General features: G+C 36.6%; 2 protein-coding genes across 5 annotated transcripts; one reads left to right on the plus strand and one right to left on the minus strand.

The window, feature by feature from the left end:
- Positions 1-365: 365 nt before the first annotated feature.
- LOC133525034 (protein kibra) lies at positions 366-94,634 on the minus strand. 4 transcript variants are annotated; one of them, XM_061861235.1, is made up of 19 exons: positions 94,494-94,634; positions 69,879-69,988; positions 53,548-53,642; positions 16,244-16,352; positions 13,209-13,383; positions 12,138-12,983; positions 11,585-11,817; positions 11,335-11,436; positions 11,020-11,118; positions 10,307-10,424; positions 9,648-9,831; positions 9,054-9,207; positions 8,519-8,610; positions 7,785-7,930; positions 5,103-5,213; positions 4,143-4,253; positions 3,652-3,801; positions 3,082-3,273; positions 366-2,442 (listed from the first exon to the last, which is right to left on the minus strand). In XM_061861235.1, exons 1-19 carry the CDS (start codon positions 94,517-94,519, stop codon positions 2,100-2,102), a joined length of 3,396 nt encoding a protein of 1,131 aa, XP_061717219.1. In that variant the 5' UTR covers positions 94,520-94,634; the 3' UTR covers positions 366-2,099. The 4 variants fall into 4 exon arrangements, with proteins under 4 accessions (XP_061717219.1, XP_061717217.1, XP_061717216.1 ...); XM_061861233.1 differs by lacking the exon at positions 94,494-94,634 and adding an exon at positions 88,598-89,111; XM_061861232.1 differs by lacking the exons at positions 53,548-53,642; positions 69,879-69,988; positions 94,494-94,634 and adding an exon at positions 18,507-19,298.
- Positions 94,635-95,001: 367 nt separating this feature from the next.
- LOC133525037 (protein FAM114A2) lies at positions 95,002-108,664 on the plus strand. The gene is made up of 11 exons (XM_061861241.1): positions 95,002-95,343; positions 96,449-96,634; positions 97,210-97,389; positions 98,533-98,740; positions 99,772-100,023; positions 101,439-101,564; positions 103,087-103,225; positions 104,039-104,150; positions 105,347-105,423; positions 107,092-107,215; positions 108,517-108,664. The coding sequence occupies exons 1-11, from the start codon at positions 95,164-95,166 to the stop codon at positions 108,589-108,591; spliced, it is 1,659 nt and encodes a 552-aa protein (XP_061717225.1). The 5' UTR covers positions 95,002-95,163; the 3' UTR covers positions 108,592-108,664.
- The last annotated feature ends 18,906 nt before the right edge of the window (positions 108,665-127,570 follow it).

Raw genomic sequence — 127,570 nt, forward strand, 5'->3', positions numbered from 1 at the left:
TTGTCAAAGCGACTTTCCTACTGTCAGTTAAGCTTCATATTCGCTCTTCACCAGTTAACTTTTTGGCGTCCATGGCATTTCTTGACACGTGTGGAAAAGCGTTGAAAAGGTTAACGCTTCTAATTTTTTTACAATGATTATTGAATCTAAAAGAGTCAAACTTAGGGGCATACGGTTAATATACATGATATTATATCAAAATATTTTCCATAATGTCAATATTCAGAGAGTAAAATGGGGACTGTGTTTGTAAGGAGAAACGGCCATCCTCTTTCCGCTTAAGATTCTCAATTATTAATGTTTGATGATTAGGTACCTACTAATTGGGGTGTATTGTGGTTATAAATAGAGTCAAACACAAAATAATTAATTTATCATTTATATTTTCACTTCCGATATCGACCTGAGTCAGCTTCTACAAAATATGATCAACCCTTTCTGTAATGGAAGAATTAAAACAAGACTTAATTATGTTAATTTGGCAAATCCAAATTCACCTGCGTAACAAATACAAAAGTATGTATAAAACTCCGCGTAAATGTTTATATAAAATATACATTTTTTACAAAAATGTAATAATTACATTACTACTAGATCTAGTAGACTAATGTTATAAAAAATACTTAACATCGAATAATATTGCTAACAATTAAAATTATATTTCATAAACCACTAAATACAGATATGCAAATTCTTGAAGTATTTACTCTCAGACTATTTACAAAATAATAACTACTATAATACAAAATTTACAAATAAAAGTAAGTTACCTAATTGATAAATTACAATAATCTACGTTTCAATTTCACGTTTAAAATTTAATTTAAATAAAAACGCCGTGTGAGTCAGATCTCAGTATAAAACAAAGAAGTGGAATTAAATAAAATATAAAATTTACGTTCAATATTGCACGTAGAAACGCGTCCACTCGGCAAGTTCCAAACACAAATCGCTTCTCTTGACACAAAAAAAAAACATTGTGTAAACATAGATTGGAAAATACGATTAAAATGTTCCTCGTTTATGAAATGTATTCTTGAAAATGATACGTTTTTGTCCAAACTTCTCACTGCTGTAAGAGAAGCGAAATGTTAACAAATATGCAGCCTGTATTTACAAAAGCATTTTTGGCCTTTCAAATCATATTACATAGTGAACATAGAAGTAGGTTATCAACGCACGCATGCTATAAAACTCCTATAATTTCGGGAATATTCGTTTGTTATACGCAATTTGAGTGCAATAAATGTAAGGATCTGTCACGCAAGCGCTAATAACCTACTTCCATTTATTCACTCCGTATATTTCGGTGGAAAACTACCTATATCATTCAATAGCAAACTATTTCGGTGGGCCATCGCTTCAAGACATTACGTATTTACAAAATGAAATAGTCGCATAACCGCCGTATACCGTCTAATTACATTACATTAAAATGTTTGGCATATATTTTGTGACTCTCCATACAACTATTTGTACCCCCACAATGCCTTTCTATGGCACAAGTCTCCCAAGGCACCAATAATAAGGCACGTTTTTGTACAATACATAAGGTCCATTTTAATATACATACGATTATACTCCATTGGTGTAAAAGACATTAACTTATTTCCTTTTATACCAATTGAATCTAAATGTATAGAAATTATACATACATATTTTCTTCAAGATTCATCTGTATGGCACTCTACTTTGCACGATACTATTTAGTGTCCGTCCGTCCTTGTGGCGAAAGGCATTATAATGCATTCTAGAGCAAACTTAACGCCATTTTTCATATGGACGAACGCATCTATAACCAGATTTCCAATAATAATACATAATAGCTTATCTTTCGTCAGTCTTCATTCCAGAAATCTCAATAGGCAATATTAATCACAGAACAAATTTGCAATATTATTATTTTTATATGGTGCCCTAACTTTCTTACGAAGATCTTTCCTACAACTCAAGGGTCAACTAATTATTTCATGCAACTATACAATCCATTATAAAATAATTTCATATTGCCACGTTGCATAAAATAACCATTTGAATACTCTTAAAAACACATCCATTCTGGACCTTCTAAATCAATTTACACTTACCGATCCATACATTCAGACTTGAACACCTAAAACTCGATCTACAACAAATTCATACCTATCTTCTTCAGTCTTTTCCTGGTCCTGGACAGCTTCTAGCCGATTCAGGCAGGGGTTCTTGCATTCGACTACTTCTTGAGTGTCTTTCGCCGCTTCTTCCGTTGTTTCCGTTTTTTCTTCCCTGACGTCATTGCACCGTTGGTCTCGACGAAGTTCGTAAGAGGTCTTGGAGGAGCGTCCGTCGGGAGTGCGGCGTTCTTCGAGCTCTTCTTCCCACTCGTCTTCCGAGATCTCTTCGGCCTCCCCGTCTAGAACCGGCACGGTCGATTTTGGGCGGGTGAAGAAAGCCATTTTTTCTCTGTAAAGAAAATGCTGCGTTAGCTTCTTGGTCATAGTTTTGAGATATGTTGATGTGAGTTTTACAGTTGCCACTTCTACAAATAAGAGACTGAAAAGTAAAGCTCACATTTAGATAGGATATTTCAAGTTTAACAATCTCTTTTAGAAAAAAAAAATAGATTTTATCATTAACTTTATTCCAGAATTGTTTGCCATAAGACGTAATACTATGAAACTAACCGAAGTCAAATAGGCTGTTTTAATTATTAGATTATAGTATCTTAAATGAAAGTAAGTGTGAATGGTGTGATTTACTTTTGATTAAAACGATTACAGTATAAGTCATCGTTTTTACCCCAGGTCAGTACGCCATAAAGCAAAACACTACGAAGATAACAGGAGTAATTGATCAGTGTGCACTCAATGTAAAGTAACGACGTCGGTTCGGGCATGAACAAAAGTTTGGCTCATATTTTACCCTAGATAAGTATGCCACAAGGCAAAATACGTTGAACATGCCCAAAGTATCACTCACTTAAAAAATTATGAGATTCGGCCGGCGAGATTTCCTTCAACGGTACTTCAAGTCACGATTTACCCCTAATCAGTACACCTTAAGACAAAATACATAGAAGTCGGTCGGAAGTGAGTCACTCACTTGAAGGTGACGAGGTCGGGGCGGCGGCCGCCCTGGCGCGACTTGCGCAGGCGGTAGATCTCGCGGCACGTGCGGTGCAGCAGCTTGGCGGCGCGGCCCGGCTCGGCCGGCGCCACCAGGCGGCGCAGCGCCTCGTCCTCCGCCACCCACATGGCGATGGCGGGGTCGCCGCGGGCGCACGCCTCCTCTAGTCTGGAAATTCATGTTTGTTATTTTACTATAATATTGATAAGGGTGTTACGAACGAAAAAGAAAAATCCTTGCAGTTTGTAGTAAGTAACTATAAATATTTGTTTCTTACAATTTAACATAACTGTAATTTTATGAGTATTTTCAATATATTACAATTAAAAAAACATCAATTTTGTGATGCGTTTCTTTAGACTGAGGTCTTCCGTGACCACAGCTCCTGCAACTTAGCTGGCAAAAACGTTGGATTTAAAGTAAAATTATGAAACTTAATCGCGGTAAACCTGTTAAAGTAATTAAAAGATGTGTTCAAAACGCGAGAGATTGAAGCGAACTGTTTGCAAGAAAATTAATACTGAAAAATTGCGTCATCAACCGTACCTTTTCTTAAGCTGGTTCAAGTGGGCGATCTCGGTTCTCAGGTCGGCGAGCTTGGTATGCTGCGCGCTGAGATCCAGTGCGAGATCTAGCGAGGTCCGCGCGCTGCGGGTGCGCGTGCGCCGCGCCGCGCCGCCCGCTACGCGGCCCCATCTAGCGGAAGGAAAACACAATTAGTTACAATTTTAACATATCCATCGATCTTCAGCAGCGTAGCTATGGGAATATTATGCCTATATCTTAGTTTTCTCTCAGGGTTGAAAAGTCATAGCATTCGTTTTCATAAAAACCAGTTCCTGCGGCAATTCATGGGATAAGGTTGGCAAAAATGGACTCCACGTTTCTTTTGAATGCAAAGGAAAACCGCTAAGATGAGGAAGAGAGAAAAACACAATTCAGGCATGTGTAGATATTTATATAGACAAACACTGTAAACTTAATGTAAACTTGTGTTAAAATGTCAGTGTGGTGTGTGTGAACAGTAGAAGTGTTACCTGAGCGAGCGGCGCTCGCGCACGCTGCGGTCGAAGGGGATGCCGGCGGGCGGCGGCGCGGGCCGGCGCGCGCGCGACGCCATGGACGAGTCCGACTCGGAGCGGTTCAGTCTGGAAATATACATTTTTGTCAACCGTTAATCGTTTGTCCCTATCCGTCATTTTGGCATTAATGTTTGTTAGAAAGAGACAAAATTATTTTATTTGTAAGAGCAAAGAGAATTTGTAATAAAGGTGGATTGTCAAAGAGAATTTTGTGGCCACAGTAAATTTACTGCCATTTATAAACACATGATTAAAACTTTTAGAATGTTCTTTGATCCTTATTCTTTCAATGATATGGAGTTAAATTTGTGAAATATAAAAAAATGGCACCATCGCGGCATCGCTTGAAACGATGCCGCCATACCTTTGGCCGTTTATCTATTATATACCGCCACTTTTTGATAAACACATTAAACACATATCAGAGAAAGGATAAGGATCAAAGTCAAATGGCGTTCTAAGTGTTAATCTTGTGTCGAATGATGGCAGTAAATTAACTGTGGCTACAAAGTTGTCTTTGACTCTATTTCAAATTGTTTAGTAAGAAATTGCTAGGTTTTATGAGGGGATTAAAATAATAGGCAATTTATAAACTAAAAACATAGAGTGAATAATATAGACGAACGCATTCAGGTGATAATTCCTAAATTTATATAAAAATACATATGTTGTAATGTCGACTGTAATCTTAATAATGTATTATGCTAAGGGTCTCCATGTGAGAACTTGCACTTGGGGTTCGTTATATTGCTGTCTAATGAGGTTCAACCAATTAAATGGATCAATGAAATACCGCAATGTAGGTGTAAAATATATAGCTTCACAATTTAAAAAAAAAACTTAGCAAATATAGGCAACAGACACAACCTTTCCAGACTACCTCAGGGTGTGTAATGTTGGTAAACATTTTATTACCTGCAAATATACTGTCTATTTCCGATGCTTTGAGGCTGCGGAGAGAAGGTCTGAGACCTCTTGATCGTGGCCAGTGGCTCCTCCAGAGTGGCGCTTACTTGTGGACTTTTTCTATAAAAAGAAAAAAATATATAAAAGTCATCAAATGGATTTACAATCAATCATTGATATGTTTAGATTTTTAAACCTACTTTTAAATACATAAAAAACACGTGGGAAGTGGTTCAAATTTTGCTTGCAAGATCTGACCCACACTCAAACATACTAACAGGACAAGTTAAATAAACTCCCGTAAAAATTACACACTCAATTTTGAAAATTCAACCGTAACGTAAGGTAATATTGAGATTGACACTATTTTCATTAAACCTTTGAACGCTTTATGTCATAAATGCAAACATCGCTAAAACGCCAAGATCCCGAGCGCAAGGGAGCTAATGTAAACCTTACTGGTAAGTGTGAGGGTTACTTTGACAGCGTTCGCCATGACGCTTATAGGTGTCCTTGGCGCTGTGGGCACGACGTAACGACGACTTTAGGTGTTCTTGGCGTTCAAAAGGTTAAATAATCTATCAATAATATTGATTGTTATCAGATGTTAGTAAGTGAAATCCAGTTAAATCTAGATACATTCACATTGTGCCACCTCTCATGCTGTCCATGCGATTATACGTATAAATAAATACTTCGAAACATGCAATACTTTGGCCTCGCTCCAAATGTTTTGACACCAGATTATATCAGAACGGAATTTATGGGATCAGCTGTGCGTTATGTCACTTTGACATTTGTCAAATAAATTATAGGTTTTCAGTGCAATGTTTTGAAAAATACTGTCTAGATTTGAATCTCAGTTATTTATTATTTAACACAGCGATAATTTTATGTAATTTAATAGCTACATTTAATTTTAAAATTTTTATATAGTAAAAACTTACTAATGTTATCAGTTTTTTTAATAGTTCCTTTTAACTATTAGATCAACTTTATTTTAGGAGAAACGTAAAGTAAAAAATACTGAAAATTAATCATGGGTCAGAGTCAAAAACTATACTTGTTTGCATTAGGCATTACCTAGGTCCTAGGAGAACCTAGGTCTTCACTTAAGTAGGCTACAGTGCAATCGCAATCGTAAAAGTAACACACGATACATTTCTACTGGTACGATCGAGTTCAAAAACATGTTTACATACCATTGGGTCCAATAATATATGTACACGACCTTATTGTCAGTATCTTAGAGGCGTGTAAATATATTTTTTAAAACATTGGATTGTGGGTCAAAGTACTTTTTAATGCCTAATAGAAACTGTGTGCAAATTTTGTTTCAAGAGACAAATTAGTTAATAAAAGATAACATTTGAATACTTTTTTTATATTCATTCAGAATATTTATAATGTTTTCTATAATAGTATCTCATCGCCGCAGCGAAGTTTTCACAATAACTATATTACTTATGCCGATATTTGAAAATAAGTGTAATTTTCTCATACGTTACCTGAAACTGTTGCGATAGAAATTAATTTCAATTTGAAAAGGGACAAGACATACAGACATTAACAAGTATTTTGGCCCTTGCAAACATGATGTTGACCTAACCTGTACAAAAAAAAAGACAAAAAAAAAACACAATATGCGAAAACCGGCCAAAGTAAAAAGCAATCACACCGTGCCACAATGTAAACATACCTATATACAAACTATGTACAACGGCGGTCGTTATCTATTTCTCTAAGGCCGAGTGTTGGGGCATCCCGTCCGCCTCCACCCTCCGATAGCATTTCAGATATCTGCAGAGTAAATTGTTACTGTACCCGCCACCTTTTTGTTAGTTTTTAATCTATATTAATTTGGGATTACATTCCGAAATTATATTACTTACCAACTATTACATATTTTATACCTACTTACTTAATACAAATTCGATTTGAATTTGATGTGACAACCGGTCTTGCCTAGTGGGGAGGGACCTTGCCTATGAAGCCGATGGGCCCGGGTGCGAACCCGGTAAGGGCATTTGTGTGATGAACACAGATATTTGTTCCTGAGTGATGCGTGTTTTCTATGTCTATAAGTATGTATTTATCTATATACGTCTGTATATCGTCGCCTAGTACCCATAGTACAAGCTTTGCTTAGTTTGGGTCTAGATCGATCTGTGTCAGATTGTCCCCAAATATTAATTTATTTTATTTACCTAAATTATATATTATCCAAAATATTATCATATAAATCATGATATGATTCTATGAATGTATAATAAAATCAAAATGAATATATATTATGGATAGTTTTTTTGATATAACATTTACACACACACAGAGTAACATTTGGATTTTAATCCGCCATTTAGAATCAGAATCAGAATCAGACATTTATTGGTAAAAGCAATGTTATTTTACATTTCAAGTATTTATAAATATATTAGAGTGACAATCATTTACTTATTTCTGATTTATCATTAAAAGAAACATTTTTTCTTTTCACTACGTCTGTAAACATGTGGTAGAAACCAGATTTGTTTAACCCACAACAATGTTCGTAACTACATTATTGTAAATAAAAATACGAAATAGAACCACCATCCTTGAAACCCAAAAGAATGTTGACATTTAAAACCCCACCAAATTAGTCACAGAAGCCTTAAAACCCATCCCTTTCTATCATATCTCGACACGTACCTCCTATGCAGCTGTCTCGCTCCCTCCGGGCAGAAGTTGCACTCAGTATTCGTCTCTTTCTCGGCCGTGGACGGGTGTAGGTACTCTTCTTCTAACGCTAGTTCGTTTTCGGGAATGTAGTCTTCTAGGGAATCCTCTTCCACTATCTGTTGGAGAACATTGAGGTTTAAAATAACAGTGTTCTGAATCATCATTCCTATTTGTCATTTCCATGAATTTCACCGTTATGGATATATCTTCGCTAAGTTCGCATCGACTTGGCTGTGACAATTTATGGGAGCGAAATACTTATTGGATTTTATTTTGTGTGCACAATGTCTGATCCATGGGTATCCCTGCTGTGGAAGTTATTGGAATTCCAACTACTGATAGAAGGTTTTTCGTACGATCAGAAAGCGCGATTAATTCCACGGTAATGACTTCCACGGAAGTGACAAGTGACGACCCACGTAATGTCTACTGCTAGACATAGGCCTATTTTTAAATTATTATGAACTAAATATTCCTGATATTATTATTACAATGCCTTGTAATAGTAATATCTGGAATATTTAGTTAATAGCTGCCGCTTTTAATGAAAAATGAAGCGATAAAGCATTTTGAGATCTTTTATGAACGGTACGTAACGGAAGGTTATAAGAATATGATGTTTATAAGCGCAATTTCAAAAATTACGCATTAGCTTGCCGGCCTCTAGTAAAATTCTCTGTACTGATATGATGATGAAGAATTACCTGATTAAGTGGTTCCCTAGACTCCTCATCTTCAGAGGCAGAGTTCTCTCCGCAATCCACGTTGCACTCCGCACCGGTCATACTCTCTGGACCTGAAAGCAAATGATATTCCAATTAAGCCATGTTTTCTTCTAAACAACAGGAACCCTCTAATTTACTTGGCTTTATTGGTAGTTGAAAGGCGAATTCTTTAAGTCATTGAGCTTTTGAAAATGAACTTTATAATTGCATTTAACCCAATTTATAGAGTTATTCTAAAACAAGTCTTTCGAAAGCATATTAAACATTGTTTAAAACGTGAAAAATAAAAGACAAACTTCTATATTAGCTACTGTTGATGTCAGACTAATGCCCTGAAAATTACTCCTCTTTATAAAATGATTATTTAAAATTTATAGTACTATAGTTTTCGTTAACATTTCCGATAGCCACCTTGCCAAGGTAGAAATCATTCAAATCCAACACAAATAAGGAGGTTATAAAGGTAAAGCTTATTCTTCTGGTGGCATTTTTAGGCTGATTATTGTGAACTCACCTCTATTCCTAGTGAGAGTAGACGTCTGCGAAGATATCACCGTAGATTCATCCGAGCTCTCATCCCTCCTCATACATCTGAAGCTCAACACGTTGTACCATTTCTGGGACACCGCGTCGGGGTCGAAATCCGCTAGACTCACTTGGGCGCAACCCTGTAAAGGAAAATCAGTCTCATTGCGGGTTATGTACGGTTGAGAGTTGGGGAGATGGAGACTGAGTCAGGTTGAATCGCTCTCGCCTTAGAAATTCACATGGCACTCGAGGCTGCGAAGCCGAATACTCAAATTTGGCTAGTTGTCATCATGGTATACAAAAATAGATTAAAATGTTAGAATGCCTTTTCCATTACAAACTGACTGGCGATATAATCTATGCTCCTGCAATAAAAAAAAGGAAAAGCCGTTTAAGCATTTCGATCGGAATGAAAGTGTAGTGCCTTATCAGTCTCATCATGATCATCTATAATGGCCCGCCAAGTAAAAGACAAACCACAAAAATAATAAGCTACGGAAATGACGCGCCATGGGTGTGACGCTTGAACATCATGTCTACTTCCGAATGTGTTACAGTGTTATCTAATGTTAACACTTACCAAGCATTCAGCCCGGCACACGAGATTGACTTGCAGCGTGGCCGCCCGCAGAGCGCGGGCGCCGGCCACGCGGGCGCGCGCCGCGTGCCGCCACGCCAGCGTGGTGCCGCGCCACGGCAGCGCCGCGCTGCTGAACGTGATGCCGCACGTTCCACCGCCGATTACTAAGGCACCTAGCACCGCACTGTAATAAATACACATACATTTTAGAATCATGCTGTTCAGTTCTCTAATTCTTTTTGTCTCATTAGACAGCTGAGCAATTTTGACAGCGACGAAAGACAAACTGATACTATCGTCGTGATTACGCATGCCTATAAGATTGACTGCCAATGTAAGAATGTTCCCTTCATTTGATATAAAAGATCCAAGGAAGGGCCAGTTAGCATGAAATGTAAAAGGCCTATTATCAGCGGATGGATAGCTATAAATTTAAAATTGTTATAGAATCTTACATTATTGGTACACCCGGCCGCAAAATTGCATGGCCACTTTATGAATTAATTCCTTAATAGGATGTCGATTACAATATATCGATTATGACAATATTGGCGATTTTGCAGCTCGCTTCACAATGCGTCTCTACTTAGTTTAGTAATCACTTGTACGGTAAATCTAAAGAGCTAATAGACACTATTTCTATAATAACATAAACTTACACTTCAGTGCCAACATCAATGAAAAGTGCGTTGAGGTTCCGTGCCCGCAATATGCTGATCTCCAGCGCGCTGTCCTCAATACAGTAGCGCAATTTGATCTCAATTTGCGTACTGTTCACTGTAACAGAATATAAAATGTTATTATAACCCCGAATCTCTACATGGTAAGAGTATATATGTCGGCGGCCGATCGTAAGACCAGGCAGACCGTGAAATTCCTAGGCACATCGTGAAATGTAAAAATCTTTGTCTCGTTCCCTATGTCAACACGGGGCTCCTATTTCTGGACAGTTTGCACTTTGGGCATCCGAAGCAGCCTAACGAACCTATTCTACCTATTAGTTTAATGTGACTTACGTCAAAACATTATACAGGAACATTACGATCGACCGCTAACATACACAATTATTACGTGGGTACTTAAACACGTTGGTTTAGAATTTCTATAGTAGCGCAAGTTTTTCGGTTTATGGCGTTCTGACACTAGTAAAAAAGATACTCACATCAATATTACCAATACAGATATGTCTTATAAAAAAAAAATGTTTTTTAAATGATACCAAGAAGCGAAAATATAATAGTGAATCATGACAATCTGATCAAATACATTTTTAGTTCTTCAATCCGAGCATTTTTAGGTATTCTGTTATAAGTGTAAAATAAAAGGGAATCGGTACAGAAATTTCAAAGTAAATAGTCAAATAAGATCATACCTGCGCTGGCATCGCCTGCTTGCGCCGCCTCAAACACACCAGAATCTCCAGCCACCGACTCGTCGCTTACTGCTGCCGACACTGATCTAGTGTTTGTACCTGTCGGTAAAATAAAAAAGATCTTATTATAAATAATTTATTGAAAAATAGAAAGAAACCTTTTACTGACAATTTGCACTTGGTGTATACCAGAATATACACGAGTTCCTTTTACGATAAGTGGGGAGAATGTGTATGTTTGTATTGATTCCTTGGAGCTCGCACGAGGACTGTTAGGTACAGCTAACTAACCATTGTCATGTGTATGATACTGACCACTAGATGAGGGAGTCCTGGGCGAGAGCGGCGGTGGCGGGGTCTCTGATATTGGCGACAGCGGCTCACAAGGCCGACCCGGGCCTTGCAGTTGTACTGGTACTGGAAAATAAACAATTCTTCACTTTACTCTCTGTGTAACTGCTACAAACTTGGCCAACTGTAAACAATGTCACAACGCTGGCAAGGTTCGGTACATCATGCTCAGAGGACAAATTGCTGAGTGAAGAAATAGACGATAATAACTTACTTGTCGCAAGGCCTGTGATCTCATTAAGTCCCGCGACGCCTATCCTCATCTCCGCTAGCTTCTCCTCCAGCTCCCTCTGTTGGCGCCTCTGCATCTCCACCTGGCTGTATGACGGGGGAGGGGGCGGAGGGCTGGCGGAGGACAGGCTGCTGCGTGGTGACAGCGAGGGCTGGGAGCCGCTGCCGGCTCCGGGCGTCGCGCTTTCGGCCGTGTAGCTTGTTCCGCGGAGTAACCTAAGGGTAAACGGAATTATATGACTTCATAATATTGATCATTTGGAAGCTACAATTTTTCAGTCGTTAGTGGCTACATCACTGTAAAAAAGATCGGCTCCGATTTAATGGTAGCACTACATGTCTAGGTCAATTAATAAAAGTCTCGCTAGCTCCGTGCCCATAAGGAAAAATAAGTCTGTTTAACAACTTTGGTTAACTTTTGAGATGTGTTTCAATCTCTAAATTACAACAGAATCATTTCAGGTTACAAGCAAAGGTTAATTTTAAGGTTATGATTATGATTAATGACTGTTCTGAGGTAAAATATGTGAACTTACCTCTCAACTCTTCTATGCAGGTCAACCATATCAATAGGCTTATCTGCTTGGAATGAGCTAGCAATCTGTGAGCCCCCGTATATATCAGTAAAACTGATTCCAGAGCTCAAAGATCCTTTGCTACTCGCCGTAGAAAGAGACCCGAGGCTCGAACTACTTGAAACCGACAGTGTGCTCGCTGATAAAGTCTTCAACTGCCCTTCCAAAGTCGTCATAGACGTTAAAGCATCTTTTAGTTGTTGAAGCAACAGTTGTTTTTCTTCATGTAGCCTCAATCGATCCGCTATACACTTATTTGACATCTCAAAGGCGTTTTTCAAGTCCTGTTCTAATCTTTTACACTCAATTTGTATGTCAGTCATTTCCTGTTTGGATCGTGTTCTAGGGGTTATACTTCTAAGTTCTCTAAGCAGCTGTTCTTTCTCTTGGAATAATAGCAAGCGGTCTTTGTCAGACTCCGCTTGACCGGGTTGGACTTTGTCCTCTAAATCTGCTAATTGTTGTTGGATCTGTTGTATTCTTTTTCTAGCTTCGTCATATTGTAAGCGTACTCTTGCCATTTCTGCTAACCGTGTACCTATTGGTACTAGGTCTGCACATAAGTCTGTTTGTGAGGCAGTGCTAAGTTTCTCTTGAGGAAGGCTTAAAGTTGAAAGGTCTGGAGAGGCATCTCCGAGTTGTAATCTCGTCAAGTCATCCTTGAGTTTGGCTAAGGATTGCATGAGGTCTGCTCTCTCTTTCTCTCCTGAGGTGAGGGATTTTTGGATGTTTTTGAGCTCTGTCATGATCGCCTGAGCTTCGGTGATGTTGTAGCATCCTTGTTGGGCGCTAAGCTTTTGTTCCACTCTGAAAAAGAGATAAAAACAATTGTATTAAGTACATCTTACATACACATCATAAATAATGATTATAACTTGTATTTTGTGCACACAGTGCAATCACCATGAATGTTGGCGTGGAGATTTACTCTTAAAACAACGATAACTTTTCGTACAATGAGAAAGAATGATTGATTCCACGATAGTGACACCCATGGACGTGACACAGGATAAAAAATATTCTAAAACTTACTCAGCAAGCGTATCCACGCCTCGCCTCGCGCATGCTACCTCAGCTCTCGCCTGCCTCAACTCTTTCCTCAGCTGCGCAACGCGGCCTCTTGCCTGCGTCACTTCTGATCGGAGCAGGTCCGGATCGTGACGTGACGTGGTGGACGTCGTCGTCACGGAAGTTGTGGATGAACATACTGGAATCAAAATGGTTTAGTTAGGCACAAAGCTTATAACCGAGTGTAATATTAACAACAACCAAGAGCGATTCTGGCGGTATTTCGCCGTATCTTTTTATACGGTGGCAAACAAGCGTACGAGCCGTCAGAAGGTAAGCGGATACCTTAGTACTATGGCACACTGCACTGACGTGCGAATCGGATGCAGTGTGCTAAGCGCCTTATACTATGACTAAAATTGGAAATTAGAAACTTCACCGGTTTAAGTGGTGTAGACCACGAACATCAAATATAATTGAAGCATGCAGATTGTTATAGTTAACGTCAACAAAGAATAACATTTTTTTTTTGAAGATTTGCTAAATAAACCACTGACTATTGGTAGCCCTAAATGTTTTCAAAAGTCCAGGAAGGTTTACGAATTGTCAGTTAATAATGTCGACTATTGTACAAATCAGTTTAATAAAATTATAAATAGTAATTAACCTAAACCCTGATCATCATAACATATTAATTTTTTTTTTTTTTTTGCTACGCTTCATATAAAGTTTACCATTTTAGCCTCTATTAAGTGTCTTGTGAAAACTATTGCGAACATATTCATTACTGTTGGAATTGTCCCTATATAATATAAGTCCACTTTTACATACAGCTATTATAGCGACTTGGGTACTTAAGCTGAGGAACTTACTGTACTTACAGTTGGTACCTAAACGTATTTTATCCCTTTTATACGACAGTCACTTAATAGTGGAATTAAAAGGTAAAACGATAAACATATATTTTACTTTAAACACACGCGCCTAATACGTCACACCACACGATAACCATGTATATTTTTTACATAATCTTTACGATTCCAGAATGTTTATTGCCTTATCCACTATTTACTCGTATTTTTTAAATGCTAATACACGCTTAGACGCCTAGCGGTGTTAACCTTTTATTTTGTATTAAATATAATATTCAAGTTTTAATAAACTGTAGATGAAATAGTACAGATTAAGAACAGCACCCATCGGACCAGTAATGTAAACAAGCCTACACATACCATCTGTGCGATTTGCAAACGTAATGCCATTACTGCAGTTGATTACAATTTACAATTCCCCATCTTGGTATTTAAAGCACTGGGAGACTGTACTAAATACACTTGAACTTCGATGAACCTTATGTCTTTGCAATAAGGCTTATGATAGATCATTTAACGTGTGACCTATGGCAAGCTTTGCGTGCTAAGCAAAAAGGCACATATTGTCACATTGCATTAATACGGTGGGAGTAAATTATGTATATATATGCGTAAAATCGTTGCCATGAAAACTATCGTAGGTAAACACGGTTTTACACTCGCATAAAAGGATATTTGAGAAGTACATATGTATTTTATTACTATTTTGAATAGGCAGATCCTTTTAAAAAGTATATGCTGTTTCAATAATAATGTAGATTTTGTTTTGTATTGGTTGTCAAATATGCAATAATATAAAACTTTTTTAAAGTAAAAGAAAATAGTTATTAAAATTGTCCTTACTGTCACTTCCGTGGATGTCACCACCGTGTAATCAATCACAATTTCCTTAAAAAAACTTTATGTTAACATAAGTTTATGAGTATAGTCACATACATGGCTGTAAGATCCATGGAAGTGACTAAATACACAAAAAAAAATTGAGTCGTTGTTTCAATGCTTTGACGCATTATTGAGACTTAATCGATTTAAGTTATACATAAATAAATTGTGTGATGTAATGTATATAAGTAACGGCCATGGTAGTGAGATCAATGGAAGTGACCACAAACAAGTTTTTTTGTCAATAAATCATTTTTGTCACAAGCTTCTATCGTAGACTGTACTTTTATTTCCAATTCTGAAAAACCTAAACACAATGAGGTTGTTTTATCACAGAATTCCTATGGCCACCTCCGGATGCCATCATCAACTAGATGGTACCATAGTATTGCATTGTCCCTAGCTCAATCCAATAACGGGTAGAGGATCTTATTTAGCTTTTGAGATTTGATTATACATATACTTACATAGCATGCAAGATTTGTTAGAGATAACAGGACAGGTGAAACTAAATACGCTTGTAAATAAAATAAGTTTTTGGCAAAAATTACATTTTGTACTTTTCTTTCCACACGCAACTAATACTCATCGAGATCATTCTAACAACCCGAAACACAATTCGTTTGCGATATTTTATCACAAGAGTTCCCATAGCCACCTCCTGTCACCATCGTCAGATCAGCTCCATGTCATAATAATATTGCATTATCATCCGATTTACATATGTAATCAAAATTTCAGCGCAATCGGAAATCGGGCTGTGGGTCAAATGTAGCTTCCAATATTTGATCCACACTATCAGGACAAGTTAAATAAAAGTAAAAAAAAAAAACAACGGTTTGCACTCCGGGAGTGCCGGCAGAAGTGAAAACTTGAATATTAACTTGAATAATAATTTTTGATATTTTGAAATGGTTAGGGAATAATTTTGCACGAATTGCTTTAGTTATCAGTATAAAAGTACTATCATTTATGTGGTAAAATACAATATTAATTTATTGCACTATCGTACACAAACATGACAATCTATATTACATAAAAAATGTAACACTTCAGAACTATTACAATTATTTAACATTATTTCAACGACTCTACTCTACTGGCTTCAATGACATTGTAACAGTTTTTCGATCAGGTCACGTGTCCGTCTTACGAATTTTCAATCTGTCGAATCTGTCGGTCACACGTGACCTGTCGCGAGTTTGAAATTTTTTCCCCATCACAAAAATTGCACAGCGCCGCTAAAGAAGTTTTCACTTCAAAAATACCCAAAAGGGATTTCAGCGGTATAAATAAAATACTTACAGCTTGTTCGAGAGGCACCCAGCGTAGACAGGGCATTGTTCAAATGTTTGTACTCGTCTTGAGCCAAGCACAGCCTCTGCTTTTTCACATCGTACATCTCCTTCTTCGCCTGTTGACAAACAAAGACAGAAAGTTAATATCGCAAATCTTTCGATAATAGTTTACTCTCCTGATTCTTTTCGCATTCGCGGTGGGCGGTGCATCTCATTAATATTTATAATCAATTGATGTCAAATCAAGATCTGATTCTTAAGAGGAAAGAGGACGGCCGCTTCTCCATACAAACGTAGTCCCCATTTTCCTCTCCGGATATTGACATTATGGAAAATATTTTTTACTTAACTTGATGTATATTAACTATGCCCCTACTTTTTTCGATTATTGATTATTGTAAAAATTAGGAGCGAAAACAGAGTTCATACATTTTAAATACTCCTAACTCTTATAAGTAATGATTAAAAGTTCGAAAAAATCAAACATAGCATAGTTGTTGTTGATATACAACAAATTGTGTCAAAATATTTTCAATAATGTTAATATCCAGACAGGAAAATGAGGACTACGTTTGTAAGGAAAGGCGATTTCGCGCGGGTCCTCCACTTTCTTCCCAGAGGTCTATGCAGCTTTTGATGTCGAATAAAATAAGTAATTTGAATAAGCAAATAAAGACGAGGCTTTTAAATATGCAGTTTCCTCAACACGCACATTGCACATGGCCCATAGAAAGGTGTTATAAACTTTTATAGGGCTAGAAAAGCCCTTAAGTTTATAAGCTTCCATACATAAAATACAGTAATGACGACTTTATTGTCAGGCTATCCGCTTTTCGCCATATTACCTAGTAATTAATTAAAATTTTATAGGATGCTCAAATTTTGACCGATTGACACCAAATTCTCGCAACTTGCTCTATTTTTGTAAAAATATCGCACACTTATAAGGATCCCTACCATCGCAAACTTATTAGAGGGCCTTCCGCAAACACCGAAGTTCGCAAATTGCGGTCATCTTCCTCTTTTACTCCAATTAAGGTGTAATTAGAGTGACAAAGAAAGATGCCCACAATTTGCGAACTTCGGTCTCCGCGATAGGCCTTCAGAGGTTTAAAATAATCTAAATGTACCCTTAAATTACGCTCATTAAAACAATAGGTACTAAATTATCCTAAGATGCATACATAATTTGACTGACCATCCTTTGTACTAGTATTTTTTATATTAAGAAAATTAGCTTGAGTATTTGATCCCCGATAGGGTCATATTGCATTTTAAATACTCAGACCATAAAATGTCGTTTTAAGAACCGTAAAGTAAAGTTTAAAAACATCCCTGTAGAATATACAAAGTATCAAATACAATTTATTGATTAAATTCGTCGTAATGGTCCTTTTAACCGGATACCCGGGTAAATCTAAATTTAGCCTAAAACTTGAATTTAAATCTAAAAGTCAAGTTCAAAATTTTAAAAGTCCAAAAGCAAAATCAGCAGACGCTAACATCCATCCGTCAAGACCCCTCATTTGCATCCAAAAGAGCAAATCGAGGATTAATGTGTGTCAAGTCGAATCTTTACAATTATTAATTTTACGGTCAAAACTGACATTAACAAATTCACAGTTCTAAAGAAAACACAGAGTCATACGCTTCGCATCTCCTCACTAAATTCATCAGAACCCCACCAATTTTAACAAGTCATTAGAGTAAAATTCCTTTGCCATTTTTTTGTGACCGCTTTATTTACCAACGTTTTTTTGCACCCGCTGAAAGTCGTCGGTGATCGATATTAGAATTACCACCATCGTGTTTAGGGGGACGCAATGGTTTAAAGTGATGACGGCGACTGCATAAAAAACTTGGTCCGACTAACTACAGCGTTGGGTATAGTTATACCTACTGAGCAACGAGTTTTTGATTGGAATGCGTGTAAAAAAAGCAACTACATCATTTCATACGGGTACATCCTGCGGCCGATCGGGTATCGAAATGCTATCGAAAACATCTGATACCAATCGATGGCCGTATTTGTTTTATGAAAAATCGAGTGCTATAACCTTTTAAAGGCACTTAGTCATAAATAAATTTGACAATTTAAAATGTCAAAGAATAATATTTATATTCAAAATTTTAAATCCAATATAGGTAGGCATTTTGTGAAATAAATATTGTAATTGGATTATGGGTAATACTCATGAAAGATCGAAACCGTAGACAAACCTTCCGTTTAAGAAGATCTACTTTGGATTCCTATAACATTGGATATTTACAGTAAAGACCCTCAAGGATCCAGTGTGCCGGACAGCATGGTGCAGCCGGCTCCAAGTGTGGGGTGGACACTGCGGAAAAGTCCCATTCCTGCTCAGGACCTGCGTAGCCACATATCCTTGTCCTTCATAAAACGGCACTTCAGACATCGGCACTAATCTCACTTCCGCGGATCGGATCTGACGCACCGACAAAATGTTTTCATAGATCGCCTCATCCTCTAAATTCTGTCCTTCAGGGCAGAGGCGATAGCCAAACTCGCGACTGATCTCGTCTAGATTAGCGTACTCGGGACGCTTGCGGAGTTCCTCCAAGTTTTGGTACTGGGGTTCGTCGCGCACGCGTAAGCCGGCCGGCCGGGTGGACGTAGGATCGACGCGGACGCCGTATTCCGGCTCGCGGACCATCTTCGCCACTTGGTTGCCGAAGCAGCCTTTGCACCAGGCGCTGACCGTGGCCGCGCGCTCTCGGAAGGGTTCGAGCTCGGGAACAGGCGGCTGGGACCACATTTTGAGCGACCGCGACGGACACATCTTAACCCCCAAAAGGGCGCGCGTCGACTGACGCAGCGCGCAGCTCGGCGCGCAGTGGAATGCGCCCGCGCCGCCGAAAGAATGCGATCTCGGGCGCATTTCGGAGGTCGATCTCTCCGGGCCGAGCTCCCGCCTTCCCGAGCCGGCCATCTGTCGTAATAAGTTCGGAGAAGAGGTGTCGGGCTGGACGGACTGTAACGGACTCCCGGTGACCTCGCCCGTGTCCTCGCACGCGAACAACCACATTTGTATAAGCATCTATAAATTATTTTTGAGTACCTATATCAGGAAAGGTTTAACTATTCTACCTGAATTAGCGAGATGCCTACCGCTTGAACTTGTTTATTTTGATCAGCTATTACTATAAGGCCAAGCCATCGAGCGTTCTAGGTAATTCCATAAGAAGAATCAAACAATCGATCAAGGTAATCTTTAGACATAGGTAAAGAGTGAATACATATATGTAATATGGTATTGTATTTATATATATATATACAGGGCTAGTTAGCAAGAAATGCAGTACTCCAGGCAAAACCGCCGCGCAGAGGAATGCAAGAAGCGCAGCAGTCGCACATGCATGACGTTGTTACTCGTACGAGGATTTTCTCACATTTTCCTGCACAATCACCTAACAAGGGGCGTTCTGCAAAAGGCCTTAGTAATTGTCGTTTAATTTGAGGCAATAAATACCCTTGTACTACATAAATTAATAAAACAAAAACTACATCGACGACAAAAAATTAAAAGGGGAAGAATAAAAATACATAAAAGGTGCTTGTCAAACAGCTTATTAATTCTATTAAATTACACTTCAAATATAGAAACATCCGTCAAATCATATCCATTATTATCTTAGTTAGTCTTAAATTAGGCCAAAACCAAGATGTATGTGATTTGTAATAGAACCAGTTTTTTCATTGAATTAAAAGATTTATAATACAAAGTCTGCAAAGAAAACCGGCAAGTAGATAAGTCGCAAGACGGGATTGCAAATGCACGTAAAGGTATTCAGGAACAAAAATGCGCACAAATGCGCATCTACCTGCGCGAGAGCACCCTGCTGGGATAACCCCTACAAGAAAAAGGCCACAAGTCCTTACGAAACTCTTACAATGTTGTGTTTTCTGAGGCTGGAATACTCACTCAGCTTTGAAGTAGTCGAATGGCCTAAAAATATAGACAATAGGTACTAAGATTTGATCAAACTAGATAATGTACTTAACGGATAATAAAATGTTAAATTAAAAGACCTAAATCTTGAAATAAAGTCTATTCCTCTTTAGACAATCAACAACTTTTGAGCATTAAACCACTAGGAGATTTGAACTAAACGAGTAGACAGGAATATAAATTGAAATATTATCGGATATATCTTATGGAAACGATATTTATACCTATCCTATAACTGTACCCATTTTCCTTCCTCTCCGATGTACCTACCTATATCAATTATGTTAGGAATGTTAACCACAGAAACATATTAAATACTAATTGAATGTATTCTTAGCCGTGATGTGAAACGTCACATGTCAATAGAAACACACGTGAGGCCTATTTATATGCAACCAATCAAATGTATTGTGGTCTTTAGAAATAACAATAGAAAAGTCGGCAAAAGCGATGTCCAGATCACCAATTTTTTAAACTATTTTTAGTGTCATTTGGTGAAGTGGAACTGCTGATGAAGACCAGATCGGAACTCCTTATTTTGCGTTCCTAGACATGAAACATGTCATTGTAACATCGATTATTTTATAACAGTTCGACGTTGACATGATTTTTCAAAAAACAATTACTTATTACGTTTATACGGTTCTGAATTCTTTAGACCCTCAACAGAAATACTCTCAGAAGACAAACACATCAAAAAACCTTTTCTAGGCATATCTCAAGATCAAAGGCAAGCCTGGGCCACGTTCTTCTCACGAGTTACTAGAACGGTTGTCATTTTTTCTCCGGCCAACCAACCGCGTAATACTGCACATGCTCTTGGTTAGATTTTTTTCAGACAGGAATGAGACCGCACCGAAGATGCAACGAGAAGGTTATGGAGAATCGTAATGCTTTTATGCTAGTAAATAAGTAATGTCAAATGTATTTTATATCACTGAAAGCGACCTTCTGGAGAATGAACTTCTGGCGGAGCCTTTAACATTTGTAATGTTTTCTTATATGTAGAGCAGGCCAAATAAATATATTTGTTTAAGGAATTAAAATCGAATTCAATTAAATTTGAATAATACGGAAGTGTGTGCAAAATTTCGTCATTTCGTAAACCAAACGGATGCGTATTTTTTCAGCGTTTTTTGATCTATTCAAATTGCTGGGGCCCATTTATCGAACACTAATAATATTAGTCTAATACCGTTTGAGAAATGGGGTTCTGGGCTGCAATGAAAATCAGCATTGCGGAGTCCGGGCATGTATCCATTAATTTAACATGTAAATTGGAAGGCGTAGTTCTTTTAAACTTCAAATCAAAATTATCCGACCATCCACAATAACCAGAATACGCTTAAAATGCTCAGCACCCATGATCGAATTTTAATCCTCAAAATCCTTTAAATTGAGCATAAAAAGCAAATTTTTGACACCGCCGCTGCAAATCGCTAAGCATCGACACGTCCAAATCTCTTTATAATAAACCTGAACCTTTCCATAGGCAATTTGTGAACCTAGTTCTCATAATTTTAGATTGTTACCTGGAAGCAAGATGGCAAAAACTTGCATACCACGCGTCGGAATGTAGGCAAGGGGCCAAATTGCTTGCCTTCCGTACGTCAACTGTAGTTGGTAAAATTGCCTATTAAGATGGATATTTTGGTATGTGAAAGTAATGGTCTCGAGCGCTGAGGAACGGTAGAATTAACTGGGAGATATATTACAGTCGAAGTCTACTGGGAGTAGGTAAATATCAGGAGAAAACATGATTAAGCTATGATCAAACATGGCGGAATGTCTAAAAGTTTTAATAAGTTTAGTTCTTCCCGATGACGCAATGAAACCACATGAAGGAACCGCATTCAGTTTTGACTTTTTTCTTCGAGGAACGACAGCTGCAGGAAACTAAAGCTTCAGTTTAAAACATTTATAACTCAAAAAGGACTACCAAAAGCAATAAATGTGAGAGGCGATCCTCCCACTCCCGTAAAAAGCAAAATCAGAAATTCACTGGAAATGTTTTTTAATAATTATTTTCTCATTGTTGGTAACTTTGCCTGGGGGTTTCTACGGAGCATCTGCCTCCCTTGGACCGGTTTTGGTCCAACACTGCCTCACAACCATCCCGCTTACTCCCGTGGTCGTATCTCGATATAATCATCTCGCTTGCTCCTGCGGCTTTTCGAAACTAATTTTACGTCTCTCATCGATGCCTAATGCTTGGTAAAATCTGGTTTATACGACATTTAAATACCGATTCCACCATTTGTAGCACAGAATATAGAACAACCTCAAACAGCACGGCACGCTTAACCTATATTAACTGAACACAAAGTTGACTTCAGTTTTAGTTTGTAAACGAATGACGTCAATGGACCGAAAGCGGTTTTGAATCGAGTACGGTTCGGCTGCTAGAATTTCATGGACCAAAAATCGATTCCAAATTCAAAACAATCGCGCGTATTAAAAACAAAAGAAGGTCGCTGGTCGGTGCTAGATAATGTTCGTCCATAACCAAAATTCAACCTGCCCCGCGACTTTTTTTATTGCTCTCGACCGAGGCGGAGGCTTGGATGCGATTAAAATTCCTGACATGCCTCACGCCTCGACCCTTGGGCGTTGCGATCCATAGAGCGTACAATCGGACGTATCTTATTGTTGCATACCTTTTATTTATAATATTAAGTGCTTCGTGTTGAGTAACGGTTGTGAAGATCGGAACGGAAAGTACGGGGGTACGGTGGTGATAAATTGTTTAGTAAAAACTTGAGGCATATCGGTTTCTCTGCAGCATGCATTCAGGACTTCCAAGTATTTAATTCGTTGTATAACTGTGTACCGAGCATGACAGGACACCTATTTCCTGATATTATCATGGTTATAATAATAACACTAAAAATAAAAACTAGAATTTTAAACCAATAGCGAATAAAACCGGAGTTAGTACTACGTTTTTGATATTTATTTATCGCTAGGCTTACAGTTTCGACATACATTTGTAAATTATTTGATTTGAGGTACCTATCAAACTGCATTCACCAGGAGAGTGTGGTATAGAAAAACATCTTGAAATTACTGACTAATTCCAACAAGGCATATTTTCCTCAATGCATAGAAAGCGGTCGCTTTTGGAAAAACTGGTACCTCCATCATAAGATTTTTGATAGCCAAGCAAATTCTGTATTATAATTTATAATATACCTAAATGGGGTTGGTAACATGTGAAATGTTTTTACAGATGGCGCCAGCATAGGTTTTTACCTACGTTTTACCTGTCACTATAGTTTTGTTCTATGAGATTTGGATTAAAGGGAAGGCATCCAAGCCATAAAACTCAAAAAAAAACAAGATTACGACAATACTCGTAGGATTAACAGGTAATAACTATGCTAGCGCCATCTGTCAACAATTTCGACCGACCAGTCGGCCAACCCGCATTGAATTGTATGTCTTTGACTTTTCAATATTTTCAGCTGATAATCTGATAGTCTGTATCGTTTTCAAGCTATATTCTTTCAAAACAAAATTTTAAATTTGGAACAGCCGCCTCTAACCGGTCAAAAGGCGCTCGCGCACGCCACCGGCCCTTCCAATCTCCAGCAAGAAGCCCGGGCCACGAGCTGGCATTACCATATTACAGAAATGATTACCATTACAACATAATACGGCGACCCGGATAGCGCGAAAATTGCGTGGTAAATTAAAAACTTACCGGCATTTTTCCATTTTCAGTTTGGGGAATAAATACATATTTATATTTCAAAAATTACAAAAAGAATATGGTATGGGAAATTAAAAACAATTTGGACACAAAAAAATATTTTTAGAAAATTGTGATGTTTGTGAAAAAGGACCGTCAAAACGTAAGTAATACCGAAATAAAATGTAAGTAGCAAGCACAAGGAAAAATTCCGAATGAATAAGAATTATGTACGTAAAGTTTCGTACTCCTTAATTAAAATGTTCATCAAGTTTAAATAGGTACAAAAAACCTTTGAATTACCTAAATATTAAGTTATCATAGCTCGTTTCCGACAGCAATAAAGCAAAACATAAACTAGTCATGCGATATGAAAAGTAGTCTACTTAATATGAAATAAAAATTATCATAAAATGTTACAGGCATTCCTCTAAGACTATTTCTATGTAAGAAACAACCTACAAAGGAAACACAAGTATCAATATCGCATGTTCTTAGAAGATGTGTGACTACATAGCGCACCATCTGTGGAACCATGCGGATTCGAACCCCGGACCTCTTGCTCGCGGAGCAACGTGTGTTACCGCTGGGCCAACTGACGTTATCAGCGAGGAGCGAAAACTATGGCTATACTCGAAATACGTGATGGCTGTCAGCTTATAAAAGCTTTTACAACAATTTAGCTCTTATAGTTAGCGAAGTAAGATCGCTATTCGAACGATATTTTTGTTATTACCTCAAATAGTTTGAAGTATATAACGCGGACGGGTTATATTCCTAATTGAAGCCGAGCCGAATAAAGTCATATATGCACATACGCCCTTATAATTTTATGTAATATCACGTTCACTTATAGGTACAGTCAAGTGTAAAAATATGGGTGTACACATCTTACTCAAAAATATGTCCCATAGCATCTTATTCTAGTGAAATAAGAGCGTAGTACCATATTTATGAGACGATTCTTTCGATACATATTTTTGCACTTGACTGTACATATTATATATTATTATTATTATTTACCTGTACATGTAATATAACTTTATGATGACGTTTTTAATAGCTAACTCATAAGTGTAATGTGGATTAACAAAATAATACTGAAGCCATTTGAGTCGCTGACATTTTTAAGTGAAATAAAAGGCAAGATAATAGGAAATCTGATCCCACGTTTTTTTTTTCACCGCGTAACTCTAAAATACAACCAGGAAATCAGAACTATACGGTTTAAAAGGCGTAAATAAAAGGACCTCTACAATAAAAGGTGTAAATCAATTTACTCCCATACAGACTTGAAGGACATATAACCCATCCATCAAGCTAGGCCTTCACTTCTCTGACAAAGAATGCACCGAATATTATTCATAACATGTAAATAAAAACTCGTTTTGTATGTCTTTTATCGTACATCGTATAAAAACACGAAGACGTAAGTCGTTTTATTTCATACTAGATTGTATCGAAACCGAATTCTTTAAAATAAATTTGATTTCCATCTCAAAACGGTTACATAATAAATAAAGTATTCATCTAATATCCAAACTCCGAAGTCAGTCTAGCATTACACACGATTATCCTTCGAGTGAGAGGAGAAAACGTCGTAAAAAAGTTGTAAAAAAAATATGACAGAGCCTCGGCTGCACGAAACGAAGTTTGATGTATTCGTTTTTTACGCTCATATTCTTATTATTGGGCCCGAGCGCTCCCGGTGTTACGGCCGAGGAATGCGGTGTAGACGTACGAAAAGGCAGAACCGACCTTTTTTTAAATTGACATTATAATTCGGTTGAGACTTTGTAATTTATTTATCCTGCAAGTTTGTATATTTCAAGTAATAGTATTTATATACAGATATATCCAGAAGGTCAAATTAATGATTATGAAGCAAAATAATACATGCGTAAAGTTACAAAAAAGTAAAGACAGGGTATTAATTAAAACTAAACAAAGTTGTAACACATGTAACACACTTTTTTGCATTCAACAAAAAACTTTTAATATGAATCATATGTATCTGGATAAGATTAGAGCTACTTCATGTAGTGAAGTCATTAAGCTTCCGCGAGTTTTTACTGCTTCTTTTAATCAATAGATTACGACATCAGACGCCGCGAAAAACAATCGACATGGCTTCTTATTCCCTTTGCAACCAGTTTGCTATAGCTACCAGTTTGCTATATATTTTTGTTAAACAAAAACAAAACAAAAATATTGAATTATTCAAATCTTCGGTACTACATACCATTCATTATTTATAATTTAGTTTTTTGGAAATAAGATCGTATCTGACAAGATATCGTCAAATATGCTACCTACATTTAAATCAAGTTCACGGTTTCGTTACTGATATCAAAACGGCCCAATAAATATTTTCCTAGTAATCAACCTATCACTGTGGCACGCTGATTGCCTGTAAAGTGCCAATTACAACATAATTGCGTTTGAAAATACGAAATGACATCAATCATACATTCCTGAACTATACTCTTCAATCTCGATCAATTGGTCGTAAGTGCCATACATTCGACTAGTAACTTACAACAAATTGTTATTAAGATACATTTTAAACAATTTAAGACAAGAATTCAATAAATTGAATATGGAAACACGTGTTTTAAGGTATGCGGAAGTCATTACTGAGGCAATAAAATCATGTAAATATAACATTATGAATTGAGTTACTGATGTACCAGTCACGAATGTACTGAAGTTTTTCGAGTACATAATCATTTAGATGATTTGGAAAAAAAAGCTTTTAAATTTTATAAAATACCTGTATAACGTACAGAAAACGCAGTTTCTGAAACTGAACTCGGCAAGGATGCAAAGCGTCTACCTGCGACCTTCAATTATAAACATGTCTGGAATGCGGTGAAAAAAAGCACACACCCTTGTGAGCAAAATAAAAAAAAGTGAACCCACTGCTGGGAAATGTGGGTTCTTGGAATTCGCGTGCCATGCTGTTGATAGTAAAGAAAAAACCATACGTTTGTGTCTAGAGTGGGATTTGATCCGTCCATTGTCTGGCATATCCAATGATAATATATTACACTGTGCTAGCCGATTAAAAAAGGCGTATCTGAATTGAAGTTCGGTAACACATACGTCTTTCTTTACTGTCATTGCGTCAGGACTTGAAAGGAATTTAACACATCAATCGACAATAATGAGTTGCATTCCTGACGTCGTATCTCTATTACGGATTTTTTTGGAAGTATGTCATTCAAATATTCTTTTATAAACTGTATTATTGCAATAAATCTGTATTTAAAAAATATATAAAGTTCCTTTTTGGCTGTGACATACGCATTTTCTAATTTCTCAATGTAAAATACTGGTAGTAAACATAGTAATTTTATGGATATGCGTGTAATTATATTATCATAATAAAATTACAGTTGTATGCCCGTCTGTTAGAATTAATTATATAAAACTAACTTAGGTTAGGTTAGTTGTAGGTTAGCCTACACGCATAATATATTTATCTATGATCTTAAAGTTTGTCAGCTAGTGTGCTTCGTTTCAAATGTAAGTACTCCACTAATTTAAGGTAACAGTTCATCTAACATGCAGAATTAGTTTATTAATTTCATTAAAATTTTAAACATTTTTTATTGCGATGGGTAACTATTTTCGTAGTTTTCTTTCCTTTAAGCTATTTTTAAATAAACTTTCAATCGCCGTCTATCCATTAACTCGCCAATTTTTCAACCTAAAGATTTCTACGCATCTTAAGTAAAAATCATTTTAAGTAACGGAGGCATTTCTCTGCCACAGGGCTCTACTCAATACGCAATACAATTTACTTAGGGCCAGCAATTTGTACATCAGCTGAACAGCTCGTAAATCTTCGTTGTGTTCGGTTCTGCTAATCGGAACAAACTTAACTGCATACGACTTAAGTACACATACGACCTTATGCAGAGTAATATTTAAGAGAAATATATGTTGTTCTATTACGCGATAATAGACATTATTTCAATGTGGTTGGTGTATTGACATGTGAGTGATAAGTTGGGTATAGTGGACTTGGAAGACAGTCGACGAGCCCTCGAGGCGATGTGTTTATGAGATCACTTAAATAGATTATGCTGAACATAGATTGGAAAGGGCAACGGTTATTTTACCTCGAACTTATAAAACACGAGCGATTAACGATTATAAGTACCTACCTATAATGGCATAAATAGAGCCTTACATAAATATCATCGTTATATTTTTATTTCTTAAGCAAATAATTTGTTTGACGTTTGGTTTCTCCACCTTATTAAACTAAGTCCCCCTCTGCGTCTGTCTGTAGGTTTCCCATAAACTCAATAACTACTGGACGGTTTTTCATGTATTTTCAGCTTACAATAGAATGATTATTAATGAAGGTTTAATTTAAGTGTATAATTTGTTAAGGTTTACCCGTGCGAAGCCGGGACGGGTCGCTAGTTTTTGGATATATTTAGCAATTATTGCTAATATCCTCTAGACATCTCCACAATGTCGCCACTCAAGAACCTATCAAGATTTTACGATTAATGTATCAAGCCAGCAATTAATGTATGTAGACCAGCAACCGAAAAACCTTGGCCAAGGTCAAGGTATTCTTTAAGCATGTCGATGACCTTGAATTATTCTATTCATCCACCATTAACATCATCCACAGTACGTCAGTCACTCGTGATCAATGTGACAGGCAAGATAGAATCCAATAATCAAATGTCTCGATTTTCTGCCATTTCACGTTACCAAGATTCCCTGACACGCAATTTCAAGTTACACGCCCTTAGGGTAAATGTCTAGTTACTAACTGGATTGGCGTATAGAAAATAAGCACTATTGGAGTAGCAATTGCGTAAATAAGCGTCCGAGAGACCAAGAAATTAAAGATAGTGGGGTTTAAAAAAGAAGAGAATGAAAACTATTTTAATAAGTACTTTACTATAATACCTGTTATTAAAATTATTTATTTTATCTTTATTGCACAAAAGAAAACAAAATTGTAAAAAAGCGGACTCAATCCTATTCTCTACCAGTCAACCTACTATTCTATTCGTGTTGGTTTTTTTTTTATATTTATAGCTGAAATGAACTAAGTAGAAGTTTACGTTTTTAATAAGAGTAACGTACAGGTAAGGTCCTATAATTGAATAGGACAGTTGAAAGTGTCTTACACAAGTTACACAATATAATCATAATACAATTGATATATATTATTTACCAATGTAACTCTGTCCATCCTGATCTGAATTGATTTTGATGAAACTTAAACCCTGGAATGTACATAGAGTATTATATTTTAGAGAATCCACCATCTGGGGGAAGGCAGGGCAAAATGAACATATCGAATGCATGCAAGAGCCAGGCAGGCGAAAGCTGCGCTCAAGTTCTGTGGGAAAACGGAAAATATCACACCGCCCAAATCCCACTTCGAAGAAGTTGGGAGTGGTGTCTTTCTTCAGGAAAAAGGAAAAAGAAAACGACACCGACCGAATCCCACTCAAGCGGAGCCGCGGGCACAGCTAACACCATATTCGTCCTTCGCCGTTGGCAACAGTGAAGGCTGCGCCGCGGCCTCGACGCGTGCGCACGGGAACAATGCGGCTTGTGTTACGCCGCGTCGTAAACTCGAGTGCGATGACCATAACTTTGGAAATGTTGGGACGGACCTGATCTACGCACAGTTTTCTTTGTACGATATTACTTGGACATAACTTTTTTTGCATAAAATGTCCAAGAAAAGGAACGAAAATAAAGTAAAAAAACAATAGATTAGTTTATTTTCTTCTAATTACGAACATTCTATGTAGTTCACAACTGTATTTTAAACACCGAATGGGCGTACAAGAATTTCTACAGCAAATCTGCCTTGCAGGATCACTACCGGGACTGGAACCACTTTACAGAGTACATTTCCTACAGTACCAGCAAAATGTAAAGCAGTGACAAAAACTGTGGATTCACTAGACTTAAATCGACCGGGATATGAACCGTGATTACCTTTTTAGGGTTCCGTAGCCAAATGGCAAAAAACGGAACCCTTATAGATTCGTCATGTCCGTCTGTCTGTCCGATTCTGTCACAGCCACTTTTTTCCGAAACTATAAAAGCTATACTGTTCAAACTTGGTAAGTAGATGTATTCTATGAACCGCATTATGATGTTCACACAAAAATAGAAAAAAAACAATAAATTTTGGGGGTTCCCCATACTTAGAACTGAAACTCAAAAAATCTTTTTTCATCAAACTCATACGTGTGGGGTATCTATGGATAGGTCTTTAAAAATGATATGGAGGTTTCTAATATCATTTTTTTCTAAACTGAAAAGTTTGCGCGAGAGACACTTCCAAAGTGGTAAAAAGTGTGTCCCCCCCCCCCCCCGTAACTTCTAAAATAACAGAATGAAAAATCTAAAAAAAATATATGATATACATTGCCATGCAAACTTCCACCGAAAATTGGTTCGAACAAGATCTAGTAAGTAGTTTTTTTTTAATACGTCATAAAAATTAAAAAAAAAAAATTTTTTTCATCAAACCCATACGTGTGGGGTATCTATGGATAGGTCTTCAAAAATGATATTTAGGTTTCTAATATCATTTTTTTCTAAACTGAATAGTTTGCGCGAGAGACACTTCCAAAGTGAAAAAATGTGTGTCCCCCCCCCCTGTAACTTCTAAAATAACAGAATGAAAAATCTAAAAAAAAATATATGATATACATTGCCATGCAAACTTCCACCGAAAATTGGTTCGAACGAGATCTAGTAAGTAGTTTTTTTTTAATACGTCATAAAAATTTAAAAAAAAAATTTTTTTCATCAAACCCATACGTGTGGGGTATCTATGGATAGGTCTTCAAAAATGATATTTAGGTTTCTAATATCATTTTTTTCTAAACTGAAGTGTTTGCGCGAGAGACACTTCCAAAGTGAAAAAATGTGTGTCCCCCCCCCCTGTAACTTCTAAAATAACAGAATGAAAAATCTAAAAAAAATATATGATATACATTACCATGCAAACTTCCACCGAAAATTGGTTTGAACGAGATCTAGTGAATAGTTTTTTTTTAATACGTCAATAAATTAAAAAAAAATTTTTTTCATCAAACCCATACGTGTGGGGTATCTATGGATAGGTCTTCAAAAATGATATTTAGGTTCCTAACATCATTTTTTTCTAAACTGAATAGTTTGCGCGAGAGACAGTTCCAAAGTGGTAAAATGTGTGTCCAAAGTGGTAAAATGTTGAACAAGATCTAGCAAGTAGATTTTTTTTTAATACGTCTTAAATGGTACGGAACCCTTCATGCGCGAGTCCGACTCGCACTTGGCCGCTTTTTATTGTTTATGAGCTCCCGATATCCCGGTCGATTTAAGTCTAGTAAAATTAACCGTGTATCTTTCAAAACTGTATCCGTGGATTCGTTATAGTGGTAGACATAACACTATAGTCGCCCTAACAATAACTTCTCACTTCAAATTATGCTCAATGGCAGGGCTCGTAGTTTTCTAAATAAATGAATGTGCTAAACCTCCAAAAATTGTCTAAGTACAAACATTTTAAGTGACAGCTACTCCATATAAATTGTCATAGGAAACATCATTGGACGCGAGATGTATAGGTTATAACTTTTAACCTCACAACAATATCCAAAGAAAGTCCTAAACCATGGCGACCCAGCTGTAACCAGAGACCGTACCCTGGACGCGTGCGCGTCCGCGAACGACCTCCGCGCCGGACCTTGCTCGCAATTATGCATTTTCATACCTTTGAGACGCAGGCTTTAATGGTGGAGTCCAGTTCTTGCATGAACTTTCAATATTTCATTCTGAATTAACCGCATCACGTTTAAGGTTTGACATTTCGACGTAATGACACAAAGCTCTCTTTGAGATTACATGGAATTTAATATTTCTTATGTTTTAATGTGGGCATAATATTCAGAATGCTGTTTCGAAATTATTGTTAGTTAACAATAAAATGGGAACAGCAGGCAGGAGTCATCAGGCTTAAAAAAATCATAAGACACGAAATGTCTCTTGGAATCGGCATCTCTCGGAATAAATTAAGTGAAACCTAAAAATCCGAGTTATTTCGGATCGTATCCGTAATTTTATTATGAAGCACGAACGCGGGTCACAGAGTAGTAATCTGCGTTAGCATTCTATAAACGCTTAAGAGTATCGCCGTCTTATATGCGGATCCGACCTTCTGACACCAACATGGCTGTAATGGCGGCTTAAAAATAAAACGCAAGGAATGTTTATCATACGGAATTCTTTGTGAACAATGACGTACAAGGGAAAAACTGCTTGTAGACTGAAGTTTTACGTGCTTCGGGATTATTTGAATATTCCAAATTCGAAGCATTTTCAGATATATTTATTAACATTTTAAGAGCACATTAGGTAATGAAATTATTGTATTGGAACTTACAAAGTTTCTAAAGAATGAACATACATAACCACAACACCAGTGTGTCCCTTACATCAAAGGTACATTCATGTTTAGTACACCTCGTCTTTAAATTATCATTAAAAACGCAATATCATCAGCATTCCAGCTACAGTCATAAGAGATGGTAATTGGTGTTAAACGTCCCTTACACCAAATGGTACGTTATTGACGTCGTGAAAGCCTAGGTATGTAAAAGAGAAGTTATACGAATGTCGTAAATACCAAATTCCATACACAAGACGTGTCTGTGTCAAAGCACGTGACTAAAGAAAAGCATTTACCATAAAATTTCAAATTGGAATTCTTTAGATTAAGGCATGTTTATTCTCAAGAAGTCATTCAACGCATCATTCAAAGTAATGGTGAAAGGTTAAACGTTAACGTTACTTTATCTTAAGAATTTTGATGTAACGTTACTTACAAGCACTTAAGATATTTATGTAAATTTCTTCGAATTATATTAGTTTTTGCAGGTGCGACGCAAAGAATTATTAAAAGAAAATTTACCGTAGAATTAAAAATAGATGATCAATGACAATTATTGAATCAAAATTGCGCGCTTACACTAAAAGTTACATATCAAACAACTATGTACCTTTAATGCAAATAATTAAGTTAACAATATAGTATGGTGTATAATTATGAACAACAGTTACAGTAGCCCGTCCCCAGTCAGCGGTGTAAGTGGTAATTATTTTAATTTGCTAAAGCGTCGCGCAAGACGAATAACTGGTAAGTGCCACTGAGTGCTTTACAAATGTATGTAAGTGAGAGATTACTTGGGGCTACGTTAAAAATGAGCACGTTGAAAAAAATAACGAGTTTCATTTAATGATTTCTCGTGTTTTTAAGATTGTCGCGCATTGTAATTACTTCAAGCATGTCCAATTAGATCTTACATTGTAACGTTGTAACTCAACAAAAAGAAGATTGTATATATTTATTACTTAACTTTTACAATAAATGTAAAAGCTTAAATATTACACACCCATAATTTACCTAACTTTGTAAACTCGGTTACTAAATTCAGTTACAACAAAAGCATTCAAAGGCTATTCATAGTCAACAAAATAAATACAGCTTAATTTCAAAGAAATTGAATTAAATATAAGAAGGTTTCACAATAAGTATATAATGTAACGAGTATAAAATGTAGGGCTAAATCCCGCATCCGCAAGTCGCAGAATGCGGCATATAAGGCTAGACTCGACTATAGAAATGGTACATACCGTTTCCTAAAGAGCCATACTTAAAAGCCTTAGCATAACTCATTTTTAGAGTTCCATGCACATTTTATTATCTTAAATATTCCTTATACACATTATTTCACCTTACATGTTTGGTTTGTTCCGTGTTCATATTAAGGGCAAGTGCGTTTTCGTTATTTTCTTGAAAACAAAATATTCTGCCATAATGTAAATAGCCCACTAGTATGAAAAGTCGTACAAAAATCTACGCTTTCTATATTATGTAATTATAATATATTTATTAAATTTTAATTTTCAGCAAAATTTTGATCATGTTTGGAGTGTACCCTATTCATATACATTGATAAAAGTAAGATACAGAACCAACATACAAAATATCTCTAGGCAGAAGTCATTCCTCTCAGCGGAATCCCTACTCAAATCGCCTGACCTCCATGACCCCGCTCATCCACATATTTAATACAAGTTTTACACCTTTGAGAGCAAACAGACGTAAAGTACATTTCCGTCACAACATTCTTACGCCCTTATTATTCTAATACATTAAGTATAAAATGACGCAGGTATAGCTTGATGGGCGGATGCACTTACGACCTTTTTGTCGATATATGAAATATAAAATAGCGTAAGAGTAGCCGCTATCACGATGTATATACGACCTTATGATTTAAAGCTGCATACGTTTAATACCGTTGCAGATAAAATAGCGTAAGCGTACTTGCGTCATTTTAGTTTAGTGTTGGTGTTAAACATGGCGCCACATACTTTTTTACCGTCATAGCTTAATGTCAAAATACGACATTTGAAATATTTGGACATATATTGTGGAATTAGTGTATTAAACGATTGTATGTTTTCTTTTAGATGATTTCAATGGGGACATGCTTTAAGGCCTTTTAAACACTACTCATTTGTTTCCACGAGATTGTTAAGCCGTTTGAGTAACGGACTAATAGTTTCGCTGAAATGACGCTTCTGCAATATTTTGCCAAATAAAAATGATCGTCTGCAGTGGGACTTATCACTCATTCGTGCAAAACCCACTCTGAATACCAAACACAATCTTTCCAATATTTGTCATTAAGATTTCTCTTGCACGTGGGCACTTTCAATCTAGTGATAGTCTCATCTTGATCAATTGTTCATTTCAAAATCGACCTTATCTTATAAAGGATATAATTTGTACTTGTATACAACGCGCAAGCGTGATATGAGGTTTTCAGAGTAAAATGACATCGATACTTCAAAAAAAATCGTAAAAGTCACGTCAACATGTGGCATTTACGATACTTTTTCGTCGTGATATCGATTTGTAGGACTTTAAGCATGTGTCCTGGTTTTTATATTTAGTCTTGTTATTTATGAACACATAACATAAATAACCAAACTTGGCGTTGCAGGCATCCATAGGCTACGGTGACTGCTTACCATCGGGCGGGTCATATGCTTGTTTGCCACCGAGAGGGTATAAAAATAATAATTAAGAAGTAACTTAGGGACTTTTTTAAATATAGCTAAAAAAGACATATAAAATCATAATTTATAAAATACTTGAGATCGTTTTGTTGCTCATCTCCCGAGAAAGTAGTGCTATGATGTACCGCTAGATGGCGTTAATGTTAGATTCCGCAGATGCATCTGTCGAGTGACTGTAATTTTGTTAGTTTAAGAAAAATTAAAAAGTGATAAAAGACAAGTCGATAAATTCATCCATCATCGTCTAGTTTCCTGTAAATCCGTTATTTTTTCCGGGCACATCAACTAACACCACTAATGGTTCACGAATAATAGTCAGTATTCCAGCCTATTTTGAGAATGTGTGTTGTATAAGTGTATATCGGAAAATGCAGGATTCATTAGTTCAGTGTGGCGTCCCTACGCATGTAATAAATAACGCGCCCGCGCAGCTACCGTATAATGCGGGCCCTATCTCCGCCGCATCGATCACATTTCTCTAACCCATTAGCATAACTCGGTGCCAGCTCCTGTGGTGTGATAACCATGGAAAATCAATGATGCGAGGGAGAAAGTAAGGTATAATTTGTATCTTTATATCTAATGTTTTGGTATGGCGGCAAGTGATTGGCTGTCTCTAAACATAGAGCCTAAACGGGACAGTCGTATTAAAAAAAAATAGAACGAGGCGTAAAAGTTATAATTAAAATTAAAATTACATTAAATATATCATAAAGACGGATCTGCATAAAAGGAAATGTCACTAATGTCAGTTACGTCTTTTTTACAGGGGGGGGGGGGGGCGTAAGTAAATTTGTCGAAATTTATTTTTGATACAAATGCATTAATATTATCATAAAGTTATTGAAGAACATGAATTGATACAGACACTCAGGAATATTAAACATTTTGGATTTAGACAAATTAGCTTCTTAATAAACTAATGCTCCTACATATACATATAATCGTGGGACTATACACAAAATTAGTTTTAATTTACAATTCTAAATACAATAGAGACATGCTCTCTTTTTGAATATACTAATGTAATGTTTTAATTATACAGAACTTGTATTATGACGGGATAAATTTAAAACTCAAGTCAACATTTTCTCACATATAGATTATATATTGTCATTTATATGAGTACATGTGAAAAAATTATATTGCATATCAAATTATCAATGTTTTAAACAACTTTAAAATCAAACAAGATTAAAACGTAAATAAAGCCGAACTATAGTTCGTTTTTTTTGCATTAGAAAAAAGGTAAATAATCTTGACATGTATTTTTTAATGAAAAACGCTTTTAAAAAATCAGTTACTATTAAGTATTTATAAATTATCGTGTATATTTTATAATTGTTACATATTTGCCGTGACTTGTTTTTCAAACGTGTTTTTCAATAAAAAGCCTTCAAAATCGGTTATCTTCTTTCTCATGCTAAAAATCGGACTATATAAATTTGATTGTGTGTGTGTAAAGGGCCATACCTAAAGCATTTAGAAGCTGACCCCGTACTAGTACATCAGTTTTCACACTGAATAAATATGTTGTATGAGAAGTTACCTTACTTCTCATACAACATATTATCATACAACGTATTATTAATAAGTTTAAAACTCGCTTAGAAGTTAATACTTATTAAGCTTAACCTCTTATTACAAATAAGCATTCACGAAGCTCGGTTACAACTTGTCAAAAATAGGTTTTTAACCATGTGTGGAGTGGGCACTTTTATGCTTATAATTTCTAATTTCTCTGTGCCTAAATTGTGCAAACGGTGCCGATGCTGGTCTCTGGTGAAGCCTCGGCCGCCCATCCATCCGTCTGTCTATCTATCAATGGGCTGTATTTCATAAACCGCATCTAGTAGCAACACAGTAAAAACTTATATGGTGAGTTTTTTTTTCTGCTTTTAATAATGAAAGAGTATCCATTTTACTTGCCCTTGAGAATATAGTCAAGGAATTTGATTTATTTCGAACCTTTCACATTATCCGTCAATACGAGAACGCTATAGATACTACTGTCACTGTGACAATATAAAACACAACTACGGGTATAATGTAAAATGCATTTCAATTCTATATAAACCGCAATGCATATCCAATTTTACACCTCTACTTTTATAGCTGCTATAAAATTGCCACATTTATTAATTTAATAGTGAATGTTTATTAGGCGTAAGGTATCAAGATATCATATTATATTGTTATATCATTTTCCATATCTGCGTTGGATGAGGTCCGAGATTGCGAAACAATCTCTTAAGACACAATAGTTATTTGTGTCCCAAGGGAGAAAAAGTAGGACATATTGTATAAAATCGTGTAATTGGCAAAGACGCGGCATGGAATGTCCTACGATTCCTCCCGTGGTGTACTACATACTATTTTTCTGCTCGACGGAGGCGGAAAGCGGCCACTTCATTTAGCGCAGCGGGAGCAAAGTTGACGCCCGGAGGGCAGAAAAACTATTGGTTTCTTTAGAACCGAATTCAATAAAAGTTTAATTTTGTTAATTTAATTTTTGATAAATACCTATTAGACATATCAAAAATGTAGTGTATGGGGCCTATAATTTTTGAATAAGGCTATACCTACATGACATATAATGTATGTGTAATGTGTGTGTAGTTAATTAATTAAGAATTGTTTGAACTTTATATTGTACCTATGCATAAGGAAACCTAACAATGTTGCTAACGCACATGACAACGATGGAGGTGTTAAAATATAAATAAGAAAAAACACGAGAAGAATATACATTAAATAAGCTTATGTATGTGTAATCATTTAAAAGGTTTCATATCCAAATAAAACGAAAACCTAACCTCCAGACAAAAAGATAACAAATCACAAATATGCATAAATCCTATCTGTACCCACCAATTACATTCAGAAAATTTGGACCTTATGTTGAAGTGATAACGTTTCATATACATTACTGAATGTACACAGGAGCTCTTGCAAACTACAGATCCATAAAGTCGTATCTGATTGCGCTTCATATGACCAAAAATCGAACTTACGCTTTAGACAATAAAGTTGAAATCTCCACCTCATTTATGAAAAATACTAACTTGGAGGATGAGTTTTTGCCTGAAGCGTAACCCTAGTGGCTGGATCATAACTAATATTTATAGTCGGTTTGTTTCGTATTAAATTTAGTGTAATGACGATGTTAGCTCCCGTCGCGTTCGGGTTAAGTCGGCGAGGCTCGTGAAGGTTCGTAAAAGCCTGAACAGTTTCTTAGATAAAAAGGACGCAAGCGCACGTATACAACATTGTGTGGCCGAGTCACATTTATCAGAGATTTCTTAGGGTTGTATGGTCAGAGGAATGCTGACATCATCAATTTTTATAGCGTCCATTGGACCATAAAATCGTCGACATTTCATGTTAGTTACACGTTACGATTCTTATACTTCGAATTAAAAAATGTATTTAGTTACTTTTGGTGTAACAAACAGTATTATCATACATTTTCAGATAGACATAATATATTCAAAATAAAACCATATAACAACAGTTGATTAATCCATTTCCACATGGAAAATTGAGAAAAAAACGTAGATTTTTTATTATGAACAACATTTCCAATAATTTCCTGGTACTACTTTAACTTTTTAGTCTTTCCGAAACATGTATGTAGGTTCAAGTGTAAAAGGTATTAAGAATCAAAATACCTTTTACATTCAAAATAATAAAATATATATATATGTCTGTTAGTTTTGATAGTTCCATTTTCTAAGCTTTTAAATCGGATTTTGAAAACGTAAAATTATAAAAGATTCTGACCCAAGTATTATCGTGCAGGTAATTTATCTACCTAAATACTTGTTGATAACTAAATGAGCTGAAGCATTAGTTAACGCCTTTAACTGTGTTATCTTCTAACAGACAATAAAAAACAGACCTTCCCTTTGGCAAAACAAAAGACATATCTCGCTAGAGTATCCTTGGAAGATAAGCCTTTATTATCCAAACCTCAAAATCTATTAAACCCTTTGAAATTAATTATAAAATGTATAATACTTAACCTCCTTACCGTTGAGACCGCATTGACATCGATATAACAATATTGAAGTATTTATGTCAACCTCTTTAAATTAAATTTTAACGACTTTTATCATAAAAAAATATTACACTTGTTAATCTCAGTCTGGAATTTGAAATGAGAAGATCCGTCAGATCCGTCATTCGTTCTTAAAAGATTTATAAAGATATGGCTATTAGGAAAAACATTTTTATTGTGACATAGGTATCTTGAACGGAGATATAGAAGAAGTTAACTTACAAAACGTAATTATCACTAATATATTAAACGATGATAATTTAAACAAAGGAAAGACAATAAAAAAGGGTGCAACTGCAAAACGTGTCATACAAAAGTATGTGAATACACATACGACTTTATTCTACAAAATCCGAGGCCTTGGCACCAAGACGTTATGTACTTCTGTCATAATGACACCGATTACTGTTCCGAGAATCCGAAGGTGTCTTAAATTTACTGTTAATGGCGTCATTTGTAGCACAATAAATACATAGTTAAAGAGATTTCTAGATGGAAAAATCAGACCCAAAAATAGTTTTTTTTTAAGTCTAGACTACATAACGACATGCTTTAATAATCATTGCTTAGAATTTAGAATCCCTGTATTTTTATATAAAATCAAGGCCAAAATCTTAATGAGTAGTCTTTCTGAGAAGCCTAGGGCACTACGCTACCTAAAACCCCCCAGGCGCGCAATACCTATAATTAGGGGGGTAAAAAGCTTGGAAGCCGACCCTCCCACTCATCTGTCCGCCCGAGGGACGACTTCGATCTTCCTGGAACGTTTTGGGCACAGTTGAGAATGGAACAGTAGGGATCTATGCTATACTCTAACATGCCCGCTTTGTCAGTACTTATAAAAATCAAAAAAGTACGAAATTCCAATTTTGTATGGGAGATCGATATTTGGCGCGGACATTTTACAAATTTGGCGCTTTTTTCTACTGATAAACTGGCATGCCAGAACATGTATGCACCTTACAATTATCTACCCTACACTAGTTATCTGACAGCTGTCATATGGCAATATAAAAAAAATTTGACCCTAGAATTTGTTTTTTGTTATCACGCTCAACTTTTACGTTTTTTCTTTCGGCGGAAATTCCGATCCTGATAACAAATAATAATACGCAAGGTTATATATCTAAAGGCGGAAATTATCGTGTTAGATTCGAAAAGTATTCTGTATTCTGTAAAGTACCCTATAACAATAACATATGTACAGTCAGCGTCAAATACTTCGTAGCAGTCAAAGTGGCCAAATAGTTCGGTACACCATACTAAATATATGGTGTACCGAACTATTTGGCTACTTTGACTCCTACGAAGTATTTGACGCTGACTGTACATAGTAAAAATTCTACAATGATCAATTCTTACTTTCGACTATATGTATTCATAAATGTTCGTTTCAACACAGAAAATAGTTTTGACAAGTCTATAAATTACGGAACGTAGCGTAGATGAATGTGCAAAAGTTTCATTACGGAAAAACCCCGACAAAGTACAGACGAATTAAGTGTGAACAACAAACAAAGTACCTAAAACCTTACCTGGCTTTACCTGACTCTTATTGTTGTGCCCTATCTTAACTAATAATTATCACTTAACAATAAGGCAAGGTAAAAAATACTACTTCCCGCCCCGGAAGAAGACCCTAAATATTTGACGATTTAAAAACTGAGCTAATGAAGGTTTCAATACTGGTTCCTTTGAATGGATGGTGGCTCCATCTAGTAAGAAATGGCGGAGGTTTCAGAAAGTTTTGCATGCCGCGTGTGCCGTTAATAAATAACCGACTGTGTTTTTATTTAGTTAAATAAATTGACAATTGTGTATGAACACAAAAATGTTAGTTACACATTATCTCGTAGAAATATACTTGAAAAATAATGTAAAACCATAAAGAAATAAGTACTATCTATGTTTAGGAATACGTAAGGTCACCCGGGGCAATTGAAACCATGCAACTGTTTACTCTAAAAATACAAGAAGTAATGAGCTAGACTCTTATATTTATGACATACTTTCATCAGTCATTTTCATTCTCATTATTACTCACTTCTTAAGAGTTGCATTTGTCCCATAGTTGCAATTGTCCCATAGTTGCAATTGTCCTACAGTTGCAATAGCCCTCGCTGACCTTACAAGAAACCTGAATTTACACAGTTTTCAGGTACACCTATATGATTTTTTTTTCTACAACGCTATTGATATTTTTTCTAGCATTACTAGTATAACTAGGTTTTTCATGTATGCAAGTCGGACTCATTTCTCTTTAAAAAAAAATTACTCCTAAATTTTATACTTATGTTAAAAAGTTATATAAAACAGGTGTTTGTTTTCAAGTTGCCCTACTGGTCTAAATCACGCATCGTCGACAGTAATTGCCGTGGCACCCATGAATTATACCCCATCACAATCAAAATACTACAAATTACGTGTACCCTTTTTTGAGCATTTCGATTCAAAATTGTATGGTACAACCTGACGTTATTATCTTTAAAGTTTGGCATAATTAGCCAGACGAATATGGGTCTTATTGCGTTGAGTTATGGGGTGTCATTAATAGTTCTATGGTTTGTATTGTACGCTACGTCGTATGAAGTGTTCACGCACATTCTCTCTGATACAGTCGGTTGATTGGATTATTGAATTGAATCTAACATTTACATATTCTCTCATAACAAATGTGCTTATGTAGTTAGTTGCTAGAGAGATTGGCCATACCCCTATTCATTAGGCCATACCCCTATACGGCCATTCCAAAAGTTTTTGGTACTTGACGCTATTTTTTGTAACTTTTCTGATAAAGCTAAGAAGCAGATAACTTAGCTTTTAATTCAAGGGTTTATAATACAGATTTCTGCAGGTAATTAAGGTAGCTGCCATACACGTCAAAATACCCCGACAAAATAGACCATTTTGTGGAATGTCACCATAGTATCATTCCTAGATGTTTATGCTACAAAATATATGACAAAAAGGCAAAGCAAAGACACGTCATTAATGCACTATTTCCCTTTTCGATTACCTTAGATTTGTGTGGTTACTAATTGTTTAGAAGAGGGTTGAGAAAAATAAATATTGAGTCAACTCGACGGTCATTTCGTATTATTCGTAGGTACGACATAAAGTAAACATTGTTTGTTAGCGTTATCTATACATACTTATATCATCATCTTGAGATGATGTTCATTTGACGTCATACCTATAGTCACAAAGCCACAATCTATACCTTTATTAAAAATTCTAAAATAAAAACAGCCTTTTTTAACTTTCAAGGGGTAAAGACGTAAAAAATGTGACCGCGGCCGGCAAAACGTCCCACTTTGTTGCTCGCCATGAGGACGAGATTTACTTGTATCTTTGTACGAATAACCTGTCAAGGCTTCCTTATGGCAAGCAACAAAGTGAGACGTTTTGCCGGTCGCGGTCACATATATAACAGTCAGATTATATGTAACAACTCATTATTTATTTTTCACTTCATTTTTGATATTCGACCATGCACGTAAGCAACATATTTTTACCTAACATAGTGTCCTATAATCTGAAAATTTCTGGCCTAATCACTACTTCCCGCGTGTGTTTGAAAGGTTATCCATATAAACACTTACCCCCTTATTCATAAACGTATACTAAAGTTACGATACCGCTGATCATCGTTTGTCCCTTTCCATCATACCAATACGTCGGAAAGGGACAAACGATGTTCAGCGGCATCGTTACTTTAGTACACGTTTATAGTACACGAATAAGGGGGGTTGTCTATACAAACGTACCTACCTAGACATAATCAACTGGAAAGAGCTTAGTTACGTTTGAAGCAATTAAATCTAATGTCATAATACGAGATGTAACCCGATAGATGGACGCACGCGCAAGTTACATATTTCATTCAATAAGGTCGTATGTGTTTTAAGGTCTAGTGAAGATACGACCTTAATCCTTGCAGCGCTTGTTTCTCGGAACGGCCGACAGATGGAGCTGGGGACCCTTTCGCGGAACGCCTATGATGTTTTGTAACTGTTTTTTAAATAAAAACAGGCCATGTAGGTACGATCCGAGAAACTGGGGTCTCTACACATTGGCGTTTCGACTGACGATTCTTTATTCCAGAGAAACTGTGATAAATTTTTGATAAGATATAATGATAAGAATACATTTTAGAATCACAAAAATACAATAATATGCTTCGAGTAAAAGTATGTTTTCGCAGATTCTTACATCCCTCAGTATTCCTATAGCATTATTCAAACTTGATGGTACCTACCTAATGAATTTCATACAAAGCCTCTAAGAACTGTACCCAGAGTACCTAACATGAAGTACTGTACCATGTAGAACCCAAAATCGCCATAAGATAGCTTTGGGAGAGTGAGCCGTGTGCGTTTCAGGGTGATAATATCCTGATGAAAATTTGTACGCGTGATCAGAAATAATTAAAGCACGCATTAAAACAAAACATGGCGACCTAATTACTACAGTTTTCTCTATTCTAAACACTTTCATGGGCAAACTCGTATTTTAGAATTCACGCCAACCATACTACCTATTAGCATTTGAACTACCTTAACAACTACCGTAACGATATATATATATATATATATTTATAGTACTAATAGGAATAATCTATAGTATTTCCTTCCTTCACAAGAAGATGTTAATAAAATCCTTTTTTTAAGTATAATTTGGACTTCCTGCGTTGTTTTTGACTCACAAAGAATGTGGCGTGTTCTACGAACCGATCTAGAATTTTTGATGTTCCCAGAACCACCAAACCAATTTCTATGAGTTAATCACTAATGGCGGAAATAGCAGAGCTTTAATAGACTATTGACGTGAAGCTATGAGATTGCCAGAACTTTATAAGTCTACCGGTTAACTGAGGCGATTGGTAAGGGGGCGTCTATTAATTACGCGAGGGGTTTTTGAGGATTTGATATATATTAGGCCCGAAAAAAATTACGTGATATTTGACAATATCCCTCCCCCCCCCCCCCGGCAGATCCACATGAGATTTAGTGAGATTTGGCTTGATTCCCTTTCCCTACTCAAGCCCTCGCTTAATTAATGGACACCCCTAAGAAGTTATCATAGTCAGCTGTGATCTGGTTGAGGGCTTGGCTGCGTAAAGCTGATTTGTATTATGTTATGTAATATACATTTAATTTATATAAACTAGGTTTATTTTTAGGACAGCAAGACTGCTCGACTTCGCTGGCTCGGCAATGTGGAGAGGATGGGAGAGGATCGTGGGGCCAAGAGAGCTTATCTGGGGCGACCAGCTGGAAGACGTCCGGTCGGAAGGCACCTAGCTATGGATCGATGAGGTCCAGAAAGACTTGTATGACACTCCAGCGGCTGAATGGCGTTGGATCGGACACGATAGGAACGAATGGTGAACTTTAGTGTCGGAGGCCAAGGTCCACTTCGGGTCGCTGAGCCAATGAAGTGAGTGTGAGTGTGTGAGTTTTGGTCCCAAAATTCATCTATCTTCAGTATCTTCTAATAGAAAATGACCGCGTAACTTTTTTACCAATCGCCTGAGGTAAGTGGTGAACTTATAGTCAGATAAGTTTTGAACTTTGTAATGCTTTAGTGTTTAATGCCAAGTCGTCGTCACGAAAAAAATTGCGTTTTTCGAGTGTGTTTTGTTTGTTAATTTAGCATTATGAATAATGCAAAATAATATATCATATCCATATCATCATATTCAACAAACAAATACATACCCAGGTACCTAAATAATTAAAACTTTTTTTTCATAGGTAATTGTTGACCCTCTACAGTTCAAGCTAATTAAGTTGTTAATACTAACGCTATGACATCTCCAATGTAAAGTAAACCCTTTACTCATTTGAAATACTAAGAAAAAATTTATACATAATACTGTTATTATTTGAGGAAAATGAGATTCAAATTAATTATATGCATTATATAAGTGGTTATGGTTATTCATATAAGGCAAATGTCTGCGGTTATTTCAGTTATATTTCGAAGCATTTCACGTCAAAATATACTCGAATTCCACAATAATAAGGATAAATAAAATAAAGATTTGCCTCAGTAAGTTACATTTCAAAGTCAATAATTAGGCATTTATAAAATAAAATATTATTTAGGCAAGTCAAATTAAGGTAAATATTCACACTATTGGAAAAACAAATTAGACCCGACCACTGTTTAATTATTCTGTTCTTTAGCATTTAATTGGCACGAACTATTTGCTGTTGCCAAATACTTCACAGGACTCCGGCATCCTTGCGCAAACACACCACGTCCATACTAAGAGTGCTTTAAACGAGTATGTGTACGCAACTATACAGCATCACATAGAAAATCCTAGTATAGATCTTAGTACTACGATATAGAGTTGCAAATTGCATCAAAACTCGTTAAAGAACAGCGAAGTCATGTGTAAATGCTTTCACGTACTCATAGTGTCGCGATGCTACCGTGCAACCATAATGCCGCTAGATAACATACAACTACTAAAACAACTTGAGACGTATCTACAATATACGGGCTAGGCAAGCAAAGCTCAAGTCAAATCGGCGATGTTTTTTATTCATGCGTGGAATAGAATTAAATTACATTGTTATGCAATATTCAATGCAATATTCTAAAGACGCTTATGAAATTCGCTGTGCCGTATATCAAAAGAAAATTCTTGAAGAAAATAGTTTCATAAATGTCACGTATTGGAATAGTTGGAATCCTTTTGTGGCAGAATTACGTCGTGATATATAAGTTCAATATAAAATAAATCAATAGATTTGTAACCTGTTTTCCTATTTATTTATTAAATTTTACACAGATACGCGTTGGGTGTTGCTTATTAAGAAGGCAAACTAAGAATATCGCAAATCAAAATTTCGTTATCTGCCTCCCTATCGCTCTTGCATAGAAGAGACAGATAAATGAACGAACGAACGGAGTGGTTCGCGGTTATCGTTCAGTTCTTAGTGATCGAAAGAAATATGCTGAATTGCTGACTGTTTGAATCGTGTACTTCAAAACAGCACACATACACAAAATTCACTAGCAGACCTTTCCTTCGAATAATAAGGTCGTATCTACATTTAAGCCCTAACATTGACGATATTTACAGTTGTTTACTACTGAAGCCCCAGAAGAATAACGTCGTATCCGATTTGATATCTTAATGCATTTGCGTCGTTTTCGTGTAGTTTACTAGTCGGACCCGATCCGTGAGTCAATCAGGCGATAACCGGCCCAATTCCTCGTACAGAGTGTTCCGCGAATAGACGGTCGGTCTGCGTGTGCGCAGGCCTCTTCTGAAAGAGTTTAGATGTTAGTTGGCCGTTCGCTGATTCTTGGGTTCCGTAAAAATACCTTACCGCGCATTTGTAAAGCCGATCCCCATTAGTCTTGAAGTCAAGTTATTTCCAAATTAACCTACAGTTTATTAACATTAATATTCCTATTAATCTAAAAACCAACGCATAATATAAAAGTACTAGTAATGTAACGTATTAGTTCACAACACTCAAAGATGCAAAGATATTGACGTAAGAAAACTTTAAACACAATTTAACTGATCGTTCAAATTCTTGTAACATGTAGGTACAATTTATCTTCAACGATAGATATTTAAATTTAATCGATAATATTACTATCCATTATGTACATTTAATTACTACAGGCAAAGGCAATATGCTTTTGAATTCTTCAATGTGGTCGTTAATTAATTCTTCTTAATAGGTATGTCTAATTTAATTTTTACACGATGACTCATATTTTTACACTCTAGTGATCTTTAACCCAACTAATATATGGCTGATTTTCGCGTGAAAAATTATTAAGTGTGCGATTAACGACCGCTATATTATGATTATACGGTGTATCTTCATAGAGTTTCAATTACAGATACGACTTTATGTTAGGTACTAAAGAGCTAAAGCTGTTTACAGAGTATTATAGAGATAAAGAGGAATATAATAAAGTTGGTACTTCAAGCTTTTCCGGGCTAAAAACAAACAACTTTACGGCATGAATTAATATTTAACCAAGTTTTAATATGTTTTCTGTTTGAGTAATATTTCCAATGAAATGTGTCATTATGACCGGATGTGAGGTTTGATTACAAGCTTTCACAAAAAGATACCCATAAAATATTATCTAGGGAATTCTTCACTGTCGGCAGTATCGGAACATTTCTTCCCTAGGCCTCAGGAAGTGGGATTTTTTAGCCACAGAATTTTACTCACGCCGAGGGGTGACGAAAGACCTAACACGCCATTGACACGATTAGTTATAGAATGGCTATTGTTGTTGTATTGGTTATAAACCGCATTGACGTCCAATAAAAACCGTCGCAACGCAAAATAAAACCATTGAGGCTGAATAATACTTGTCAGAAATATGTGTGTCTTAGTCAGTTAAGACGTTCTGTATAAATACAGAAAAAGATATTAAGTACATTACTTATTACCTTGACATAAATAGAAAACCTCTAAATTCTCGCGGTTTAGTATATATTATCTTTTGTTCCTATAAATCGCCATGACGCTGGCTTCACTAACGTATAAACCATAAAAAAAGGATTCTGATCTAATAAATATCATAAACTGTTCGTTGTCTACTAATTATTAAATCACATTGCTAGCACAACTTCTGGTTTCAAATAAACATGCGAAAATAATTCAAAAATCGTGAGAATGTTAATTCTATTTGGCGACTGACCAAACCAGTTCCATTTCGTAATCAGACCAATTAGAGTCTTAACGCTAGATGTTCGACTTATTGACATTGTTTTTAACATTGATATTAAAAGGAAAGTAATAAGCAACCCGATCGAATTAAGTCGACATCGTGATGAAGATGCGTTTATTGATATAAATTTGCTACTTTCCGTCCCGTCATCCTCTTCTAAATTCTACAACAATTCTTTCACTTTACAAGCTATTCGACTATGGAATTCTCTGCCTGTAGACCTAAGGTGCGCTCAATCTCCTAATTATTTAAAGAGACTCGTTAAACTTTACTTTTTATCTGCTCCGTAATTATCTGCTTCCTTTTCCCTATATCTGTCATTTTTTTTAAATATATGTAGGTATTTGCATGTAATGTACATTTTTTTACATGTATTTTTTTTGGTTTTGTGTATATTCTGTGGTAGAATTCTTTTATTGCATCTGAAACACCTACTGACATGACGTACATTTATTAATTTCCGCTATCTAAAAGTTCGTTTTTTAGCATTAGAAAAAAGGTAAACAATCTTGACAAGTCTTTTTATAGAAAAACGCTTTTTAATCTTCTTCTTCAGGCCTTATTCCTATCTCTATTTGGGGTCAGCTCTCCTAATCCTTAGTCTCCATAGTGGTCTTTTCTAAAACGCTTTTTAATAATCAGTAACTATTACTTATGAAAGAAAATTAACTTAAATGATCGTATTTGATTTATAATTGTTACATATTTGCCGTACCTTATTTTTCAAAAGCGATTTTCAATAAAAACGTCAATATCGCTTAACTTCTTTCTAATGCTAAAAAAACGATATACCGCGTGTTGTTTACCTCTTCTTGATTTTTTGTATGTTTGTATTGTTTTCTGTATTGAGATGGGAATAAATAGTATTTGTATTGAATAAATGTGGCTTGATCAGTTTTCTTTTATTATTCCTATCGCGCGGGACAAAAGTTCAGATACGACCTTATGCTATAAATTATGCCATGATATACAAGTCAGCCTTATGTAGGAGGGCGATGCAATCCTGATAGATGTCGGATTTAATATTATACATTGACTAAACGTCGATTATTAAATGTATTGATACTTAATTTGATTTCTAATAGTGACACGAATTATGACTTAATGAGTCAATTTAATATTAATCAAATACCATAATAATAATGAAAAAGTAACAGGCCAACACATTCAGATACAATGAAATTATATAACTATAGATAGATTATACTCAAGCATAAGGAGCATAAAAAAGACTTCCATATATATTTATATACCTACGAAAAATCTGTTATTTTTGATTAATTTTCGCATTTCATTCATCTTTGTCATACTCGTTGTTAAGCATTAGCTTTTCATTTCTCTATCGGTGAGTTTGATCTCGTTAGGACGTGCAACGTGCACAATTGCACATTTCTCGCTTACCCAGGTGCAACAAGGCAACATTGTATGTCACAAAGTAAGCGCTTCAATTGTGGAACGCGTATAACATATGTTGAGTTCTAATAAATCATTGTTTAGATATCGGTCACGTGTAGTTGTTCAAAAAATAAGCTGAGACAATTTTTTAAACAATAAAACCTTAAGTTAAAAATGAAAAAAACATCCTCAAGAACGAATACCTATAAAGATAGCCTTCGATTCGATTAAGCAACTATTAATCACATGAAAAAGCCTGCACTTAAGTAAAAATAAAGAAGCAACTCAATTTAATTAAATCAGACATCAAAGATGCCGACAAATCCCCGTCACCGGTCAGGGCGAATCGCATTCTCGATCTGAGGGTTCCGTGCCATCTGACTGACAGAAAATATCTTTCTCGATACCCGGGCCAGATTTCATTTTGTTTTACTTAATTATTCGCAAGTTTCTCACCGCTTTGAAAATTTCAGATAACTACAGTGTAGCTTTTAAGAGTGACACCAAAATGGCGCTCCCATACAATTTAAGTTACGCTTTCATTTTAAAACGACATTGTTAAATTACATGAAACTTGACATGAACGTTTAGGTAACATATATGAAGGTAAATGACGTAAGGCGTGGTCCATTTTTTTTATACCACGACGGTGGCAAACAAGCATACGGCCCGCCTGATGGTAAGCAGTCACCGTAGCCTATGAACGCCTGCAACTCCAGACGTGTTACATGCGCTTTGATCTGTACACGCATTTTTTGAAGAACCTCATACTGTAGGTGTAGGCCCTCGGGAAAACCTTGGCAGGTAGCTCATTCCACAGCCGGACCGTCCGCGGGAGGACGTTCTTCTTAAACCGCACATTGCGCGACCATTTAGGTTCTAGGGTGTGAGGATGAACACCCTGCCGACGGCGACAACAACAACAATTCTTCAGAGCACAACCTATTGTACAAGCGGTAGAACACACATAAGGAGGCAAAATCTGTCCTTAGACTTAAAGGTTCAATACCGCTTGTGAGTTTAGGATCGTCTTTGGACTGAGTCAAAGGGCCCAGCTGGTATCCAGGTGCTCCTGCCCAAAAGTGACAGCAATACTCCATATTGGGTCTGACTTGCGATTTATAAAGCAGCAGTCTTTGCCCTGTAATAAAGTATCGCTTTGCTTTATTGAGCACACCGAGTTTTTAAGATGCATTCTACTATTCTTAGAATTACAAAAAAAAACTTTTAAATGTTAATTACGATTTATGAAATACAGCAGCTGAGCTGACAGAGACAGCGGAGGCTAATGAATACGGTTCATCACCCAACGGAACCCCAAAAACAAAATAGCCTCCATTTCATCCGATAGACGTAAAACACAGTAGCCCGATAGTATCGACCACTTAAAAGGTAATTGAAGGAACGAAGCTCGGCCATTGATAGTTGGACAATAGTTCGGATTCTAATCCGATGGTCTGATAAGATCGAAATGGGTACAATTCGGGTGTCTGTAATCAAGGTTGGTTGGGAAATTAACAGTTAGAATCCGTCTTAGCTAACTTTGGGTACATTTTAACAGAACAAAGCAAGAGTCATTACTTAAGTCATTTTTTTATGGAAATTTGACAATAATTATGAAATTGCCACACGTTGCCATTGCAAATGTCACACAAAGTTAGTTTGGTCCCACTTTATCGGTTTGGAATATATCAGTAAAATCGCACAAGAATGATTTCGTTGGATCAAATAATTGTTTTTTCAAATATCATACATATGGGTCCAAAGGGTAGGGGGTCAATTTCGACTACAGCAGCTACAAGGGTTAAAATTCAGAGATCTAAAACAAAAAATCGAACGAAAAATTAACTGTGCAAACTAAACCTTACACAATACAAACCTTATACAAACTTAACAATCAACAAATGAAATAAGAAATACATAAACAACAATAGTAATATAATGGTTCTAAATTTACAAGAAAAAAAAAATCGCTGTACCAACAAAACAGTAAGCAAGATGCCTTGCCTTAGAATTATAGAGTTGCAGTAGCGTATTGTGTAAAGTATCAAGTGCTTCTGGTTTTATGGATACATATTTGGCATTTTCAAAATTATCCCGCGTTCAAAGTTACCAAAATGCACCTTACAGAAAGAAATATGGTACTTTGTGGATAGAAGAGCTCCTAACCCACAAACGCAGTAGCGAAGATGACGAAATCTAATTAAACATCTGTCTATGAGGCTCGAATGTATAAGTGGGTCCTGATACTCCTGAGTCCTGATAACGATGGAATGCGATGATACCGATAAGGAGATAACAGAAGTGGCTTTTGTCGTAATTGCTTGAATTGAGATAGTGTATGATGGGAGGCTTTGTAGTTTAATTGGCCTTTGTCATTAATTATACCTCCCCGCCTATTCTTTAATGACTTCAAAATTTCGAAGGACGAGGTACTCATATCGTTAGGATCTTTTATAATGCATGTTCCTAAGTGATTAGACAAGAAGGCCTTTGTAAGGGCCCAAAGCGCCTTGATTGATTCCACAGGAGACCCCAGGGCTGACTTCTCGCAGAGTCAATGCCGCAGCTCACAGGCGGACCTGCTGATGCTGAATGGGCTGTTGTTTTTATAATTGGGCGTTTTAAGTTTTTATATATCCCTATGAGGCGTCTCTATCAGCTAACCTATTTTTGCTTTCAAGATACCTAGATTGTAATTACCAGTCTTGCTGGCAATGGCATGTGTTTTGATTAGAATTCTAGCTTTTCACGATGCAACCATTGCAACCGGAGAATCGTTAAGAAATCTTAAAAATATATAATTGGTAAACAGTTCTGTTTTTGCCTCAACAGGAATATGGATGTCGAATCCGTCCTTGTTATGATTTACCTAAACATCTCACGTACGTCGAACATAGCATGACCGTGAGAATCCCGTTATCGTGTATAAACATCAACGTTTTGATACGTGATGAGGACCTAATATAATATGGATGATGGTGTACAAATGTAACCAAGGATTATAAACGAGACTGAAATAGGAACCCGATAACTGTAATGGAGGATCTTTATTCTATATTATTCGAGTTCACAAAACCCTTACTCTTATTGTACAATGACACAAAAGTACAATCGAGTTAACAAACTCTTTACAAGCCTTTACACGCCTCTAAGACACTGATACTAAGAACGTGTAAATATATTTTTGAACGTTCCAAAGATGTTTGTGAACTCAGCCGTACGATAATAATAAATCTTGTTCGTTGTTTCAGTATAGTAACTAAAGGATTAAGTCAATCATAGTAGGACTGTGTAGATAAGTTTTAGACGTCATCTGTTGTTTCAACTTAAACAATATCATATCATATTTGTTCCAGTCTATATGGAATGCCATTAGATCACCGGTCACCCGACCTCGACCCCTGATTGACGTCAAATGATAGATAACATGGCTATGCAAATAAACAAAATGATACTGATTGATCAATTACACTCGGCGCTGACCTCTTTAAGTTAACTGTAAATGGGTAAATGTGACCTTGACCCTAAACTTGCAGGAAAAGTAATTATAAGGCAGTTATGGTCAAACATTTTGACAGCGTCAATCTTTCTAAGAGTGATGGTGAAGTATTGGCGGCTCGTAGTAAAAATTCGACGCCATTTAAAGATAACTAACACATAGAAATTAACTTTCTTTCAAAAACAAAAGTCATTATAATCAAATTTTGAGGTTGGATCCTTTTTGCTCAACTACGTCCAATTTTTGGTTACTTTTTCGTCAAAATTGTTTCATTACAGGCAAACCGTTGGGAATTGAGTTCCACATTCTCCTCGCGACAGAGCCCACAACCCACAAACAACATGTACGAAAAAATAGGCAAACAGCGCACTATCGAGAAGATTTGGGGGGGGGGGGGGGGCTCCGTAAGCCTTCAGTAAGAAATGTATATACTTGGAAAAATTCGTCAAATGCTGCCGTGACCCCGGTGGCCGAGTGATTCAGGCACCTGCCGCGATAGCAGAGGACGCTGGTTTGATTTCAGCCTGGGGAACTGGAGGCCTTGGTCACTTTTCCTTTGTATGTGACATTTATTTCAGTTTAAGATTTGAGTAATTGATTAAAATCGCATAAACGCTCTTTGACCGCTAAAAACATCAATTGACGCGCGTTGCTACATCCCAATATCAACCTTCGAGCATTCCAACAAGGGCGATGATGACGACGATGACGCGCCGCACACGATAGGCGTGGCGTTTAAAGGGTTTAAATCAAAACGCTATTTTGAAGAATATGTCCGGAAACGTCCACGTATTCAAAGGAATTTAGCACTTGTGTATATAATATTAAGACTCACCTCCAACGCCTCCTGCGCCGTGTTGAGGTACTCCCTCAGCATGGCCTCCTGGATGCTCAGCCATTCTAGACGCGGGTCTTCTAGCTGCGTCACCTCTGCAAAATAAAGAGAGTGGTGGTGTTTAATACAATCTATAAACAGGGGGGAGGCATTCGCCCAGCAGTGGGATATAATAGGCTCGCAATAACCTGTATATGCCCATTGGGTCGTTTTCGATCAGCAGGCAAAAACTCACTCCTACTTATTAAAATTCGTAGTCGCAAAGAGTTTAAGGGCCCCACTCATTACCAGTTCGCCGGACAATATCGGCCTGTCAGTTATTTGCAAAAGCTGACAATCGCGAATAACTGACAGGCCGATATCATCCGGCGAACTGGTACCTAATCAGTGGGCCCCTTTAGACTAAAAACATATATGGGATAATAAGTAGATAAGTCAGCCTATCACTTTTGACACAAATGGTATAAATGACATAACGTACAACGGTGTAGGGTATTAAAATTGTTGGTAAGAATTTCTTGAAATATCCTGTTATTTCTACTATTTCTAGGGTCCGTCTAAGCTAGGTTTGCACCGATTGGCATTAATAATGACCTTGTCACATGTTGTCATTACATATCATGCAGAACTTTGCAAGCTAACTAGCTTGGCCCGACCCTAACAACATTAGCCCACTTTATTGTAGGCCTTTTGTCGACTTCTATAAATCTCATGCCTCTGACCCGTCATCAGTGGCGGATTTGCCTTAATGCCTAGTAGACCCGGCCTAGGGCGGCAGCAAGGCTGCATTCTATATGATGGGTGTTGAAAAACGAGCGGCTAGTAGTTACAGCAGGGCCTGGGGCCTAGGCCGGCATCCGCCTCAAATCCGCCACTGACCGTCATACTATTTACTAAGTACATAGTTACAAATATCCGAACCTTGGCTCAAATAGTTGGGTCGAAAGTTGATCGGACTGCACCGTTGCATAACGCATTCATGTTAAACCATACACGCACACGTCAAATGTCAGTACGGAAAAATAATAACGTTGGTTAGCTACATACCTATTTAGTTTTGTACTTAAACCGCCTTCTGCTAAATCACATTGTTTTAAATTAAGTAGGCAAAACCTAGGCGGGTTGCGACAGAGGAAACTCGTGCTTTTAGAAATGTGCTTTTTGATGCAGTATGTGCAAATGGCGCATAAAAAGCGAGATTATAAAAATCATAATGGTGGTGTGCTTTTTTGCTGAGATATGTTCGTTAAAGTGGAAATGGTCACAACCCTCCTTGGTCTCCCCTAAGAAGAAAAAATGCGAGCGTGTGTATAACGGCGAGTTGGTTGTTTTGGAGCCGCGAGTTTGAACCTCTGCTGAGGCGGTGATTTTTCCTAAATTAAAAAATAAATTGCTGACATAACCTAAGTCGAATGATTACTCTGGCTAAAACTAGTGAAATTGATTGATTGATTAGTTATAGAGATAATAACTTGCAAAAATGAAATGTAAAAATAATGGACAAGAAACATGTTGTCAGACCTCAATTCAAGGACCAATGTTGACTCTGTAAGCTGTAAGTATTTTGCTCTGTAAAACTATTATAACAAATTGACAATGTAAAAAGACCCCAGATTTCCTTCAAATGACATAATACATATAATTCAGCCTATATACGTCCCACTGCTGGGCACACTCCTTGGACTATCGGCCCCACGCTGACCCAATGTGGGTTGGGGACTACGCATACACCTTCCAATTACGTAACTTTAATAAAACACCTTTTAATCAAGTTTCATTCCATTTCAAATCAGATAAGACCTCAGTCAATGTGCAGAATTCAGTGCACCGCCGAAAGGGCACTTTGCCCTTTGCTGGCACCCTTCCATTGCGAACTTGACACACATACCCAGTTTGTTCACCTGCACTAATGGCGAATATACGCGTGAGTTCAAACATCTGATGAAGTAACGGCTATGTTGTCCATTAATTAAGGAACCCTTTAGTTTTTATGAATAGTACTGTATATGTACTCGTATATTATAGTGTTGGTTAAGACTCGGGTCTTTAACTAGTTTGAAGGAGCTCGAGTTCTGACTTAATTATATGAATTTGACAAACACCATCGAGTCTTTAAGCAGGACTCGAGAGACTCTATTCTTAAAACTGAATCGACCGTCCAGTGACAGATTGTATTTTCTAATAAACCAGCTTCTGTACAATCCAGTATATTAACGTTTGTGTCGTAGTCCTACTGATTCCCCAACTTTTGGTCTTTGTCACGTAGATTTATTTTGGTTATTTTTGCTTTATTACCGAAGTCAAAAATATTACATAGATAAAAAATGTGGGAATAAGTAGGACAACAACATTAATAGAATCCCCTAATGACGGCTCCACTGGACGGTCGACTCAGTATTAAGAGTCGAAGCTCTTGAGTCCTGTTTAAAGACTCGAGTTTGTCAGACTCATATAATTAAGTCGAAACTCGAGTTTTTTTCAACTTGTTAAAGACCAGAGTCTTTTGTAGACTGGAGTCCTTTACAGAAAACCGACACTTTTTTACAAAAACAATCCAAATCCATTGTCTGAAGGGTAAGGTCGTAATGTCTACCATACAATAACGTTTATTTTCTTTACTGTCACAGTATTTATTTAGATAAAACCTACAGAATTGTTGACGGATCGAATTGTTAAATATTTCAAGTTTTCTTTTATATTTAATTTTTTTTTCTGAATGTTACCTGATAGTACCTTAAAAAAAATGTTTTTAAGTATATATAAGTACTGAATATTCAAGTACCTAGGTATAATTCACTTTTCAATGTCAAAAAGGTGTGTTCGATTCAAATAGATAAGTATCGATAAAATCTATATTAATATAGATATCGAATGACTCATAGCTTAGGTATGCCACAATTTGCAATAATGATTTATGTATTAGATAATGGCATATTAGCAATATCGATAAAATATCGTTAGACAAATTTAAAAAACCACAATTGAAACTTCAATTGCTTTCAAAGTCATTAAAATTAATTTCGCATTTTATTCTGATTAGGTATTTCGTAAGTATGTTTACTAAATTTTATATAAAAAAAATCGAACAAGTGCGAGTCGGGCTTGCCCACCCAGGGTTCCGTACAAATTTAACTTTATTTTTATTTTTCACAAATTTATAGTTTTCTGATTTTTTCCCTGTACATGTATTGTAAGACATTACTTGCCAAATTTCAGAGTTCTAGGTCAACGGGAAGTGTCGAAATAAGTTTTTTTTTTTTTGCGGCATAGTTTAACTTAGAAGTTTCACAGCTACAAAGCACTGTAGACCTCAGTATGTATTAGTTTTAATTTCAACTCTATTCCTCCATGCGTTCCCGAGATAAAAGGGCTGTGACAGATAGACGTACGGAAGTACGGATAAACAAAGTGATCCTATAAGGGTTCCGTTTTATCCTTTTGAGGTACGGAATGGTTATAAGAATTTGAGAGTTATGAATTGACCCTTATATCTATGAAGCTAATACCTACCGTTTAACCGATCGTCTTAGCTTCATAAGTTAGTAAGGGACAAATCTTAACGCTGGCCTCGACGCCTGAATGCGACCTATTTGCGTGGCGATGGACGGCAGTGTATAGTGAATGCTTGAGATTCTGTGAGGCGATGGATGCTAGGTGCTCAACTGTTCCAATTTAATTTGTCAATGTGCTATTATCGTTTTTATAATTATTATTGCTGTTAGTCTATAATAAGTTTCGTTACGCATTGGTTCAACTGTAATGTCATGTAAACATTTTTATCAATAAATAAAAATAACTGTGAAATGTAAATTCTTACAGTACTCTGTATATATGACAACTATTACCTAGCATATACATCACGACTGTTTTTGCAAAACAACCATCATAGTCAAAACATTGATAAAAAAAGTTAATGGGGTTAACAGTATTGTTTTTGAGCAACTTAATACGAAAACAGGAAAAAACAATGAGTCTTAAAATGTTAATCGAAACAGATTTTAATCTACATATTACTCAATAATAAACACGTGAAATTCTTATTAATAAAGATAATTTGTGGAAAAAATTTGAATTAAATATTTTTTAGTGTCCGCAACCTAAAGAAATTGCACCGGAATGTATAAGCACAGTAAACATTATAATGTTTTTCAAACCCGAATAGTAGTAGGTAGACTGAGAGGATACAAGTGCGGAAAGTAGGAAATTCTGCAACTCGGCACAACTGCAATAGGCAACTCGTGTTGATTTAAAACACTCCCTTCGGTTGTTTTAATTTATCGCCACACGTTGCGAATTACCGTATGCTGGGTCATGCGCGAGAGGGCTTGGGCTATAGGCCCCCCGCTGGCCCAATGCAGGTTGGGGACTTGACTAAATATAACTATAAATTGAAGGTGGATAACAATCGTTTTGGACCCGGGTATGTCCTTAAACTACGTCCAAAAGAAAGGTATGGGCACTGTGAATGTCATCTCGCTTTGTGGGGTAGGGCACAGCACAGCGGGTGTCATTCCAGATCTAGAGCAGAGCCCAACTGGGGAAGTACCTCCACCTTACAGAAAACCGCAGCCAAATAATACTAGACCCTACTCATAGTGTTGTGTTCCTGCCGGTGCGTAAGGTTGCCAGAGCTAAACAAAGATACGGAGTGTTAAGGTCGGCAAGGCGCATAAAACTCCTCTGGAGTTGCAGGCGTCCATAGGCTACGGAGACTGCTTACAACCAGGCGGGCTGTATGGTTTTTTGCCAGCGACGTAGTATTAAAAAAAAATCGTACCTACCATATTTAGTTCAACGTAATCCTATAAAAATATAAGATTTCTAACTCTTACACTGAAAACAAATAGCAATCGAAACGCAGTACTTTATACGGGTACATTTTCTTTGCTCTTGAATGTAATGTGGCCATATATTTAATGTTGTACAACATGTACACTTGGTACACTTTTTTATCTGGATATTTTTATTTTATTTCTACTCATAATTGCGAGCTATTTAGATCCTAATAGGAGAAAAAATCTTTCCCAAGATTTTTTCCATTCCATTAAATTTTTCATAGACTGTATGACGGTAACGGAATGAAAGGAACAAAAAATGTACGTATGGAAATTTTGGGACACTTTTTCTCTCCTATTAGGGTCTCGATTCTCGTAATTATAAGCGTAAGGCCTCGCGTCCACGATGTGGGCGTGCAGTGTGCATGGTGCAAATGCAAATATAGTTAGTGCACGCTGCTCAAATCACTTGTGAGCCCGACGCCATGCTGCACGCCCCGCCGAACGCTCGGCTTCGAGCGTCAACTCAGGCCTTACACTAAGTACTTAGAAAATACACAAAAATTCCCAAATCTGAAACAAAAGTGTAGAGTGCAAATTTAAATAAAATTAGTCACGGGCTACTGATATGACGATTCTAACGTTCCTAGTCCAACCTAACCTTTAACCACTGGCATAGCGACAACGAGAATCATAGCATTAGCAGCTGCATCACATCATTCGCGGCCCGCGTGACAGTCAAAGTGCGCGCGTCGATCTTTCAATTATTCTCAATTACATCTGCGAAAACGTCATAAGCGACCGTAGCGGTACGTGAGATAAGACCTTTTGGATGTAGGGGTGGAATTCTGGACGCGAGGCCGATTCACAATGGTCAATTGTAGATTAGCTGTTGTTTTCGGTCGTGCCTATACTGTGATATGTATCCGCGGTCCTCTGCAAGGTGTCATGAAAATGCCTCAACCCAAACCAATAATGGAATGAACGAATACGACAATGAACCTTCAATTCAAACCTTTAAGAAAAAGCATATTCCCATCTTAAAATCCGGCAACACGCAACTACTTTGGAGTTGCTGGTGTCCATAGGCAACGGTGATTGCGTACGATTCGATTGCTCGTTTGCCTCCGTATATTATAAAATAAGCTAATTCTAATGGCCTACAAATAGTAAATTGTTGCTGTTCTGATGACCTCGGTCCGACAAACACAGGAAAGCGTCATGACTAACATCAGGCTATGAGGACCATGGCCTTGAATGCACTCTTCAATTGTATAACACGCGTCATAATTCAAGTTCTTCTTTTACTGTAACTAGGGACTTATAGTACAACTTTGTGAAATCAATGGATGAATCCGAATTTTTATGGTATGGTAGTTAGGTAAGTAAAATCATATTTTGAATCACGGAACATCACCGTAGTTGTAGCCGTTGGAAACTGAAAGTCGTTTAATTAGTATCAAATATTGAATTTTGACCCCAAAGTCACAGTCAACGCAAATGTATTCATGTAACATTAAGAAAGAAAATTCAAAAGAAACCGAACAGCACGACGAAGTCGTCGGCCACTTTGTCACAAATGAATGGAAACTAAATGAAACGTGGAATGCATGACAGACCTATAAAATTAAAAATACGGCAGAACACGTGACTCATTCGAAACAAAGCCTGATCAGCCGCACGCAGTAAAAACCTCACGCCATCCGTCCGATCTAATATAATTAAATTAGAACCTTCCAGTATTTTGACTGCTGATGCGAAACGCCTACCGCTACGAAAAGAACAGCCCAGTCCAAGATTACGTTCATTCACATTACGTCCCTCATATCCACAGATCTACAATGACGTTTACGTTTTAGGATACTAACTGGACTGAAGTGTACAAAAGGGTAGCCATCAAGTACCTATATGATATTTTATGAGTGCGAAAGAGGCAGACTACAAATGAAAAGACGTAACCAATTTGGACTATTTGGAGCAAGCGGCCGTCTCAATGTACCAAAACTTAAGGCTGTATTCAGGAGATACGGTGGGTGGTTATACATATATTAGAACATACTGTTACCAAAGCAAATAATTTTACGCGATCACATATTATTTCTGAATGAAATACTTTCAATGACTAGAGCGTCATCATTTCGATTTTAGCACTTTTTATTTTTGACAGGCAATCTTATATATTGTAGATCTATGGTGACATCACAGTTCTATTACAAGTCGAAAAGGTTCACAAGAATGTTTCATTAAAACTACTAGCTTACTGAACATTGTAGTATCTTTTCGTGTTACTTTTAAAGATCAAAATATATATTTTATGGGTCTCGGTTCTATTAATTCGGTTGTATTAAAACTATGATATCGCGTTTCTAGTTATAAAACTCGAGTTACACCATTTAGTTATTATTATTTTTTAATTTACAAGACATATTACAAAAGCAAGCTCATCATATCGGGAAGTCCTACTTTTTATCAAAAATCTTTTGATTCATTAAAAATACTTTATGGAAACATTTTTGGAGGCAATTCCTGTTTTCACTTATTAAACTGATTTAATCATAACCTTATTTATGTACTTAAATTATCTATTTTTATAAAAATAATTTTATGAAAAGCGTATTACATGAAGCAATTTTTAATGAATCTTAAAGCCACACTATATGGGCGTTTTGACCGCCTGAATTCAGTGCAGAACCACTCAGCGTTTTATTCAAGTCAAACTACTTACAGTAAATTTAACCTTTCTTTTGAGATGATAGCATATGATGGAATGTTTGTCTACAAATATTCGGAGAGTAAGTCATCAAGTCTCCGTTGTAAACACAACGTCATTTTAAAGGCGACAAGAAGGCTTTAGAGGCTATTTATAGACTGAATTCGAGAATTTTCCTGTATTTTGACCGCTTGATTTGAAGAGACAAAAATATAAAAACAATAAACACAGATTTTTATAAGTCTCTGTCAGCCCTGGTAAGGCTAAACCAAGAGCCGTGTAAAAGTAAAACCAATGATGATGAAATTTGGCATATAGAAAGTATAAGCGCTAAGTTACGTTATCTTTTGAACACTCACTATCGGAGATATCTAGACTGAGCACGTAAGCACTGCCGCACTGCAAAGCTATATTTTACATTTTAGAAGAATTTTAGAGCCCAAATCACCATATAGCCATTTGAGGTTTCAATCGTTTTCATAAACCGCCACCTACAGGATAATTCGGAAACTAATTAGCTAACGCGATAGAAAACGCACTTGAATGAGAACTTTATGGGACGTTTACGGTAGGCCCTAAAACATCTAATGATACTTAAAGTTTTTATTAATTTACAAATCTCTTAATTAACTAGTCAAAAGATAAAAGTCTGTATTTTTTTTATTTTACTTGCAATCTAATGTAAAAACCACAATTTGTTAAGCTTTCCATATAATTTTCGTAAAACCTGGTACGAGTCTACGTTATTCATAAAAACAGGTTAAAATTCATAGAAATTTTACGCGTTACATACGACGTTTAACACAAGAAGGTATAAATATCGCTTGGCGTATGCAGAAAATAGTCGAAGATCGCATACCGAGATATGACGCTGTAAAATAACTTGCAAGGCATAGGCGTAGAGGTAACAAACTAGCAACGACCACGTAAGGTCAACATTATTTACTAGCTTTTACTGAAATTGCAAAACGTTCATGAAGAAAAAAAACAAAGGTTGTCTGTTCCCGAATGTAATAGATACAAGGCTGCGGGTTCTTGAAATTTTTGTTGTGATTTACATCGACCAAAACCTTATTTTGGTGTGTACCAAAATGCCCGTCTCTTATAAATAGAATTAAAGACGAATTTTGAGTGTGATTCTACATCGATAAAAACGCTTTAACACAAAATATTTTTGTGTGTTACTCACTCACTTTCAGAAAAAGAACTAAGATAAAGTTGACTTCAGTCTAAAATTTTCACCTACAAAGTAAACCCATGGATTTAATTAGTTTTTGATAATAAATCATACAAATTTAATATATGATTTAACAACTGTACCAGTTTAGACTCTAAATTAGAGACTTGTAATAATTATAGAAACTCCTGCTCTAGAACTAACAAAAGTATAGATAGTCTAGTCTAAAAGTATAGATTGTACAAAATTACGTCGGTAACGTGGCAGCTTAAAATAACTAAGGACAGTAGATCCTACAGATCCAACAGGGTGCATGGAACAGAACCTATCGCGTACCTATAAAATCACAACGCCATCTCTCGGAGAATGTGGGGACTACATACTCGTATACTTAGCATTTGCCCACAAACTACAAAGTAATGCGCCCTTAAACTCAACTAACGAGCGATAACAGCGACCTACCACAAGAAATTTGTATGCAGCCTCAAATAAATGTATCCTGCGTCTCAATTTACGATTTTAATCTATAATTAGCGAGGCAAAGTCGATAACTAAATGTAATAGCCACTGTACCCTGCTTTTAAATGGACGTATCGATATAGGTCAATCATACTACTAAAGCCCTTTTGAAATGTAACGGTAACTTTGCCCTGCTTCCAAAAGAGCATATTTTCATAGAATTATCATGCTACTTGAATCCTTTTTGTATGGAATGTAAAGTTATCGAAGATCTACAGGCGTACATGCCACGGCCATAAGCGGGTGCATTTGCATATGTTGAATCTGGCAATTAAGTTTGTAGGGGCTTCTGTCCCTAGCTAGAGAATCCTAGGTTATGGCCGACTTTAATAGTATACAATGTTGTATTTTTCTATAAAGACATATATACCAAATAGCGAGCAGAGAGCCTTATGATAACCTGATCACTGAAAAATGTATTTTTCATGCCACTGCTCGGAAATGTGGCGATAGATGGTCTAAATCTTAACTAGAAAGTAGCGGCTAATTTTGTATACCAGAACTAGGGGTCACAAAACCGCTAGTATTTTTGAAAACCGGTTTTTCGGTTTTTGTACATTACAAAACCGGGTTTTCCGGTTTTTCGGTGATTTTTCGGCTTTACATATAAAAAGTGAAAAAAACTGCATTTTATGAATTTAAACTTTAATATTCAGTCATTTAACAATGGATATAAAACCTTTTTTATATCTTATAATTATTAGGAACAAAAATTAAAAACAAAATAACTAAAATAATAACCTCCATGCACTTCTGGAACGCAAAATTAACTATAGTATATTCCTTTTACGAAAGTATATACTTATTAAATACACTGAACATTTGAGATCAATATTAATTTCTTTCATAGGTTAAGTTACTAAATTGGAGATCAGTGAAAAAAATAATGTAATTATAATCCCTCTTCTCGCCTTCTTTCATTTCAGCCAGGCAATTAAGAATAAATCATTATAATAACCAACATATAGAGATATTCGTTGCAGCACACACTTTGTTTTAAAATAATCTTTTGTCATGTTAATTAACTTACAGATATTGTTCTTATTTTTATTTACCGTGTATTCATTTGGTGTATGTTACATGCCGTGGTTTCACTGAAATGATTCCAAGTTTCCAACGGAAGACCAGAGATGTTGTATTGAAAAACAAACTATACGTAGGGTAGGGCAATTAGCTAATTTTTATTAATTCAATTATATGTTCTATATTTACTGATAAACTAAAAAGTAGAAATTACAAATAGAAGAAGAAGTTATAAGTAGTAATAAACTGATAATCAAAGTAATACTTACAACTATCAAGTATTTAAGTGTAAAACCGAAAAACTCGAAAAACCGGGTTTTTTCAAATTTGAAAGCCGGTTTTCTCAATCGACGAAAAACCCGGTTTTTCCGGTTTTTTCGGTTTCGGTGAAACCGGTTTTGTGACCCCTAACCAGAACTAACAGGCCAAGAATATTTTAGTTGTACTACTGAACTATTATGACATGAGTAAAAAGTTAATAGCATCTCTTACTATAGGCCTACCGTTCAACTGAGGCGGTTAGCAAGACGTTCATATTATGGTATTTAGAGTTGGCTCTATGGTAGAACAGTATGCTTCGACTAACAATCTTTATTACTCCCTTGTCTGTAACGCCTCGCACGCAAAAGCTGCGTACACGCATGTACAACCTAACTTATGGCAACACCGCACAGCGACGTCGCCGTAAATAACTACTCAATTTACCCAACAAGCAAGGATTGTAATAAAATATTCGCATAATCAGGTTCGGTGGAGTTTTAGTTATGTATAGTTATTTAGTTATGTATAATATTGTGCTGGTTTACTCGGTTAAATTATCGCTATGCCTGTGCGTAAGATACGGCCATTTTAATATAACGGGATAAGAAAACACAGGATCTTTTACAAAAGAAAATGTTATCTTAGCATTTCTAGTATGTAAATGATATTTCTGAAGATGAAAATATTCAATAGGTATCGATTTTGTTTTGATGTCTTTACGCGAAAGAACCCACGTAGTGGCGTGGTACCGCTGTACAAATATGGATGTTAGACTTATCTGCTCTTTCCTCTTTGTTAATATTTCTTCTATCGGTTGTTTTCGACAATCAGATTATAGGTAATAAGAATCGAGAGCGTGCACAAACTGCTAAAATTGTTCATCTAAAACGGTTCTTAGGCGACGAACCCACGGCGTGATGTTTTGTATCACGGTGTAAGTAATCCGCCTAGACTTCGCACACGACGCCGCGCCTCCTCCACCGGGCGGTGCAGCGGCGCCGTGTGACCGGTCGAGGCGGATCACGAAAAAATACTTTCAATTCTTAAAAAATAATTCATCTAGGGCCAGAATCCAGAGAGGAAAATGTCGAGAACGTTTGTATGGAAAACTGGGCACTAATCTTTCCTCTTATTTAATGTCAAATTTCTATGACAATAAGACGTTTATAATGACACCCCCTTACTTTGATCCGTTGAAATCAATGCAAAGTTAGGTTAGACGAAGTATCGGTTGTGCTATTGAACATAAATATAAAATGTTATAAAGTTATAACTTATAACATAAACGATAAAACCTGGTTGTTCATTTTATGAAATCTTACAAACACACTTTCAATTCAAAATTGATTTGTCCTCACCATCGTTGATGATGAGAACGTATAGTATTATAGCATATCATGACATATTCATAAATTATTTGACATTTAATAAATAAATTAAAAAAATTAATCTCATATCTCATGATGTAACATACCTATCATACTTATAATAACTCGTTTCTTATTAAGTACCGTTTTAATTCTACTATGCCAAAACAATATCATTAAAATTAGGTTTGTAAGTAGTTCGGACAAGAAATACAGTTTAAATTAAACAAAACGAGTTCTTTCCAACGTAATAATCTATAAAGTGCAGTTAAATACGACATTAAACTACAGTCAAAGTGTTACACAATTATTTAACAGAGTTATTAATTTTATTACGCCTATAAATGTTGAATTTTACCTGTTTTGCATGTATTAATGGGATGGGCCCTAGAAATTAAAGACTGAAATATGATACACCTTTAGATTCAGATTAAATTTAAGTAAGCATCAAGTGTCATAACCGGTTATACATATTTATTTATTAGTTACGGTAGATCCGCTCCGGCTTCGCACTAGTTACACAAAACCTTAACAAATTACACACCTAAAGCTCAAGAATCATTCTAATGATATGTGAAAACCGCATGAAAATCCCTTCAGAAGTTTTTTTAGTTTATCGCGAACTTAAATACAGTCAGACGCGGCCGGGGACTTTGTTTTATTAAGGTGTAGTTATATATTTAAACAAGCAAAAACCTATTTTATTTTAACTACCTGTCGGGGTGAAGGCAGATCGAAAAGGAGATGGCGGGACGACTTTGGACGCATTCTATCCGATTTGGTGGGTGGAGTGGAGAAAACGAGGGGCGGCCTTTGCCCGGCAGTGCGACACTAAATTAGTATAATAAAAAAATATATATCTACACCCTAGGCCAAAAGTATGGAAACAACGTTTTAATATCTCAATGTTCTATCTTTGTTATATATTATATAACCTAAAAGTTGCATTAGGAAACCCCGAAAGATTAAAAGTACGTGCATAATATCAATACATCCTAAAATATTGTCGAAAAAGTTAAAAAAATAAAAAATATACCCACCCTTTTTAATTGCTTGACAAAATGTTGAATTGGAAACTATCTTAGCCAGAATTTGAGTGTTTTTTTTTTAAATGTTCCATTATTATTTTACCTATTTGTTTTTAAATTGTCAATGAGAAATAAAATCCATTGCATAAAATAGCACACTTTTCTATTAAAATATAAGCTTGTTACCGTACTTTTGGCTTTGTATATCATGTAATAAAATAAAATAAAATAACTCGCTTTGTCTGCCCCGCAACGAGAACTAACTATATTGGCTCTGCTCGGTATTTAAGTATTTGCCATTTTCAGATCAATCCCGCTATGAAAGGTACCACAATGCCCAAATATACCCCAACATAAGACCAACAAGAAGATCTAATAATGAAACAATGTTATTTCGTAGATGTTTCGTGATATCTCAGACAGAATAGTGATATAATATCGGCCGCTGTATATCAAAAGATCATAAACTAGCTCCCAAGCCCTAACAAGCTGTTATCCACCGATCTTATCACGGGTGGTCCGATAGAAATTGAAAAACCCAAGAAAATGGCGGAAAAGCTACCAGATCCTATAAATAATGCATAGGAATGCACGTCGTGCGAAAAGGTGCGTGTATTCGCAAACCGTTAGAGGTTGCTACCTGATTCAAAATACATTGTACAGTGTATGTTATCACTAGTGTAAACTGACCTTTACTTCAGTGGGAAGTATGCGTAAATGAAGATCATGGTTCATATGTTTTTTTTTTTTTCGAGATCGCGTAGAGAATACGTAAGAAGAAAACCAGTAAGTCGGAACTTCCATTGCGATCATTTATAATGAATCTTAGGATAAATATATACTGGATAAGCGTATGTTTCTTGTATCGTGTTCGGGCGATTGTGTTAGCTGTTAGTTCACATTGTACGTAGTGTTTTAGATAATTTGTAAGTACGCTGCGAAAACATATCCGCGAATAAGCCGTAAGTTAGCTCGAACGCCAAGAACACATATAAGTGTTATGGGCATGGCGTACGCTGTCAAACGCTCTAACCTTCAAACTTTTAAAGTAAGATTTACATTAGCTGACTTGCGCCCGTGACCTTGGCGTGTGGGTGATATTTTAGTTTATGACGTCAAGCGTTCAAAGGGTTAACTTTATAGCAGCCAGTTAGTATAATTTAAAAAAATCATCAGTTAATCTGTTTGTGATGACTAACCCATCCCTGAAGAATATATTGATAAACGAGATAAACAATATGTCAATACCTACCAATAAAGTGACTTCAAGAAGAGACAAATGCCTAATTAGATAGCCAAATGACCTAGGGCCTACCATGCGATGTCAAATGTGTCTGATACCAGTCACGCGATGCCACCATCTAACGTTGATCAGTTCTTTAGAACATTATCTATAGACCATTAAGATTCATAGACTCAAAGCTGATATATGCTAAGTAGTGAAGAAGCTATTATAATTTAAGCGTCTTTTTGCCGAACCGTGAAAATAATTCCCTTAAGTGTCCTTTCTTCACACAGTTTACGAGCGTTCCGTAGAAGGATTCCGAGGGCTTCTTGCTCCGGCTAGACGTGAATCAACGCAATCCATAATTCATAAGAGTAACTAAGGTTGTATACACAGTGATGACAACGTCCCTAACTTATTATACGTGTGTGGTGGTCAAAAACCATGGGTAAAAACCCTGGAGTTCTGCACAGAGCAGAAAAAATCGTTCTCGAAATCGGCCAGGATCCTTTTCATACACCGACAACAGGTGCCCTTTACTGTATCCTAAAGGATCCATTTTCTGGTTACCATTTCTTGAGGATTTTGGTACACGTAAGATTTAAAAAGAACGCTATGGAAAGAGACAGGTTATCTGGCGATATTTTGCTTTAAATCTAGTCTTGTTCTTGGATGCAATGCGTGAAAAATTCAACATCCACGGTGTTTCGAACTACTACTTAAGTCTTGATTCGTTGTTATGCTACGGTTGTCACTGCTGATACTTCTATGATTTTGCATGGCGACTAAATCGCTGCAAACGGTCGAAAATTGGCATCGTGACAATATATCTGCCTTATCAGCCTAAGTGACTACTAGATCCAGTAGATCCTAACATTTTCCGCGGATGAGTGTTAGCGATGCCATATAAAATCAATCGCCGCGTGCGAAAACGCGCAGTGTGAACAGGCTCTAAAACGTCTAAAGCATCGACCCTTCGCCAGTCCCCCGCGAAGTCGATTTTTCACCTGCCATACTAAATAATCCGAATCATAAATAAGTCTAGGCGACATAAACAATTTCTTTGTGAGGCCATGAAATATTGGTTTGTGATAATACGCAATTTGCAGCGTTGTCTCAATGAACGAGATAAGTATGGATGTGTGGGTGTTGACTTCGGATGTGGAATTGCTTTCAGATGTTTTATTAATAAGGACTTAAATCAGGATATTAGTGCAAACTGAATGAAGCGCTCGTTAGTAAAGACTAAAATTAAACTTAAGTTGTTATGACTTATCAATCTCCGTATATCTAACTGCTGACATTAAATAAATGTAATCAATACATATAATAAAGCGCGGAAAGAAAGGTGTTATAGAAGATTGCCTGGAGGATCCGTAAGAATGCCGAAATCGAGGAGTTAGTGGCCGAACCCAATATCATCGGCGAAACAAAACGCCACAGACTTCGCTGGTTCAGCCATTTACTGAGGATCGGGGTGTTAAGAGAGCTTATTTGGGACGACCGACTGGTCGCCGTCCAGTGGGTCGGCCCAGATACCGCTGGAGCGACAGTGTACAGGCGGATCTGTGCCAACTCAAAGTGGCACAGGATCGGGACAGGTGGCATTCTCTCGTTTTGGAGGTCAAGACTCTCTTTGGATCACTGCGCCACAATAGTTAGTTAATACTATAATATAAACCGAATACAATATGGAGTCAAGGTACCGTTTATAAATCCTTAAGTGATTTTGATAAGTTTTTTTGGTGGGCGGAATATATAAATGAATAATGAATAAATACAAATACAAATAATTTTATTGAAAACAGTATAAGTACAGTGTTAGCACTTAAAGACTAAGGATTAAGGATAAGGAAAAGTTTACAAATGCCTGAACTAGGAGTTCCTGTGTTTCAGGCAGAACAGGACCATATTAATTAATTTGTAATTATTCACTTAATTATAATTAGTACACAATAAAAATGTGGTAAGGTGATAAACTTAACAAAATAACTTATTTAAGTATTCTATATCAAAGTACAGTAAGAAATCATTTTACGACTATTAGTAAGTTCTCTGTATCATCGTATGTAATTTTTTGAAGGGCGCGTCGTAGAATATTCTTACAACCGTAATATAATTACAAATGTAATAGTAGTAGTTTTCCAATCATCCGATGGATGACTCTTATCGCGGCTAGCTGAATCTTGTAATAAATGAGGTATTAAGTTTAAAATATAATGTTGTTAATAAAAACCAATACTTACGACTGACGTGGTTGATGTAGTAGGGCCCAATCTGAGGGTCATACGCCTCCTCCCAGCCAAGGGGCAGTTCATTCCCGATGCAATCCGCGAAGGTCTGTGGCTTCGTGTACCTGAAATGACGTCATTAATAAATGAAGTGTTTAAGTCAATAAAAAATGTTATATACCTACATTTAGACAAGCAGACGTAAGAGCCCCGAGAATGTGGACGTATTACCAACTTCATTTGACAATTCAAAAGCAGGGTTGAAGATTGGCTGTCATAGTACGAATTGGTGTCTATATTATTTATTTAAATAAAGTATCATACTTTTCATAACGCTGACATATATATATATATATATATATTATATATATATATATATATTTAGAACCATACAGAAAGTTACAATTCTATTAGTATCTCTTTTAAATTTAAACAAAATAATGAATAGTTAAATGCGTTCCCAACAATGCAATTTAGATCAAATTAAATCTAATCTACAACTTAAAAAGAAAGAAAGTTCATACGGTTTCTTCCCACGCTACACTGAGACTATTAAAACCAAGGTAGTGCTATCATCAACTCAAAATAATAATCTACCACTTATTTCGGACCTGATCATTTTACTTTTGGGTTGAACCTGTTCTACTAATTTGCTTCGTATGATGGTTGTTGGAGTTCCATCTAATTTTACTATTTGGGCCGATTTTTATTTTGTAGTTTTTTTTACAGTTTTTGATAAAATTTTATAAGTTTGAAGAGGTCCTCATTCTGGGCGAAATAAATAAGAAATCCAATTTGGGCAAAAAATAAATGTAAGCCATTTTCCGTGGAGTGACGAAAATACCGTACGGTTCCGTAACTCTAAGAAAGATTTCGTAGGACATGCAGTAAAATACCATACGGTTTCGTAATTCAGAGAAAGATTTGGTAGGGTATGCTCTACAATTGCGCAAATATATTACAGAACAGGGAACTCTCGCAAATGAAATTTCATCGAATTCTGACGAAAAAAATAACGAGAATTGAACAAAAGCACATTTTATTTTTAAAATCGCTTTAATGTAGAGTTTATAATTATTAGTTCAAGACGAACGAAGACTGATGAATTAAGAACTTACTTTTCTGATAGTCGAGTAAAAATACTAGTGACGTTAAAAATGTCGATGGCCTGAAAGGCCACTGCTGCACTGAGTTTATTTTACCAATACAACAACAATATCCTCGAGATCTACTCACATAGAGAAAATACGCCTAGTTTTCCTACAACGCTAATTGCAAAACCCAAAACGCAATGCAACATAGTAGATACCATAATGGTATTCGGATCACAACAGGTGCAAGTTTCTGGTTTCGCCGCAGCTATGCAGATAAATGCACGCCGTTGGCAGATAATTAATGATGGCCGGCGCCTACAGGGTGCTACGATACGATTTACATAATAAAATAAACAATACAAGAAATAAAACTATTTAGACGAGTCTATCACGTACAATGAATTTAAAAGATGTATTTTTTTCGACGTGTTGAAGAAAAAACAAAAAGTATTCAATATATTTTTGTTCATTATTTCTGTATGTGGGTAGTTTTGCACATAGTAATTTTGACAGAGGTGAATAATATTTTTCCTAAGTCACCCGTTGACGACGAACGCTGTAAAGGGTTCGAAACGTCGGGATGTATTTTAAACGTGGTATAATCCATCTAAACAAGAAGGAACAGACAATATTCTAAGTTAATAACAACGAAGAATAGCTTTAATCATATTAAGAATTCATATTAAAAAACTGCCGGTGTGATAGTCAGACATCTAAAACGAAATACCGTAAAACCACCCAACTATAGTCCAATACTGCAACTATGGTCCACAAGTTCAAAAGGAAATTAAGTATCTATACCAATGTTCCTTGTGGTTTACTCCTAGTTTTACCTTCCATTTATAAACATACTTTGCCTTAGAACTACAAAAATATAGTAAAATACACACCTGAACGAGAAAAATTGAGTTTATTTGTGGACCATAGTTGGGAGCTTTGGACTATAGTTGGGTGGTTTTACGGTAATTTTTTTGTGACAAGTTTGTAGATTATTATTGGAATAAAATAAATATCATTGGATATTAATATAAAAATTTACCAAGGCCCATAGTAAGTTCAAGTGTACGTTTCGTCCGACTTTATCTACCGCTAATTATTGGAGACTTGAAATTATTATTCATACTTCTCTGATACAAGCGTGTCGTAGCGATGAACCGAAGCAAGTGATAGGAGTATATTCACATATTTATTCAAATTAATTTGAATAAAGCTATCAACCCTATTCCACTTCCAGTTGTTAAGCTACAAATCTCAAGAATACGCAACCCTAGCTCTCTAGTTAAGGCGTGGTGCGTTGGCGCCGGTTTTAATGTCAAAAGCTTTGCATTTCTTCTATACAAAAACGACTTATGTCATAGATAATCTCAGGGAAATAAGCCCTTTTTAGAACTGATTGTTTAGCACCTATGCGGTGCATTTGTTTAAGATATTAACTTGAATTTAACATGTGTTGTACACATGGTTAGAGGTAAAGCGATCCATAAAGCTGTTTGATTTTACAGTGACTGATAGGAACTTCTCCTTTTTCTAGCATTGGAGATTGATTTTGATGACCAACATTACAAGATCTTTGATTATACATACCGTAAAACGCTGCAACTTTGCCTGGATTTTGACGTTTTTTTCTTATATCTGTGAACCTATTTTTCATTATGAGTTTCATGAGTATTAGTCGGAAAACATACCCTATGCCTTACCAGATAACACTCAAATCTCATTACCTAATCATACTGTATTTCCGATTTACAAGCAATCAAAGTGGCAGGCAAAGTTGTAGGCCTAAGACGTAACTTTGCCTAGACGGATATCTCCATAAATAATGTGTTGCTATTTGCAATAATATTTACTCTTGTGCATGAGACATTATGCTTGTCCCTGACAGTCAAATTATGGCCATAAGCTTAATACTTTTTTTTTCACATGCAATAGGTAAAGTTGTAGCAGGTTCCACAAACTTTCTATACAAAAATATCGTTAACTGTAGGGTTGTGCCAAAAAAATATTATTATTAAAAAAATCTATTTATATTGTTAGTTACAAAATAATCAACAAACAAACGTAATATATTGTTGTTTGATTTCTTTTTCTTTTAGTATTTAATAATTTGAACTTATTTTTTTTTATTACAAGTACATTGCAGATACACTATTTTGCTAATTTTCAGTGCATTATTATAGTGTAAAGTTCTATTTCATTGTAAAGTTCTAATCACCCATCACGTTTGAACTCCAATTGTAATCGACCTGACACCTGACAACCCAGATTTCGATAAGAAAGATAACTGCAAGACAAATCAAATGAGCCTAAACACAGTGGGTTTATTATGTGTAGTTTAGAAGTTGCTATTTTCGGTCTCCATCATCAGACCATCTCGATGGTACCATAAACATTGCATTGTCACCCAAGTTACATAAGTATATCAAACACCTCAATTGGTCGCTAATAAGTGGTTGAAAATTGATTCTAAACATACAACATAATTATAATACAATAAATATACAATTGCAAGTAACTACAATAAAAATATAATAACAGATTGCAATAAGTTTTTTTTTATAATTTTCATTTTAATACCCATAAGTTTTTTTTGTTAACGTTAGTTTATTATTGCATTGTCAGCAGATCTACATAGGTACCCACACAGAAAGTCGGTGAAAATCGACTTGCAAAATTTGACTTAAACAAACAAACATTGCAAGTTAATAAAAAGCTTGTTATAAATAAACTAATTTAAGCAGTTTAGGCAAGCTTATTTTTACTCTTTTCTGTACATTTATAAAATTCAGCTAGTGACAGCCCTAGACCCAGGCAAAATTGTGTCATTCAAGTTTCCAAAACACTGCCCAATATTGCCTAGTACGTTATTATGCTGAAATCATGTCCTTTTCTTGAAAATATTAAACTTACGGGAAATAGACAGTCTTTACTTACCCTGGGACGTTACCACTTCTCAAAAAACACCTTTTTCGTAGATAAAAATTCAAAAGTTGCGAGACACTAAAAAAATGTTGCCTCTCACGCCGACTTATGATACGTAACTGGCGGAGCAACAATGGAGTTACCATTGTAAAAATATGAAATATGTGTTGCCAGAATAATGAAAATTACTATCAAATGGTAAAAAACAAGGAAAAACTAAGCAAATTCGAGAGATCGTAATTGAAATGAAATAGGCAAAATTGAGCTTAAATGGCAAAGTTGCAGCATTTTACGGTAATCAAACTTTCCCGCTCTTAGCAAGCGAAGAGAATACTTGAAAAACGCTTCCTGGGCTAAGGAGCTGCGCAACTTGTAGTGGTTGGACTTTCCTGCCATGCCTATTGATATCTTGACCCTTTTGAGTTTCTAGAATTCTCCTCATACGAGTGTAGCTGTACATAGATTTATATTTATATAATTTCCAATCGTGACGTAAAGCTGACGAAAATGTTGCGGTTTCCGCCTCAACCCCAGGTCTTGATTCAAAACGTCTAGCGAGCATTGCCTAAGAAAACCAGTATAGCCTAATCGAACTTTACGCATAGCTGGTATGATACTTAAGATCAAGTTATACTAGGGACGAGTCAAGACAAAATTGGGGAATTAGGTAGTACTGGTCCACTTCGCTACCAGTTTCTACGGTCAACGTCAAAGATAAGTATATATTTTCTGCCTTATTGCGACGGAATACGATAGAAAATTGTGGACATGTTGACATCGACTGTACATGATTCATACAGTCCACTTCACAAAAAAGCGGTTCGTAAATGCGTTTTTCCGATTTTGACGAAATCCATAAAACCTGCGCGTACGCGTTAACGGTTCTCTTTAATACGGCGTTTAAACGGTAGTCGGTTATTAAAGATTCCCTGGCTAATTGACCTTCGTGTCCAGTAATTTAAATTGACGGTTTCCAAGATTGAGTAGCTATTTATGTAAAAAATATCAGAGTTTAGGTCAAAATTGATCTTGATTTCACTTACATATTGAATATTTTATATATTTTTTTATGAACTAAGAAAAAAGTTTGGAAGACAATCATTTTGCCCTATATCATTAGGTACTTGTTGTCTATCACAAAAGGTATAATTAAGGAGAATGCCTTCTCATCTTATAATGAAAACGAAAAATCCTCATCCGAAAATTTTGATTACTCTCACTTCGTCCCCGAAGAAGTCCGCCATCTCTATGTTTTCGAATATCTACTAAAGATACAAAATCAGTTGAATCAGCTAACTGGTTGCCTATGTTGTAAATTTTACTGCCACGGCAACATAATTCACTCTAGCAAATTACAATCTCTTGACTACTCCAATGGGTTTTTGACTCCCTCTCGGCTACCGAATGCTAGCGTCTATTTCAAAACACGATCAGTCTTATAGAGGCATAGAGGGCGTGCGTGCGCGCATGTAGAGAAAGAAAGCAGGAGATTTCTCGTGAGGAAGATCAAGACGGGTATAGTTACAACGTTGCGTCGTAGCAAAACCAGTCTCGTCAGCGGGACGTCAAGGCGAGTAAAATTCTTGGAAACGGTGACCCGTGTCACGGAATCCCTGCCGCACACTAGTAAAGATTACGCACACAAAGATAGTGTACACCACGCGGTGTCAAATGGGATAGCTGTCAAAATTTGTGCCTTTTAAGAATTAAGCTGCTGATGGACACTACGCCACATACGATAAACATAACAACAGAGTTATATCTGTGTCCATAAAGTGTTAAGGACCAACAACGCCGGAACCTGAACTTAACACAGCGGATTCACAATGACGTGTTTTAGGTCTAGCAATTTTCGTTAACATTTACTTGCGTAAAGGATGCGACGACAGCTTTTGACGACCAGTGTACTGCCCTGCTAAAGCAATTCGCAATATCTCAAATCAAAATTGAATGCAACCATAAATGCCTTAAATTCTTTATCTTAGAAATCAGTTGTAACTCATTTGTTTTTGAGATACCGCTATGGGCTTATAAATCAGGCCAGTGTAAGTAATTCCTCCATTTTAATTATACATATAAGCTTCATGTACAAAATGTAGATATTGAAGTCAAAAGAAATTTTCTTAGTGTAAACACGACTTTATCTTGTGTTTTTTACCTAGATTTCTGTGTTCAGTAACAACACTTTCCAGCTTAAAGGATTTATATAATATTTCCTGATATGATTTTGTTTAATAATATAGATAGGTGTGAAAAGCCTTGTATACTCCTTTGCAACCGATTATATAATAACAGATCTAAGCTCAAGAGACTTTTCAGGATCATTCATATATGTTAAAGATAACGATAAGATAATAGCTACATAACGTGCCAAACGGCAAACTAATCTAAGCCGTTCTATAAACTGCGATCGATTAAATTCGCAAGCATTTGTGTTCGATATGTCATCGCATCGTATTGTAAAATAGGACGATAGAAGGCCAACGTACTGTCAGCCGCCCGCAAATAGACGCGAAGGTTCGCGTACGGGTACGGTCTCCATTTCTTGTTTTCTAAGGCTTTATCTAACTTAATTATTCTTCGGACACGTGGCTAGACGATAATGTAGTCTGGAGGTATTGATAATGATCGATCACGTTGAAGGGAAGAGAAGAAGAGCGCCTACCCGGTGGATAGACACAGTAAAGGTATATGCAGGACCCAAGGCCCAGGCTTGCCTGCAAATTTAATGGCGCAGTAAAAGTGCCTGGAAGAGGTGGTGCTGCAAAGAAGAACTTAATTACTCGCCAAATACAACACAAACGGATAATAAACTTGGAATTCATTCTCAAAATCCGTTTATACCATCCGACCTCTTGAGTCCTCTGACATCATGTTATATCTAACAAGTCTAACGCATAGGTAGGGAAAATTTTATGCAGAATAATAACGGAATACGAGAGTAGGGATAATACGAATAACCAGATCAAGTAGATCAAATAAAATAGTCATTATTAAAACCTATCTTGGACTCTTATCCAACTGTCACGCTGAGTTATATTGACAAGTAGATTCAGCTATTATACTTTCTTTAATAATTATATTACTGTAAATAACGTTATTACAGTCTTCAATTCAATATGTATATATTAGTCATACACATTGATAATGATATCCTAAAAATAAAAGACTCCATTTCCAACTAAAGGCATTAAACGTGTCCAACTCTTTATATTTACCACTTATCGTACCATGTATTAACGATTCTATACATGACTCGTGTCATGGCTTAAATTTTCAGATACAGAGGCTTACATACGTATTATAATAGACCAGTAAGCAATCCAATTTTCCCAGATATCACTAATTACGTAGCACAGTGCAATAATCGTGAAATAGTTTTAAGACTTACTCCTAAAAAGATACGATTTAAGTTCTACTATTCATGAAGTATTCCGTAGTAACACTGTCAATGTAATAAGATACGGTAGGTCCTTTTAAAAGTAATTATACGAGTATACCCCGTATCAGCACCCAGATGCTTCTACGAAATAAGTTCGACTCAATTAAGATGTAAAATTATTATAGCACTTATCTGCCGTCTAATGTTACTGGGATTCCAAAAGTATTATGGTACTTTTAACCCTGGACTGACCGGGACGCCTCGAAGTCGGTGCCACGCAGTCTCCCGACAGACCACTCTATATATATCACCAGAGAAATATTTTAATCCGGATGGCCCGCTTAATGCACATTCCCTTGGGCTTTCGAACAATCTCGACTTTTTTATTCCTTTACCTCCAGGGCATTGCCCTAGTTAGTATTTAGTCGGCATGATAATCCATCATCTGAAACTGTGTCAGTAGGCGCTAAGGATAATGCTAGGTGAATAACCTGTTCTTGAATAGACATATTTCGACTGTGATGTCATAGGCTTATTTAAAGTCTTGTATCGGACATTTAAACTCATGGACAGGATGATTGCAGACTTTCTGATATCCAAAAAAGGAAGCGTTAGGGGTCAGCGCGATTTCCTCTCGCATACCAAATCGCTGACACATTGCTACAGCGCGGTTATAATCAAATTAAACAACTTGCATTGAGCTCGCCGAAGCATGCCGACCGGATGATCCAATCCGTGAATATAAAATTTCGTATCTGAACCGAACCATGCATTAAAGCGGTAACCGCATTCATACACATTTTTTACGCCTTACGTCATGACCTATCACCCAGTTTATCCCCCCGAATTGCCGGAGCAATCTCTTAAAAGTGGTTAAAATTACGATAATAGTGTGATGGTATGGGAGAAGCTAATGTACCGCCTTGACGTCACACGTTATTCGATCATTGACAAATGACATTCCAACGCCTTTAGTGAACTGTGTTGTGTCAAGCGCGAGATGTACTTGTTTACAACGCCCATATTCTCTCAGGCTCGCCTCACATGTATTCATGTGTCCCTCATATCATATTCGTCGAATGCTCAGGAATTTAAAACGATTATAGCTCACAATTTATACTTGTCTTTAGTATTACAAAGTGGAAAGCAGTCATATATCATAAATATTATCGACACAGAACGCCTTTTAGGCATTTATTACTTTAAGTGCGAACATCTTATAATAACCTTAATGCACTCAAGAACTCGGACATAAAATGACAGCAGTCGTTATGAGTTTATTTTACGTTTGTACCATTTAGAGCAGCTACCGTCAATTTACCTTATACCTTAAATGATCCTTGCGTAAGATTTCAAGTTGATATGTATGTAAAGATAAACCTTGACTTTCTAGCAAACTAGTCTAGATCTCGACGGGTCATCGAAACGAGCCATAAAAACTTTATCTAGGCATTCGGAAGCGGTTTGACCTGTTCAGACGTTGGTCTGCAAATGTGACGGATGGACGGAGCTATTGCATTGCATAAACTGTGAATATATAAGGTTTCCCTCTGATTCACGACGCATGCCAGTCGCCTTCGTCACGCCGCCCGTCGACAATATCGAGGTATCAGGGTATCACGACCGCGTTCCGCTCAGCTACTACACGAAACCCCGTCTAAATAATGTCTCGATACAATGACGAATTGCTCTCGCTTTACGGTATCGTAACAATCTAGGAATTCATAATTGTTATTACGAAGTCACTCCCTTTAGTTCAAAATCCAGTTTCCAAATCCAGTTCTACAAAATCAATAATAATCTCGGAAATTAGACTCGTTTGTCAGCACTATTAATTTTCTTGCATTAAGAGAGGTTGACTTTAAAAGTAGTTGAATCATTGGAGTTAAAGATATTTATAATGTTGCCTTAATGATGCTCGTGTATTCTGTAAAGCATCTGACTCGCTCCACCATATCCTCTAAAGGCATTTTTATGAGAAGAGATTCCATGTAAAGAATTAACTACAGTGTAACTTAAGTACACAACAAATGGCTTAAGGGAACAGTGCAAAACATAGGTAATTGGAAAACTTTAGAATGTGTTAGCACTTTTAGGTTGGCAGTTACTAAGTAAAAGTCATGCTAGCAAGTATTCCAAGACATCCCGCTAAATGTATCCGTTTAAAAGAAAATATACTTAATGGTACTAAGACTAAATATATTAGGGCCATACTGAAGCGTTCGCACCTTAGGATTCTGATTTAAAAAAATATGCTTTGCCTTTAAGAATTTACTAAGTGTATTATTTTCTTCTCCAGTCGTAAGTTTTGTTTTACACATGATTTATGAAATTATGAGTTATGAAAAATCTTCGCATACATATACATGTATTATCAATTTTTTTTATAAGCACTAAAATTTCTACAATAGAGTCCAGGAAGATATCAAATGCTAAATCAAGTGTTTAAGAGGTTTGGTCTTAATCAAAACGAATGCCTACTAATTCTGTCCCATTCAAAGGTGTTAGTTATGACAACGAAGTGTTTAGACCGGATGGTATGGTTAAACAGCCCGCATGCTGATGAATGGGGGACGCCCTTCTCCGAACAAGGCTTCGCAAAATTCTTCGTCCCATTGTTTTGTGAATGGGCAGCGCGAAGACTTGAAAAATGCTCACCATTTTGCAGCGATTTATTCTCTTTAATAGCTCGACTGAACGTTGTTTGCGAGGTTTTACGTTCTGTTTATTTTTTCCTAAATAACTGTTTTTGTTATGTAGCTGGGAAAGTTGTAGGTAAATGGAAAATTTCTTATAAAAAGTTAAATGCTATTGTTTCGTCATTGTCTATAACTAGAGAAAAACGATATGTATTTTCTAAATACTCTAGTCTTAACTATCACATGTTATCTAGCTGATATTTATGCAAATTGTTCAAACTATTCTATTAATGCAAGTAGGGAAAGTATCCAATTTACAATTTAATCTTCTCACAATAAGTCCAAACGACAATGGTGAAAAAAAACAAGACATTATTAAACTGGCGTGAAAAACCCAAAACCTCTAGCAATCCTGTCATTAGTAATCGATCTCCCTTTCGTCAGAGTGGATTTTAGGTGTCTTTAAAAACAAAGGAAGCGCAGGTAAATGATGATTATTAGGTTTTACCAATTTTACTACAAGCGACGTGTTCGTAAAATTGCTCAAGCCCACTTCTGACGTAAAACGGAGCTCAAGCAACACGGCCATATTCTGTCAACTCCTTATCGTCGTTAAGTATACAGGTGGTTCGCATACCACAGCGCTTACGATCACTTTGCTTACCAACATAATTTTACGGCCCTATTGATTCAAACAGTCTTCTATTACGTCGGCCGAAGGTGTATATTAGAATGTAAAGAATTCTGTTATCGTCCAAATTGTTATTTCGCCCACGCTTAAAACCACGAGTCGCCAACAATTTATTCAAAATCAAGGATTTGTGCCCGTTCGCCTCCGGCGGCCTCCGTATTCGTACAAGAAGAATTTTAACCATTCTTGGTATAATTTCAACTGTTTGAAACTCATTGGAAACACTGCGGGCGTTTAAAGCAAAAGGAACAAAACCTCTCACTTTCAATACGTAGATTAAGCGAGAAGTTCATAACAAATGTGTTGTAGCAAAAAGTAGGCTTGCAAATTATACTTCGCCGGATATTAGAATATGTACGGCAGACACATTTATCATGGCGTGGTGTCGCATCTAAGATGATGATTATCTTAACCGTCCAATAAAAGAATTTACATCGCCATTAACGTGCGCGACAGTAAATAACTAATTTAATTTTTATTGGACATTTTTAAGTCGGATAGCGGTAAAAAATCGCTTTCGTTCTATCATCCGGCAGATTAGGATCGTACATTTTACGGTAGACATTAAATCTTAAGCGCTCATTATAGAGGAAACATTAAATAGGCAACATTCTTTGGCGATGCTGGTCCTCCGTGGAGTCGCTTAATCAAGCGATCTTATGCAAATCACGCAAATAGTTAATCAGTTTTATGACTGGCGACTATCAACAATTTATCAATAGCCCCTATATGGAAACAAACAGAAATTCCATCTACCTATGCCAGCCAGTTATGTCGACATAGTACTATACATACGATATTTTGCAGCTTTCTGCTTTTATACTTGAAGAAGGAACCTCCTGATCTTCTTTATGATTAACAGGGTTGATAAAAATCGTGATTTAAGAAAAAAAATCCGATTAATTTGATTAAAATCTGATTTATTTGATTAAAATCTGATATATTTGATTAAAAATCAGAATTTTTTGATTTTTTTCATTTTCTTATCTTTGTTATTAATTAAATAGCCTGTTCAGTTATTTAATAAAATGAAAACAACGTATTTTAATTTAATTTATTAAAATCAACAATTTAAAAACAGTAGTTTTTGAAAAATAGCAAGAAAAGTCAAACTTATAGATGAAAAATGGAACATATAAATCAATACCTATTGAACTCGATATAATTATTATAGCTTTTTATTTGCTATTCTTTTAAACTTTTTATTTTTTGGAAATCAAACATTTTAAAATGAATACCAATTTGGCTGCTTTCTGTGCGTGCGTGCCGTAGTGGTCAGTCATTCGATTTTTTTCTTAAATCGCTTGATTAAAATCACGATTTAAATGACTGATTTAAATCAAGTAATTTAAATCATATCAACCCTGCTGTATTTTTACTAGTTTTTAAATACAGAAATGGAATTTCTTGTTTTGCTCTATTTTTATCGATTATATTAACAGCAAAAGATTTGGCAATACAGTTGCCCTAACATAAGTATCCACTTTTCTATAACGGCTAGTATTATGGCGCGGTCGGTACTTAAGTTGGGACACTCATTGTACTATGTACATTGTATGTGTATGTCTTGTGTACATTCGGCGATATAATTTTGTATCTACCTCGTTGTCCGCTTTGAGATTTTTTTGGAATATCATAGAAAGTAGCAAGTCAAGATATGATGTGACGATCTTTTATGAATGAATATGTATTTATTATGTATTTATTTAAGTGTATGCATAGAAAATTGGATATATTATAAGGTTATTTTTGTATACTACGTCGGTAGCAAACAAGCATACGGCCCGCCTGATGGTAAGCAGTCCGGATTGCCTATGTACGCCTGCAACTCCGGAGGAGTTACATGCGCAATGCCGACCCTAACACTCCGCCCCCTCGAAGGTTATACGAGTAGATATCGAACATGTTCTATAAAAACAAAAATATAATATGTCTATACACACATCATATTCAATTTTTTCAGGTCATATATGACAATAAAAAGTAAGACTTTTGCTATATTTTTAAATTTATTATGTCGTCACTACGAAGAATACTTTTTACAATGAAACTTTATGAGCAAATAACTACTTTATGACGACAAAGATAAGAGTGGAATGCCAATTCGATTAGAAACGGGAGCAGTACCACTTTTATCGCATACTTATGTAGATAAATTTTAAACACGCGTGATTTTAGTCACATTAACATTGCGCCGTCTGTACACTTTGATAAAATACTCAAGTTCTTGGTAATTCACAATAACTAATACTAATTCGAACATGAATACGCATTACAGTCAGACTGCGACGTGCTCTGAATCATGTACAGTTCTCTTATAAAAAACTAACTTAGTACGGATTAGATCATAAAATAAAAGTAAAACAACAAAACCTTGCGATTATTTCAAAAATATTGTTAAGTGTCACTAAGTATTTTGTAGTTTACTTTTACAAAAATATACTGTACACATACAAAGAGTCGGTCATCTCTTATAGAACCCCAATGGTGTATCAAGTATCAATCATTCATATAGGCTAGGGTAATATCGCATGAAAAACAAATATTTTCACTAGATTGTGAACTCCACATTTAATTTGTCCAAAATCAACGGAACAGTGAATAAGCCAGTAGAATCGGCGCACTGGCATGCGTCTACGCATATAAGCCGCCAAGGACATCTTTATCTGAAAGGAATGCGCAAAGTAAACAATGTTGTACGCTATTTCGCTCGCGCGACGCGCCCAGAACGCATTTGGACACATCGACCATCCCTTACAGGGAATTTTAAACAAAGGAGTGGTTGACAATTAACATTGAATGATTTCTTTCAGAATCGCCTTGACTTGGCTGATTTGACAGTTTTCTCTTTCACTTTCTTATTAAAAAGGGAAAGAATAGTTTAACAAAGAATGACCCGTTTTTGTTCATCATATATGTATGTATCTAATCTCCCTATATAACAATGGTGGGTCATGTTGTTCTTTAAGCATTTGATCGCCTGGTAACTACGGTTATAAACAAAAGTAATAACTTTTTAATCGATTTAGTTCTCCATTTTATAGTGTTGTGCTTGTGTTGCATTACTCTAGTAAAAACTAATGTGATCTTTAGCCAGGAGTCACATAAAGTCCAGTCCAAATTAGATATTTTCTCGCCGAATCTGATTAAATTGTCAACTTAATCAGGTGGTCTGGACTCAAAAACGAAATTGAAGGGCATTGGTTCGCCGACTCCACTATGAAATTGTGTACGTGTGGACACTAGATGACATTGAAGCCATTTTTTAATTCTGATCAAATTGTCAACTTTATCATCCCGTCTGGAAGGGCTTAAACAAGTTTCTATCGAACTATTTTCTGAGGAACAGGCACAAGACGCCAACCCTTTATCTCTTAACAAAGGGTAATAATTTCGGACTAATCATTGACACACTCCGAGCTCCGTTTCTTAACGGGTCCAGAACAAAAGTAAATGCAAATTCCGTGTCACATCCTTCATGCGAACAAAGGCCGACTTGAGAATGGGTGTAACTGATGCATCATCAGCAGATACAGATTTTATCATTATTTAATACTATGCCCTAAAAGAACAATGCCATAATTTTCACTGGTTCCCTAAAACAAAGAAGCATCTAAACATACCATTAGCTATGCTATACCGCATTGCAAAAAGTCCCTGGTATTAATAATGATGAACAAATACGGATCTTTTGTTTTGAACATCACGCCATCATTATGGAAACACCTTTTCCGGTGCGTTCGTTTGTTTGGTCGAAAAATTACGTCGAATCGTGTTGTTATGACAACTATACCAGGCCAAGACGACTTTCGATTCTCAATACACCGACACCTCTGTAGGTACACTTTTATGTTTACAAATGGTTTTGAAAGTCGATCAGTGTCAGGCGAATGAAATTCCATTGTTGCATGCCCTCCAAAACTCCGAAATTACCGCTAAATTCCACACAAACGTAATAACGAGGCAAACAAACCAATTCATCATAATATCGAATTGGACACGGTAAAGTCACGATAATAAACAATAAACGTATAAGACAATTTAATGACTACAAAGTAATCTGTGTCTTAAGCATGTGATTACAAGCAACGGAGCAGCCAGAAAAAATATATTGTTACGTTATTTAGTGCCAACACGATTAGAGTCAAGAAACGCAGTAAAATGCCCAGCCCCTTAGTCGTCACGCTCGAAGGAACGCGTGTAGTGCGTGGGAAGTATCGGCAAGATGCCTTACACACACTTGGGTTACACAATCCGAAGACAGCGCCGCTGTTACCAATAGGTACCTAAGTAAACACATTTATGAGAAATCAAACACAGAGACGTAAAAGATCAAGCTCAATGTATACGTTGCAAATTCAATTAATTTTGTTTTAATACGAAACTGAAGCAGTGCAAAATATTGTAGCTGATTCCCCAGAAATAATATTCCAAGAAAACGTTTTTAAGATCGTTGCGCAAGATGAGAATGCGGAATTCCTTAGAGTCATCATGCTATTAGGAAATGGTGGTAATAATAAAGAAATAGCCGACGTTAAAGAACAATCGAGGCGCTTAATAAGATAATTAAGGCATTAAAGACAAAATAATTAGCTATCAGTGGATGCATTGTCCGGTGTTACATACAAATTCCGCATTACGAATATCATTACATGCATCCTTAGGTTTCTCACGTCCGATTTGCCTATACCCAGAGCACGCATTGTTAGGTCTCAGAGATTTCACTGACAACATGGAATTATGCATTAACGACCGGCTTCAGTACGCAGAAATATTTCTACTCAACCACCATCGCTAGGCCTCTAGAGACATTGATCTCACAGGCTCAAAACGTGTAGCCTGAGACAATCAAAACTACTGGAACTATCAAATCCCTATAAACACTCTCAGGGGACGAACTAATACAATCAGAACGTTGGAATGTGACTCTACTATGTAGACCCGCAGTGAAACTGCATTCAGCTGATACAATTAAAGTAATAAACGCCGACAAACACAGGTATAAGATCCCATTCGCTGTTTAATCGACGGTACATTGTCTTCCCTACTAACGAGACAATGAGTATTTTTTCCTCAATTTACAATGCGTAGCTGTCGAACGCCTGCATCGTTACTTTTTGCTTCGACTTTTTGCAAAAGCCTCTCTTCTCGTAACTCAGGTGCCATTACACTTGTGAGATCCGCGAAAACCGCAAAATGCTTATTCGCACGCAACTAGTTAAGATTCTATGAGAAGTAAAGCCGCTTATTGCAGACTCTGAGCGTTCAAGCGCTCGTTAAGACTAGTTCATTAAAGTTCAGGGGTAATACTGTGACATTGGAGAGAATCATCATATAAGAATGAAATTTGCATGTAAAATAAAAACCAGTTCTTAAGTTGACAACATTCCTGAGGTAAATAATTATATTCTGACAGATAACTGACTCGAGGGCACATTTTTCATAGTTAACGTTTAGGTTCCAGGTACAAGATTAATAGCATATGCGTCGGAGACATGGCCGGGTTATTTTTAGATATAGTAAATTGGCTTAGTGGGTTGGTTTATTGTGTGCGTTTTGCACAAGTGGATGTCGAGTGACATCGACGATCCCCACACATGTACACTCCTAGGGCAATTTTGAGCTGTTATCTCGTTTTTAATAGCTAGTTATTATTCATTTCTAACGTCAACTGGACTGTTGGTTCTCCATTTGGACATGGTCTCAATTTGTGCTTTGAATATGGCCTGAATTAACGTCTCTCCAATTAAAATTCATCTCAAAATAGCGTGCAATTTGGATTTCTCTTTTCTTAGACAAACAAACTTATCGGTATTGTTCTTTGTTAGATCTGTTATTTGAGATTAGTGTAAAATGTTCACAAGATTTGTTTATTTAATACCGTACCATGATTATAACCTCAAATTCACGAGAGAAGAAAAATTAACAACTTTAGCCGTTCAACAGGTTCTTAAAATAATTAACAGCGAAAAATATAAAATCCGCATCTTAAACTCTGCATGCAAATCTGATTACCAACATAAGAGTTTTATATATCGTTACTTGTTTAGCAAGTATCTTAGTACCGATGTCTTGGAATCACGGAATGCAGTTTGCCAAAAGGTTCAATAAAAAGTAACACTTTATGTTTCCTGCGATCGAGGCGAATTTTATAGTGGTGTCATTGGACCGAGATCAGAAACCGGAGAACTTACTTAGCTTCAACTGATACAGGGTTAGGGACTTTGTTTAGTGGGTATTGAAATTTTTTAAATAATTATAGTAATTATTTAGATACTTAAAACGCTTTAAGAGTTAGGAGGGCTTAAAATTACAACCAGATTAGCAGAATGCTTCTAAAGGAAAATTGTGAAAGCGCTCATCATCCGAGGATGTCCAAAATTACTTAATATTGTTTACTTTATTCTTACGGCAGATCCGGCATTTAGGAGGGGATTTACTTTTTGTTTTGGTCTCTAAAAAGCCGTAAGCCATTCACTTGACTTTTGAAGGAGATTGTATGTATGTACCTGAACGTGAAAGAAGAGTGCATAGATAATTCGATCATCCTTTTTTGCAATCCTATAATCGAACTAATCGTATTTCCAAATATATACTTAAATGGTATATCATACGAGGATACGAGTAATTATATCGTTATTACTCGTAATTTGGGTTACCTTAACGTAGTAAATTCAGGAGTAGACTGGTAGAAAATATCGTGTTAATATCAAATGTGCATAGTTATTAATTATTAAAGTACTTTTGAAATATATTTCAATGTCAATTTATTTGATCGTAGTTCAATTGTTTGAATACCTCTACAAAACTATTTATGAAATAGTTAATAGGCAACTACTTTACGTGCCTAGACTGGTAGGTATAGGCACGAAGTATAAAGCAATTTAAGATTCTGTTGACACAAGACTTCATTAGGTATGTTTGACACTGGAAGTTACGATACCGGCAAAGAGGGCCGCAGGCCGCATTATTAGGGAAGCAGTAAGTACTTCAATTTAGGTTACCCTATACGAGGTTTTGTTGTACTGTCGGTTTGAGGAATGCAAGTGACAAATGCGAAATATCTACCAGTGTTGTAAGTTGTATCAGTTGAGCTACTCGATGTCAGAGCGGAATGAGCTGACATTCAAAAACACCCACCTATTCTGCAGTCTTTTCTAAAATGTACATTATTGCACCCGGATGATCTTCACTTCGAGATCAATAAGATGCTCACGATAACTGTACATTGCAGGTGCGTAAATTTTAAGGTCAACTTTTTAAGACAATGAGGCAGCTGTCGTTTAAAGTATGGTAAATAGATACGGCTAGAGACATGATCGGTATTTTATAGGGTTGTGTTGAGCACCTGCAGTGCGGTGCGGGGGTTTTGGGGGGAGGGGTGCCCACTTTAGAAAGGCGCGACCATCGCCGCGGGCCTGGGCCGCATTCTACGGCCTGTCATTCACACCGCACAACTTGACTATGCATTACATTCCATCTCCCACCGCTCTCCGCGCCGCGGAACCAGCGCACCTTACGAAACCAAGACATGCCACATTCATGCACCACATAAACGCTTCATCGAATTATTTCTACGCCAGTTCGACGGCTAATGCTATGAACCAGTTCCATGGCCTCAATAATGAAAACCAACAAACTGAACTCTAAACAACGCACAACACAACACACAAAGCACATAAGGATAACAAATGATAATCATAATTTGTGTTTAGCTCATTTGTTGTCACTAAATTGTGGAATGTCGTGTGAAATCGACGAGGTCGCGCATAGTTTCCGACAGAGGGCGACGCGCGCGCGCGGAACGATCACTTTGTTTTTCACGATTTATTCTATTTTGAAACTGTGTTTACTTCTTCAGAGTCCACTAAAGCCTAGAGCACGATAAACACTCATATCTCAGGGTTCACTACGCAAAAATTCAATCGGGAAACGCTATAAATCGCATTGGAATGTGAAGTTTTGACATGGGGCTCTCACGGGTTACCACTTCTCTTAGGAAAACTTACCTGTCCCGCGGGTCGATCCACGTCGTTTTTCTGCTGTTGTGGTCGATAAAATACAATTTCCCGTCAAAGTCCCTCGCGTAATCCCATCCGTCGGGCAAGGGTATCTCACCGTTTCGTCTCCTTGGCATATTTCACTGATTAAATCCATTCAAACGAATAACGAAGCACACTCGCGAACTAGCTACACGGCCATGTTGAATACCTCATTATAAGGCGTGACGTCACGCAGGATCAACCAATGGCGGCGTAGGGCCCCCACGATGGAATGCGGCGCGTACGCGAGAAGTGAACAGCGCGCGGCACGTCACTGCACCGACGTTTTTATAACACACGACCGTACAGAGCGGCTCCGCTCCGCTGACTGAGGCGCCGCGGCCCACCACGTTATCAGCTCTCATGATAATATTCAAGCTACCTACTGTCTTTATGCATTCCTCTTCTAATGTTTACATTGCTACACACAGCCCTAACACCACTACATATAGCCCTCACAGACACAGACACTAGACGAGCTATGTATGCAAAAATTAACGTACCTACCCATTCAATCTATTTACGATTCCGTTGTATAAATACGTATAGACAGGCGAGTATACCGCACATTCCACAGCGTATGTATGTATGCCTATACAAATTACTGATACTCGGCCGAGTATAGCGCTGTACGAGTAATATGCTATAGGTATGCAAACCAATGCAACTTAATGCTAAGATTTGTGTTTGATGACATGAACTGCTTGATGTGCCTTTTATAGTAGGATCTTGATTTACTTAACATTTTTTGTTGTTGTCTTAGTCATTCAATTTTATGACAACTTTATTTTAAATTTTACCACGCAAATTATCATTTTTCTGTAAATTATATATAATGTAGGGATCCAGGAGGAATCAACAGTACTTCTTAAATTTGACTTGCAGAAGTCTGCACACAGATTGTGTTTATCACGCCGATCCCATCGGATCATTGATGGAAATTGTTTTCCCAGCAAAGAGTCCCAAGGGCAAGCTCGGCCGAATTTCATCTTCCCATACAAACGGAGTTTCGTTCTCATTTTAAAACTACGCGTTGGATTGTAATGAAACTTTGCACATAAAATGACATGAGGTATATCTAGGGCTGAAATTAGTTTGTATTGCTCCACCTTATAAAACAAATAGAGCAAAAATAAGTTTAATATGAAAATCTTAAATTCGCTGTATTGTTGTAACTATGATATCTGACGCTACATAAACTAATTACAGCCTACCTATACCTTATCCTATTGTAAGTACAAAGTTTCAGAGCAATCTAGCGCGTCGTTTTAATATGAGAGCGTAACTACGTTTGTATGGAGAACCGAGCTTGCTGGGGACCCTTAATATTTATTTAATTTTGCAAAGTTCATTAGATGGTCATTGCCTATGATGCAGATAAATATACAATAAATATTATTTGGGCCAATCTTACATCAGATTGATCTAGGTATAGTAGATTTGTTTTGTGGGTAGTAGATGGTAATATAATTGTATGTGATCGTATAGAATGTGATAAGATAGTTAAATTCGTATTACTTACATACGTAGGTCACTAGATAAGTTTTGCAATATACAAATATGAAACAATGAGGTGGCCTATCACATATATTTTAAAAAACTATATTTCCATAGACAATGTTTGGTCGGAAAATATTTACTTTATTTTTAAATTTACTTATAAAAAAATAGATTTGAACTTTGAAAACGTCGGCGTGGGCTAAGGGCGATTTACGCATATTTTATTACATTTTCATTGCATACAAAGTTAAGATTTTTTAATAATTAAATTTAAAAAGAAAGTAAATATTTTCCGGCCAATCATTGTCTATGGTAATATAGTTTTAAAAAGTATATGTGATAGGCCACCTCGTTTCATATTTGTCTATTGCAAAACTTATCTAGTATGTACATACCTAAATTATCTACTTGGAACTTTTAACCGCGAGCGTCACACAAATAAATGCCCTTACTAAGATTCAATGAATACGATCCCAGATCCCATAGGGCCTACCGCGAACATCAAAATTCACAAATTACGGGCATCTTTCTCTGTCACTCTAATTACGCCTTAATTGGAGTAAAAGAGGACCTTCGGATCTCCAGCTTCGTAGGCAGTCACTAGGTACCGATTAGGCCACGGAAGCACAGACGGTGTTTCCACGCTACTTCTATGTAACATGCATAGGTATTTGTGAATTATTCATGAATCATGATAAATACCTATTTATTTATCCATTGACGCCAATATTCTTAGCATTCTAAGCAACCAAGAGTAATTTATGTTTCTTATTATTGTGATTGCGGTGTAGCTACAAAAAAAATATTATATATTCTTATTATTTTTTTATTAATAGTTCTATAATAAAATAATATATTTCAATAAATAATTATTTTATTTTAAAGCGGTGGAGATGAAGTCGATTTAACGTCCGATTTTAATTAGGGGGTTTTTTGGAACTTATGTACGGAATATCGTTTGATATATACAATACAATACAATACAAATATACTTTATTGCATGAGGTGTGCATACAGAAATAGTACAAATAATACAACACATAAAGAAGAGGTAAACAACAGGCGGTCTTATCGCTAAAAAGCGATCTCTTCCAGACAACCTTTATATACTACTAGCTTTTCGGTGGAAACCTGCATACATCCGCAAAGAAATTCAAAGGTGTATGTGAAGTCCCCAACCCGCATTGGGCCAGCGTGGGGACTGTAGCCCAAGCTTTCTCCTGTATGAGTGGAGGCCAGGAGGGCCTATGGCCAATATCGATTTTCGATTCGCTCGTATATGCAAGATACAGTAGGGTCCGACCTCCGACCGGAACCGGATTTTTACCGAAAAAGAAACTAAAGGTTTGGTTTTGCTCTAGTTACGGCCGAAGTAGAAGAAGAGGGAGCTGGAAGGGGTAGACCTCGGCGGACTTTCTCTGATCAAATCGGGGAAATCCTGAAGAAAGGCCAGGTCAAGAGCACCCTAAACCGACGAGCGTGTATGAGGAATGTCATGAAAGTGAAGGAAGCGAAAGAGGTATGTCAGGATCGTAGCAAGTGGAAATCCGTGGTCTCTGCCTACCCCTTCGGGAAATAGGCGTGATTATATGTAAGTATGTATGTATGTATGTACGGCCGAAAGCCAACCTTCGCCTGAAACAATTTTTAGGTCATGTCATGTTAAAGTTAACATAGGTATTGCAATCCTTATGTGTAACAATAGATCTATCTATAGTTCGTTTTTTAGCATTAGAAAAAAGGTTAACAATCTCCAGTCTTTTTATTGAAATACGCTTTTTTTAAATCAGTATCTATTACTTATGAAACAAAAAGAATGTAAGTGATCGTATATAATTTGTGTAATTGTTATATAATTATTTGCCGTGACTTAATAGTGCTTTTCAATAAAATGACACGAACTAAGTATACATAAAAATTATATTTCGCAAGTTGCGAATTAAAAATGAAATAAATTATTCGCTACTCCGTCAAGTGGAAGAAAACTGAGCAATGCTAACTAATATTGCACTTGACTAATTCCACTATGTAGAGCTAACGTTCTGCGGGGAGGAGCACCTTCCTGATGAAGTCTACAGCCCTAATAGTGATAATGAGAAAAATTTGAAATATGAGAAAACTAGAGCCTGGACAGAAACGCGCACAATGAACCTATCCAAACATTGCCGAAAACTTTGTCAACGCGTCTCTACTCTACGCCTCTACGCCCTCTACGGAATGCCGGGGCTCGCCTATATGGAAATACTGACGAAAAGTGTAGGTCAACATGTCAATAGGTAACTTTTGACAATTCTTCGCAACGCGCGACTAGTTCCGATGAATTGTCATCAACTGTATCATCTTTCTGATGACACCAGGATGATACGAGATGACATAATGGCCCGAGTCATAATCTCATAATAAAATCATCATCAACTGTATGATCTAAATCAACCTGATTTCTTGATGACACCTGTTATTATCACAGTAAAGAATGGTGTCTCTAGTTTTTCAATCTTGTTCAAGTTGACAGTTTAGTTAACAGTTGCTACATTGTATATCTATCTACCTAAAGACGCCACCCCGAGCTTGACGTAAGAGCCACCCCACACTCTAGCGTATCCTGAGCGTCGGCGTCTAGGCAATTCTATGGTAGCTAATCGACGCAACGTTGGCGCAACTGCGCAGCGACGCCATTTTCCATAGCGCTGACTAGATGCCGACGCTCAAAAGACACTTGTGTGTTTCGGGTATTGACATATATATCTAAGGACGAGCCTTACGGACAATAAGAATGGGGCCAGTACAGTGGTGTCACGTACACGAATTCGAGCCAATCGTGCAGTCTAACGCCGCATCGCGATTGGTTGATGAGTTCACATCACGCGCGCGAGTGGTCGCAACTAGTTACGTTAGACTGCACAATTGGCTCGAATTCATGAGTGACACCACTGAACTAGCGCCATTCTTAGTGCCCGTATGGCCCATGTCAATGGTTATGGGATTAGGGCAACACGGCAGCAGCAGTCAAGCAACGGCCAGAGGGAGGAGTAGGTATATTAGGCACCAACCTAGCACCCAGGACAAAGTCTTTAAATTCAGCTCGTTGTAGCATGCAATATGAGATTAATCGTTTCGGAGATTTCGCATATCACTGTCATTCAGTTGAATGTGTAAGACGAAGATCGCGTGACGAAATCACTTGTCGCTTCGCTTTTATTGTATTGTCTACGTCATTAATTTCACCATTCATCATTTATTTATTTAATCGTATGGCATACATATCGTAAAAATAGAGACAATATAATTAATTAAATGTCTACACATAGACCAGTCAGCCACTTCCTTCCTTCCTTCATCATTAAAAACACCATTTATTTGTCATAAACCACAATATGAAATACCTACACGGACACTTTGATAAGTATGTGACAAAACGAGTTAAGCGACATAGCTTCGATACGCATCTATCACGCGACAAGGTTTCAGGCAAAAAAACATAAGTGCCGAAATGGGCGGAGTTATGGGATGAATTATGGGGGCCGAATGGGCGCAGATGCCTCTTCCAACAACCCTGATCAGCCTGAATCACATCATTAGGTACATATATAATGTAATGATTATAATTCTTTAATTACTTGTATTGGAGCCCGGCGACGCGTCGCCGAGCCCGATTTTGTGTCGCTGTGCCGCGTCATGTCGCTGTGTTTCGATTCGAACCCGACTGCATACCGCGTACTTCGCTCCGTCAGCGGTACTATTGATTTGCCGTCGCCGAGCCCGACTTCGTGTCGTTGGGTTCAAATTTTATGGTATTTCATGGTGACGCGGCGACGTCTGCGATCGCCTCACGTCGCCGGGTTTCAACTTTTACTTACCTTAAAACACGAATGCAATAGGGTTGTTTCCATCTACAAAACTTAGGGCAGAATTGTATCCCAATAAATTCTATTGGATTATAAGAACATGTTAAACTACTTTTAGGGGACCTTTAATGACCATATTTTTGTAAATATTGAATTTAAAATATCTTTTGGCACACGTCACGTGACCAAACTCGAAACGTCATTGAAGATTCTGATGTCGTCACAACTCTCGGATTGACACTGTTGACAGTTAGGCGATAAACAACAAATGACAAATGTCAGTTGACAGTTCGCATCTTCTACGTATGTATGTAGTTATGTGTCAAACCGTAAACTGTGACGTCACACAATTTTCAAAGAGCGTTTTGGGCGCGAAAGCATCTGTCAAAATATATTTTGTTAATTTAACATATTTAAAGCCGTTTTTAGTATAGAAGTTAAATTTTAGGGCAACTTTTAGTTAATATAGAACGTAATACAAGCGTTTAAAAAAATTGGAAACAACCCTATTCACTTACCAATTTTGCCAAACACGTACTTCCATATTATATCACATGTAAGTACATAAAAGCGCTCAACCTTGAGTTATATTGTCTTCATTTCAATTCTTTATTCATTCAATCATTGACCATAAAAAATCACTACACGTTGAAACGGATACTCCCGTCAAAATTTTAAAATAATAAGTTTTTTTTTATTGCGACCAGGAAGTGTTCTACAATGCCAGTTTATAATATTTATTTGCAATTTTTTTATATAGTTGAGTTAAAGAATATGCAGTATACAAAATACGTAACGAAGGAATCTTGATATGTTTATTCAATTTCGACCTATTAGTAAATCCATACTTGATCCCTACTTTATTGTATTTATTCTGAGATACAATACGACAAGTAACTTAGTTTTTAAGATAATTTTGCTTAGAACGGAGCGTTCTGTTAGCAAAAACGTAGTGACGTAAATTACGCCATTTAGCACTTTGCTTTGACGAATTCAATAAGCAATCTTATCACAATAAGTAATGGTTCGTTTTTGAATACGTAATATGCACTAAAATGTAATATAAAACTTTGACGTATGTCTCATTTCTGTCAATTTGACAATTTTTTGTCAACACGTAGTCCAATTTCACTAAATTCTCGGCGTTAAGTTAAACTTATATCAATCAAAAAGTGCATAAATTTAACCATGCCGTCGAGTGATAGTGATGATTTCGAAAGTGCAGACGAGGGTCATGGTAGCGTGGAAAAGAAAGAGAGGAAGAAACGACTCTCATCGTCGAATTACAGTGACAATAATGTAGAATCTGACCAAGAACCGAAGAAACCAGCTGCCACGCTTGGGAAAAAACATGTAGAAACTAAAGAAGTGAGTAAACTTGTTTCCAGAGTTTGTCAAAACAGGCATACAGTACAAAGCATGTATATTTCGTACAAAGGACTCATGATATTTTCTTTTGCTACGTTAATTGTTGTACTCGTATATATTTGCATAGATTAGAATACCAAAACAGAGCTTTATACATTAGGCTTAGGTGAAATTCCTCAATGCTGATTATTCAGCAAATATTTGTCGATATGTTTGTCTTGTTGGGTCAACATACAATTCTGCATACATATTAAACATATACAGCATACATACTATGATACATACTAGGTAGGTTTTCATAGACCCTACTCATAGTGTTGTGTTCCTGCCAGTAAGGTTGTCAGAGCTCAATGAGGGTTGGGGGATGTTAGGGTCGGCAACTCGCATATAACTCCTCTGGTGTTGCAGCTGTCCATAGGCTACGGTATCAGACGGGCCTCCGACATAGTATAAAACTAGATTTCTCTAGAGATCATTAGATGAGTGTTGAAAATTTGTTCATGAGTCCTTTGCATTTTACAAAACCTGATTGCTTCTAGAGAGTGGTTTATCTATCTAGCTCGGATTGTAATTAAGGTTCTTATTTTTTTTCTTTATTGAGAAGGAGAAGAGGGGTTTCTTCATACATTGACAATGTCACCCCTGTAATGAGGTCGACATTATTACCTACATTCTTTTTAAATATAGATTGCACAGCTCACTACTATCAGATGAGGCTAGGATGATGTTACAAATAGCTATGTTTGTAGAGTTTAATGAATTTGTTTGACATTCCATCAAACAGATTCATCAAACTCTACAAACCCGGAACCTGCTTAGTTGTTTGACATGGGACTCAAGGAGGGTGACATTGAACTGTGCGGTACCAAATCCCTTTAGTAAGTGTGTTCTCATCAAAATACTTCCTCCAAACCTGCCTGCAACTAATCCTGACCTGGCCCATCTCTATTGATGTCTATTAGAGATTGGCCGAAAATGAAGTTTGCTGAATATTTCTAAAACGAAACGAAACGAAAACGAAATCTTTTATTTTGTTTAAGTAATGAACTATGAAAAGTAGAAGAGATTAAGACCATATTATATAGCAATCTTATATGATTTTCAGGAAAAAGAAACAGATGGATGGGGAGATGGCTGGGATGACGTAGATCCTGAGCCTGAACCTAAAAATGATCCTAAAACTAGCACTGCAACTTCAACTAAAGTGGATACCAAGAAGGATAATGGCAAATCACAAGACACTGGCTGGGACGATTTTGATGACTGGGGGAATGATGAGACTAATGAAAATGTAAGTGTGAAAATATTGTGATACCAAGACTCTGGTATGTCACTAAATTTTAGGGGCACTCTGGTCTTGGCTGCTCTGAGCAGTAATTAATATAAAAAACAGTGAGAATTCTGTATATAAAACTATTCTCTATTCTGTGGTAATTATGAAATTGTGGTGTATTTGTGTAATAATCATTGAAGTCGTCATCAGATGCATATATGATCCCAACATACTCATATCAACTACTTTAGATATTTGAGACCATTTGTGATGCATCGCATCTGCCTGGAAGCATATGCATGATGTCTTCTCCTATGCAACCAGGCTAGGGAACAGAGAGAAGGAGGAAAAAATGGTTTAATGAAATCCACACAATTACTAGGTTGATCCTGATTTGCCAGTTATATTTTTCTATGGGGCACCCTTTCAATGTAAAATCTACGACTAAAAAAACAATCTATATATTCTTTTTAGAATTTTTAAATAAATTTTTAGGGTAGGAAAATATAACTTTGACGAAATAAGGACCACACTGTTTCCAGGAACATGACAACACCCCAATTAACATTCCATTCCAGGAACCTCAACTACAGCAGCCAAAACCTCAGCAAGCACCAGCTCCACAAACACAACCAGAAGCCGACATAAAGGCAGTGACTGACCGTTTGGCAGAATCTGCCAATAAGAGCAGTTGGGGCTGGGGGTGGGGTGTGGATTCTTTGCTGAGCACAGCTACTGCTGGCATTTCTACCATCACCAACCAGGTTTCTCAGGTACCCCTTTTTTAGGGTTCCGTAGTCAACTAGGAACCCTTATAGTTTCGCCATGTCCGTCTGTCTGTCCGAGGCTTTGCTCCGTAGTCGTTAGTGCTAGAAAGCTGAAATTTGGCATGGATATATAAATCAATAAAGCCGAGAAAATCGTACAATAAAATCTAAAAATTTAATTTTTTTAGGGTACCTCCCGTACACGTAATGTGTGGGTGAATTTTTGTTTTTGCTTCAACCCTACTGTGTGGGATATCGTTGGAAAGGTCTCTCAAAACTAATAGGGGTCTTCAACAAACATTTTTTGATAAAGTGAAGTTCGGAGATAAACGCTCCGAAAGAAAAAAATATTGAACCATAGGTCCAAAAAATATGGAAAAAAATCTTGAAAGTAGAGCTTAAAAAAGACATTAAACGAAAACTATAGCGGATATGATCAGTTTAGCTGTTTTTGAGTTATCGCAAAAAGTTTCCACTTCATAGTAAAAAGACGTACGTCCACAGTTCATCCCTTGGTTGTTCAATCTACTATACATTAAGCTCCAGTTTAGCTTATTGTGACGGAGGAGTAACTACGGAACCCTACTCTGAGCATGGCCCGACATGCTCTTGGCCGTTTTTTATTTATTGTTTAAATTTTTCACAAACACTGTCTAACAATTTATGAAAAAAACCAAACCTCCAAGAGTCTTACTACCTTCTTATAGCGACTTCACAAACACCCAAGGGTTCTCGGCCCAGGTTGAAAAACACTGCATTGCACTCGTGAGTGCAGTTAGCAAAACGTAAATAAATACTACTAGTGGATTGCTACTCTGAAATGGGCCTGGGTCAGGTATGTATGTCGCAGAGATAATGGGAGGTGGAGCAAGCGTGTCCGTGGAGGCCTCGTTTAACAAAACCACACGCCTCCAACTAGATGAAAGGATGATATAAAAAAGATTGCGGGCCCACTCTGGAGGAGATAAGTAGCAAATCGGGGTGCTTGGGGGAGATTTAGAGAGGCGTATGTCCAACAGTGGGCGCATACTCACCGAGGAAGAGAAGAAGGAATAAATACTTGCAAACTGGCTGCAAGCTGTTGGAATTTTCAAATCAGTTGTTATTATTATACACATGCATATTGAAAAAAAACATCTTACATTCCAGGGCATCTCAACAGTCCTTGAAACTGGCATAGGCGCACCGGATCCAGAGGAACTAGCCAGAAAGGCCAGAGAGAGTGAAGCCAGGACAGATGGGCCTGAGGAAAGACTGAAGGAGGGAGGAGAAGGAAATAAGAGAGCAAAGGATGCTGGGGATGCTTTCCAGCTGGGCAGTCTTTTGTCAGGAGTTACTAAGTTTGTGGAGACAACTGGTATGTTTTTACAAGCTTTTATTTAAGTAACACTGTTATGTTTTAGGATATATTGCAAACTAGTTTTGAATCACTTCCTCAGCGTCTGATTTAGCGCTGAAATTGCTTGCCAACTAACTGGCGATAATGCAATGTTATATGATCATTAAACATGTCTGATGATGAAGACTTAATGTGGTCATAAATATTGCGCAATTGCGCATTGAATATTCATATTCATATAATTTATGCATACATGTGTTTACAGTAGGTCTTATTTGTATTTTAGGTAACACATGCACCCGTTAGGTTAGGGCATAGCAACATTGTTCTCTATCAGATAAACATTATTCACCCGCTTTAATTGTATTGAATGATAGTTAGTAAAGCTTATAATACATTAACTTTGATTTTTAAGAAAATACTCCAATTAAAATATAACTTTTATACATTATTGTTATTAAATACAAGTTAAGGAATAATTGCATTTTTGTAATAAAAATACCTTGATAAAAGAATTGATAATTATTAGGGGATATTACGCAACACTCTACGCTGGGGGCGCCACTAGCACATACTGAGGGCCTACCGCGAAACACGAAAATCTAAATTTCGCATCACTCTCACATGTTCGAGCGATAAAGAGGCAGATAACGAAATTTCGATTTTCGCGTTTCGCGACAAGCCTCTGTAAACAAGCCGCCTTGACGCATCAATGTCATAATGAAAACGTCTCAAAAAACTGTTAAGGCTTAGCATGTATAAGTTACTCTAATGTTTACAATATGTGCTAGTGCTGCGCTCTGGCAGCAGAACATTGTAGTAATACTCCTTATTCGGGCTCGTTAAAATAGTTTTGTTGAGTATTCTAAGAGTAGAGTGACTGACTGTCTCAAGTAGAGTCCAAAACTGCATTATAAATGAAAACTTTTGATTGTGCTTAAATAAATAATTTACCTATTTTACAGTTACAAGAAGTGAAGAAAATATCAAAGTACAAATGGCAGATTTTATGTATGCAATCTGTACATGTAATAACATTTACATTTCAGGTACAAAAGTAATATCTGGCGGTCTAGACACCCTAGAAACCATAGGCAAAAAGACCATGGAAGTTCTTCAAGATGGTGACCCCGGGTTAGCTAAGAAACGGGCCATGCTTGGCCTGGACCCTGGCGACAAGCCGGTCCTGTCTCAAGTTCTGAGGGAGGCTAAAGCGAGGGCTGATGAGGAGGACAGGGCGAGGGAGCAAAAGAGAGAGGCGAAGGAGGTGCATTATGAGAATCTGTTCGACGATTATGAAGGTTGGTCTGCATTAGCTTTTAACCCAAATATATGGCTTCTAAAAATCTAAAGAGACCGCAGGTCAGTTTCTTAAACAATGATGGTGACAAATAATCATACAGCCGAACTGGCAAGCAGAGGCCGTAATCTATGACACTTGCAAATACACAACGTACGTGTATTGCTGTTACTTACACTATCGTATCATAGACAAAGTAAAACTAAAAAGCGTAAAACAGTACAAAGTATTCTAATGACAGATTTTACCACGCATTCCTGAGGTCATAAAGAGCAAAAAAAATACGAGATACGGCCAAAGTTGCAAAAAAAAAATTTTTTTGTCAAAAAACATTTTTTTTTTTGCGTTTTCTGCAAACGACACGTTATTTATTTTTACACCTTGGTGAAAAAAACATTACATCGAATAAGTAAAGTTTTTTTAGGTACGGACAAAAATTGCGAGTTTAAAACTTTAATGTCTGTGAGTAATGTCTAAACCAAGTCACATACTGGCAGCGACACAGCTAAAAAGGCGTGTTTCACTATGTTACAAACAAAAACTGACATCTCTAAAACAAGATCGATTTCAGGAAACTTTGTAGGACTTTTAAAATCTGTCGTGTCTAATTGAGTATAGAGATATTAAAATAGAATAGAATAGAATAATATTTATTCAGACACATCAATTATTACAAAGAAGATAATACATTAACAACAACAAGAATTAAAAAAGAAACAGTGGAAGTTGAATAGTACAGAACAGATAAGGATGTGACGCTGAAATGGTCTCCACTCAGCATTGCAGTTGGCACGACTAAGCGTTGTCAACGGCGCTGGTTTTCTGTGGAGCCAGTGAGGTGAGCGGAACGGCATACTGCGCGACTTGTGTGACAGATAATAATAAATAATCAGTCATCAATAGGCAATATCAAATAAAAATACTTATAAATAACAGCTATTAAGGTACACATATTATACAATATCATATTGAGTTCCAAACAGTTCGTGGTCCCTACGACAAAAAAAATGGCCTGTTATCGCCGATAAGTTGAAAACCACTGCTTCACGTGTCGTCCAAATAGGTGGCGCTACAATACCTAGAATACTTGAGAAAAAAATCTAATCATAGACAGCGCACTTCACTCCGTCAATAACGCCTAGGTTCTTAGCCACTCTAGCGCTACTCTGGAGAAATTTGGAACTATTATTTATAGCCGACAGCTGGACACTTTTGCAACAATTCTGAGGAGTTTCTGGATCTGGTTTCAAGGAGTTTCTGTTCCATGCCTCTACCTTCCATAACCACGACAATAAATATCTGTCTCATCTGCAATGCTGTTGAAAGTCACCCGACACATATTAGACAGTCAAAATTAGAAAGTCGGAAGCTAAAATGCTTTATGAATATTAAATATGAGTTTGTTCTGTTTTCCAGGTCTAGTTCACCTGGAAGCCTTGGAGATGTTATCCCGGCAAGTGAGCATGAGGATAGACGAGCGAATACGCAGCGCAGACCCTGACAAGAGACAAGATATTAAGGAGACACTACAGCAAGTCGCTGGTATATCATATTCATATTCTTTTATAGATAAAATTACAAATTTGACATGTCAAAAGGGTAATTCTAATTAGGTCGATCTATTATATCTCAATATATGCTTTAATTTTAGATCTAACCTTTGCTAACGTCTTTGTCTACATAGAATGATGATTTCTACATCGCAAAAACTATTCAAAATTACGATTCTGACAACCAAAACTATCATATTATTCGGAGCCTGTCGTGTCCCACTGCTGGGCAAAGGCCTCCTCCCAATCTCTCCACTGGTTTGTGTCCAGTGCTGTGTCTGTGTGTGTGTGTGTGTGTGTGTGTGTGTGTGTGTGTGTGTGTTCAAGGAGTCCAGTTCGTCCCGCCATCGCCGGAGAGGTCTGCCAGACCCCCGATCCGAGTTGTCGGGCTCCGGTGACCTCGGCCTCGGACTCTGTAGTGACTTTGCTCCACAACTCATTCGGCATTCGGCAGACGTGACCATTCCAATCCCATTTTAGCTTGGCCGCTTTCCGAGCTACATCGACGATTTGTGTATCCCTATCCCCGGGACTCATCTCTCTGCCAAATTTCATCTTAATAGGTACTTCGTTTAACCGTCAAGTGCCAAGTGAAGTGGTAACAAACAGACAGACTGACTTTCGCAATTATAATATTATTAGGGATCCTTCACAACCTTAGAGTTCAACGGAGTAAGCAGCTAAATGCTCTGTGCATTGTGCCATGAGGCCGCTCACAAACGTTTGCACAAACGTTAACACACAGAAGTCACACACGCCATAGAATGTATCCTTAGGTTTCGTTGCGCCATGTTTGTCTGTCCGAGGCTTTGCTCCGTGATCGTTATTGCTAGAAAGCTGCAATTTGGCATGGATACATAAATCATGCATTGTGGTATTTGCGGTAGAACGGTAAAAAAAAAGAAAAAAAAAATTTAGGGTACCTCCCATACTTTTTTTTTGCGTTGAACCAATAGTGTGGGATATCCTTGGACAGATTTCAAAACGAATACCGGTTTCCGAAAATTATTTTTTGATCAAGTTAGTATTTTCGGAAATAATCGCTCCGAAAGAAATAAAATATGTCCCCCCCCCCCCCACTAACTTTTGAACCATGGGTCCCAAAATATGAAAAAAATAATTTATATACACTTTTAATGAAAACTATAGCGAACATGATGGGGTAATGCAAAAAATGTTCTCTTCTTAGTAAAAAGACGTACAAAGCGCTGCAAAGGTACTCCCTTATGCTTTGGTCTATTTTGACAGAATGGTAACTACAAAACCCTACACGGAGCATGGCCCGACATGCTCTTGGCCGATTTTATTTCAACTGAAGTTATCCATTTCTTCTTTGTCGATAGATGATTTTTTCCAGTTCGTAATCGACGAAAAAAAAACAATGAATATCTATTAAAAAATTGTGAAATTGCTGGCTGTTAAAAAAATTATAGAGTAGTAAATGAGATGTTTCTTCACAATTTGGTATACATATGTGAATACATTTGATTTATCTCTTAAAATGATTTCTTCAGAACTTTGTGAAATGCCTGAAGAAGAAGAGGAAGATGAAGAATCTGACGAAGGTGCTTCGAAGGTAGACGCGTTCCATGAGAGGCTTCAAACAGCTACAAGAGATATAGGCTTGAAACTGCAGTTCCAGCCCTTGGTGAAGTAAGTACAATTGCTGTACTTTGGTGTTCTTTTGTACCTACAGTTTCTGTGGAACCACTTTCGTAAAAAATAACCGATTTGAAGGACAAAACCCGGGGCTTTTTGCCCCAAACCCATTACAATTAGAGAAGACTATAGTAGAATATTTTTTGGAAAACCTTTATTAGCCGGGTCCACACAGAGCGAGCATACGCGTGAGGCAATTTCCTCACGTACAAACCGGCCTGTGTAGACTTGCCTCGGCCGAGGCGGCGCGCTCGGGCGAGGAAAACGCACGCGCCGCCTAGGCACGTCTACACTGGCCGGCACGTACGATGGGTATTTGCAAAATTATTGATGTCGTTACGTTACGTATTTCGTTCTTTGCGTTATCCCGGATTTTTGCCTCGGCTCATGGGAGCCTGAGAAATTATTATGAATGCGACTGCTATCTGACCTTCCCACGTTTAAAGGGTAAACTAGGCGTTATTGGGATTAGTCCGGTTTCCTCACGATGATTTCCTTCACCGAAAAGGGACTGGCAAATATCAAATGATTTTCGTACATAAGTTCCGAAATACTTGTTCGTACGAGTGGGGGTTCGAACCCGGCTTTTGGATTGAAAGTCACATGCTCCTACCGCTAGGCCACCAACGCTTTTTATATGAAAACAAGATATGTATATTCGAAAAAAAAATGAGTTTCAACTATAGGAAATGTGTATAAAATGTAAAGGGCAGCGAACCGATTAATTTTATTAGTACTCCCATTTGGTATAGTTAAATATAGTCTGAAACTCGCCATATTGTTACATGTGTATACTTTTACTTCCAGACAATACACAGAAGTCCTCGACTGGCTGTCATCGGACGAAGCTACAACAGAGAAGGCGGTGTACAAGCGCTGCGTCAGCGGGCTGGCGGCCGCCACCGCTGCCGCCGTTGAGGTAATCCATTTTAGGACTGTTTTTTTAATACCACGACGGTGGCAAACAAGTATACGACCCGCCTGATGGTAAGCAGTCACCGCAGCATATGGACGCCTGCAACTCCAGATGTGTTACATGCACGTTGCAGACCCGTCAAAAACCTGTACACTTTTTTATTGTTTTTTGACGATTAGTTATAACCAATGTATGGCGGTCGGTATTAGCATAGCAAAGATATATTTAGTAAGGATGTGTAAAATCTATCATAATTTCGCGCTTCGAATTGACAGGTAAACGAAATGGCGCTGTACAAACCCATACAATTTGCGGTAACCCTGATTGTCAAAATTTGACAATTCAGTGACAGCAAAACATATGGCGCAGTACAGCGGTCAGCGTCATTTGTTTTTGATGTCAGACTAAGGGGCACGTTTTTATTTCACTGGTAGTTTAGTATAGAACTAATGAATAAAGTTACAATTAATGACTTTTATTTTCCCTTACAAAATAATTCAACACGCAATGCATCATCACTTCTTTGTTTTTATTCAAAACGTACTTACTGACGCGCCGTTTAACTTTCACAAAAAAAAAACTATTAATTAAGGCTAATTTAAAAATTTCTTCCAAAACCGTTTCATAGTACTAACACCTACGTCTCATTTCATTTCGCGTGTAATAAAACTACACGCAATATGCGATTGTGTGTAATTTTTGGGCTTAAAGAGGCGAGGTCCACAAAGGAAAAGTCGCATCGCGTAAAAATTGCCGCGCGAAGCAGCTCGGTCTGTGTACACCTTGGAGGATTTAAAAACGCTTTGACTGTTATTTTCTGTACAAAACAGTCTTCCGATTTTTGCGGGGGAGGGGTACGTCAAATGTATAGCTATTTCTACGTAACGTACATTAGTACATTAGTAGTAGTAGTAGCCATGTCAGATAAACGTCAGTCCATACAATACATATGACCATTGGCCGAGCTTTTCGACAGAGGGGTAAGCTCTTAAAGGCTTCTCCAGTTGTTAAATCCTTCAAGGTGTACACAGGTCTAGCCCGAGACATAGAGGCCACACATGCATATGCCTCGGAAGTTTCACGGGATTTCCCTGCGAGGCGGTCAATCTGTGTGAACCGTATTGGGTTTCTATTTGACTCTCTATCTCGTTAAAAATGTTGGGTGTTAACGTTTATTCAAATGAACTGTTTCGTCACAGGTGTACCATAAGGCGGCTGAAATGTTGCTGGTCAAGACGCGGAGATCCACTGCAGACGAGGCAGATGCATTAACACAGTAAGTGATGTTTTGATAACCGCATTCTAATAAACTCAGCGATTGATAATAAACATAGATGACGAACTAGCTCTGCAAAATGACCCCACACATATTGTGCCGAAGCGGGCGGGGCGTCAACTTTGTGCCGCGGATCTGTTTAGTTCACAAATGGCGGCCCGTTGTCACAATCATAGTAAGAAGTATTCAAATTATATCTTTAACAAAAGAAATATGCCTTATTGTGCGGATAAATAATGTGCTAGTCGTTCCAACAAACACTGGAAAAAATATGGGATTACCTTTCACGTATAGTTTAGCTAGGATCATATTATTTTGATTTCTCTTGATTAAAACAGGTTTTATATGGGGATGATGTTATGCATTTCAACAATTGTTGATATTAAGAAACTTTCATTTTAAATTTGTTCAGGTTGTTGTTTTGATCATTTAAATTCGTGATAGTAAACACGAATCGTCGTTGTAGGTGGCGCTTTTTTATGTGTACATTTTTACTAAGTAAATTCGCGGACGGCTGGACCGATTTGGCTAGTTTTGGTATTGGAATATTTCTAGGTCCAGGGATGGTTTGAATGGTGAAAAAATATGGAAAGAATGCAAGGAAAATAGTAATAACAATAATGATATTTCCCATACAAATTCTTCCTACGACGACGTGTTCAATACGAATTTCTGCATGTTTGCTCTGATCAAGATGAAAATCGATATCTGAGGATCCTAGAGGACCTTTATAATTAATCTGAGGTCAAAAATGAATGAATGCGTTTTTTTCATGTTTGTCCTAAAATTCGTTAGAAAGGTTCTCTCGGATCCTCAGATATCGGTTTTCATCTTGATCAGAGCAAAATTTAAATATCCCAAATGCCAGCTGTTTTTTCTTCGATTTTGACGTATCAAATTTACATTAATTTCTCTCTGACTTATTTCTGTGCCGCCTAACTAAACAACACAGGTGCCCTATAAGATGAACGATATAATGTATTAATTGGTTCGGAGGCTATATGCAGAAATATTCCATTTAAAACGTTCTATATCGCATGAAACCGTCTACTTAGAGTTGGTTTCCATTGTCATGTATTTTCAAGTGTCAACGCTATAGCCAATCACAGCGCCTTATTTTATAATACACCAATCGTAGTTTGGGTGGTTTAAATTGACAAATCATGGTCAAACGAAGTTTCATCGAAGAAAACAAGACCTAAACTTTGACGAGTTGCAATTGGTTCGTTATGAGTATTGCGTGTTTTAATAGTGGGGCCACTTTTACGCTGATATTTTGTTTGACGTTAGTCTTCCATGTTTTTTTCGTTCGCTGAATAAACTTCCAAATAACTCATGTACCTGGTGCTAACCTGATGGATAGGACACCATTAGTTATATGACAGCAGTCAAATAGTATTAAGATGAGGTCCTGTGAAGCTTAACAATTTCCCCGTCACGTACAGTCAACCAATTTGAATCCTACGCCACTATAGAACCTTGTCGCTTTAACTACTCTATACCTGACACGCATCACTCAATAAGCACTGTCGTAGAAGTCATTATGACATGGTTCTATAGTGGCCTAGGAATCAAATTGGTTGACCGTACTTTGCTCATAACCGGTTGTCTTACACACAGCCAACACAGCGACATTATCATTTTTAGCAAAAACTTATTTATTTTCAGAATGACGGTGGTTCTAACCAAGCATATAAGTGAACTAGCGACGCTCTTCACCGAGAAGCTGAACTCCTTGGACTCTGAGAACAAAGAACAAATCAATACGTACATCACTAATATATTTTTGGAGGTAAGTTGTTACTTTAACCTTTTGAACGCCATAAACACCTAAAGGCGTCGTTACTAGTCGTGCCCACGGCGCCAAGAACAACTATAGGTGATATGGCGGACGCTGTCAATAGTTATTTGTTTTACAAGGGGGCAAAGTTGTTGTTTAACCGCTCGTGATATTGATACCCGAGCAAGCGAAAGATTCCAAAATTGAACCACGTTGCATTAATCGTGTGATAAGCACGAATATTTGTTCCTGGGTCACGGGTGTTTTCTATGTATTTAAGTATTTATATATTATATTTATTGTTGTCTAAGTACCCACAACACAAGCCTTCTTAAGCTTACTGTGGGGCTTAGTCAATTAGTGTAAGAATAAACTGAAATAATTGTCATATACTGCCCCAGGCTGGAATCGAACTAGCGTCCTCTGCTATCGCGGCAGGTGCCTGAGCCACTCGGCCACCGAGGTCACGGCGGCATTGGTCAAAATTTTCCAAGTACAGGGTGGCCAAATAAGAAGTATACATTTTGTTTTTAAATTTTAACTGTATTAAGTTCAAAAATTATTAAGTATTGTTTTAAAAATATATTCTTCAGGGTTGGCAAATTCATGCGAAACATAATGTCTGACATATGTCCACCTCAAACAGCAGGCAAATGTAAGCCCTTATCATCCCAATGTTCAGCATCTATTCGCACATTTTTGGCATTATCTTAGTACATTTGTGTCGAATAGTCGGTTTTAACTGTTTAAATTTCATCAGCTTGTTAGCATAGACACGTAATTTTAGATAGCCCCACGGAAATAAGTCAAGAGCTGCAAAATTTGGGGAATTTGGGTGCCAATCACTGTCACTTTTTTTCAAAATTAATCAAGCAAACAACGTGTTTTAAACAACAGAAACATTTGAGATAAAATTGCTTGCTGCTAGTGGTAGACATTTGGCAGAAATTGTCTTCCGTATACAATTGCCAACCCTGAATAATATATTTATGAAAAAAATATTTAATAAAATTTCCACTTAATGTAATTAAAATTTAAAAACAAAGTGTATCATTCTTATTTGTCCACCCTGTATATGCAATTCCTATGAACGCTTATGGCGCCGCCTGACCATTCCTAAGGAAGAACAGTATGGTTCGACCTTCTAACTGGATCAACTCAGGTGATAATACCGAGCTAGCGAGAGAAATGGCGCTGGATAAAAAAAACAAATTAAAATATTTTCTGAAATAATTTAAGTTGTTCTAATACTTCTAATAGTAGTGTAAGAATGTCCAATATTTATTTATTTATTTAACTGTTTATTGTTTCAGGCTGGCAACAGTTCGACCTACATCCAAAATGCATTCCAGTTAGCATTGCCAATACTGCAAATCGGCGCCGTGTAGAACCAACTATTAAATATGAAGAACAGAAGATTCACTTTACCAAGGATTTATTATAGTCTTTTTCAAACGGGAAGGGTGGGGTTACATTTGATTTTTTTTTTCATTCCATGCCATTGACGTTTCAGACCAATTTTTTTACAAAAAATACTTGAATCACAGTAGGATAAAAAATACATATCTTCGTAACTTAAAATATAAATAGAAATAGTTACTTCATGGCAAAAATATATACACAGATAGAAAGACAGCCAGATAAAAACAGAAATATACAGACAGATATCTCATTCATTATGATACCTAGATACAATTCATCATATACAGGGTGAACAATTCAAAACGGTCAGTATGGAGAAGTCAGAAACTATGAAAGATAGCCACATCTGCTCTTAGGAAACATGGCTTCGATTTTAAATTTAATAATAATGAAATTCAATCTTTTTTTTAGATCTCTTATACATAACCGGGAATCGAACCTGCTCGAAGTCATGTAAACAATGTTAGGTATAAATTCTGCGAGTTTTTTCTTTGTTATTGTTGATAATACGAATCTTAAGTCACAATGTCATTATTATATTATAAATTTAAAATCGAAGCCATGTTTCCTAAGAACAGATGTGGCTATCTCTCATAGTTTCTGACTTCTCCATACTGACCGTTTTGGATTGACCTGTATATTATTATGATGTAAAAATAAAATAATTTTAATATCGTTGGGTTTCATTATGTAAAATGGAACTCAATTACAATAGAGTTTGAGTCTACTTATCGATTATCGAAACGATTTATATCTGTCATTGTCTGACTGACACACGTATCGATATCCTCTGGCTCATAGATCAGTGTTGGCTGAAACGTTCATTGCAATTGACAAACAACCATTACAAGTTGAACCATAAACTGTAACCGTCCGTTACCGTTTACGGTTCAATTTGTAATGGTTATCTTCAATTGCAATTAACATTTCGGCCAACACTGGCATCGATGGTAGGGTCGTATATATGTGCTATACCGCGTGCGCCCCTGAGGGACAGAACATACGCAATGAGACAAAATTTAAAACACGTTTTAACATTCCCGACAACATACCAAAAACAACATATGTAATTTGGTCGGGTTATTTGTTGCCCACCATAAACCATACTAAAGATAATGATAAAAGATAAAGATACTTTATTATTCATTAGGCATATTACAATGCGCTTATGAACGTCAAATAAAGCTACACCGGCTCTAACCCTACACCTCTGCCCGAGAAGATTTAAATCCCCCCTTAATTGGAGGAGGGTATCCTAATATGGACCGGCAAAATACACGGCGGGACACATCTTTTCAAAATATTACATCTTATAATTAACATGCATTAAATAAGAAAAAAATACAATTTAGATAACTAGAAATCATGCAATTACATACAGTAGCTACTTTTCTTAATAGAAATTTGACTTTGACATTCAACAACGGGTTGATGATATTCCACTTTTAATAGATATTTAAAAAAAAAACGTATATGTTGGCCTAATTTTCTTCTTATTTATTATTTATGTAATACTGTCATGTGCGCTTGGAATTCTATATAACCTGTAACATTATATGCTATACGGAGAAGTCATTTATAACGTGTTCATCACATTGATACGAGCGAGACAGCGCTATGCATGTATACACCATGTTTTAATTGAATTCCGTTAACTTCGGGGTATGGGTAAGTACGCTTAAGGAAACTAAATAGCATAGTTAATTTAAAAAAAAATAATTTTTTATTTTATTTTTTATAAAAAGTAATTAAATGTTGCATATACCGTTGTTGTAACACAGGCATTACATTTAACTCAACCAAACAATTAAAAACTGTGACATATCAATGTCATTTCGAACATATCGATGTTCAATAATTTATTTTTATCGGACGATCGCGTCCGAGATAGTAGTTACATCTAGTAGCAAATGTATAAACTCGTACTAAATACTAATCAATATGCAAACAGGCCGTGAGGTAAGTGTACACGCTCGTATGAACCTTATCAGATAAAAAAAAAAACTTTGGAGTTGAAATTAACGAAAAAAAAAACACGGTGTATACCGATAGCCATACCGGAGCGGCGTACGGAGTCCAATATGAAGATCTTCATATTAGAGATCGATGGACCTATAAAGTCGAAACTTAGCAGTCCATAATATATTTGTGTAATGCCATTCGCAGTTATCGATTTTTTTAATTTTTTATTCGGGTCTCTATTGTTTCCCATAAGGTTTTAAGTCATAATGTAATGTTTGTCCGCATTTTCGTTAGTCATAATTTGTTTTTTCTCAGAAACGCGTAACTTTTCAGGATTGCCATAAAACAAAGCTAACCTATCTATAGGATAACCTTACGAAAATCCTGAGAAGTTAACGGGTTCAGAATTATGACCGTTTTTATTCAACTAAACTCCATTAAATAACTTTGATGACACAATGATTATTTATTCATTAATGGTTTTATAAATGTTACAATATTGTGATTGTAAAATAGGACAATAATAATATATTATGATTTTTATATTATTAAAAGATAGATAAAATGAATATGTTGTTGTTTCAGTTTATTATTAATTGATATTACCCTATTATAATATAATATTTAATATAATAATAATACTAAAATGCTTTATTGCACACTACAAAAAAAAAATGGTACAAAGTATGTAAAGGTATAAATATGTATGTAACAACAGGCGGACTTATCGCTAAACAGCGATTTAATGCATTAATATAACATGAAAACAAAATAATGCTTCAAAAATGCAGAATAAAACATCTGCTCGAACAAGGAACGAGTTTTTTAAGGTTCCGTAGCCAAATGGCAAAAAACGGAACCCTTATAGATTCGTCATGTCCGTCTGTCTGTCCGATTATGTCACAGCCACTTTTTTCCGAAACTATAAGAACTATACTGTTCAAACTTAGTAAGTAGATGTATTCTATGAACCGCATTAAGATTTACACACAAAAATAGAATAAACACAATAAATTTTGGGGGTTCCCCATACTTAGAACTGAAACTCAAAAAATTTTTTTTCAATAAACCCATACGTGTGGGGTATCTATGGATAGGTCTTCAAAAATGATATTGAGGTTTCTAATATCATTTTTTCTAAACTGAATAGTTTGCGCGAGTGACACTTCCAAAGTGGTAAAATGTCTGTCCCCCCCCCCCCCCCCCTGTAACTTCTAAAATAACAGAATGATAAAACTAAAAAAATATATGATATACATTACCATGCAAACTTCCACCGAAAATTGGTTTGAACGAGATCTAGTAAGTATTTTTTTTAATTCGTCATTAATGGTACGGAACCCTTCATGGGCGAGTCCGACTCGCACGTGGCCGCTTTTTTTAAATATAAAGACGTGAATTCAAAGGGCTAATAATATAAAAAGTTCACAAGAAATGGACAACAAAAAATCCCGTGCAAATCCCATTTAACATTTAACAAATTGTTTCCAATAGTCAACCATTGACTTTGCCCTACAAAACAACATACTTTAAATTAAATACAACAGACCCTGCATCTACTTAATTTTTCTGGTTTAGCCCATTGGTTGACGAGTAGAGAATGCCTTAAGGCTTTAAGTTCGCCATTTGTACTATAATATATTGTGACATTCAGATTAAATAAATAAACCAAACCTGTCTCCTTCACACTGAACTTAACAGCAAGTGAAAGATCCTTTACCATTTGACAAAGAAAGACAAAGCATTTAAGGCCATGGCATTTAAGGGAAAGGAAAGGTTTTAACATCTTGCGTAGACATATATGATTGATGTTCCAAGCTTAGTTATGTTCATTCAAAATGGTTATTGTAACTTGGACCATTCACCATCCTTTACCTGTATCCCATTCATTTGGGGTTGACGCATCTTCCATCTCGATCACCCATCGTTTCGTTACTTTTTAGGGTCCCTATCGTACCTCAAAAGAAAAATCGGAACCCTTAGGCGGTTACACAATATCGCGTTAATTTTTCCCGAATACCGTATACGGGATTTTATCATTATTCGACCGTAGTGACCTGACTAGACGGTTTTGCCGCACAGACGCCGTGTAAACGAATTCGAAGGTTGCCATACGATTTTTTGCTGTCACTACATTATTCGATAAAATACCGTATAAGGGAAAATTTTTCGCCGTGTAAAACTAGGCTAGGATCACTTTGTTGTCCGTCTGTCTGTCAAGACCCTTTATCCCGGGAACGCGTGGAGGTATCTGTTACGTAGGTTAGACTTATAAGTATGTCGGTAGTTGTATATTTGGAAATAAACCAGTCTGCTATGCTTACACTACAAGCACAGGGAAAAATCTGAAAACTATAATTTGTAAAAAAATAAAAATAATTAATTTTTTACTCAACCCTCGGGGGGCGACTCCGACTCGCACTTGTCCATTATTTTTAAATCCTCCTAATCCACCTTGATACCAATTATACCCTATTTCATTTACCATGGCGGGATTACATTTGAAACTGCACAAAAAAAAACCATAATGTTGATCTATTGCTTTACAAGCTATGCTCTTCAAAGCCGCAGGCAAATAATAACACCAAAGGATCAATACTGGACAGTTAGGGCTTGTGCACAAATCACGCGAGGTTCGATAGGGGGGAGGGGGGTAGCGAAAAAATCACGATAGATCACGTTGGGGGAGGGGGGGTATAAGGAGACCTCACATGTATTTTTCTATAGTGAATGAAACTAAGAAAAAATATTTACCACATACTATTTCTCGGTTTCGTTAAACATAAATCTTCACTTGGGTAGTGACCCTGCCTAAGAAGCCGATGGTCCCGGGTTCAAATCCTGGTAAGAGCATTTATTTGTGTGATGAAGACAATTTTTGTTTCTGAGTCATGGGTGTTTTCTGTGTATTTAAGTATTTATAATTATATGTTATATATATATCGTTGTCTAGGTACCTACAACACAAGCCTTACTGTGGGACTTGTCAATTTGTGTAACAATGTCCTATATTAGTTTATTATTCTTATTTATTATAAGGGAAGGTGAAATTCAGCTGAGCTTGCTGCGGACTTGAGATTTTGTTCGAATTATGACCCAACTGTCATGATGTTACGTTTACGAATCGAACGCTAGAAGGCGCTGTTCGGTGTAGAAAATATCCTGGATCGCGATATTAAAATTTTACTTGAAATAATGACTTCACGCTAGAATACAATATTAGTTCATCAAACATTTTTTGTATAGTTAGGTAAGGAATTGTACACAAGATGTCGTTACGTGGAGTTGAAATCCGGAGTCACGCTATCAGTATTATGACGCCAAACATACCAGCAGAAATACAAAATACTTACAAAAAAACATGAACAATTAAACATAAAGCTTTTTAAACACCCCAATATCAACCTTTGTGCATTACGAAGGTTCACGATAGGAGTGTGTTGCCTTCAAAGGGTTAAAACGACTATTGCACTGTTTACCTACGCACTGTCAGGTGAGGTAGAATAATATGACGTATGCGCAGATTATTTTGAGCACTTTGTTACCGCTGTTTGCCAACTGCACAAATCACCAATTGTGCCCGATTCGCGTGCCCAGGCGCATCTGTCGGCGCACATGTCGTGAGGTTGCAAATATGTTTAACCCAATAAACGAAACACAAAAAGTCTTTCTTTTCACCACAAGAAGTTATACATAAAAGAGTTATTTCTGTTAGGAAACACATGTCGATTTCTGGGTCTTTTCGGTTTTTAAATGTGCAAGTTTTTGTTTTCAGAGCCCCTAGTGTACATTTATTCGATTTCGAAACGTGACGTACGCGTTTGCGTTAAGTCTCATTTAGTATGGGATTTAGACACAACGCGCCAAGCGGAACGTTTTGGAAACCCAAAATCCCATACAAAATGAGACTTAACGCAAACGCGTACGTCACGTTACGCCTGTCGTCAAGCTCACCATACTTATTAACCTATCGAATGAGCTAATGCTTTTACGGATACTGGAAAGCGATATGTAAATGTACTACATACCTATACGAGGCCTGGATGTTAGTGAGATGACGATATATGAGTTGTGCTGGTGTCAGACTTTATTACCTACATATAACATAAGTATCACATGATTATCCACCTGGTTTCTTGAGCTTAATAGTCGCCTCCAAACCTCCCCTTATAGCGACCCCATTCCTCACACAAAGTTTACCTTAAGTTCATATTAGCCTCACTGGATCACTGTTCACTATGAGTACTGATAACGTTGGTCGCAATATACCAGAGACACATCATTATTCTAATAACACCATAAGAACATCTTTGACTTGATCTAAAAAGCAAATATCACTGCCGCGTAGATTTGTTCGCACACAACCTCCTTTTTCCTACTGTCGTTCTCATCTACCCTCTCAACTTCCGCCAAAAAATCCCAATAACCTACAAGCGCTTATTTAACTTAAACGTGACTACTAGCGCCATCTACTCCATGACGTTGGCAAATATTAGCTGGTTCGCAATACGTTCGCGACAACGCCATCGAATTAATTTACACTATAGGGATACTGTTTTGTTAAATTCTTTCATGTCGTATATTTGCTTCCAAAGTACTAAATTAAAGGTCCCTATTGATATACCTATCACACACTCATAGGTAGATACTAGATAAGTAGACTAGATCTAGATAAGTAGACTAGATAGATGTCGCATAACACAAGTGATTATGATTATACTGATCAGCGATATACTGATTATTTAGGTTTCGTAACCAAAATTGCAAAAATAGAATCCTTGTCACTCCAGTCACCGTCGGATGTATCGGAATCGGAACGGCCAAGGCCAAGTCAAGGCTTTAGAGTGCGTGTTCAGATATTTTTGAGCACCTACGATGTGTCTGATGGTAACTGTACAACGGGAAAAATGCAGCTACTAAAAGCTAGCGTATAATCAGCGGTAACTCCGTACATCAGAGGGCCTACCGCGAACCACGTTCGACGTGTTGCCTCCCTGTCACACTTAAGAAAGAACTAACAAGTGCGACAGAGTGGCAACACGTCGAACGTGGTTCGCGGTAGGCTCTCAGTTTTCTTACCAATACGTCAGTTATTTCGTAGTCGACATGTAGCGTCAAGTAGCAGAATTTATCAGTACTGCTAGTTGACAATAGATGTCGCGACGAACGAAAATTCTAATGCTCATGAATTTGCAAATATAACCGGATTAACGGGAACTTTATTTTCAACTCCTACTTGTAATATTAGTTGTAAATTCAATAATTTTTTCTTCAGTCGCGACACTTGTGACATCTGGTGTCAAGTAGCGGTACTGATAAATCCACTACTTTTTTTATAGGAGGCAAACTAGCAGACGGATTAGCTGATGGTAAGCGATTACCGCCGCCCATGGAAACCTGCAACACCAGAGGGGTTGTAAGCTGGTTGTAAGTGAGTTGCCATTAAAATTGACGTTGGATGTCGACTACGAAATAACTCGCGTTTTGGTAAGAAAACTGGTGTCCAAATATGTGTAAAGAATAATAGCTACTGAAACAATATCTGAAAAATTTTCTTCACCGTCCCAAGCGGGAAAAATCATTTAGCGACTTATACTCATTGTTGTACATTAGGTAGACACACTTCAATAGAGTATAAATCAATTGCACAGTAGCTATTAACAGGTCCATCTGTTGTGGACAGGCAATCATTATCATTAGGGAAACGCACGCACTGCTAATCAAGTACACGTTATAAACAGGGTGACCATGATCAATGGTCAGTCCGTGGGTAAAATGAAAAGTGTTTTGTTTTACAAAAAAAATGGCATTTCTTAAATTTCTCGTACTTACTTCACGTGTTTTTCAGGAAATACTTAAGTCAGTATTAAATTCTTTCCTCTTTAAATACTAGTGAGCTATAGACCTGGCACACACCCATGGCACCGCCATTTTGAAAAAAATCCAAAAACTGAATTGACGAAAAATATCTATATATATTCTAAGATAAGAATTATTCGAATTTGTTCACAAAAATTCTCGGCAATAAGTTAAGAAATGCGACTTGTAGAGAACATTCGGGCAGACACATTTTAGCCCAAGCCGAAACGAAGACCCTCGCTTCACTCGAAGAAAAATAAGTAAGGTAAGCGATTAAAGCAAGGACGCTAAGTACGAAGAGTTTCGTTCAATTGACTCGCTATTTCTTATCTCTATCGACGCGTATAATTATATTGCTATCCCGCTCGCACACGCACAGTGGCAATCACCGCTGGCATCATCGGCGGGGCGGCAATATAATTATACGCGTGCGATAGAGATGTAACAAGCGGATAAATGTACGAAAATCTTTGTGCTTACCGTCCTTACTTTAAACATATTCGTTTTGACCCAAATGCCCTTATACTGGAGCTGGACCGGTAAGAGTAAGTCAAGATCAAACATCTGCTCTGCAAGTTGGCCTTTATGGGTAGGTACTTTCTACTTTCACAAATCTCCTTAACGGTAAAACGGTAAGTAAATATATCAAAATGATAATTAAAAATAATAATAATAATAATGATTATGTATAATCTTTCGTAGGTACTAGTAGTAGAAAAAGTAGTTAGCAAATACGCATAAACACATACGCATAAAATAATACGATCGTGATATAATACGAGTAGGAGAGCCTTTCAGTCGAGTACCGTGTGAGATACGAGATTGAAAAGCTTGATTATATGTAATTGATATCATTATTGTAATTTACAATATTTTTCCTATGAGTCATCTAAAATAATACTTTACTACTATATAACCTAAATAATTAAAGAAAATTATGAAATAGTTGCGCGTTGGTGTCTTTTCCACTGGACCCAGGCGCTACACGATTGTACAATTTCATTACAGTTGACTACATGCAGCGTTTGCTTATGAAATTATAGTTGAGTTGGGAGCCCATACATGAAAAGAATGCTATTACAGTTTGGTATACAAAATCATAATTCAACTATTACAGTCGACGAGTAGAAAAGTAGCTAATTTAGTTACTTTATAATATTTATAGCAGAAATAAGCAATTATAGCTTTCATTTTGAGAAAAATATGCACGTGAAATTGTTATTTCTGTAAAGTTATGAATAGTGACAATATTTATTCACAGTACTAAACTTCAAAGCCACGTTTTTAATACAAAATTAAAAAATACTTTTGTATTATTTTTACACTTTTTGGTTAATTTTATGCATAAACTAATATAACGTGTACAATATGCTTGTTGACAACTAATTACGTTGATTTTATGTATGATTTCTAAGACCGATGTTGGTTTTCGTTTTGTTTTAAAAAAAACTTTATTGAACATTGTAGCTGCGTTACATTTTTTTATTATTACCGCTACATTATAGACCTGCAAGGGCAATATAAGTTAGCGAGAACTTGTCCATTTTTACATTCACGTTTCGATACCCTACGTGTTTTATTTTATAATATCTCAATAACATGTTAAATATTAGAGATCAAATGTCATTTGTTTAGGAATATAATGATACAAGAAAATTTTAATACCGCTATCTGCATAACTTCGCACTAGAACTTGGTATTTAAACTTTCCAACTTTAAAATCGAATAAGTATCTCAAAACGGTACATTTACCTGGTAAATTTTCAAAAAAATCATAGAAAAATACGTACTCAACTTAGAAGCCTGATTCCTTTTGCATATAAAAGAGTATGCTTTAAACTATATGCTGGTAGCTATAACTCAATACCGACAATATGTAACCTTTTGATTAAGAATAACACATATCTTCTCCACATTGGCTTTACCAATATCTGTCATATATTTTTTTCGTGTTCTTTGGTACATTAGAACATTAGGCTGTTTACTGCAAAACTCATACGCACCCTACACACAGTCAATATCCTGTCTATTCATATACCATTATTACTCCCGTAAAATTAATATTTACAATACTTCACTAATAACGCATTTTACCCCCTATACCAAAGTAACCAAAAATAAATGCTTTTCAGACTCAACATTGAGTAATGAGTTTATTTTGTACTCTACGGCTTAGGGAATAGGGGTTGAGTTTTCACGGTTGAACAGCCATTAAGATTGGCTATGACACGTGTTTTCATTTGTTTGGATATTGATTAATTTTGTTGACCATACTTTTGCGCACGCGTCGCTTAATAATGCGCATTGTCACGCCATGTCATGATTGTCATTTGTCAAACACGAACTAGTTTAATGTGTAGATAATAATAATCTCTTTTAGTTATTCGTTTGACCGTTTTAATTCAAAATTTGCTTACCAATTCAAGAACACACGGAAGCCCTTTTTTGCTTTATTTTATTAGAAAGAGACTTTCGCTAAAGCGACAGACTAAACTAAAGTTACAGTTTACAAACTTTCCCGGGCCAAACGGGTTCTTGATCGGGAAATACCCTCGCTCGCTCGCAGTAGTTTTAATTTAAGTTTTTCCTGAAGGTTTAATAAATAAGTTGGTAACTTTTAAGGCCTACTAAGACCTTTAAAGACCTAAACTAACCTTTTTTATTACAAGCTTTTATTTTTTTTTATTTAGTTTCACCTGTCCCGTTGTCTGTAGTCAAATCTTGCAAGTTAAATTTGATCCACTTCCCGGTTTCCGATTGAGCTGAAAATTTGCATACATATGTAAGTTGGGTGACAATATAATATTATGGAACCATCGAGCTGACCTGATGATGGAGACAAGAGGTGGAGATAGGAACTGTGATAAAACAACCCAACCTAATTGTGTGTGTGTTTTTTTTTGTGTGTTCTGGCTTTTAGAATTGGCTCGATGAGTATTAGTTGTCTGTGGAAAGAAAAGTACAGTCAGCGATAAAAACTTGTACCAAAAATGTTTTTTTTTGCCAAAAACTTATTTTACAACAGAGACGGCTTTGAACAGAGAAGCATGACGGTCTTTGGTGTCGGAGGCCAAGATCCGCTTCGGGTCGCTGCGCCACGGCAGTAATTAAGTAAGTAGTTAAGTAACTTTGAAGGGTCACCCACACTGCTTGAAATACGTCGACGCACGCTTTACGTAGGAAAAAGGTATCTATGACAAAAAAGAAACGCATAAGACACGTCAGTGCGTGTGCCCGTAAGGTGCTTTGGAGTACCTAACTTCGACAAGTGCTTCTAATATAGTAGATATTAGGTAGAGTAAGATAAGTTGGCAGCGTTTTTGACAGCCTATACAGTGAAAGTGTAATTTTGAACGTCAAACTTCTATGAAATTGTGACGTTTACTTTAACACTTGCATAAGCTGGGCTGTAAAAATGGGCTCTAGGCATTGTCAAAATTTTAAAAAGTGATAAGTACATAAATATCAAATGGTGTTCTGTACCCCTAGTGTAAATTTAATCGACATCATAACGTGACGAACGCGTTTGCGTTAAGTCTCATTTTGTATAGGATTTTGACTTTCCAAAACGTCCCGCTTGGCGCGCTCTTTCTAAATCACATACAAAATTAGACTAAACGCAAACATACGTCACGTTTCGCTATCGACTAAATTTACACTAGGGGTACAGATCATAGCTTTCGTTTGAATCCGAGACCTGTGATTTGAACGTTTCGTTACCGGCTAGGCCACCAACGCTTTTGTTTATAAATTTTATAATACATAATAGCTCACTTAGGTATTATATCACTCTTTGTTTATTTTTTAGTGAGAATAACCACTATTAGATGTTATCTTAATTTAGTTCTTTTTACCATTAGAAAGAAGGTAAATCTTTACGTGTCTTTTTATTAAAAACGCTTTTTTTAATTTGTTTTGTACCTCATATTATATTCCAATTGTTGGTATTTAGTTTATATTTTTTTCAAAAGTGTTTTACAATAGAACGACACGTTAAGATCACCTTGTTTCTAAAGCAAAAAAAGAAGTACAATAGACAGCCAAATTATATTATTACATTACATACATGCCTAATCTATTATTTTTGATCCCCGAAAATTAAGAATTCTTTACGTTTCAAAACCCCTAGTGTAAATTTATTCGATAGCGTGACGTGACGTACGCGTTTGCGTTAAGTCTGCTTTTTTTTGTGATTTAGAAACAGCGCGCTAAGCGGGATGTTTTGGAAACTGAAAATCCCATACAAAATGAGACTCAACGCAAACGCGTACGCCACGTTCCGCTATCGAATAAATTTACACTAGGGGTACAGTATGGGTCACGTCAACTACCTATATGGGTGTTTGTTGTAATAAAATAATAATGATTAAAACGAAAGTGGAGGAATCGCCTTTTCATACAAACGTAGTCCTCATTCCCTCTGTGGATATCAACATTATTCAAAATATTTTGTCAAAATTTGATGTATATTAACTACAGCTATGCCCCTATGTTAGATTTTTCGAATTTTTAATTATTATAAGAGTTAGGAGCATTTAAAAATTTGTACGAAATCTGTCTTTCGCTTCTAAATTTTACAATAATTTTATTTAGTTTTACTCATTCGTAATTTTATATAATGTATATTTATTTATCCTATGTATCACAACAATTTGTAATGTAAAAAGTATCCGCGAATGGAGTGTCGATACAAACCCGACAGGGTTTCACGGCACTTTTCTGTTTAGTTCAATGTAAGATATTTTATAGAATAAATAAAATAATAATCAAAATATTGAAAAAAGTCAAACGTAGAGGCATAGCTATGGTTAAAATACATGAAATTATGTAAAAATATTTTATTATTAAATATAGTGTCCATACCCAAAGAGGAAAATGGGGACTACGTATGTATGGAAAAGCGGCCGTCCCCTTTCCTCTTAATTCAATATCTGATTTCTTATGGTCGTTTTGTGAAGAAATCAGAGAAAATGTATACGTGTTAAGGACGAAAATAACATAATCTATCTTACAAACTCACTCCATCAACCAATTCATATTTCACAACGGGCCGCCAGGATATAAGCAGACCTTTGTTGAATGACAAATCAATCCGGGCACAGACAAAGACGGCGCGTGTCCAAAAAAGGGCACTTTTTGCCTGTTGCCTGCCCATAATGATGTATTCAAAGACGTTAGGGTCGTACCTGACTCTACTGTGGTCAACAATTTTTAGTTATTGCTCTGATTTAAAGTCCATGGTCCTCTAGTTAGGATAGATAGCAATACATATAATAATTCAGCCTATATCACAAGCCTACTGTCATGCGTGAGAGGGATTGGCCCCACGTTGGTCAAATGCGGATTGGGGATTCCACATACACCGTTAAATTTCTTCGCGGATGTATGCAAGTATCTTCACGTTGTGTATGTTTTCCTTGTCTTCACCGAAAAGCTAGTGGTAGATACAAAATGATATTACGTGCATATATAAGTTCTGAAAAACTCATTGGTTCGAAGCTTCGAGATTTGAACCCGCAACCCGGATCCACTCGGCCACCACTAATTTTTGGACACAGTTGGAACAGAAGACGACTAAAATGTGTCATCAAGTCATCATCCCGATTATATTGCAAGGATAGGATGGTTGCATCACTCTCGCACTTATTCATTTATTAACACGTGACAGCCTCAACGACAGACCATAAAAGCGGGAGGATCCAGTCCGCCGTTAAAGCTTTGCAAGTATCTATAGTCTCTCCGTTTTTCTAAGATCAAGTACGCCATAGTAAATGTATGTATTATTGTTTAATTTACTATCACTTAGAGTTTGCCTCAAGTATCCAATGCGGTTAGGTTTACAAATCGATTGGTGATATTAAGATCTTGTAGGTAATTAATTACACTACACAATTTCGATGATATGTATTGATATTGTATTGCTTTGATTTGTACGGCTGGCCAGATTTACGGGTACTATTTATTTAATCCATCCTATTTTTGTTATCGTTACTACACTTATTTTTCAAATTTATTTTGTCTTACCGCATAGATATGTAATTTAAAACACCTCCAACTATATCATAATTGTGCGACGACAAAACCTGTTTGCGTTTACGATCAACTTTCACAATTTTCGTTTTAGGTAGAAAGCAAACCGACCCATCCCTACACCTTTCGGCTAATTCCACAAGGTGTGGGGAACATCTGTAAATAATCCAAACTCAAGGGCTCTCGTAGAGGCCATAAATTATGTATCTAAGCCCTAACTGCCTCTAGCCCCAGAACGGAAGGAAGGATACAAAGATGAAACCAGGTGAAATTGTGTCGATTCCTAGAATTGGAAGGAGTATTGAATTCATGGCAGTTACATAGAATTTTCTGAGAGCAATACTACTTTGTCACTCTCATTTTTACGGATCACTTTGTACGGAAATATTAAAAAATTAGTTACGTCAAATCCGTTTTAATTCCTATTATTTCTGGAACTCGACGATGCTACAAATTAAATTCGAGTTTTGAACTGTTATAGAAATGGAAGAAAGTTCAAACTTCAAAAGCACTAGAATTGTCCTGGGTAGAGGAGAACGCTGCACAGCAAGGGAGTCACACTCTCACACACACACATGGGCGTAGGCAGGTACAGGCAGCGAGGCGGTAGCGGTCCCCCCCCTGAAGTTTAAATTTTACATACAATGTATGCCCAAGCTAATGTATGCAGCGTGTGTCCCCCTAGGCCTCCGGCCATATCAACTTCCCCCCTTAATTCACTGGTTGGTGCCCTTGCACACAAAGTTGTCGTACAAGACTGACAAACAATTTGTAATAGTTTTTGGTTGTAACCTGTACGGGTCCCCAAAACGCCATCGCCACCATAAAGCGGTAGCCGACCAGTTCTCGCTTTTATTACTCAAACTGTTTATTTTAATTATGCTAAAAGATTTAACTAATTAAGCTCAATTTTAAAAACCGGTTCGCTGAGATTGCATCTTGACATAATACTGTATTATCCCGCTTAAAAGAAGTGGTTTTCTATATATAGATGCTTGTAATTCAAGAAATCGGTACAGTCAAATGTCAGAATATGGGGAGTAAGTTACGTGGACAGGAGTCTGTTTTACACTTGACTGTACGTTTTACCCCGCGGGCCGTATTTTAACATGTTTATGCGGCGCGTAAATAATAAAGATACCAAAAATGATTCGTCATCAGCAATTCAGCAGTATTGCAAAATTATGAAACAAATAAATAACACTGGATTAAGCGGCCTTTCCACTGTGTCGGAGCGGAGATTTCAACTAAGACATGCGGAGTCTTCTCTCATAACCGTGCCATGGAAAGCCAGCCTTAGTTACGCATAGGTCTGGTATTAGCAGACGGGGACGACGGGGTGCACTGCACATTTTTCCTTACTATTTAGATATCTAATATAGGTTTACTACCGGATCTCAGGCCATCGGTAAATAAGTCGCGGAGTGATTTTATATTTGTAGCCGAGTTTTGGGACTAAAACTAGTTTAATATGTGTTACATTTTTGCTTACTTAACTTAATACAAGCTCCATGAAGCCAAGCCTTCAACCAGTCCGTATTAATTATCGTGTTATTGCTTACTAGTTACCACCAAAAAGCCGTTTCTAAATGAGAGCGTAACTTAAATTATATGGTGGCGTCAACGTTCGTGTGACTCTTTAACCTGTATAAAATACGAGTAAAGAAGTTTACTTACAAATGTGAATAAATTTCCCATTTTATTTAGTACTAGCGCCCCGCCCCGGTTTCGCACTGGTTACACAAAACCTTAACAAATTATATACCTAAACCTTCCTCTATAATTACTCTATTGATAGGTGAAAACCATATGAAAATCCGTTCAGTAGTTTTTGACTTTATTGCGAACATAGATACACACAGACAGACGCGGCGGGGGATTTTTTTTTATAAAGTGTAGTGACGCTATATCTAACATACTCATTCTTAGTAAGTGTAAAATATCTTCGACAATCAGACGACTAGCCTGCGTATTGCAGTGAGAATTGCATTTAACTTTATTCTAGAAGTATAATAATGGACAACTGCTTTAATTGTATTAGGTACTCAATATTAGCAAAACTAAGAACTCTCTAACTGCCTCCATAAACCATAAAGCACTTATAGTTGCACTAAAGTGTAATGGCAACAAAAAATGGCACAGGCAGGGGCGTGAGACAATATAACTTCCGTACGGTCGGCAGGTAAGGACAGGCGGTCACAAAAGTGTTTCATGATCGATAATATCTTAGAAACTTTAATTATTTGTGACAGTCCATATAAAAAGGGACCTTATGGCGGTCGGCGGTTACGCCATCATTAGCAACGTGCCAATACTAATGCGGTCTGCGCGACGTGAGCGCCGACCGCCATAAGGTCCCTTTTGATATGGACTTTGACGGTGCGCCACGTTGAGAGAGATAGTGATAATTATTACCCATATGTTTGAAGCCGTTAAAGAGATTGGTTGGGATTAAATTAGAATAGAGTCAGACCAAGCTAAAGGTAAAGATTATTCAAGTAGGCATATTACAATGCGCTTATGAACGTCAAATAAAGCTACACCGCTAAGCTAAGATAGATAGACAGATAGAATAATCTTTATTGGCAGACCTCAGTAAAAACATACAAGAAAATAAACAATTTATTAAATGTAGAGGCAGACAACAGGCGGTCTTATCGCTAAAGAGCGATCTCTTCCAGACAACCTTTGGGTAGCGGAAATAGAGAAGTTAATCGAAAAGGTAGTAAGCTAAGTTGGGAACTATTTTGATAGTCCAGCCTGTGCAAGTGTTACCTAAGTAAACGTCATAAAATCATAGAAGTTTGACGTTTAAAATAACATTTGCACTATCTGGGCTGTCAAACAAACTTGCAAACTTATCTTGGTCTCACTCTAATGTAGTGAATGTCCATAATATGAAATACATTTATGCCAATTTTAATTGGTAGCTAGGTCGCCTGATAAGTAAATTTTTTCTTTGGCCGTTTCCGATTATAAAATACATGCATAACAACTCATAAAAATTTAATTAACCTCCGACCGAACTGATAAAAAGCTGTTATCGGTAGAGTAACTTTATAGTAAACTGTTTTATTCTTATTACATGCCTAAAGTTAAACAGTTTTATAACTAATATCTACCAATACATACCAGTACAAAATGAAAGATAAGTAATTTATGTAGTTGTTACTAGACATGAATTAGACAAGTAATAATTACTTCTTTTATAATTACCTACAACCTACTACTAAATTAAGTATTTACAAACTTAATGAAATACCTGTCGAACAAAAAAATATCGACGTAACTGCCAGTCAGCACTTTTTAATCTGCGCATTATAATTGACAGTTTAAAAAAAAATTAAAATATTACATAATATTATTAAGGTAGGGCACTCGAGGGCTATTATCACATTGCTTATTATTATATTATTTTTTGTATAAGACTGTTTGTTGCCTAAATAAATAAAAAATAAAAATAAAAGTTGACATAAATTCATAAAAGTCGGATTAAATATAAAGATATAATTCTGTTGTAGCAAAATGATGAAACCTTTCATTTATATCTGTAACAAGTATACTATACAGTTGGCCAAATAAACTAAAACTTGCAACAGGTGTGTACCTAGCAATTACTTGCGCGAGTGTACCGGAAGGTGCGGTGTAAGTGCTCATTGTGCCGTTTCCGCCATTTTGAGACGAGATGAATATCCGCGCGGAATTGATAAATTTCAAGTTGTGTATAGTTTTGCCTTTCTGTATGCAAACAATACAACTTTTATTATGTAATGTACAATCTGAAGCGATTACTAGAAAACCAGAAGAACAGACACTAAACGGGACTGAGGGCCATATAATTTATTAGTACCTAGTAAGTACCTAGGTATCATAATTGGTCCTTATACCGTCGAAGTTATATTTTTCCACGGGGCAAGAGCTTAATGTAAAATTTACCACAAAAAACCAATCTAATTTATTTTCAAAAACTTTTAATAAATCAATACCGTATTTTGAAAATGTTTTTTTTTTTCGATTTTTGTTGTGGGGCGGTGAATCAGGTGTGTAACTTAACATAAAATAACGCCGCTGATTATTTTAATTTATTTTATTAATATTTGAGGCATTCTAATAAATATTGATTTAGAGGTGCGTCCATACTTTCCGTTGCTATAAACATAAATAAAAATATTTAAAATATAGCAACGTTATTATAAGTTAAATTGGACTAATACACTCTGAATTGTTGTTCCACAATGATAAATCTAAAAAAAACATGAAATTTATCTTCGTATGGAGGGTCCAAATTTTCAAAGTGCGGTAGCGAGCCCTAAAATAATAATATAAGATGAATGAAAAATAAAGGGCATAAATATAATAATTCCGAAACCAGTCCCGGAATTCTAGAATTGAAACCCAATATCAAAAATCAGTTCCGGAATTGGAAACCATCCAATATTGCATGCCCTAGTTAGGATTACCTACCGACAAACCAACCTAATCAAGACAACCCCATTCAACATTGGCACAGCAGCTAATGAAAAGGTACAAATGAACATCGCGTGCTTTCCACGCACGTGTCCTGTCCACTATTATTAGTAAACAATAGATATATTATTAGTAAATAGGAAATGATAATGCCACTCAACAGTACAGTATGTTACTGACAGGTTATTTGTAAAAAATATTAGACAAGCTGGGTCCGTTCCCGGGTTTCCGGGGTTCAATTTTTTATTTAGAAATAGGTTTAACTAGTAAATACATACTAAGTTTAAAAAAATCCGTCGTTTAATTAAATGCATGTAGGGTAAACCGTCTATTACTGGCCACCGTCCAATTACTGGCCACCTTATACTAAAATGGCTAAAATAAGAATTCTATTTATTTATTTACACAATTGATGTAAACTAAATAAATATCGTTCTGATTAACTTAGATTGTGTGATTATTAAACAGAATCCCTTTTAGTATAAGGTTACCTACATATATGTTAGTCTGTAAGGTATTTGTAATATGGGCCTTATTGCCTGAAAAATAAATAAATAATACATTTGGAGATGTTAAACATAGTTTTTTTTTAGTTTGAAATTTGAAATGAAATGCTTACGAATAGTA

Source organism: Cydia pomonella, chromosome 14, assembly GCF_033807575.1.
Source record: "Cydia pomonella isolate Wapato2018A chromosome 14, ilCydPomo1, whole genome shotgun sequence".
In the NCBI taxonomy this organism is placed as follows: domain Eukaryota; kingdom Metazoa; phylum Arthropoda; class Insecta; order Lepidoptera; family Tortricidae; genus Cydia; species Cydia pomonella.

Excerpts from the sequence above, each read along its gene's own strand:
- LOC133525034 (XM_061861232.1), bottom strand. The coding sequence starts at position 19,295 with ATGCTTATACAAATGTGGTTGTTCGCGTGCGAGGACACGGGCGAGGTC. Across the intron at positions 11,818-12,137 it reads CTGCATAGAAGAGTTGAGAG|GTTACTCCGCGGAACAAGCT; the intron begins GTAAGTTCACAT and ends GTTTACCCTTAG. Across the intron at positions 2,443-3,081 it reads CCCGACCTCGTCACCTTCAA|AGAAAAAATGGCTTTCTTCA; the intron begins GTGAGTGACTCA and ends TTTTCTTTACAG.
- LOC133525037 (XM_061861241.1), top strand. The coding sequence starts at position 95,164 with ATGCCGTCGAGTGATAGTGATGATTTCGAAAGTGCAGACGAGGGTCAT. Across the intron at positions 95,344-96,448 it reads AACATGTAGAAACTAAAGAA|GAAAAAGAAACAGATGGATG; the intron begins GTGAGTAAACTT and ends TATGATTTTCAG. Across the intron at positions 104,151-105,346 it reads CCACCGCTGCCGCCGTTGAG|GTGTACCATAAGGCGGCTGA; the intron begins GTAATCCATTTT and ends GTTTCGTCACAG.